The sequence below is a fragment of the Salvelinus namaycush genome, chromosome 30 (genome assembly GCF_016432855.1).
Source record: "Salvelinus namaycush isolate Seneca chromosome 30, SaNama_1.0, whole genome shotgun sequence".
Taxonomy (NCBI): Eukaryota; Metazoa; Chordata; class Actinopteri; order Salmoniformes; family Salmonidae; genus Salvelinus; species Salvelinus namaycush.
Genome location: NC_052336.1, coordinates 12,403,262 through 12,547,440, shown reverse-complemented (window position 1 = coordinate 12,547,440; position 144,179 = coordinate 12,403,262). Strand labels below are relative to the sequence as shown.

The 144,179-nt window shown below is 43.8% G+C and overlaps 3 protein-coding genes and 1 non-coding gene across 5 annotated transcripts; 1 reads left to right on the top strand and 3 right to left on the bottom strand.

The window, feature by feature from the left end:
* Positions 1–54,693: 54,693 nt before the first annotated feature.
* lgr4 (leucine-rich repeat containing G protein-coupled receptor 4) lies at positions 54,694–82,694 on the top strand. 2 transcript variants are annotated; one of them, XM_038969270.1, is made up of 19 exons: positions 54,694–55,040; positions 55,348–55,477; positions 63,341–63,412; positions 66,649–66,720; positions 70,767–70,838; positions 72,552–72,767; positions 74,383–74,454; positions 75,045–75,113; positions 76,149–76,220; positions 76,859–76,930; positions 77,588–77,656; positions 77,836–77,907; positions 78,016–78,081; positions 78,208–78,279; positions 78,488–78,559; positions 78,708–78,833; positions 79,001–79,098; positions 79,213–79,266; positions 79,364–82,694. In XM_038969270.1, exons 3-19 carry the CDS (start codon positions 63,351–63,353, stop codon positions 80,710–80,712), a joined length of 2,685 nt encoding a protein of 894 aa, XP_038825198.1. In that variant the 5' UTR covers positions 54,694–55,040; positions 55,348–55,477; positions 63,341–63,350; the 3' UTR covers positions 80,713–82,694. The 2 variants fall into 2 exon arrangements, with proteins under 2 accessions (XP_038825198.1, XP_038825197.1); XM_038969269.1 differs by having other exon boundaries at positions 54,694–55,477.
* A 2,851-nt stretch (positions 82,695–85,545) lies between these two features.
* LOC120024804 (myosin-binding protein C, cardiac-type-like) lies at positions 85,546–143,799 on the bottom strand. Its single transcript, XM_038969132.1, is given in 31 exon segments — positions 85,546–85,986; positions 86,529–86,549; positions 88,075–88,261; positions 88,538–88,674; positions 90,380–90,539; positions 91,576–91,715; positions 92,039–92,234; positions 94,514–94,602; positions 96,616–96,783; positions 97,271–97,405; positions 108,449–108,637; positions 108,961–109,065; positions 109,437–109,596; positions 111,062–111,201; positions 111,327–111,356; positions 111,450–111,556; positions 111,656–111,821; positions 119,980–120,146; positions 121,349–121,454; positions 121,685–121,809; positions 122,175–122,177; positions 122,402–122,534; positions 122,796–122,955; positions 124,528–124,591; positions 128,861–128,909; positions 130,925–131,042; positions 131,247–131,395; positions 131,552–131,629; positions 131,964–132,173; positions 134,132–134,464; positions 143,775–143,799. Coding segments are annotated over 31 exon segments (3,900 nt in total). The 3' UTR covers positions 85,546–85,936.
* Positions 92,826–92,880, bottom strand: LOC120025394. Its single transcript, XR_005472998.1, has one exon. It is a non-coding gene; the product is annotated as a U7 small nuclear RNA (small nuclear RNA).
* On the bottom strand, positions 105,412–106,874 carry LOC120025226 (skin secretory protein xP2-like). Its single transcript, XM_038969704.1, has one exon. It carries the CDS (start codon positions 106,452–106,454, stop codon positions 106,071–106,073), a length of 384 nt encoding a protein of 127 aa, XP_038825632.1. The 5' UTR covers positions 106,455–106,874; the 3' UTR covers positions 105,412–106,070.
* Positions 143,800–144,179: the final 380 nt, after the last annotated feature.

The window sequence follows — 144,179 nt, the reverse complement described above, 5'->3', positions numbered from 1 at the left end:
AGCAGCTAACCGATCGCTGCAGCTGTACATAGTCCATCTGTAAACAGCCCACCCAATTTACCTACCTCATCCCCTTACTGTTTTTATTTATTTACTTTTCTGAACTTTTGCACACCAGTATCTCTACTTGCACATGATCATCTGATGATTTATCACTCCAGTGTTAATCTGCTAAATTGTAATTATTCGCTCCTATGGCCTATTTATTGCCTACCTCCTCATGCCTTTTGCACACAATGTATATAGACTATTTTTTTCCCTACTGTGTTATTGACTTGTTTATTGTTTACTCCATGTGTAACTCTGTGTTGTTGTCTGTTCACACTGCTATGCTTTATCTTGGCCAGGTCGCAGTTGTAAATGAGAACTTGTTCTCAACTAGCCTACCTGGTTAAATAAAGGTGAAATAATTTTTTTTTAATTAAAAAAATAACCCACCCTAGTTACTGTCACGCCCCGACCAACATAGAGAATAAACAGCTCTCTATCGTCAGGGCGTGACACGGTGTTGCAATCTACTGCAGAGATAGCCTACAGAGTTATGTCTTACTATCCAGGTCTGTACTCAAACAATTCAAACTTCTACTTCTAAAAATCCATCTTTCCAAAAACAGGTCTCACACTGTTGCCGCTTGCTATAGACCACCCTCTGCCCCCAGCTGTGCCCTGGACACCATATGTGAATTGATTGCCCCCCATCTATCTTCAGAGCTCGTGCTGCTAGGTGACCTAAACTGTGACATGCTTAACTTCTTGACGCTAGGGGTCAGATTCTTTAATTTTTTTAAAATAACGTTCCAAAGGTAAACGGACTATTTCTCAGGTCCAGATCGTAGAATATGCATATAATTTACAGATTAGGATAGAAAACACTCCAAAGTTTCCAAAACTGTCAAAATATTGTCTGTGAGTATAACAAAACTGATTCTGTAGGCGAAAACCTGAGAAAATATAACCCGGAAGTGATATTTAAAAAAAAATGAAATCTGTGTTTCCTGGCCAGTCTTTCTTCCATTTAAAGGGGTATCAACCAGATTCCTTTTCCAATGGCTTCCTCGGGCTGTGACCAGGCTTTAGACATAGTTTCAGGCTTTTATTTTGAAAAATGAACGAGATTTTTCAAAAGTAGTCAGGTGTCCTCTGAATTGTTCCTGCGCGCCAGAGGGGAGCTCTCCATTTCCCTTTTCTCTCTTATTGAATAGGTTACGGTCCGGTTGAAATATTATCGATTATGTTTGTTAACCTCTTTGGGCTCAAGGGGCAGTATTGAGTAGCCAGATAAAAGGTGCCCATTTCAAAAAGGCCTCGTACTCAATTCTTGCTCGTACAATATGCATATTATTATTACTATTGGATAGAAAACACTCTCTAGTTTCTAAAACCGTTTGAATTATATCTGTGGGTGAAACAGAACTCGACTTAGAGCAATTTTCCTATGTGTATGTCAGAATGCAGAATTTTGCTGGCTGTTCTGAGACCTGTGTATTAATTTGCCTGTCCTCTATTGGTTGAGATGCACTGCATACGCCTTCCCCTGGGTGTCAGCGAATAGGGAGACTTGAAATGGAGTTTCTACGTAGTTCCCAAAGGTTATAAATTGCTTGGAACCGAAATGTCCCATCTTTCCACTCTTCGCTCTGACGCAGGGAGGGTCTTGGCATGTCACGTTAGAAGCTCTTGTTTTAGCTCCTAGTTATATCCGGCTCTGTTTTTATTCGATATAGGTGTTAAAGACATCGTAATGTTGTTATTTTAAACCGAATTATATCAGTTTATGTCAGTATATTGCGATTTTCGGGTATTTATTTTCGTGACGTTGTAGGAAGTTGGGTATCTCTGGCCCACATGGCTATTGTTTACTGCTAATTGCAACGTTGAAGACGACGTTCTCCAACCTAGCAACGATTCTTTTGGACAAAGGACACTTTTCCCAAGATTCTGATGGGAGTTCATCCAAAAGTAAGAACTATTTATGCTGATAATTCATTGTTCTGTTGGAAAAAGTAAAATGCATAAGACGCCATTACTTGCAGTGTAGCCTTGCTTTATCGCACCCTGCATTGCGCAGTAACGTTAATTTTAAAAATGTAATTCAGCGATTGCATTAAGAACTAATTTGTCTTTCAATTGCTGTCCAACCTGTATTTTTTTAGTCAAGTTTATGAATAGTTTTCGATAAGAATAGGGGCCTTTCCAAGATGGCGCCGGACAGATTGCTTGAGTATTTGGACACTATTTTCATTGTATAAGCACGATTTGTGCCGCTAAATATGCACATTTTCGAACAAACTCTATATGCATTGTGTAATATGATGTTACAGGACTGTCATCTGAAGAATTCTGAGAAGGTTAGTGAAAAAATTAATATATTTTGGTGGTTTCTACATTATCGCTATTTTTGCCTTGAATCAATGCTGTTGTTATGTTTGCTATTGTGCTAAGCTAATATAACGCTATATTGTGTTTTCGCTGTAAAACACTTGATAAATCGGAAATATTGTCTGGAATCACAAGATGCCTGTCTTTCAATTGCTGTACACTATGTATTTTTCAGAAATGTTTTATGATGAGTATTTAGTTATTTGGCGTTGGTGTCTGTAATTTTTCTGTCTGCTTTCGGTGCAATTTCTGACTGTAGCTGCAATGTAAACTATGATTTATACCTGAAATATGCACATTTTTCTAACAAAACATATGCTATACAATAAATATGTTATCAGACTGTCATCTGATGAAGTTGTTTCTTGGTTAGTGGCTATTTATATCTTTATTTGGTCGAATTTGTGATAGCTACTGATGGAGTAAAAAACTGATGGAGTAAGAAAAGTGGTGTCTTTTGCTAACGTGGTTAGCTAATAGATTTACATATTGTGTCTTCCCTGTAAAACATTTTAAAAATCGGACATGTTGGCTTGATTCACAAGATGTGTACCTTTCATATGCTGTATTGGACTTGTTAATGTGTGAAAGTTAAATATTTAAAAAAAATATATTTTGAATTTCGCGCCCTGCACTTTGAGCTGGCTGTTGTCATAAGTGTACCGACGTCGGGCTTGCACACCAAACAGGTTAAAAACAACCTGAGGATTGATTATAAAAAACATTTGACATGTTTCTACGACCATTACGGATACTTTTTGGAATTATCGTTGAACGGAACGAGGCTGTAGTTTTCTCAACATAACGCGCAACCCAAATGGCGTTTTATTGTTATAAAAGTAATATTTATCGAACAAAAAGAACATTTATTGTGTAACTGGGAGTCTCGTGAATGCAAACATCCGAAGATTATCAAAGGTAAGCGATTAGTTTAATTGCTTTTCTGACTTTCGTGACCATGCTAATTTGGGGCTAGCTGTTGTAGCATTGATTGATACACTCACAAAAGCTTGGATTTCTTTCTCTGTAAAGCATATTTTCAAAATCTGACAAGATAGGTGGATTAACAACAAGCTAGGCTGTGTTTTGGTATATTTCACTTGTGATTGCATGATTATACATATTTTTAGTAATATTTTTGAATTTGGCGCCCTGCAATTCAGCGGTTGTTTAGGGAAATGATCCCGTAATCGGGATCTGTGCGCAGAAAGGTTAAAAAAGAAAGGGTCTCAACCATCTGATGCAGATGTTTTTGGGGGGTCAAGTTTAAGGAGCTCCATTAGCACCTCAGACTCAGTGACCGCCTGCAGGGAGAAACTTTGTAGTGGGGCAGGGGAAAAAGAGGGAGGAGCATCGGGCTAGTCGCATTAGAAGGGGTGGGAGATGAGGAAATGTTGGACGGGCAAGGAGGCATGGCTGAGTCAAATAGGAATCCTGACTTAATGAAGTGGTGATTAAAGAGTTTAGCCATGTGCTTCTTGTCAGTAACAACCACATCATCAACATTAAGGGGCATGGGCAGCTGTGATGAGGAAGGTTTATTCTCCAGGTCTTTAACCATTTTCCAAAACGTCTTGGGGTTAGACCCACAGAGAGAGAACTGCTCCATAAAGTAACTAACTTTGGCCTTCTGGATAGCCTGAGTGGACTTATTTCTCATTTGCCTGAACGAGAGCCAGTCAGCCTGAGTATGCGTGTGCCGAGCCTTTCGACAAATGGAATTCTTGAGGTGGAGTAACTCTGCCAGATCACGGTCGAACCAGGGGCTTAACATGTTTTTATTATAATTTTTTTATGGGGTCGTGTTTGTTAACAATACCACTGAAAATATCAAGAGAGAAGGTCCAAGCGTCTTCAACAGAGGGGATCAAGCTGATTCTATACCATTTTACAGCGGCCAGTTCATGAAGGAAGGCTTGGTCATTAAAGTTTTTTAGTAAGCTTCTATGACAAATCAGGATAGGTCGTTTCACTGAGCAGCCATTACGAACACAGGCTGTAAAACAATGATCACTAAGGTCATTACAGAAAACACCAGACTGATACCTATCAGGATTATTTGTGAGGATAACATCGAGGAGAGTAGCCTTTTCTGGGTGTTTGGAGTCATACCTTGTGGGATTGGTAATAATCTGAGAAAGATTTAGGGAGTCCCATTGCTTTAGGACTTGGTCATGTGGTCCCAGTTTAGGTCACCTAGCAGGACAAATTCAGACTTTGTGTAAGGGGCCAGGAGAGAGCTTAGGGCAGGTGGGGGGGGGGGGGGGGGGGGTACTGTCACGCCCTGAACATAGTTTGCTTTGTATGTTTCTATGTTTTGTTTGGTCAGGGTGTGATCTGAATGGGCATTCTATGTTGTATGTCTAGTTTGTCTGTTTCTGTGTTTGGCCTGATATGGTTCTCAATCAGAGGCAGGTGTTAGTCGTTGTCTCTGATTGGGAACCATATTTAGGTAGCCTGTTTTGTCATTTTGGGTTGTGGGTGGTCTATGTGTAGTGTTTTGTGTCAGCACTATTATTCGATAGCTTCACGTTCGTTGTTTGTTATTTTTGTATAGTTCGTTCAGTGTTCTCTTTTTAAATAAATATCAAGATGAACACTTACCATGCTGCATATTGGTCATCCGATCCTTCCAACTACTCCTCCTCAGATGAGGAGGACGACGAGCGTGACAATCAGATTTGCCACCAATGCACTCTATACTCCTCTGTAAACTGGTCATCTCTGTATACCTGTCGCAAGACCCACTGGTTGATGCTTATTTATAAAACCCTCTTAGGCCTCACTCTCCCCTATCTGATATATCTACTGCAGCCCTCATCCTCCACATACAATACCCGTTCTGCCAGTCACATTCTGTTAAAGGTCCCCAAAGCACACACATCCCTGGGTCGCTCCTCTTTTCAGTTCGCTGCAGCTAGCGACTGGAACGAGCAGGCAAAAAACACTCAAACGGGACAGTTTTATCGCAATCTCTTCATTCAAAGACTCAATCATGGACACTCTTACTGACAGTTGTGGCTGCTTTGTGTGATGTGTAGTTGTCTCTACCTTCTTGCCTTTTGTGCTGTTGTCTGTGCCCAATAATGTTTGTTCGTGCTGCAACCATGTTGTGTTGCTACCATGTTGTGGTGCTACCATGTTGTTGTCATGTTGTGTTGCTACCATGCTGTGTTGTTGTCATGTGTTGCTGCCATTATATGTTGTTGTCTTAGGTCTCTCTTTAAGCAGTGTTGTGGTTTCTCTCTTGTCGTGATGTGTGTTTTGTCCGATATTTTTATTTTATTTTAAATGTTTAATTCCAGCCCCAATCCTCGCAGGAGGCCTTTTGCCTTTTGGTAGGCCATCATTGTAAATAAGAATTTGTTATTAACTGACTTGCCTAGCCAAATAAAGGTTAAATAAATAAAATAAATACTAAATATTTGTTGTTTTACGATACAACAGGGGGAGAGATTTTAGCATTACACATTCAAAATAACTTTGATCTTCTACATGAGCCCATACACATGCAGTAGCATGATGTTCTGTGGATTTCACTTGGTATTAAAGGAAGGGGGAGCATGTTGTTAGCTATTGTCATTCTTGTAGCGCTGGCAATAGCCTCCCACTCGTCGTGATCAATGTTATGGCAATTCCATCCCCCTTTCAACATAATTTTCATGATCTCCAGCACAATACCAGTGTCTACATATGTGAAAATGGCACATTTCTACGTTTTGTAGAAAAAAGGTATGAAGTTAAAAAGATCTAGCCGATGATACAGTAATTTTCAAACACTATAATATTCACAGTGACTTGGGAAACAAGATAGAAACTCGTTGCAGGTTTTGAAAATCCCATTTTTTTCAGCATTTTTTAAGGATCTTTCTTATCTTTTTCAACAGATCATAGAAACACGCCATTTTGACGTGTTGGAGATCCTGAATATGAGGTTGAAAAGTGGCGGAATTGCCATTTAAGGGCTATCATGTTTAATCTTTACAAGCTCCTTAAGGTTGATGGGGAATCATGTCGGGGAGAGAGGGTGAATGTCAAGGTTTCCCACGGACACATGTAGTTATCTTCTCAGTACAGAGACTCGTTCAGCTACAACCCCTGGTCAATTGACCCATGAGTAACAACCCCTGCTCTATTTCAGAGCTGTGTTACTCTCCTATTCCTGTGTTGGTTTAATGAATGAAAGAGGAGTGCATGGAGTGCATGGAGTGCAAAGTCACATGTTGAAACATCCAAGGCAAGTGTTAGATGAAAGTGGTAATTAAGCCAGACACATTCGTGGCGCATAATTTATCACCTTTCTAAAAATATCATAGGTTCCATCAAAAGTCTATTAAATCGCAATAAATAGCATTAGTATTTTGTTGTAAGAAGGGAGAAAAGAAACCAGACTTGTTGTCAGTCAGTTTATCCTAAAACATGGTATTTAATGACAGCACTGATCTATCTGTCCATCGCAACAGACATTAGAGAAATAGAAGGCCTCTATTCCTCTGTCTCTGATGTCTTTTCAATGTTTATTTTTTTATTTCACCTTTATTTAACCAGGTAGGCTAGTTGAGAACAAGTTCTCATTTGCAACTGCGACCTGGCCAAGATAGAGCAAAGCAGTTCGACACATAAAACAACACAGAGTTACACATGGAATAAACAAACATACAATCAATAATACAGTAGAAAAATTTATATACAGCATGTACAAATGAGGTAGGATAAGAGAGGTAAGGCAATAAATAGGCCATGGTGGCGAAGGAATTACAAAATAGCAATTAAACACTGGAATGGTAGGATGTGCAGAAGATGAATGTGCAAGTTGAGATACTGGGGTGCAAAGGAGCAAGATAAATAAATAAATACAGTATAGGGATGAGGTAGATTGGATGGGCTATTTACAGATGAGCTATGTACAGGTGCAGTGATCTGTGAGCTGCGCTGACAGCTGGTGCTTAAAGCTAGTGAGGGAGGTAAGAGTCTCCAGCTTCAGAGATTTTTGCAGTTCGTTCCAGTCACTGGCAGCAGAGAACTGGAAGGGGAGGCGGCCAAAGGAAGAATTGGCTTTGGGGGTGACCAGTGAGATATACCTGCTGGAGCGAGTGCTACGGGTGGGTGCTGCTATGGTGACCAGTGAGCTGAGATAAAGCGGGGCTTTACCTAGCAGAGACTTGTAGATGACCTGGAGCCAGTGGGTTTGGCGACGAGAATAAAGCGAGGGCCAGCCAACGAGAGCATACAGGTCGCAGTGGTGGGTAGCATATGGGGCTTTGGTGACAAAACGGATGGCACTGTGATAGACTGCATCCAATTTGTTGAGTAGAGTGTTGGAGGCTATTTTGTCGAGGATCGGTAGGATGGTCAGTTTTACGAGGGTATGTTTGGCAGCATGAGTGAAGGATGCTTTGTTACGAAATAGGAAGCCGATTCTAGATTTAATTTGGGATTGGACATGTTTAATGTGAGTCTGGAAGGAGAGTTTACAGTCTAACCAGACACCTAGGTATTTGTAGTTGTCCACATATTCTAAGTCAGAACCGTCCAGAGTAGTGATGCTGGACGGGCGGGCAGGTGCGGGCAGCGATCGGTTGAATAGCATGCATTTAGTTTTACTTGTATTTAAGAGCAGTTGGAGGCCACGGAAGGAGAGTTGTATGGCATTGAAGCTCATCTGGAGGTTAGTTAACACAGTGTCCAACGAAGGGCCAGACGTATACAGAATGGTGTCATCTGCGTAGAGGTGGATCAAAGAATCCCCAGCAGCGAGAGCGACATCATTGATGTATACAGAGAAGAGAGTCGGCCCGAGAATTGAACACTGTGGCACCCCCATAGAGACTGCCAGAGGTCCGGACAACAGGCCCTCCGATTTGACATATTGAACTCTATCAGAGAAGTAGTTGGTGAACCAAGCGAGGCAATCATTTGAGAAACCAAGGCTGTTGAGTCTGCCAATAAGAATGTTGTGATTGACAGAGTCGAAAGCCTTAGCCAGGTTGATGAATACGGCTGCACAGTAATGTCTCTTATCGATGGCAGTTATGATATCGTTTAGGACCTTGAGCGTGGCTGAGGTACACCCATGACCAGCTCTGAAACCAGATTGCATAGCGGAGAAGGTACGGTGAGATTCAAAATGGTCGGTAATTTGTTTGTTAACTTGGCTATCAAAGACCTTAGAAAGGCAGGGTAGAATAGATATAGGTCTGTAGCAGTTTGGGTCTAGAGTGGATCCCCCTTTGAAGAGGGGGATGACCGCGTTAGCTTTCCAATCTATGGGAATCTCAGACGATACGAAAGAGGTTGAACAGGCTAGTAATAGGGGTTGCAACAATTTCGGCAGATCATTTTTGAAAGAGAGGGTCCAGATTGTCTAGCCCGGCTGATTTGTAGGGGTCCAGATTTTGCAGCTCTTTCAGAACATCAGCTATCTGGATTTGGGTGAAGGAGAAGTGGGGGAGGTTTTGGGCGAGTTGCTGAGGGGAGTTGCTGAGGGGAGCGCAGGGCTGTTGACCGAGGTAGGGGTAGCCAGGTGGAAAGCATGGCCAGCCGTAGAAAAATGCTTATTGAAATTCTCAATTATTGTGGATTTATCGGTGGTAACAGTGTTTCCTAGCCTCAGTGCAGTGGGCAGCTGGGAGGATGTGCTCTTATTCTCCATGGACTTTAGTGTCCCAGAACTTTTTTGAGTTTGTGCTACAGAATGCAAATTTCTGCTTGAAATAGCTAGCCTTAGCTTTCCTAACTGCTTGTGTATATTTGTTCCTAAATTCCCTGAAAAGGTGCATATCACGGGGGCTGTTCGATGCTAATGCAGAACGCCACAGGATGTTTTTGTGCTCGTCAAGGGCAGTCAGGTCTGGAGAGAACCGAGGACTATATCTGTTCCTGGTTCAATTTTTTTTGAATGGGGCATGCTATTTAAGATGGTGAGGAAGGCACTTTTAAAGAATAACCAGGCATCCTCTACTGACAAAATGAGGTCAATATCCTTCCAAGATACCCGGGCCAGGTCGATTAGAAATGCCTGCTCGCTGAAGTGTTTTAGGGAGCGTTTGACAGTGATGAGGGGTGGTTGTTTGACCGCAGACCCATTACGGATGCAGGCAATGAGGCAGTGATCGCTGAGATCTTGATTGAAAACAGCAGAGGTGTATTTGGAGGGCAAGTTGGTTAGGATGATATATATGAGGGTGCCCATGTTTACGGATTTGGTGTTGTACCTGGTGGGTTCATTGATCATTTGTGTGAGATTGAGGGCATCAAGCTTAGATTGTAGAATGGCCGGGGTGTTAAGGTTTCTGCCCCTATCATCACCAAGCTTATCTCTGATCTTTTTAACCCGTCTCTCCTTTCTGGGGAGGTCCCATTGCTTGGAATGCAGCCACGGTTCGTTCTTTATTTAAAGGGGGAGATCAAGCTGTTATAGACCAATTTCTATTTTGCCCTGTTTATTAAAAGTGTTGGGAAAACTTCTCAATTATCTACTGACTGGCTTTCTTGATGTCTATAGTATTCTCTCTGGTATGCAATCTGGTTTCCACTCAGGTTATGGATGTGTCACTGCAACCTTGATGGTCCTCAATGATGTCACCATTGCCCTTGATTCTAAGCAAGGTTGTGCTGCTATTTTTATTGACGTGGTCAAAGCTTTTGATACGGTAGACCATTCCATTCTTGTGGGCTGGCTAAGGAGCGTTGGTGTCTCTGAGGGGTCTGTGGCCTGGTTTGCTAACTACCTCTCTCAAAGAGTGCAGTGTATAAAGTCAGAAAATCTGCTGTCTCAGCCACTGCCTGTCACCAAGTGAGTACCCCAAGGCTCGATCCTTGGTCCCACGCACTTCTCAATTTACATCAACAAAATAGCTCAGGCAGTAGGAAGCTCTCTCCTCCATTTATATGCAGATGATACAGTCTTATACTCAACTGGCCCCTCCCTGGAATTTGTGTTATACACTCTACAGCAAAGCTTTCTTAGTGTCCAACAAGATTTCTCTACCCTTAACCTTGTTCTGACCACCTCCAAAACAAAGGTTATGTGCTTTGGTAAGAAGAATGCCCCTCTCCCCACAGGTGTGATTACTACCTCTGAGGGTTTAGAGCTTGAAGTAGTCACCTCATACAAGTACTTGGGAGTATGGCTAGATGGTACACTGTCCTTCTCTCAGCACACATCGAAGCTGCAGGCTAAGGTTAAATCTACACTTGGTTTCCTCTATCGTAATCGCTCCTCTTTCACCCCAGCTGCCAAACTAACCCTGATTCAGATGACCATCCTACCCATGCTAGATTACGGAGACGTAATTTATAGATCGCCAGGTAAGGGTGCTCTTGAGCGGCTATATGTTCTTTACCATTCGGCCATCAGATTTGCCACCAATGCTGCTTATTGGACACATCACTGCACTCTATACTCCTCTGTAAACTGGTCATCTCTGTTTACCTGTCGCAAGACCCACTGGTTGATGCTTATTTATAAAACCCTCTTAGGCCTCACTCCCCCCTATCTGATATATCTACTGCAGCCCTCATCCTCCACATACAATACCTGTTCTGCCAGTCACATTCTGTTAAAGGTCCCCAAAACACACACATCCCTGGGTCGCTCCTCTTTTCAGTTCGCTGCAGCTAGCGACTGGAACGAGCAGGCAAAAAACACTCAAACGGGACAGTTTTATCGCAATCTCTTCATTCAAAGACTCAATCATGGACACACTTACTGACAGTTGTGGCTGCTTTGTGTGATGTGTAGTTGTCTCTACCTTCTTGCCTTTTGTGCTGTTGTCTGTGCCCAATAATGTTTGTAACATGTATTGTGCTGCTACCATGTTGTGTTGCTACCATGTTGTTATGTTGTGTTGCTACCATGCTGTGTTATGTGTTGCTGCCTTGCTGTGTTGTTGTCTTAGGTCTCTCTTTATGTAGTGTTGTGTTGTCTCTTGTCGTGATGTGTGTTTGTCCTATATTTATATATATATATATTTTTTTTTTAATTGTTAATCCCAGCCCCTGTCCCCGCAAGAGGCCTTTTGCCTTTTGGTAGGCCGTCATTGTAAATAAGAATTTGTTCTTAACTGACTTGCCTAGTTAAAGAAAAATAAAGAATAAAGAAAAAAATATAACAATTTGGGGCTAGCCATTGTAAGTTCAGAGTCACTCGCCCCAACAGTGTGTGTGTGCTGGAGGCGAGCGAAAGCTCGGGAGAGAGGGGGGAGTGTGGTAGGGGTACCTGTACCAGACAGGGGGAGACAGGCCAGGGCAGATGGTGAACAGATCGCCAGGTGGAATCCAAGCAGCAGTGCAGCAGGCAACGGGAGTTGGTGTCACACCCACTTGGGAGAAGCATTTTTTGGGAGGCCCAGCTAGCTAACTAACGTAACTAGCAAGTCTCTATCCACCGTTTTTTTCCACGTGGAAAAGGAGGTCGTTATCTAGTTATATCTCTTCAGTTCCGGTGAATGGTCTTTTACAACGTCCAAACAAAGTTGTCCTGTGGCTGTTGTATTTTGAAGATTGTGAGGAGGATATCTTCTGATGTGATCAAAGCAACAATATTGTTTTTTATTGAGGTAATTTACAATTGAAGTGTCCTGGCTGCATATCAGTTCAAACTAGAGATGAATCCAGGGGGTACTGTATTGTAATGACCTCTGCACAGATGGAGGGGGTTTCAAAGGCCTCTGCAATTGGGTGGGGGAGGTTGTGAAACTCTCCTGCCATTGTTGGGCTCAAGGGCTTTGACACCTCTCACTTCACACCTCAGTGCTAATTGATCTGATCTGCTGTGTCCTAGCAAGCTTGGTAGCCTTCATTTAGCATTCAGTCCTTATAAAGTAAAATATATCTTTGTAATTTATCACAACCAATATAAATCAATGAAGAGTGTGTATCGACACGTCGTTACAGTGATCACTTTGGCTCTTTGTTCTGCAGGATCGTGTCTAATGCTCAGAAGTCTCATGTTTTCATCTCAGCGAGAGACCACATAGTCTCCAGATTCCTTATTTCCATGCCTCGCTCCTGTGGATGACTCATCCCCCTACACCCCCTGTCTTATTCCAGACGTAGAGGAGGACTCTGTCTCCATTGCCGGACTACAGGATACTAATTATTTTATTGCACATGCCATATAACGAAATAGGAAAAAGAAAGAAAGAAAGAGGGGGAACAAAATCAATGACAAATTGCTTTTGAAATGCTTCAAACATAGTTATGATAATGAGTTTCAGATATGAAGAGGTGAATTAAACTCTTTATATTGCGCTACACAGAAAAACGTGTTTAGTGGGTCTCTGAGATAGGAAGGCGATGAGGTGGTTGACTCAATGTGGTATAAATTCCTCTGAAGCTACATAGAGAGAAGTTATTTTAGTGCATTTGATTTCCTCTCCAGTGGAGTGCAGTGTTCTTCATTCAAATCAAGCAGCAGAAAAAAGCAATATCAAAATCCCTAAGACTAGTAATGAGTGGCAATTAATTTCGGTATTGTCGTCCAAAAATCTGAAGAGTTGCTCTGTGGAGTCTGTTGCAGTCCTTAGGTTTTACGTACACACTAGATACAGGAGGATGTTTGAGAATATTGTATTGATGTGTGCCCCCAAGTGTCAATATGGGCCACTTGAAGCCACAAGTCATGCAGGGAGACAGACCACTGATCTGAATTAGATCAGTGAGCTGAGAGACACAGCCATCAATGCACTCCAGTATGCAGGACAAGGCATCACATGTAACAAACCAACAACCCATAAGCACACAATTATATTTCATAACCAAACATGTCTGTCATGTTTTCTGAATTGGAATACATTCAGGAGATGTAAGTGTTTCATATAAGGTGCAGTGATTCGTCAGCTACATGCAAATAACTAGCCAGTGATGAGCGTTTGCATGTGATACCTTAATATCGATGGATAGAAGATAATTCACTGTGGAAGTCATCATCTCCATGGTTACTGATACTGATGCAGGTGTTAGCTTCACAGCCTCGTTAACTCCCCCTCCAAAAGTTTCACTCCTTATGACATGGATGAAACGTCACATGACGTCTGTATTTGGAGGTGGAGAAAAGGAGGGGGGTGGCATGAGAACTAATGAAACTTAGCTTTGATGTAAGCTGTTGTACCCTAACACACTCACTGACGACCACACCAACTCCCTAGCTCCCCATGCACCAATCTACCTCTTACCTCCTAGCTTTAAATAGCCCCATCCTTGAGAAATGTGAGTGAAGCTTTAGAAATACACCTTTATGTTTTATGGCCACCTGTGTGGCCTCCAGCGGCTAATATTTGCCTCCTGTTTGTCCCAAAACGTGCAGGAGGCCAGGGGTGCTCGACAGAGCTCATTATTCTCATCCTTTACCATTTAATAAGGGAGATTTGGCAAGAGCTTAATGATGGGGCCGATGAGTCAGCCAGGCTGCGGTTGCAGGAGCTGGAGGTAGGGGTTACACTAAGATGAGGGGGAAACAGGGAGAAACCAATGGAGAGAGATGGAGAGAAAAACAAATAGACAGAGTGGGTTGGAAGTAATGCAAAGAACATAAATATCTGCATTGACTTAAGACACTTTTCTGTTGCTGGCACAACCCCAATTTGTTGGTATAAATATATGACATGGCCCCTATCTCTTGAATCCTTTCATTGACATTGTTTCCTTGCAATGTAAATGTTATCATTGGAAAGCCAACAGCCTTTGGAATGGGTGACTGTACTCATTACCGAGAACCCTAGAATGTCACTACTAAAACTACTATGAGGTAAAGCCTTATTAGGAATGTTGAAGAATAAGCCAACACTTTACGGCCATGCAACTGGGAAAAAGGTCATTCAATGAAGATCATCAACATACTGATGTTGTAGGGATTACTGTAAATTCTGATTAATGTAAACAACGTTCATTATCTGCCCATATAAGACATGCATGCATCCCATAACTCGTCCACCTGATTGATGAGGTAGTAGACTTAGGCATTCCAACTATGCCATCACAATTATAGCCTATGGCACAACTTTCCATGCCTGTGTTTGGTTAATAGCGTCAATTGTTTTCCCAAACACTAAAAGTGATGTGATTTATGTCTTTTGGGGTTTGACTTTCATCTTTCACACTAGTGGTACTACAGCAACACTGTATGCATGTTGGTTCCAAAATAAAGGCCGTGCACGGTCTGTACCTGACAAATAAATTACTCTGCATAAAAGTTTTTACCTTACCCATTTAATTACCATTTTTTGTAATCCTGAACTTGACTGGTGCGTTGTAGTGATGAACCACAGAAGGTAAGAATGTAGTGAAAGATGGATGCAGGGTGCTGCTTAATGCAGTAGCCCACTGAGCTGTTGGATTGAGCCAGGCCTCAGCAGGACAGAGAAGAGAGACACAGAGCATGAACCTCTCAGTCATGGAGGGAGGAACTGCGTTTCACTTCCGGACAATACCTTAAGCAAGGCTTGGACGAGGCAGACAATGTCAGAATGTCCTACAGTTTGACACTAGAGACAGACAGAGATGTGAGTCCTTGGTAAGACATACACCTACCAGTACAGTGTATGATTCCCTCCATATAGTGTCTAAAACCTTGATAGAGCCCATTCAATAAGACAATATAAAAACAAAATGAAGGGACGTCACATCATGTAAACAAACCTCACATTGATAAAAGAATCACACATCATAGGAGGACAGCGGAGACACAGTGTTGGAGAGTGGTAAGGTAATTATGTGCGTGGAGCAGGCTGATGTCTTCAGGACTGCAGAGGAGCACTCAAAACAAGCAGCATCTGCTAGCTGATTTTATTGTCATCTGGAAAACCTTCCTCACTCTTTTGCCTCTCCTCTCACTCTCCTCTCTCTCTGCCGGCTGTCAAATCAAAGATGCTGAGCCTTTGAAGGAATGACGTCAAAACAGTGCATCAATCATGATCCCTCAGATTTCTGAGGTATAAAAATGATGCATTGGCAGGTCTCTGGCTCCCTCTGAATGGTAACCCTCTGTGGGGATAGGGAAACAATCCTCTGAATACAGAGGAACCGAGGATAAGGTTATGAATGAAATTTAGTTTTAGTTGAAAATACAGTATATCTATTATTTGTATCTTGACGAAACTAAGTAACATTTGTATGAAAATTATAGGAGAAGCTAATGATGATTGTAGATCTCCATCTTATCTCTGTGAGGAAAAAATACATTCATAAAGCACAGGATGATTGCAATAACCAAGACCTTTCCAAAATGTAATTAAATAAACACCTCCCTGTAAACATGACCTTGTTGACATTGCAGGTAACATATGCCACTTCAGGATAGGTATCTGAGGAATCAGACTGTGACTCACTATTATGATAACCTCTACCGACCCACCCTCCCGGATCCGGGATCCTCCTCATCAGAAACACTGACTAGCATAGCCTAGCCTAGCGCCACAGGGAATATCTTATAATATAATTTCATGAAATCAAGTCCAATACAGCAAATGAAAGATAAACATCTTGTGAATCCAGCCAACATGTCCGATTTTTAAAATGTTTTACAGCGAAAACACAACATATATTTATGTTAGCTCACCACAATAGCCCAAAACACAACGCCATTTTTTCACCGCAAAGATAGCTTTCACAAAACCCACAAATAGAGATAAAAATAATCACTAACCTTTGAACAACTTCATCAGATGACAGTCTTATAACATCATGTTATACAATACATTTATGTTTTGTTCGAAAATTTGCATATTTATAGCTACAAATCCTGGTTTTACATTGTGAACATGGCGCAAAAATGCTCCAAATTGTCCGGAGAAATTTTGGAGAGTCACGTAATCTAACAGAAAAACTCATCATAAACTTTGCTGAAAAATACATGTTGGATATATAATTAAAGATACACTGATTCTTAATGCAACCGCTGTGTTAGATTTAAAAAAATAACTTAAAAAAAAAAAGCACAGCATACAATAATCTGAGACAGCGCTCAGCCATTCTCCGCCATGTTGGAGTAAACATATTCAACAAAAATACGAAATAACATCATAAATATTCTCTTACCTTTGATGAACTTTCATCAGAATGCAGTGCCAGGAGTCCTAGTTCCACAATAAATCGTTGTTTTGTTTTAGAATGTCCATTTCTTCTGTCGAATTAGCAACTTTGGCTAGCATAATGGAGCTCACGTGTCCATGAAAGTTTGGCGCATGGAACGAAAAATTCCAAAAGTCATAATAAAAGTCGAATAAACTGGTGAAACTCAGTTGAAAATCCATCTTTATGATGTTTTTCTCATATGTATCCAATAACGTCCCAGACGGAGCATTTCTTCGTGTCTACCTAACGCATTGCAGAAAATGATATGGTGCTCCCAGGTGCGCAGCAAAATACTGCCAATATGGCTGACCTGTCACTCCAAAAGCTCTCATTCGGTCCCACATCAGGCTAGACACCTCATTCAATGTTGTACTGCCTGTTGACATCTAGTGGAAGGCGTATGAAGTGCATACATATCCATAAATACAAGGCAATTGAATAGGAGCAGCCCTTCACAGAGACCCATTTCAGAATTTTCACTTCCTGTTTGGAAGTTTGCCTGCCAAATGAGTTCTGTTTTACTCACAGATATAATTCAAACAGTTTTAGAAACTTCAGAGTGTTATCTATCCAATAGTAATAATAATATGCATATCATATGATCTAGAACAGAGTACGAGGCCGTTTAATTTGGGCACTATTTTTTCCCAAAGTGGAAATGGCGCCCCCTATTAAGAAGAAGATAATCTCTCCTAGACTTCCTGGTCTGTGTTCAGTGGTTGCCATGCCATAGGCTGACACGCTCTCCTGACCTCACAGTGACCCTCTGTGAATAGGACAGTGGCACCTGTCCTATTCGCTCCACTAGTGGGATTCCTGTTTGGTGTGAGGCGTGGAACAGAGACGTTTAATTGTACCTTATTTCTATTGACAACCTGAGCCAGTGGCTTAATGAGTTTCAGGTTCAGGGGCAAAGCTATTCAATAGAGTGATTAATCATGCAACTGGAATTGATCCAAGACGTACCCCCTACCATGGCAGGGAAAGGCTGATGAAAGCCCTGGCAGAATGAATGAGGGTTCAGGCAGGCCAACTTTTAAACAAACAGAACTGGACATTTGAAAGGGAACAGAGCTGGTTAACTTCTTTGGGCTGCAAGCCCGAAGCCGGGCACAATATGACAACAGCCACTTCAAGTGCAGGGCGCGAAATTCAAAATATATTTTTTATAAATATTTAACTTTCACACATTAACAAGTCCAATACAGCATATGAAAGATAAACATATTGTGAATCCAGCCAACATGTCCGATTTTTAAAATGTTTTACAGCGAAAACACCACATATATTTATGTTAGCTCACCACCAAATACAAAAAAGGACAGACATTTTTCACAGCACAGGTAGCATGCACAAAGCCAACCTAACTAACCAAGAACCAACCAAATTAACCAAGAAACAACTTCATCAGATGACAGTCTTATAACATGTTATACAATAAATCTATGTTTTGTTCGAAAAATGTGCATATTTGAGGTATAAATCAGTTTTACATTGCAGCTACCATCACAGCTACCGTCACAAATAGGACCGAAGCAGCCAGAGTAATTACAGACACCAACGTCAAATACCTAAATACTCATCATAAAACATTTCTGAAAAATCGATGGTGTACAGCAAATTAAAGACAAACATCTTGTGAATCCAGCCAATATTTCCGATTTTTTAAGTGTTTTACAGCGAAAACACAATATAGCATTATATTAGCTTACTACAATAGCCTACCACACTACCGCATTCATTCATCAAGGCACGTTAGCGATAGCAATAGGCACGTTAGCGATAGCGAATAAACCAGCAAAAGATATATAATTTTTGACTAACCTTGATAAGCTTCATCAGATGACAGTCCTATAACATCAGGTTATACATACACTTATGTTTTGTTCGAAAATGTGCATATTTAGAGCTGAAATCAGTGGTTATACATTGTGCTAACGTAGCATCTTTTTCCCACAACGTCCGGATATTTTTCTGACACTTTTTCTGACACACATATTCTGACCAAATAACTATTCATAAACATAACTAAAAAATACATGTTGTATAGGAAATGATAGATACACTAGTTCTTAATGCAATCGCCGTGTTAGAATTCTAAAAATAACTTCATTACGATATGCAGTTTACGTTATGGCGAGAGCGTGCCCAAAACCTGGCCGCAAACTACTAGTTCACATGTACGACAGATATATGAAATAACATCATAAAATGGGTCCTACTTTTGCTGATCTTCCATCAGAATGTTGTACAAGGGGTCCTTTGTCCAGAACAATCGTTGTTTGGATTTAGAATGTCCTCTTCTCCAGTCAATTAGCACGGAAAGCTAGCAAAGTGGCGCGAAGCTCTCCTTCCTGAACATACGCAGACAAAGCAACACGCCTAACGTCCCGAAAAAATTTCAATAATCTAATAAAACTATATTGAAAAAACATACTTTACGATGATATTGTCACATGTATCAAATAAAATCAAAGCCGGAGATATTAGTCGTCTATAACGACAGCTTATCAGAAGGCAAATCCAGGTCCCTTCACGCGCTCTCCAGAAAACAGGAAACTGGTGACACGTCATGCAAAGAGCTTTTATTCGACCCCAGATCAAGTTATACACTTCATTTCTTCTCTCACTGCCTGTCGACATCTAGTGGAAGACGTATGAAGTGCATGTATACTGATATATATCAAGGACATTTATAGGCAGGCCCTAGAACAGAGCATCAATTTCAGATTTTCCACTTCCTGTCAGGAAGTTTTCTGCAAAATGAGTTCTGTTTTACTCACAGATATAATTCAAACGGTTTTAGAAACTAGAGAGTGTTTTCTATCCAATAGTAATAATAATATGCATATTGTACGAGCAAGAATTGAGTACGAGGCCGTTTGAAATGAGCACCTTTTATCCGGCTACTCAATACTGCCCCTGCAGCCCAAACAGGTTAAATGGTGTGTGAACACAAACACCACTCCTTCTAAAATGTGTGTTCAAAGTGTTTGTGACTGTAGTTGCTTCAAGCCATTAATGATATAGTGACGAAAAATGTCCTAATGAGATGATAGTGATCATTCAGCAATCCAAAGTACTGGATATTACTGGATCAATATTGGAAACTATTGTTTAGTCAAAATTCATTGATTCAGTGTCAGGTACAATTTGGCATTGTCCCTTTCTTGGATTCATGGCATGAGCTCATATTTTGCTCTGAGGTCGGCCAGTCCAGGTGGAATTCAGTTTGGTTAAATTATAAGAAGCAAATTTTGTTCAAATTCCCTCAAGTTGCTTTACTTCGTCTCACCTGGGAAAGCTCAAATAAGTTATTTGGTGAGACTTTTTTTATTGGATGTTGATTTGACTAAATGAGCTGCAGGTAGATTTTGAACAGTTTTTGCAGTGCAACAGTTGGTTCCGAATGACCAAAGGATTGCTCATTCAGAACTGGAGCTGTCAGGAGAATAGAGTGACTACTGTAGCTACATGTTCTTTACTTCCAGGTGCTGCTCCAGCAGTGAAATGTTTCTGAATATTATTATTGTTTGATTTTTTTTCTTCAGAAATGTCTTCTTGAACATGTTAACTTTCATGTGCCTTCATTACAAACTCGTATTGGATCTGTATATATTAATTAAAAGGTTTAATTATGAGCCTAGTTTAGCCAAGGAGAAAGCACTAAGCTATATAGGGAGAGACAGGATCCTTTCTGGCTAGCCATGATTGGCTAAGATAATGGAGGGGTTGGCGATGCCAAGAGATGAGTCCTGATTGGTCTGTCACGTGACAGGCTTCTGTCTATAACAGAATGGGGGCTTCAGTAATCTTTGTTACTGCAGATGTTTGGAAAGATACAGCTATCGATAACTGCAAAAGTGTTGCTACAGCTCTGAAAAAACATTGCTGCCCTGCATTTAGCTGGGGCTACAGACAAAGCTCAGTGGGAGAAAGTTTAAGTAGAGAGACTACTTTCTGGAGGACAATGCCATGCTGGTTCACATGCGTTTACATGTGAATTCTTGAAGAGATGGGTGGGGTTAAGGCTTAAGAGGGTGTGAACGATGCTGAATTGGGGGCGTAAACAAAGAAGAGCTCTCTAGCAAGTGTGAAAATCTCAGCAAGGGCATTTTCCTCTACTTGTCTCCTAGTGCAGTGGTGGAAAAAGTACTCAAATGTTATACTTGAGTAAAAGTAAAGATACCTTAATCGAAAGCGACTCAAGTAAAAGTGAAAGTCATCCAGTAAAATACTATTTGAGTAAAAAATCTAAAATTATTTGGTTTTAAATATACTTAAGTATCAAAAGTAAATGGAATATTAAAAGTATTAACAATTTCAAATTACTTATATTATGCAAACCATTGGCACACTCCAACAATCAGATATTAATTTACAAACAAAGCATTTGTGTTGTTTTAGTGAGGCCATCAGATTAGAGACAGTAGGGACGACCAGGGATGTTCTCTTGATAAGTAAGTGTATTGGACCATTTTTCTGTCAAAATGTAACGAGTACTTTTGGCTGTCAGGGAAAAATGGATGAAGTAAAAGTAAAAGTTGTCAAAAATATAAATAGTAAAGTACAGATACCCCAAAAAATGACTTAAGTAGTACTTTAAAGTATTTTTACTTAAAAGTACTTTACACCACTGCGTGGGATAATAGGTGTATCAGCAGAATAACTTTCCCATGTTTCCTCCAACTACAGTGTATATGATATATCATTTTGAAGCTCAGAGTCTATACTTTTATAAAATGCAAAAAATATATATACTGTAGATTTTTTTTTTTTTAAACAACATTTCATTTAAGCTCATATAGAGAAATCTGATTTAAACAATTCTGAACAGCCCAGTATTTACTTAAGCTCAGGATGTGAGGTGTCATCACAACATGGATTCACTGAGCCAATGAAAGCTTAAGTGAGCTGCCCTTGAGAGGAGGAGGATGACGCAGATAGTAAGTCTTGCTGAATGAGAGAAGGAGATAGGCACACAGAGAGATATGGTAAGAGGTGAGAAGAGAGATTCAAACATAAGAAAAAAAAACAGTGACAGAGAACAATAGTGAAGAGGGAGATCATCTGATGTATGGTCATTCTAAGTATCATTCTATAAATATACCTTTTACATATGATATTGGGATATTGTATAAGCTTTGAAGACACTAGGGCAAAAACGATTTGTCTGTTATTCACAACAACAAAAAAGTATTCCTGGTGTGTCATACCATGAGAAAGACACGTCTCGTTCCTTCTTGGCTCTGCACTAAATATCGCCACCTGCTAGTTTATAACCAGAGCTTGTTTTATAATAATTTGAATTTTAAAAGCCTGTTATATTAAATGAATTGCTCTTTAACATAGCACGTGGAAAATTCAATAAATCCAATTTTTAATATGAATAAAAGACTTGCTACAGGGCCAAAAATGTGCATTTTGACATGTCCCTCATGTTTCTCTGACTTCTATGAACATTTTAACCCACTTAGCCCAAATATTTCCCCAAGTTTTCACTATCATTATAAAGGCCTAGTTATTCTTTGTTGCTTTGACAAAGTCATTTCTGAAGATTATTATTTCTGTCAAGTGATTTAGTGATTCATTTACATTTATCTCTCATTTTAAGGTCAACCCTGTTACGTGAACTGTCAACCCTGTTACGTGAAACTCTCGTTTTAATATGGTGAAACTATTCCTTTTTTAATAAAATGTTTTTCAAAAGAAACATTGAACATCCAATTGTCAAATCATAGTGTAAAAGTAGGTGAGCTGGTTCTGCTCTTCTTGGCCATTTTCTGGTGTTTTGTGGCAGAAAACTGAGCGGGTTGAGCATAACACCTCAACCCATAGATAGATAGGCTAGAAATGTTTTAACAATTTCAATATTTTTGTGACGCTTGCACAAAAAAATTGCTCCTCGCTGTTGCACACAACAAGCTTCCATTTCCCCCTCACAAGGAGATTTATGACTGATGAAAACTTCAACCATGTTACGTCAACCCTGTTACCTTTATTGACACTTACTATTGTCATTTTTCTTAATTCAACCTCATATAAGGTTGAACATGTGCACTTTATGACAGAATGTGACAATTAGGTGAAATAAATCGTTTTAAAAAATCAAATTACACTACCCAAAAGGCATTCTATTGGTGGAATGACCCTCCTGCTGTCTGAGTGACATAACAAATGGCCCCATGACTCTAAATAACCCTCCTGCCATCTGAGTGACTCATAACGAATGGGCCCATGACTCAATTATGTGTGTGCGTGCATTCGAACGCGCTAAAAAGGAACGCTTGTGGGTAACGTTTGTGTGTGAAGATTTATCAGTAAGTTCAGATATCTTCTGACTTTCATCAGGTATATATTGTATGCTTATAATGGTACTGGTAAAGTGGCTCCCGAGTGGCGCAGTGGTCTAATGCACTGCATCTCAGTGCAAGAGGCCAGGCTGTATCACATCTGGCCGTGATTGGGAGTCCCATCAGGCGGCGCACAATTGGCCAAGTGTCGTCCGGGTTTGGACGAGGTAGGTCGTCATTGTAAATAAGAATTTGTTCTTAACTGACTTGCCTAGTTAAATAAAGGTTCAATTAAAAATTATATGACTGGCGAATAGACTAAAATTGGAGAGACCACAGAAGGGCAGGGGCACATGTCTTGTCTCATTGCACTACTGTTGTTTCAGTTGGCAGTCTGACGCTTTGGCTTGATATTGACTGCTAAATATTTACATTTAAGTATGATGCTAGGTAATCAATTTGTATGCTTGGTTCAAGTTAGAAAACTCTATGATACATTGAAACTTTCTGTGAGTATGTCCAACACTTGAGTTTAACACACATACATCCAGTTTACCGCAGGTTGGTGCCTACTAAATTAATCTGAATCAAAATGAAAATTCTTATGTATATTTCACTTCTACAACATCCGGCAGGATTTAAACTTACACACTTTTGAGTGATTTGTGTGTAACTAACTAACTAACTAACTAACTAACTGACAGACAGACAGACAGACAGACAGACAGACAGACAGACAGACAGACAGACAGACAGACAGACAGACACAGACAGACAGACAGACAGACAGACAGACAGACAGACAGACAGACAGACAGCGATGGTAGGCCTAAAGGGAAAATGGCAAATATTAAAATGACATGGAATAATACAGAATTTCTGCACACATTGGCACAGAGCCTCCCCAGTTCCCAGGTGAAGGTGGGTGAGGGAAAGGGATTGTGTGTTTATGTGCTTGTGTGTGCGCGTGTGTAGTGGGTGTGCGTGTAGTGTGTGTGCGTGCATGTTTGTGTGTATGAGTGATTTAGGAAGGCACAGCTCCTCAGCTGGGAGATATTCTTAATTACTACATGAGGGGGTTCTCAGCCACAGAAAGGACAGAGCAGAGAAGCTCCTCCTATGCCAACAGCTGCTGATGCTGCCTTCCTTACAACAGGGTACATTTAGTGAGTTGGGAGAGAGAAAGCTCTGTGTTTGGTAAAGATCTCTGTCTTTGTGTTTTTAAGAATATGTGTGTAAGGCCTTAAATAATATAGGTCTCCGATAGATTCAGAGCAGAGAAGCTCCTCCTATGCCAACAGCTGCTGATGCTGCCTTCCTTACAACAGGGTACATTTAGTGAGTTGGGAGAGAGAAAGCTCTGTGTTTGGTAAAGATCTCTGTCTTTGTGTTTTTAAGAATATGTGTGTAAGGCCAAAAGCCACAATGTGTTTTCTTATTGCAGATAATTTCCCAGAACAGATATATTTATCTCTATTAGTCCCTCAGAATTTCTGCGCTTCAGGGCAAACTAATAACACCAGCCATTACACCGAAACAAAAACAACAACTCCCAGAGGTCTATGGGAAAGCCTTGCTTAGCGGCATTGGCAGGGATGTGCGTAAGAGAGGTCCAGTGACGTGATCTGGCCCTCTGATGTGTTCTGGCGGAGCACATTGACTGAGAAATTATTCATTAGTTGAAGACAAGAAGGGTAGGCTGGATATATAGGCTGTGCTTGAGGCTACGATGAGCAAGGAGTTCTCCTCTTACTGACTAAACTGGCAGAGAGGGGAATATATGTTTATTACAAAACATCTGATGCTTATATGTGAATCTGTGTGTATGCCTAGCCTATGTGTGTGTACATGTGCGTGCATTCATATCTTCAATCATATTAATACAAAACAATATTAACACAAAAGAAATTGGACAAGTATGAACATATGTGAAGATGATAGGAATGTACTGGTCTGCCTGATGAACAGTCATTAAGCAGCAGTCGTCCGGTTGGTCTCACAATGGCCAGCCTTGTTGCTTACACCCAGCGGCTGATCAGGGAGGCTACTCTGTTTACGCAGAGAGCTGTAGGGCAGCCAAAGGCTTCCGCTGCCTTGGGAGAAACTTCTGCAGGTTGCAAACCATGGAAGCTAGACATAAACAAAGAATTATGGATAACACCCTGTAGCTTCAAACCAAAACTGTCAGCACTACTAAGATAAATGTTTTATTTCTTCTCTTTTCTTTGCACTGGTAATGTTCTGGTCATGATGGTGAATGTAAATGGGGGACCAAATCCGTCAGCTACCATTATATTTTCTTCTCGGCTGTCGACTTATGAGGTTAACCTATTCTCTCACACTCTTCCCCCTGAGCTGTCTGCCATTACATGAGTCACTAACATGACTGTGCTGCACACAACAACAAACGCTATGGCAGTGGGATGAAACACCCCTTTTGACAAAAGTAGCCTATGAATATAGCATTCTTTTGATTCATACCCAAAATCCCTTTCAGTGTCAAAGCAATTCAACACAATGATCTATCTTTTTCCAAAAAGTGCAGAAATTGTTGAAGAAATATGGATGAGCTGAGGTGTTGCCTATGAAAATAGGCTTCTAGGTGTGTTGAAACTCAGGGGAGAAGTCCACCCAAAACGACTCTCTAAAACAGCCAGGATGCTCTTTCACATTTTTATTTTATTTTTATTTATTTCACCTTTATTTAACCAGGTAAGCTAGCTGAGAACAAGTTCTCATTTACAACTACAAAATTTACAACTATCTTACAAAAGATAAAGCAAAGCAGTGCGACACAAACAACAACAGTCATTGGCAGCAGAGAATTGGAAGGAAAGGCAGCCAAAGGAGGTGTTGGCTTTGGGGATGACCAGTGAGATATACCTGCTGGAGTGTGTGCTACGGGTGGGTGTCTTATCGTGACCAGTGAGCTGAGATAAGGCGGAGCTTAACCTAACATAGACTTATAGATGACCTGGAGCCAGTGGGTCTGACGACGAATATGTAGTGAGGGCCAGCCGACTTGAGCATACAGGTCGCAATGGTGGGTGGTAACACATTAACATACACTATCAAGTGTACACCCTGATAATATTCTTGGTAACAACAATACAGCTTTAAAATAATTATAATACAAGTGTTCTGCAGTATGCATAGGGAGGTGTTGTGCATATTGGGATTGCAAGATAATGAGCCAGGAAATACAACAATTTCACTTGGGTGCTGTATAGTGACACATTTCGGGGAGTGTCCATGAAATAGGTGTTTCTTTTGCGTGGTGACTCACATCTTGTTGACATGGAGACCAAAATAGCAGCTGAATGGAAGAGGACATTCAGTCTACTCTTGAAACTCGGCACCATTGAGGAACAGAGAGAGGCAGAAGGAAAGAGCTGAGAAAGCTTGAAGAACCATGAGCCTTGTGTTGCATAAGGCAATGAGTCACATTCACCATTTGGATCTTGGGAACCGATAGGAAATCGTTCCGTTGTCTCTCAGTGGGGAGTGTTTATTTTATCTGAATGAAAAAGTAATACTGGTGGTGATTTGAGAGGGATGCAAGAGATGCCTTATTGGGTAAATGTGTGAGAGCGAGAGAGAGTGGGGTAGGGGTGTTGAGAGATACAAAATAAAGGTACACCATATACAGGTAGTTCTCAGGATCATACAGTACTGTAGTCTACATTTGGAGAGAGTTGGGCAAACAATGCATGAATGTTCTGTAAGCTGTCAGGAGAGCAGTGAGGGTCTAATGATGTACTTGATCCAACAGCATTCATAAGCTGTGATCATCATTAATAACAGAGGGAAAGCTTTTGAGTAGTGAGTAACTGGCACTGACAGTATGTCTCTGTATGAGTACGTAAGTGTTGGACAGCCCACTGGTTTCCATCAAACCTAGCAGTGGTAATATTCCTATAGCTAACTCAATTAGATTACAATGGTACTCTGATTCCACTCCCCACTCAAGGGTCTGGCTTCTTTTCTCTAGAGGCATTTGGTCAGGAGAAGTATTTCTATACAGCAGTCCTCAGATATATCTTTGAAATCTCACATAATATACATATGTTAGAGAGAACATGTTTGTTTGATTTTATTAGAACCACCACTTTCTCCAAATGGCATCACAATACAGTCTTATAGGCCATTGTGAGTCATTCTAAAACTCAATAGTCCCATAGAATGCTTTATGCAGCTCCAGGAGATGACGTCAATCTGCAGGCACTGTTATTTCATTTCTGCAGCGTCTGTGACCATGAAAATAACATTACAAAGCAGCTGACTCACCTGATCTGTGGCCGTAAGAAGATTCACACCTCTTAGTGATGAATTGCAGTGTGAAGATGAAACCATTTATTTTTCTTCGTTGGGCCTAAAAAAAAAGCTGCTATTCCACCTCCAAAGCTTCTCATAGAAATACACCTTTTTACCGCTGACAAAATGTACGTTTGGACATGTACGTATGACAACACAGAAAAATGGAAAAAGAATCTGTTCAAACATTTTTGTGCCAGGGATTTTCTTTTTAGGCCAAGAATTTCCCGTCTTCCATCAAGAGCGTAGGCATTTAAGTGAACTAGCATCCACTGCACTGATTCCACCCCCCTGCTCATTGCCATGTTAAAATTACACCAATGTTTCAGTTCATTGTCTACGGCCAGTGCACTTTGTGGGTACACAAAGGGGGAGCAGCATGGTTTTCTGGTGCTTCATCATTTCCAATGCTGTTTCACAATGAACCGACAGGATTAGCCAAACCTACCCATCAACATTTCTACCAGATTGAGAGGTTGGAAATTAATCTGACAGCGTGCTTTCAAAAAAGACCCTGGAGCTAAAGGACACATGGGCTTTGATATGTGTTTCTGCATCTCCTTGGTTTGCCTGTTTCAATTATTATTAAATGAGTTATGGTTCAGACTATTGGGGGTAAGTTTGAACACATGAACTCAGACACATTCTCTGTGGTTGCTGGGACTCACATTTGCATTTAGCATGAATCTGGTATGTTTTTCACACTCTTTTGCCATTTCATCTGAGTAGATCTGTGACCGATTTGTGAATCTCTTTTTTGAGCTGAAGCTGCAGTTAAACAGTAACTCACAAGTTCATGGTCAATTGCATCTCAGTTGTCAATTCAGGAAGTGGTTGTCATTTTCATTTTCATGACATAAAATGTTCATTTTTTTCAGAGGATTAATTATTTGAATTGTAGAAAGGCATGGCTGAATGGTACATGAATGGACAATTTCCACTAAGGACCAATGTTTACCAAAAAGGCTCAGACTTGCTCAGTGAACCTGCTCTGACTTGGGGCCAAGACCAGGCCACTAGCACTTTTCAGCTAACATTTACATAACAATGGCTAACTGGGAACATGGATTAACACCTTCCACGGTTAACACCTTCTCACAAAGCAACTGTCTTGATAATGCAGAAGTTGTTGATTCTGCTCTTCGCAAGTCCTCAGTGTCAGCCCTAGCTATGGAAACACATTTCCCACAGAATAACACTAGAACTAACATGAACATAATCACTGGTGACACACTGGTGCTGTATAATGGAAACCCCCTAGAATTGTGATGTAATATGAATATTTTGCTAGTATGAGTATGAGTCAGACATATTTTCATTACTGCCCTCTGCTACCACAAGCTGAAAATGTTCTCTGTCAAATAAACTTTGCTAAATCAAACAAAAATATATAGTTATCTGTTGTTCCATTGTATTGTTTACTGAACTGCCTGTTTCCCACAAAAAGGTTAGAAAAACAAAAAGGTTGGTGCAAGCCCTCTATCCAGGAGTTCACATTAATAGAGTACTGTAACTCATGCATTTATGATTTGGGCCAAATTCCTGTGTATTTTTGCAATTCCATAAATGTTTTACAAAGAATAATTCTCACAACATTATGCTATAACTGCAAACCAGTTAGTAACTCCATCACCCATTCTTATTGTGGATGACAATCTGCACCATACATCCCATTACAACACAGACAGTTGAAGAGACAGACCAGGCTTATAGCTGAGGTCATCAACTCATGTTAAACAACAGCGTTTATTGTGTTAATGGTGTAAATGTCTGATGATATAAATCACTTGAGGCGAGCAACACACCAGCCAGTCATACCCAGTCATACCAGGCTCAGAGAATGAATGACAGGACCACACTAGTTGACCATCATATGCATGTAAAATGGACCGTCAAGTCTCTTTGAACTCTATGGCGACAATGACAGATATTTGCTTTGTAAAAGTTGTGGTTTGACTACCATCGCTATCCAAACCACAAGCCCCATTCCATTTCCATCTCAGGCCAATCAAATTCATCCTCTGTTTTGTTCCCTGACAACAGGTTCTCAGTCAATACAGCTCTCTGAGGGGCCAGTGGATGATGTAATTGGTTCAGCAGACACACATCGTGATGTAATTGGTCCAGCAGACACACATCATGCAAGCAACAACGCATTGGCAACGACCATAGCCTCAATGCCTCCATTGACTGGTTACAAAAACGGACAATGCCCCAAGGTTATTTACGTAATGATGCCTGAGGCAAATATCTGTGCTTTCTGAAAGAAATTCATTTCCTCATAAGTGAATAATAGTTGTGAATTTATTAGCAAATTTGTGTCTGTTTTGTTCTCTCATCCTGTTTTTCTGTGATGTCCTTCTTATGCCAGCTGTATTCTACAGACAACCACAGCTTTATGATGGCCTGACAGTGATCATTGACCATCCACAGGCCTTTCATCAGGTGATCATCATGGACACATCTCTGAGGACAGACTGACAGCGTCATCTGGTGTTAATGCCTTCCTTTGCTCCCTGCTGCCAATATCTTAGGTCTTACACTCCATAGGCCCCTAAGGGGACTGGCTTCCTATTGAAAACTATGGCTGAAGGAAGAAAAGAGAAAATGGTTGTCGGTGACACATTTTCTGCAACACAAAGAATCCTATTGGAGTTGACTGTGAGGACTGGACGTCTGTAGAGCAGAGTGGAGATAACATGACTGGGGCACGGCTCATTAGTGTAAACTGGATCATCACAGTGAGGATAAATGAACATTTTGGCCTGTCCACCTCCAATATGGAGAGCAAGTGGAGCATTTGGAATGAGACCAATTTAACAGCTTAAGATAACCAGCATACACAGATGCAATAATCAACTACCTTCCTCAAAATAACATATTTATTTCACTCAGTTAAATTAATCATTTGACACGAAATACATTTGAGTGTTGTGCAATAACAATGTATATCTGCAGTGCAGTTATGATTCCCAGCCTGTCTTTTCTTCTCCTGTAGGCCTACATGGGAGACTAAGAAAAAATCTTAGGAGCACTTTTAAATACTCACCACTAAGTGGTACTATTTCTCTACAGAAGAGTTGAGCCCTCTGTTTCCCTCACATCGGGACAATATGTGGTGATATGAGAAAACAAGATACTAAATGTGCAAAAGATATCATGACATCTTATGTCACTGAATAGCATATATCAAGGCAGTGTCATTTTCCATATATTGGAAATAGTTATGATAGGTGTATGACATACAGTACCCATCAAAAGTTGACACACCTACTCATTCAAGGGTTTGTCTTTATTTTTATACACCATAGAATAGTTTCAAAACTATGAAATTGTTACACCCTGACCTGTTTCACCTGTCTTTGTGCTTGTCTCCACCCCCATCCAGGTGTCGCCCATCTTCCCCATTATCCCCAGTGTATTTATACCTGTGTTCTCTGTTTGTCTGTTGCCAGTTCGTTTTGTTCGTCAAGCCTACCAGCATTTTCCCCTTGCTCCTGTCTGTTTCTAGTTCCTGTTTTCTAGTTTTCCCAGTTTTGACCATTCTGCCTGCCCTGACCCTGCCTGCCGTTCTGTACCTTGTCACACCACCCTGGAGTATTGATCTCTGCCTGCCCTGACCCGAGACTGCCTGCTGTTCTGTACCTTATGGACTCTGATCTGGATTACTGACCTCTGTCGTTTTGCCTGCCCCCCTGTTCTAGTAATAGACTTTTGTTACTTCGACACTGTCTGCATCTGGGTCTTCTCCTGAAACGTGATAGCATGTGTGGTTCATACCGTGAAGCATGGTAGGCCATGCTTTGCTGGTGACACTGTCAGTGATTTATTTAGAATTCAAGGCACACTTAACCAGCTTGGCTACCACAGGATTCTGCAGTGATACGCCATCACATCTGGTTTGCGCGTAGTGGAACTATCATTTGTTTTTCAACAGGACAATGACCCAACACACCTTCAGGCTGTGTAAGGGCTATTTGACCAAGAAGGAGAGTGATGGAGTGATGCATCAGATGACCTGGTCTCCACAGTCACCCGACCTCAACCCAATTGAAATGGTTTGGGATGAGTTGGACCACAGAGTGAAAGAAAAGCAGCTAACAAGTAATCAGCATGTGGGAACTTCTTCAAGACTGTTGGAAAAGCATTCCTCATGAAGCTGGTTGAGAGAATGCCAAGAGTGTGCAAAGCTGTCATCAAGGCAAAGGGTTGAAGAATCTCAAATATAAAATATGTTTTGATTTGTTTAACACTTTTTTGGTTACTACATGATTCCATTTGTGTTATTTAATAGTCTTGATGTTTTCACTATTATTCTACAATGTAGAAAATAGTTTAAAAAATAAAGAAAAACCCTTGAATGAGTAGGTGTTTCCAAATTTTTGACTGGTACTGTATGTTGACAAAACAGTCAATGTCGCCTGCTCATTTAGGCAAAATTAGGCTACAGTAAAAAGTGTTAGGACATCTGTCAAGACTTCATAACTACGTCATAACCATGAGAAGTGTCTCTATGACAGTTTTTACAGTAAAGACATCACTTGAAGGGAGTATAATGCATTCATAACACCTTTATGAAACCAGTCATGACACCTTAATGAATGTTGTAGTATTATACATATCAACCTTCATAAATAAAACTTCTCAGTTTAACCTATAGCCTACACCAGAAGCCCAACCCTAGCTTCATGTCCAAATCCTGTTTCAACCCTAACCCTAGCGTCATGTCCAAATCCTGTTTCAACCCTACCCCTAGCGTCATGTCCAAATCCTGTTTCAACCCTAACCCTAGCGTCATGTCCAAATCCTGTTTCAACCCTAACGTCATGTCCACATCCCAGTTCAACCCTCACCCCCAACCACAACCCTATGTGTAAGATGGCTGCGTGTAACACGGTGGCGCTGGGTAGGGTGCGTGTCCTGCTATTTTTTACTATTATTACTTTGTTTGCTCAGAATGTTTGTGCAATAATTTCCTACGACCGACAAACACCCTCTGAACATTTATCAGTTATGAAGGTAAGACCCAGATGCAGACAACGTCTAATTAACAATGGTTTAATAATCCAACAGGGGCAGGCAATAGACAGGTCAAGGCAGGCAGGGGTCAGTAAACCAGACATTAGATCAGAAGCTACAAACGTACAGTATCTTTCAGAAGACAACGTGGTTAACGAAGAGGAAGGAAAGGGAGACTCCAAGCTAGACTGAAAAGACAGGCAACGCAGCCTCCTCTTCCTAGTATTGTGATGGCCAATGTCCAATCTCTGGATAATCTTTTTTTTAAACAATATATATACATTTTTAATTATTTTAAAACATGCAGTGAAGCGGCTCAACATTTACATAAATGGATTTTGTGAACTCAGAGCAAGGCTTCAATCGCAGAGGGACATCAGGGAATGCGGTCTTTGTCTTCACAGAAATATGGTTGACGAACAATACACTGAACTCTGCTATTCAACCAGACAGGTTCTTCATTTTCCGTATGGATTGAACGGTGGCTGCTGGTAAGAGTAGGGGGAGGTATATGCTTTCTCATGAACAATTCCTGGTGTACCGAAGTTGAAAACATCTCGAGCTCCTGTTCACCTGATCTGGAGTTTATGCTAAAATGCCGACCCCACTATCTGCCACAGCTGTTTACGTATTGCCACAAACCAACATCATGGCAGCACTCAGTGAACTGTACAAGACCATTAGCCAATGAGAATCCTCTCACTTGTAAGCAGTCTTTATCGTCGCAGGAGATTTTAACCAAACAAGTTTAAAACAAATTCTCCCAAAATATCACTAACGTGTCTCCTGCCCCCTGAGAGGGAATAACATGCTAGAATAATAACACCACATATGCACAAACATCGGTGACACGTACAAAGCCACCCCGTCCCCACTTCAGCCAATACGATCACATCTCTCTGTTCCACCTACAAGCAGTAACTCAAGAGGGAGCGTCCAGGACAGAGAATAGTGAGGCGCTGGACGGAGGAGGCGGACACAATGCTGCATGACTGTTTTGAGAATACTGATTGGAACATGTTCAAAGACTCATCCACAAAGAAATCTGTGCCACGATGAGCTCGTACTGCAGCATTCAATGTCAGCAAAATGAACCCTGATGACTCGGTTGCACACGATGTGTACAAGGCGAGCAGATACGAGCTCTGTAAATCCATTAGGGGTGCAAAAAGACAATACAGACTCAAACTTGAATCACTGTTTGACAACTCAGACTTGTGATGCATGTGGCAAGGACTACAGGCTATCACAGACTACAAAGGCAAATCCAGGTGTGTGGTGCCCACTGAATCCTCCCTCCAAGACGAGTTTAATACATTTCTGCTCGCTTCGAGGTAGACAACACCGAGCCATCCAGGAGGGCTGTCATGGCTCCGGGTGAGCAGGTGCTTTCGCTCTCCGAGGCTGACATGAGGTAAAACTCTCAAAAGAGTGAATACTCACAAGATGGCAGAGATCGCCACATCCTCATAGTGTGCACTGACCAGCTGCCAGAGGTCTTCTCTGACATCTGATATTCTACCTATCCCTGTCCCAGGCTGTAGTCCCAGGAGAACACCATCATCCCAGTGCCCAAGAAAACCAAGGTGACATGCCTAAATGACTAAGGTCTCGTCAGACTCACCCCCCTGTCATCATGATGTGCTCCGAGAGACTGGTCAAGGCCCACATCAATACCAGCATGCCAGACACACTGGACCCACTCCAATTTGCCTACTGCTCCAACAGATCTATCGCAATTCACATGTCCCTAACACACCTTGACAAGAAGAACACCTATGTGTATGCGAGAATGCTGTTCATTGACTACAGTTCAGCATTCAACACTATTGTTCCCTCCAAGATCGTTACCAAGCTCAGGGCCCTGGGCCTGGACACCACCCTCTGCAACTGAATCCTGGACTTCCTGACGGGCAGACCACAGGTTGTGAGAATTGGCAACAACACCTCCTCCACACTGACTCAACACAATGACCCCCAGGTATGTGTCCTCAGCCCTCTGCTGTACTCCCTGTTCACCCACGACTGTGTGGCTAACACCAACTCCATCATCAAGTTTACTAATGACACCACAGTTGTAGGCCTGATCACTAACAATGACGAGTCAACCTATAGGGAGGAGGTAAGTGAACTGGCATTGTGGTGTCAGGACAACAACCTCTCCCTCAACGTCAGCAAAACAAAGGAGTTGATTGTCGACTTCAGGAAGCAGAGGAGAGCACACGCTCTGATCCACATCGATGGGACTGCAGTGGAGAAAGTCAGCAGTTTTAAGTTCCTCGGCATCCACATCACTGATAACTTGACATGGACCAACAACACCACCACTCTTGTCAAGAGGGCGCAACAGCGCCTCTACTTCCTAAGGCATCTGAAAAACTTGGCATGCCACCCCAGGTCCTCTCCAAATAGTACCACTGCACAATTGAGTGCGTCCTGATCGGTTGCATCATGGCCTGGTAAGGGAAATGCTCCACCCATGAACGCAAGGCCCTCCAACGGGTGATGAACATCACTGAGGCCGTGCTCCCACCCATTCAGGACATCTACTCAAAACGGTGCCTACACTCTTAGAAAAAATGGTTCTTTGGGGTTCTATATAGGACCTTTTGGTTCTTTGGACAAGATTAAAGAACCCTTTACTAAAAAAGGTTCTATGTATACTGATTTTATTGAGTTATAAGGAAATCAGTCAATTTAAATAAATTCATTAGGCCCAAATCTATGGATTTCACATTACTGGGAATATAGATATGCATCTATTGGTCAAAGATACCTTACAAAAAACGTAGGGATAAGAAAACTAGTCAGTATCTGCTGTGACCACCATTTGCCACATGCAGCGTGACACATTTCCTTCGCATAGAGTTGATCAAGCTGTTGAGTGTGGCCTGTGGAATGTTGTCCCACTCCTCTTCAATGTCTGTGCGAAGTTGCTGGATATTGGCGGGAACTGGAACACGTTGTCGATCCAGAGCATCCAAAACATGCTCAATGGGTGACATGTCTTGTGAGTACGTAGGCCATGGAAGAACTGGGACATGTCAACTTCCAGGAATTGTGTACAGATCCTTGCGACATGGGGCTGTGCATTATCATGCTGAAACATGTGATGATGGCAGCGGATGAATGGCACAACAATGGGCCTCAGCATCTCATCACGGTATCGGTGTGCGTTCAAATTGCCATCAATAAAATGCAATTGTGTTTGTTGTCTGTAGCTTATGCCTGCCCATACCAAAATCCCACTGCCACCATTGGACGTACTGCTAAATACTCTAAAACGACGTTGGAGGTGGCTTATGGTAGAGAAATGAACATTAAATTCTCTGGCAACAGCTTTGTTGGACATTCCTGTGGTCAGCATGCCAATTGCACACTCCCTCAAAACATGAGACATCTGTGGCATTGTGTTGTGTGACAAAACTTCACATTTTAGAGTGGCCTTTTATTGTCCCCAGCACAAGGTGCACCTTCTTTATATGCCACACCTGTCAGGTGGATGAATTACAAATTACAAAAATTGCAAAAAATTTGTGCACACAATTGGAGAGAAATAAGCTTTTTGTGTGTTTGGAACATTTCTGGGATCTTTTATTTTAGCTCATGAAACATGGAACCAACACTTTACATGTTGCATTTATATTTTTGTTCAGTGTACAGTAGTGGCCAAAAGTTTTGAGAATGACACAAATATTACTTTTCACAAAGTCTGCTGCCTCAGTTTGTATGATGGCAATTTGCATATCCTCCAGAATGTTATGAAGAGTGATCAGATGAACTGCAATTAATTGCAAAGTCTCTATTTGCCATGCAAATGAACTGAATCCCCCAAAAACATTTCCACTGCATTTCAGCCCTGCCACAAAAGGACCAGCTGACATCATGTCAGTGATTCTCTCGTTAACACAGGTGTGAGTGTTGACGCAGACAAGGCTGGAGATCACTCTGTCATGCTGATTGAGTTCGAATAACAGACTGGAAGCTTGAAAAGGAGTGTGGTGCTTGGAATCATTGTTCTTCCTCTGTCAGCCATGGTTACCTGCAAGGAAACATGTGCCGTCATCATTGCTATGCACAAAAAGGGCTTCACAGGCAAGGATATTGCTGCCAGTAAGATTGCACCTAAATCAACCATTTATCGGATCATCAAGAAGTTCAAGGAGAGCGGTTCAATTGTTGTGAAGAAGGCTTCAGGGCGCCCAAGAAAGTCCAGCAAGCGCCAGGACGGTCTCCTAAAGTTGATTCAGCTGCGGGATCGGGGCACCACAGTACAGAGTTTGCTCAGGAATGGCAGCAGGTAGGTGTGAGTGCATCTGCACGCACAGTGAGCCAAAGACTTTTGGAGGATGGCCTGGTGTCAAGAAGGGCAGCAATGAAGTCACTTCTCTCCAGGAAAAACATCAGGACAGACTGATATTCTGCAAACGGTACAGGGATTGGACTGCTGAGGACTGGAGTAAAGTCATTTTCTCTGATGAATCCCCTTTCCAATTGTTTGGGGCATCCGGAAAAAAGCTTGTCTGGAGAAGACAAGGTGAGCGCTACCATCAGTCCTGTGTCATGCCAACAGTAAAGCATCCGGAGACCATTCATGTGTGGGGTTGCTTCTCAGCCAAGGGAGTGGGCTCACTCACAATTTTGCCTAAGAACACAGCCATGAATAAAGAATGGTACCAACACATCCTCCAAGAGCAACTTCTCCCAACCATCCAGGAACAGTTTGGTGACGAACAATGCCTTTTCCAGCATGATGGAGCACCTTGCCATAAGACAAAAGTGATAACTAAGTGGCTCGGGGAACAAAACATCGATATTTTGGGTCCATGGCCAGGAAACTCGCCAGACCTTAATCCCATTGAGAACTTGTGGCCAATCCTCAAGAGGCGGGTGGACAAACAAAACCCCACAAATTCTGACAAACTCCAAGCATTGATTATGCAAGAATGGGCTGCCATCAGTCAAGATGTGGCCCAGAAGTTAATTGACAGCATGCCAGGGCGGATTGCAGAGGTCTTGAAAAAGAAGGGTCAACACTGCAAATATTGACTCTTTGCATCAACTTCATGTAATTGTCAATAAAAGCCTTTGAAACTTATGAAATGCTTGTAATCATACTTCAGTATTCCATAGTAACATCTGACAAAAATATCTAAAGACACTGAAGCAGCACACTTTGTGAAAATTAATATTTGTGTCATTCTCAAAACTTTTGTATGTAACCAGTGAAGGCAAAGAACCTTGAGTGCTCTATCCCTACCTCAGAGTGTAATGGGGATTTTAGAAAAAAAAAACAGCTAACGAAAGCTAACCCAGTCACATCAAACTCTGAAATGACAGCTATTGTTCCCTTTTAATTTGTTTAGGCTGTTTTGCATTGATATTTATATCCACATTAACGATGCTGCTGCATGATTTCACTTGGTCAGAAAAATGGCTAGCTGATGTTCAACACATTAGCTCTCTATGGCATGAGGAAGATCTAATTAATCTTTTGCAACAAACCTCTGCTTTTGCAAACTAAATGCTAGCTAGAATCAAGAGGAAATGTGTTTAAACAAATAATACACTCTTAGCAACAGTAACCCAGAACTATCAGAGGCAGAGGATCTCTTTTGGTTGCTGCTGACAACAACTGCATGTAAGTTGTTTTTCTACATCCTAATAATTATATGTCTGCATAGCATTTTGTCTTCATTTTGGCAGATAATCATCAGAAATAAGCTTGAGTTTAACTCATGTTTTAGCAATTTTTTCTTCTTCTCTGGAACCAATCAGGAAACAACCCATACTGTACTGGCAGTAGGTACAGTGCCTTCAGAAAGTATTAATACCCCTTGACTTATTCCATATTTTGTTGTGTTTCAGTCTGACTTCAAAGTGGATGAAATGTATTTATTTTTCTCACCCATTTACAGACAATACCCCATAAGACAATGTGAAAACATGCTTTTAGAAATTTTTGCACATTTATTGAAAATGAAATACAAGAAATACAAGATCTAATTTACATAAGTATTCACACCCCTGAGTCAATACATGTTAGAATCACCTTTGGCAACGATTACAGCTGTGAGTCTTTCTGGGTAAGTCTCTAAGAGCTTTGCACACCTGGATTGTACAATATTTTCCCATTATTATTTTCAAAATTCTTCAAGCTCTGTCAAATTGGTTGTTGATCATTGCTAGACAACCATTTTCAAGTCTTGCCATAGATTTTCAAAACTCTAACTCGGGCCACATTCAATGTTGTCTTGGTAAGCTACCCCAGTGTATATTTGGCCTTGTGTTTTAGGTTATTGTCCTGTTGAAAGATGCATTTTTTTATTTTTTATTGAACCTTTATTTAACTAGGCAAGTCAGTTAAGAACACATTCTTATTTACAATGACGGCCTACCCCGGCCAAACTCTAACACAGACGACGCTGAGCCAATTGCGTGCCGCCCTATGGGACTCCCAATCACGGCCGGTTGTGATACAGCCTGGAATCGAACCAGGGTCTGTAGTGATGCCTCTAGCACTGAGATGCAGTGCCTTAGACTGCTGCACCACTCGGGAGTCTCTCAGTGTCTTGGAAGGCAGACTGAACTAGGTTTTCCTCTAGGATTTTGCCTGTGCTTAGCTTCATTTTGTTTATTTTTTATCCTGAAAAACTCCCCAGTCCTTAACGATTACAATTCATGACATGATATGATACAGCCACCACAACCTTGAAAATATGGATGGTGATACTTAGTAATGTGTTGTATTGGATTTGCCCCAAACATAAGACTTTGTATTTAGGACAAAAAGTGAATTGCTTTCACAATTTTTTGCAGTATTACTTTAGTGCTTTGTTGCAAACAGGATGCATGTTTTGGAATATATTTATTCTGTACAGGCCTCCTCCTTTTCACTCTGTCAATTAGGTTAGTATTGTGGAGTAACTACAGTGTTGTTGATTCATTCTCAGTTTTCTCCTATCACAGCCATTAAACTCGGTAAATTGTTTTAAAGTCACAATTGGCCTCATGGTGAAATCCCTGAGCGGTTTCCTTCCTCTCCGGCAACTGAGTTAGGAAGGACACCTATATCTTTGGGTGTATGTCAATAATTTAATGAATTCAACAAATTTAATGAATAACTTCACCATGATCAAAGGGATATTCCATTTCTGCTTTTTTTACCCTCTACCAATAAGTACCCTTCTTTGCAAGTCATTGGAAAACCTCCCTGGTCTTTGTGGATGAATCTGTGTTTGAAATGCACTGCTCGACTAAAGGACCTTACAGATAATTGTATGTGTGGGGTACAGAGATTATGTAGTTATTTAAAAAATCATGATAAACACTATTATTGCACACAGAGTGAGTCAATGCAACATATTATGTGACTTGTTGTTAAAATGTTTTTATACTTATTTGAATACTTATTGACTTAAGACATTTCAGATTTTCATTTTTATTTATTTGTATAAATGTCTAAAACCATAATTCCACTTTTACATTATGGGGTATTGTTTATAGGCCAGTGACACAAAACCTAAATTGAATCCATTTTAAATTCAGGCTGTAACACAACGAAATGTGGAAAAAGTTAAGGGGAATGTGAATACTTTCTGAAGGCACTGTATCTATATAAGAGCATAAGTGTGGAGGACTAAATGTTTTGAATATTAAGACACGTACAGAAACTCTAAATCCAAACTGGTTTTCCAGAAGGCTACTAAGAGAGGCACATCATATGTTTAAAATGGGGCTCTTTGCCTTTTTGCAGATTAAAACCGCACATTTTTGGTGGATTGAAAGTGTAATCCTATTTAAAGTGTCTTCATTTTTAAATAAAAGCCATACAGAGTTGGCTGCAATTTAAATGTCATCCTCCAGAAAAGGTAGATCAAATATTATAGCAAAACTTCAAGATTGCTTCGATCACGTGGATTGGGATATGTTCAGGATAGCGTCGAACAACAACATTGATGTATACGCTGATTCGGTGAGCGAGTTTATTAGCAAGTGCATCGGTGATGTTGTATCCACGGCGACAATAAAACCTTCCCCAACCAGAAACCGTGGATTGATGGCAGCATTCGTGCAAAACTAAAAGCGCAAACCACTGCTTTTAATCAGGGCAAGGTGACCGGAAACATGACCGAATACAAACAGTGTAGCTATTCCCTCCACAAGGCAATCAAACAAGCTAAGCGTCAGTATAAAGACAAAGTAGAGTCGCAATTCAACAGCTCAGACACGAGAGATGTGGCAGGGTCTACAGTCAATCACGGACTACAAAAAGAAAACCAGCCACGTCGCGGACCAGGATGTCTTGCTCCCAGACAAACTAAACAACTTCTTTGATCACTTTGAGGACAATGCAGTGCCACCAACACGGCCCGCTACCAAAACCTAAGAACCCTCCTTCACTGCAGCCAACGTGAGGAAAACATTTAAACATGTTAAACCTCGCAAGGCTACCAGCCCAGACAGCATCCCCAGCCGTGTCCTCAGAGCATGCGCAGACCAGCTGGCTGGTGTGTTTACGGACATATTCAATCAATCCCTATCCCAGTCTGCTGTTCCCACATGCTTCAAGAGCTAAATGACTATCACCCCGTAGCACTCACTTCCATCATCATGAAGTGCTTTGAGAGACTAGTCAAGGACCATATCACCTCCACCCTACCTGACACCCTAGACCCACTCCAATAGGTCCACAAACGACGCAATCGCAATCACACTGCACACTGCCCTAACCCATCTGGACAAGAGGAATACATCAACTACAGCTCAGCATTTAACACCATAGTACCCTCCAAACTCGTCATTAGACCCCGCCCTGTGCAACAGGGTCCTGGACTTTCTGACGAGCCTCCCCCAGATGGTGAGGGTAGGAAACAACATCTCCACCCCGCTGATCCTCAACACTGGGGCCCCACAAGGGTGCGTTCTCAGCCCTCTCCTGTACTCCCTGTTCACCCATGACTGCGTGGCCATGCACGCCTCCAACTCAATCATCAAGTTTGCAGACGACACTACAGTGGTAGGCTTGATTACCAACAACGACATGACGGCCTACAGGGAGGAGGTGAGGGCCCTCGGAGTGTGGTGTCAGGAAAATAACCTCACACTCAATGTCAACAAAACAAAGGAGATGATCGTGGACTTCAGGAAACTGCAGAGGGAGCACCCCCCTATCCACATCGACGGGACAGTAGTGGAGAAGGTGGAAAGTTTTAATATCCTCGGCGTACACATCACGGACAAACTGAAATGTAAGGGTTGTAACTTACCTCTGGGCAGGTGTCTAGGAGCCTTGCACTGGGCGCACACCGAGCAGGAGGAAACATAAACCCTCACGTCCTTAGCTAAAGTGGGCCACCAGTACTTCCCACTAAGACAGTGCACCGTCTGGCCAATCCCAGGATGACCAGAGGAGGGTGACGTGTGGGCCCAATAGATCAGCCGTTCGCGGACAGCAGACGGAACGTACAGATGCCCAGCTGGACACTGAGGGGGAGCGGGCTCTGCACGTGACACCCACTAAATGTCCGCGTCCAGCTCCCACACTACCGGCGCCACCAAACAAGAGGCAGGGAGTATGGGAGTGGTATCCATGGGCCGCTCCTCTGTGTCATACAGCCGGGACAATGCATCTGCCTTAACGTTCTGGGAGCCTAGTCTGTAAGAAAGGGTAAACAAAACGGGTGAAAAACTTGGCCCACCTTGCCTGGCGAGGGTTCAGTCTCCTCACCGCCCAGATGTACTCCAGATTGTGGTGGTCAGTCCAGATGAGAAAAGGGTGTCTAGCCCCCTCAAGCCAATGTCTCCACGCCTTCAGGGCCTTGACGACAGCCAACAACTCCCGGTCCCCCACGTCATAGTTTCGCTCCGCCGAGCTGAGCTTCTTCAAGAAGAAGGCACGGGGGCGGAGCTTCGGTGGTGTACCTGAGCGCTGAGAGAGCACAGCTCCTATCCCAGCCTCTCTGCCACCTCCACTATGAACGCCAAAGAGGGATCCAGATGGGCCAGCACGGGAGCTGAGGTAAACAAAGCCCTCAGATGACTGAAAGCCCTGTCCGCCTCAGCTGTCCACTGCAAGCGCACCAGGCCCCCCCTTCAGCAGTGAAGTAATGGGAGCCGCTACCTGACCAAAACCCTGGATAAACCTCCGGTAGTAGTTGGCAAACCCTAAGAATCGCTGCACCTCCTTTACCGTGGTGGGAGTTGGCCAATTACGCACGGCTGCAATGCGGTCACTCTCCATCTCCACCCCTGACTTGGAAATGCGATACCCTAGGAAGGAGATGGACTGTTGGAAGAACAGGCATTTCTCAGCCTTGACGTACAGGTCATGCTCCAACAGGCAACCAAGCACTTTGCGCACCAGGGGCACATGCTCTGTGCGTGTAGCGGAGTATATAAAAATGTCATCAATATACACCACTACACCCTGCCCGTGCAGGTCCCTGACAATCTTGTCTATAAAAGCTTGGAAGACTGATGGCGCATTCATCAACCCATACGGCATGACGAGGTACTCATGGTGCCCAGAGGTGGTACTGAAAGCAGTCTTTCACTCGTCTCCCTCTCGGATACGCACCAGATTGTAAGCGCTCCTGAGATCTAGTTTGGTGACGAAGCGCGCCCCGTGCATTGACTCTATCGCTGTGGCTATGAGCAGTAGCGGGTAACTATACCTCACTGTGATCTGATTTAGACCCCGGTAGTCAATACACGGACGCAGACCTCCCTCCTTCACAAAAAAGAAACTCGAGGAGACGGGTGAAGTGGAGGACCGAATGTACCCCTGACACAGGGATTCGGAGACATATGTTTCCATAGCCTCCGTCTCCGCCTGTGAGAGGGGATACACGTGACTCCTGGGAAGTGCAGTATCTACCAGGATCTATCTATCGCACAATCGCTCCGTCGATGAGGTGGTAATTGAGTCGCCTTCTTCTTAGAGAAGGCGAGAGCCAAATAGGCATATTCAGGGGGAATGTGCACGGTGGAGACCTGGTCTGGACTCTCCACCGTAGTAGCACCAACGGGAACTCCTAAACACCTACCTGAGCACTCTCGCGACCACCCCGTGAGAGTCCTCTGTGGCCAAGACACAGTGGGGTTATGACAAGCTAACCAGGGTAGGCCCAGCACCACGGGTAACACAGGAGAGTCAATAAGGAATAGACTAATTTTCTCCGTGTGACCCCCCTGCGTCACCATGCCCAAAGGAGCGGTGACCTCCCTAATTAACCCTGACCCTAATGGTTGACTATCTAAGGCGTGAACGGGCACATCCACGGGAACAATGGGGGTCCCTAAACTATAAGCTAACGCTCTATCAATGAAATTCCCAGCCGCGCCTGAATCTACGAGCGCCTTATGCTGGGAATGCGGGGAAAACTCAGGAAAAGTGACAAACACAAACATATGTGCAACAGAGGACTCTGGGTGAGAATGGTGCCAGCTCACCTGGGGTGATGCCAGAGCGCCCTGCCTGCTGCCTCGATTCCCAGAGGAACCAACCCGGCACTGACCAGCTGTGTGACCTCTGCGGCCACAGATGGTGCACGAGCAGAAACCACCTCCGGTCTCCCTGTGCACCGCCTCTCCCAGCTCCATGGGTATTGGAGAGGGGGTGTGGGATGATGGAACTACCAGACCCCGATCTGGACGTCCGCGAGTAGCCAGCAGTTTGTCCAGCCGGATGGACAGGTCCACCAGCTGGTCGAAAGTGAGGGTGGTGTCTCTGCAGGCCAGCTCCTGACGGACGTCCTGTCACGCCCTGGCCTTAGTATTCTTTGTTTTCTTAATTATTTTAGTTAGGTCAGGGTGTGACATGGGGAATGTATGTGTTTTTTGTAGTGTCTAGGGTGGTTGTAAGGTTTAGGGGGTTTATTAGAGTAGTTGGGTTTATGTTTAGTATAGAAGTCTAGCTGTGTCTATGTTGAGTGTAGGTATCTAGGAAAGTCTATGGTTGCCTGAATTGGGTCTCAATTAGAGACAGCTGGTTATTGTTGTCTCTGATTGGGAGCCATATTTAAGGCAACCATAGGCTTTAGTTGTTTGTAGGGAATTGTCTATGTCGAAGTGTTTTGTGTCAGCACTTATGTTTTATAGCTTCACGGTCGTCTGTTTTGTTTGTTGTTTTGGTTTTTCCTTCTTGAAATAAAAAGAAGATGTACTTTCCACGCGCTGCGCCTTGGTCCTCTATCAGTCCTTTTGAGGATCGTGACAGAATTCCCCACCAATGCGGGATCAAGCAGCGTGAAAAGCGGCAACAGGAGCAGCGCAAGGAGGAATGGAAATGGGAGCATAATATGGACTACACTACGTGGGAGGAGATCGACAGGTGGGCGATCGACCCAGGGCGAGTGCCGGAGCCAGCCTGGGATTCTCTGGCGCAGTGTGAGGAGGGATACCGGCGAATGGAGGCAGCACGACGACGTGGTAGGAAGCCTGTGAGTCAGCCCAAAAAATTTCTTGGGGGGGGGGCTTAGAGGTAGTGGGCCGAGGGCAGGTAGGAGACCTGCGCCCACTTCCCAGGCTAACCGTGGAGAGCGGGAGTACGGGCGAACACCGTGTTACGCAGTAGAGCGCACGGTGTCTCCTGTACGTGTTCATAGCCCGGTGCGGGTTATTCCACCTCCCCGCACTGGTAGGGCTAGATTGGGCATTGAGCCAGGTGCCATGATGCCGGCTCAACGCGTCTGGTCTCCAGTGCGTCTCCTCGGGCTGGCATACATGGCACCAGCCTTACGCATGGTGTCCCCGGTTCGCCTACATAGCCCGGTGCGGGTTATTCCACCTCCCCGCACTGGTCGGGCGACGGGGAGTATTCAACCAGGTAAGGTTGGGCAGGCTCGGTGTTCAAGGGAACCAGTACGCCTGCACGGTCCGGTATTTCCGGCACCACCTCCCCGCCCCAGTCCAGTTCCACCAGTGCCTACACCACGTAACAGGCTTCCAGTGTGTCTCCAGAGCCCTGTTCCTTCTCCACGCACTCGTCCTATGGTGCGTGTCTCCAGCCCGGTACCACCAATTCCGGCACCACGCACTAAGCCTCCTGTGCGTCTCCAGAGTCCTGTGCATCCTGTTGCTGCTCCCCGCACTAGCCCTGAGATGCGTGTCCCCAGCCCGGTACCACCAGTTCCGGCACCACGCACTAGGCCTAATGTGCGTCCCCAGGGTCCAGTATGCCCTGTTCCTTCTCCCCGCACTAGCCTGAAGGTGCGTGTCCTTAGCCCGGTGCCTCCAGTTCCGGCACCACGCACCAGGCCTACAGTGCGCCTATTCCGGCCAGAGCCATCCGTCTGCCCAGTGCCATCTGAGCCATCCATCTGCCCAGTGCCATCTGAGCCATCCGTCTGCCCAGCGCCATCTGAGCCATCCGTCTCCCCAGCGCCATCTGAGCCATCCGTCTCCCCAGCGCCATCTGAGCCATCCGTCTCCCCAGCGCCATCTGAGCCATCCGTCTGCCCAGTGCCGTCTGAGCCATCCGTCTGTCCCGAGCCATTAGAGCCGCCCGTCTGTCCCGAGCCGTCAGAGCCGTTAGTCAGTCAGGAGCCGCTAGAGCCATTCGTCAGTCAGGATCTGCCAGAGCCGCCAACCAGACAGGATCTGCCAGAGCCGCCAACCAGACAGGATCTGCCAGAGCCGCCAACCAGACAGGATCTGCCAGAGCCGCCAACCAGACAGGATCTGCCAGAGCCGCCAACCAGACAGGATCTGCCAGAGCCGCCAACCAGACAGGATCTGCCAGAGCCGCCAACCAGACAGGATCTGCCAGAGCCGCCAACCAGACAGGATCTGCCAGAGTCGTCAGCCAGCCATGAGCGTCCAGAGTCGTCAGCCAGCCATGAGCAGCCAGAGTCGTCAGCCAGCCATGAGCAGCCAGATCCGTCAGCCAGCCATGAGCAGCCAGATCCGTCAGCCAGCCATGAGCAGCCAGATCCGTCAGCCAGCCATGAGCAGCCAGATCCGTCAGCCAGCCATGAGCAGCCAGATCCGTCAGCCAGCCATGAGCAGCCAGATCCGTCAGCCAGCCATGAGCAGCCAGATCCGTCAGCCAGCCATGAGCCGTCCAGCCAGGATCCGCCAGAGCCGTCCAGCCAAGATCCGCCAGAGCAGTCATCCAGCCAGGATCCGTCCCTCAGTCCGGAGCTGCCGTCCCTCAGTCCGGAGCTGCCCCTTATCCTGGTGCTGCCCCTTATCCTGGTGCTGTCCCTTAGTCCGGTGCTGCCCCTTAGTCCGGTGCTGCCCCTTAGTCCGGTGCTGCCCCTTAGTCCGGTGCTGCCCCTTAGTCCGGTGCTGCCCCTTAGTCCGGTGCTGCCCCTTAGTCCGGTGCTGCCCCTTAATCCAGTGGGGTTAATGTGGAATGTGGCCATTTGGAGGAGGCTACGTAAGCGGGTAGTGACTATGGTGGGGTGGGGACCACGACCAGTGCCGGAGCCGCCGCCGTGGACGGACGCCCACCCAGACCCTCCCCTAGACTATGTGCTGGTGCGCCCGGAGTTCGCACCTTAAGGGGGGGGTTATGTCACGCCCTGGCCTTAGTATTCTTTGTTTTCTTAATTATTTTAGTTAGGTCAGGGTGTGACATGGGGAATGTATGTGTTTTTTGTAGTGTCTAGGGTGGTTGTAAGGTTTAGGGGGTTTATTAGAGTAGTTAGGTTTATGTTTAGTATAGAAGTCTAGCTGTGTCTATGTTGAGTGTAGGTATCTAGGAAAGTCTATGGTTGCCTGAATTGGGTCTCAATTAGAGACAGCTGGTTATTGTTGTCTCTGATTGGGAGCCATATTTAAGGCAACCATAGGCTTTAGTTGTTTGTGGGGAATTGTCTATGTCGAAGTGTTTTGTGTCAGCACTTATGTTTTATAGCTTCACGGTCGTCTGTTTTGTTTGTTGTTTTGGTTTTTCCTTCTTGAAATAAAAAGAAGATGTACTTTCCACGCGCTGCGCCTTGGTCCTCTATCAGTCCTTTTGAGGATCGTGACAGAATTCCCCACCAATGCGGGATCAAGCAGCGTGAAAAGCGGCAACAGGAGCAGCGCAAGGAGGAATGGAAATGGGAGCATAATATGGACTACACTACGTGGGAGGAGATCGACAGGTGGGCGATCGACCCAGGGCGAGTGCCGGAGCCAGCCTGGGATTCTCTGGCGCAGTGTGAGGAGGGATACCGGCGAATGGAGGCAGCACGACGACGTGGTAGGAAGCCTGTGAGTCAGCCCAAAAAATTTCTTGGGGGGGGGGCTTAGAGGTAGTGGGCCGAGGGCAGGTAGGAGACCTGCGCCCACTTCCCAGGCTAACCGTGGAGAGCGGGAGTACGGGCGAACACCGTGTTACGCAGTAGAGCGCACGGTGTCTCCTGTACGTGTTCATAGCCCGGTGCGGGTTATTCCACCTCCCCGCACTGGTAGGGCTAGATTGGGCATTGAGCCAGGTGCCATGATGCCGGCTCAACGCGTCTGGTCTCCAGTGCGTCTCCTCGGGCTGGCATACATGGCACCAGCCTTACGCATGGTGTCCCCGGTTCGCCTACATAGCCCGGTGCGGGTTATTCCACCTCCCCGCACTGGTCGGGCGACGGGGAGTATTCAACCAGGTAAGGTTGGGCAGGCTCGGTGTTCAAGGGAACCAGTACGCCTGCACGGTCCGGTATTTCCGGCACCACCTCCCCGCCCCAGTCCAGTTCCACCAGTGCCTACACCACGTAACAGGCTTCCAGTGTGTCTCCAGAGCCCTGTTCCTTCTCCACGCACTCGTCCTATGGTGCGTGTCTCCAGCCCGGTACCACCAATTCCGGCACCACGCACTAAGCCTCCTGTGCGTCTCCAGAGTCCTGTGCATCCTGTTGCTGCTCCCCGCACTAGCCCTGAGATGCGTGTCCCCAGCCCGGTACCACCAGTTCCGGCACCACGCACTAGGCCTAATGTGCGTCCCCAGGGTCCAGTATGCCCTGTTCCTTCTCCCCGCACTAGCCTGAAGGTGCGTGTCCTTAGCCCGGTGCCTCCAGTTCTGGCACCACGCACCAGGCCTACAGTGCGCCTATTCCGGCCAGAGCCATCCGTCTGCCCAGTGCCATCTGAGCCATCCATCTGCCCAGTGCCATCTGAGCCATCCGTCTGCCCAGCGCCATCTGAGCCATCCGTCTCCCCAGCGCCATCTGAGCCATCCGTCTCCCCAGCGCCATCTGAGCCATCCGTCTCCCCAGCGCCATCTGAGCCATCCGTCTGCCCAGTGCCGTCTGAGCCATCCGTCTGTCCCGAGCCATTAGAGCCGCCCGTCTGTCCCGAGCCGTCAGAGCCGTTAGTCAGTCAGGAGCCGCTAGAGCCATTCGTCAGTCAGGATCTGCCAGAGCCGCCAACCAGACAGGATCTGCCAGAGCCGCCAACCAGACAGGATCTGCCAGAGCCGCCAACCAGACAGGATCTGCCAGAGCCGCCAACCAGACAGGATCTGCCAGAGCCGCCAACCAGACAGGATCTGCCAGAGCCGCCAACCAGACAGGATCTGCCAGAGCCGCCAACCAGACAGGATCTGCCAGAGTCGTCAGCCAGCCATGAGCGTCCAGAGTCGTCAGCCAGCCATGAGCAGCCAGAGTCGTCAGCCAGCCATGAGCAGCCAGATCCGTCAGCCAGCCATGAGCAGCCAGATCCGTCAGCCAGCCATGAGCAGCCAGATCCGTCAGCCAGCCATGAGCAGCCAGATCCGTCAGCCAGCCATGAGCAGCCAGATCCGTCAGCCAGCCATGAGCAGCCAGATCCGTCAGCCAGCCATGAGCAGCCAGATCCGTCAGCCAGCCATGAGCAGCCAGATCCGTCAGCCAGCCATGAGCCGTCCAGCCAGGATCCGCCAGAGCCGTCCAGCCAAGATCCGCCAGAGCAGTCATCCAGCCAGGATCCGTCCCTCAGTCCGGAGCTGCCGTCCCTCAGTCCGGAGCTGCCCCTTATCCTGGTGCTGCCCCTTATCCTGGTGCTGTCCCTTAGTCCGGTGCTGCCCCTTAGTCCGGTGCTGCCCCTTAGTCCGGTGCTGCCCCTTAGTCCGGTGCTGCCCCTTAGTCCGGTGCTGCCCCTTAGTCCGGTGCTGCCCCTTAGTCCGGTGCTGCCCCTTAATCCAGTGGGGTTAATGTGGAATGTGGCCATTTGGAGGAGGCTACGTAAGCGGGTAGTGACTATGGTGGGGTGGGGACCACGACCAGTGCCGGAGCCGCCGCCGTGGACGGACGCCCACCCAGACCCTCCCCTAGACTATGTGCTGGTGCGCCCGGAGTTCGCACCTTAAGGGGGGGGTTATGTCACGCCCTGGCCTTAGTATTCTTTGTTTTCTTAATTATTTTAGTTAGGTCAGGGTGTGACATGGGGAATGTATGTGTTTTTTGTAGTGTCTAGGGTGGTTGTAAGGTTTAGGGGGTTTATTAGAGTAGTTAGGTTTATGTTTAGTATAGAAGTCTAGCTGTGTCTATGTTGAGTGTAGGTATCTAGGAAAGTCTATGGTTGCCTGAATTGGGTCTCAATTAGAGACAGCTGGTTATTGTTGTCTCTGATTGGGAGCCATATTTAAGGCAACCATAGGCTTTAGTTGTTTGTGGGGAATTGTCTATGTCGAAGTGTTTTGTGTCAGCACTTATGTTTTATAGCTTCACGGTCGTCTGTTTTGTTTGTTGTTTTGGTTTTTCCTTCTTGAAATAAAAAGATGTACTTTCCACGCGCTGCGCCTTGGTCCTCTATCAGTCCTTTTGATGATCGTGACACGTCCTCGCGCAGACTGCAGCGGTAGTGGTCGATCAGGGCCCTGTTGTTCCATCCCGCGCCGGCAGCCAGGGTTCTAAACTCCAGGGCAAACTCCTGGGCGCTCCTCGTCTCCTGCCTCAGATGGTAGAGGCGCTCACCCGCCGCTCTGCCCTCGGGCGGGTGGTCGGGTGAACTCCTCAAAATGGTCCAACGCCGCATCTCCGTCTCTCCACACGGCGTTGGCCCACTCCAGGGCTTTCCCGGTGAGGCACGAGACAAGGGCGGACACCCTCTCATGGTCCGATGGAGCTGGGTGGACCGTGGCCAGATAGAGGTTAAGTTGAAGGAGGAACCCCTGGCAGTTGGCAGCACTCCCGTCGTACTCCTGTGGCAAGGAGAGACGGATCCCACTGGGCTCAGGCGGGAAAGGGTCGCTCAGGAGAACAACCCCGGTTGTTCTGGTGGAGGCGCTGGAAAAACTCTGTCTCTCCCAGCGGTCCATTGTCTGGACAACACGATCCATTGCGGCGCCCAGATGGTGAAGCATAACCGCATGCTCCTGGACGCGCTCCTCCACCTCCATGGCCGGGGTACCTTCTCCTGCTGACTCCATAGGTGGTCGGAGATTCTGTAAAGGGTGCGTGTTGATGGCAGGGAAGTCAGGCGCAGGAGTACGAACTTGGTAAAAACGGAGTTGTTTAATAAATGCTGATAAAACTCCAAAATCCAAAATGTACAAAATAACAAAAGTGGGTACAAAACCCGTCGCACACCAACATAATACATGCACATCACATACAATCAAACAATCTCCGACAAGGACATGAGGGGAAACAGAGGGTTAAATACACAACATGTAATTGATGGGATTGGAACCAGGTGTGAAGGAAGACAAGACAAAACCAATGGAAAATGAAAAATGGATAAGTGATGGCTAGAAGGCCGGTGACGTCGACTGCCGAACACCGCCCGAACAAGGAGAGTTTAGTTTAGTTTATTCATTCAACCATTTAAAAAAACAAGCACACATAAAACTTAAAAGCCATACATGCACATGAATAAAATCATTGAGGATAACAGACAATAAAGTCTGGGACTTATTTCCATTGTGGTCCTCTTGAGACAAGATGGCTAGACAAGGGACCGACTTCGGCGGAAGTCGTGACACCCAGAGGGTAGTGAGGTCTGCACAACGCATCCCCGGGGGCAAACTACCTGCCCTCCAGGACACCTACACCACCCGATGTCACAGGAAGGCCAAAAAGATCATCAAGGACAACAACCACCTGAGCCACTGCCTGTTCACCCCGTTATCATCCAGAAGACAAGGTCAGTACAGGTGCATCAAAGCTGGGGCCGAGAGACTGAAAAACAGCTTCTATCTCAAGGCCATCAGACTGTTAAACAGCCATCACTAACATTGAGTGGCTGCTGCCAACATACTGACTCACATCTCTAGCCACTTTAATAATTAAAAATTGGATGTAATACATGTATCACTAGTCACTTTAAACAATGCCACTTTATATATTGTTTACATAATCTACATTACTCATCTCATATGTATATACTGTACTCTATACCATCTACTGCATCTTGACTATGCTGTTCGGCCATCACTCATCCATATATTTATATGTACATATTCTTATTCATTCCTTTACACTTGTGCGTATAAGGTAGTTGTTGTGAAATTGTTAGATTACTTGTTAGATGTTACTGCATGGTCGGAACTAGAAGAACAAGCATTTCGCTACACTCGCATTAACATCTGCTAACCATGTGTATGTGACCAATACAATTTGATTTGATTTGTAATTTTGAAAAAAATTGTAAAATTGTCACACAAGTAACTAACAACAGAGTATGAAGGTGTATGCTCAATACAAAATGATAACCAACTCTGCGGCTCTGCCACAAAATTGGAAGAGGCAATTACTTAAGGAAGAAATGTAAGAATTAGTCTGTCTGCCACTCATTAAAAACCATAAATGGCTTAAAATGATTAGTATAAATAAAAATTCTGTTTCACTTAAAGTCAAAAGGTTTGACAGCTATGTCGCATATAATTCCAGTCAGTTGGGAACAGATCTTTGATGTCCTAATAACTTGGCATTGGGTCTATGAACTAAAATATAAAACAACAATTGACACATCAATCTGTTCATTTCAATTTAAGTTATTATATAAAACACTTGCTACAAAAAGAATGTTCAATATATAGGGCGTTGAACAGTCAGCCCTGTGCAGACTGCCACAAGCAAACAGAATCAATAGAATATATTTTCTGGTACTGTCCATCTGTGGCTCACGTTTGGAGTCAGGTCCAGGAATGGTTGTTATGTCATAATATCAGAGTTCAGATGGATCTGCAAACTGTATTGTTCGGGGATCTGAAAAAACACAATCAATCAGTGGGAAATATCATTATACTTTTGGGTAAAATATTTATCTTTAGGGCAATATCGGTAGAAATGTTACAAATAGGGAGGTTCAAGACCCCCGTAAAATACTACAGTAAAACGGAGGGATGTATTGCAAAAGAAAATAGCAAAATGGTATTATACTGGGAAAGATGGGTTAATCTGTGTACATCGGAGGGTTGGAATTAAGATAAGAATGGATGGTGGATTGTCCACTATGGGTGGAAATCCAGCACTTGCAGAAAGAGGAAATTAGGAATATATGCATAATTAGTTAACTACATGTACTGTATACAGTATATGAGTGAAAATCACTGTACGTAGCAGTAGAGGATGTATTGTTAGCTTACTCCAATCAAGGGAGGGGTGGTAGTGATGGGGGGGAATAAACAAATAAGGGGTATTACAAATGATGCAAACAATTCACTTGATAAAACCCTAAATATATCTGGAATATTAAAGCTGACCCCCCCCCCCCCCCCTAATCTTCAAACTTATGTCAAACTCTATAAAGGTTGTATAAAAGGTGACATAACAGGACCATATGTAGGGTGCATTGGTAAATGTGACATAATCTAATATTGTATTACATACTACATTTAACATCAAGGGATCCAAAACTTGTAAAATGTGTCACTTAAAAACACATTTGTAACCTCTGCCCATTATGTACGTCCACCAATGCTTTGATAAACCTGCTATGTTACATAGATATTTGCTTTGTTAATGTGCTTCTGCTTGGACAATTTCCTTCTCAAACAATCTATCATAACATGTGCCTTTGCACCTTTCACTTGCAAAATTATGCAAATGTATTTACATGAAAACTGACAACCTTGCAGGATCTTCCTCTCCATCCGAACTAACTTGGCTGCTGTTGCGTTCACACACAGTGGGGGAATGTATGTTGTATGTTATAAGTATGTCACCATCATGTGCACTACTAACAGTTAGAACTTATTGGATGACATTGTTGTGACTGTCATTTTGGTGCTTGAAAAATGTATGGCTTTTTGAAGCACTACATTAACCGACTCCACAATGACATGACTCTTTGATGTAAGAGAAATTTCAATTGAAAAGACAGAGTTCTTAATATTTTGTTGAGCAACATATTGATCAAACAGGTATTCTAAAAATGTCTCTGTTGTATTTAAAGAGCACTGATTATCATATGGGTATGACAAAAACTGTGTTATGAGTAATGTACAAGAAAAGATGAATACTCTCTGTTCAAAGTTCTTGACAACGAATGCTCTGAGCTCTGTGATGTTATTCATGTTGATGTGACTGTGGACCCAAACAACAAGCGTCATGAGCGGATCATTATTTCTCTCAGGTATGAAACAGAACACTGCCCTGATTCAATGATGCTCAGAGCGTGATGTGTACCCCTGTGTCTCTTTCAAAGCTGGTATTGCCGATGGTGGCATCCTTAAGAAGTTTCCTTCTTCGCTGGCTGCTTAGTTCGGAGAGATGGCTGGTTCTACAACGTTTATCAATGATATCATACACTATTCACTTCAATATCATACACTATCCATATATTTGTATGTTGAACAGGCTGAATGGCGCCTTGGACAGCACATTCTGTAGGTCTGCATGCCTCTGGGGAGCTCGCACTGGTCACCTCTGTGGCAGAGGCTTTGACACAAGTTACAGAGGATTGCCTGCCCAACCACAGAGAAGAGCAACACTTGGAGGAGGGAGCAGTGGACAAGTAACAAAGTACCTTGCCCGCCACCCTTTTGGTGAAAATAGAGTCCTATTTAGCACAGCGACTCTTAAACCATTGAGAGAGAAGTGTTTACTCTACTGGCTGTATTGTTGTCACACTTTCACATTCCCCCTTGTTGGAGGCAGGAGTCAAGCAGAAATCCTGAGTGGTGCAGCAGTCTAAGGCACTGCATCGCAGTGCTAGAGGCGTCACTACAGACCCGGGTTTGATCCCGGGCTGTATCACAACCAGACGTGATCGGGAGTCCCATAGGGCGGCGCACAGTTGGCCCAGCGTCGTCCGGGTTAGAGGAGGGTTTGGCCGGGGTAGGCCGTCATTGTAAATAAGAATTTGCTCTTAGACAAACAGTTTGTTTGTTACACTTTATTTTAGGCCTACAGTATTATTGGTAGAAATCATATGGTAAAATGATAATAACCTGACAATTAGGTCTATCTAATAATAACAACTACATTTCAGTCAGTTGGAATACATTAAAATAAGAATGGTAAGCCTACCATTATATCAGATATTGACCAATTACTACCAAAGGACTAACCTGAGATGGTAACACACTCAACGAAAGGACTGAGGTGGAAATTAATTGATCATTTAAATTAATTGTTACACAATTACAAACTTATCAATTGCAGTATGTTGCTTACTAAATCAAAACTGTGAAGTTGTGAAATCATTAATATGTAGGTCAGTATTAACATACTGTATTCAGCAGATCGTGTGGCAGGTTGTCCGGCAGGGCGCTTACCGAGTGAGCAAGAAAAAGCGGGCTGCTGGTGGCAGGGAGCAAAGGAAGGAAACGTGAGGAATGGCTGAAAGCTGACTGTGTTTTTCTACAGGAAACAAATCAGGAGGGAAACGATAGCTAAAATAACGCACCAAGTGTTTCCCATTTCGGTTGGAGAATTGTATTGAGGCTTCTTATTTTGTCCACGTACGGATCCGTCTGGTTTGCTGATTTAATGGGACAACGAAAACGGAAAAAAAGCAAAAGGTGTCGATTTTGTCGTCTGTGTGGACGGGTGATACTTATTTTTATGGGGCCGACACTCCACACGGGATGAATATGAGGACACTTAGTGCAAGGTAAACCGCATTGTTTGAGTAAAGAACATGTCCCAGACTTGACAGGGGTAGTTTAAGGATATATGTTTGGTGGGACTGATGCATTAACATTTTATAACCTTGAAGTGGTCGACTACCTATCAATAATAATACGTGTTCAAGCTTCTTGGACAAGCCATCACAACAGAGCAGTCACACGAAAAGTAGCCTACATGTCCTTATAAGAGAAACACGTAAAGCCATTTTGCTCAGTCTGAACAGAAGAAAAACATGCGCGTGTTTGTCATCTGGATATTTTTGCGGTTGTTTTCACTACGGGATGGTGCAGCTGGTCAAGTACAATCCACTCCGGCTATTTGTTCGTCCTCATGCAGCTGCGACGAGGACGGAGGCGCCGATTGCTCTGGGAAAGGTCTGACCACTGTCCCGACTGGTCTAAGCGCCTTCACCTACTATCTGTAAGTATCAACACATTTTGAAACTGTGTAATAAAACACGATTAAACCTATAATTAATATCTCTCCCTAGTTAGGACGTGTTTGTAACGGTAAGGTCGGCCACTACTTACTCGTCAGTACTGGAGAAAACTTTTGCACAATGGCTGTCAATGAAGCAAAATAATCGAGTGCGTTTTTACAACTTTGGGCTGTGGATCAGTTATTCAACTGATAACAAACACATTATTGTGGTTGGTATGAGAGAGCAAACACAAAGAATGAAGAACAGCCAGAGGAAAAGTAGGCCTTAAAATTGAAGGTTGGTACAGTATATACAGTATAGGCTAGGCATTTTTTTGAATGCAATGGGTGCCAAATGGTTCATGCTGGTCCAAACTCATTCACTTGCTGACCTTTCCTTGATATGGCCCCTCTTATACCCTAGTATTTTACTCTACTGAAAAGCATACAAGCTATAGCATATTCCTTGGCCTGGGACCTGGACTGTCACTTTCTTAGACTACAGCCATGATCTTTTACACTTATATTCAGGGACATGTGGAATAGTAGCCCATCATCCATGTAAAGCAAGAAGGTCTTAATTTGCTGATTCTTCGGCCTGTCTTGGCTCTGTAGTCTGGTCTGACTCCTTGTTGAGATGTGCAGGAATAGAACTATGAAGACATTTTGTGCCTACTGCTGTGAGAAGGCTGAGGTTTGATCCAGCACAGGCATTGACAGAGGGAACCTCATGATGCGTTGGTGTAATCCTTTTAATTTGGTCTTTATAAAATTGGAGATCAGACATTAACAGATCACAGAAATACCTGCCTGAGACTGTTTATGCTGCTCCACTCACCAACTCACATCATGGCAGAGAAAGTCCCAGGTCACTTTAGGTGTATGCCTATCCCTAAAAGACAACACTTTGGACACACTTACCCATCTCAGAGAAAGTTGTTGTGGTTGGTTTTCTGATATTTACATTGCATATCCTTTTACAAAGTGATGCAGGAAAACCTTTCAAATTCATCTTACAGGGATACCCAGAATTCACCCCAGAATTTGTCAGTTCGGTAACACTTTACTGTAATAATAAAGTCTTATTTACTTTCCTTTCCAAGTTTCCTAAATTGCAATATTGTGGCTCAAGCAACTTATCAACATGGGGAAAATGTGCTATGTAAAATTATTTGTAGACTATATTTTTAACAAAATAAAATGTTCTGAATCTTGGTCAGGAACCGCCGAAAGGAAAAAGCTGTTGTGATCAACACAAAATAACAACTAAACCAAAAGCCCTATGACATGGGTATTTTAGTTAGCCTATAGTTGATTTTAAGGAATGGTCATTGTTTCTTTTCTGTATTCCCTGTGATTCCGCCATCATATCTGTCTTTGTCTCTGTACCAAGAAAAGCTAGAGAGAAAGAGGAAGAGCATGACTGAGGAGAGACTGGGACTGCATAGTTAATACATTTCTGGTTAACTAGCCTTAAAGGTTTCACAATGTCTTAGTTAATGATTAACAGAGCAGCCGCCCAAGAGCGTCAAAGGGTCTATGTGTTATTTATTGAAGGTGGACCAAGGAAATATGCTTCCTAATGTGGAAAAGAAGGAAGGATCTGACCTTGAGAAGACTACCCTCTGGGCACACACTGGTTGATTCAAAGTTATTTCCATGTCGTTTTAATGAAATTACGTTGAACCAACGTGAAATAGATGTTGGATTGACGTCTGGGACCGGTGGGTATTGATACAGAACAGTTTCATATCCAAGACTGAATGAGACATTTAAATATATACAATATCACCATCACCTTTATTTACATAACATAAAAGCTGAGGGGTTGGTTTTTACCTTTGTTTCCACCTAGGTACCTGAACATTACACCACATGGACTGTAAGTACATTTTATTGACTTCTTGAGTTCATTAATATCCAGCAGAATTGTAGAAATACACACGCTCTAGAGTTGACCCAATAAACTGCCAGTGTTGTTTTGTGTCAGGTAAAATGAAGAGAAACAGTGGTATTTACCAATGTGTCAACTAAGACACAGTGTAGTGTATGCTGTTATCAAACATCATGATCTTTTCAGACTTGCATGTAAGTTACCAACATATCCCCAAATATTGTATTACAATTGTGATGTCTACTTATTACAATTGGAAGTGTAGGCTTGAAGGCTTCTTGTGCACCTACACTGAGCAAGGGTTAACCAAATGCTTTGTGACAGCTTTTTAGCTCATAACTACGTGATATATTCAGTTCAAGCCCTCAGAGTATTTGACGGGTTGCCTTAGAGCAATTCCATGCTAACAGAGTCATTTTTCACTTTAAAATGTATGTCAAACAAAAACCAATTATTGCAAACAAATGATACAACTCTATGCACAGGGACTACTTTCCTCTGACAATTCTTCAAGTAAATGTGTTTTTGTAAAATGTTCAGTGGAAATTGTTAAAAGTGGTCAATCATTGATTTTTGTTTGAAATACATTTTAAAGTAAAAATATTTGTCTGTTACTGTTGAATTGACCCTTAGTGCAGCTGTCTCTTTCTGTTTCTCTCTCTTTGTATTTCTCTCTCTCCCTCTCTCCATTCAATGTCTCTTCTCGGTCTCTTAAACTCCCCTTCTTTCCATTCCTTCTGTGTTTTGGTGAGTAGAGAGGTCAGGGGTCATGATGGATTAGTGCGACACATCACAGCTGTAGAAAAACTTTTTTGTCAGTGTTAATTCACAGGGATGCTGTGCTGAGCTGGTAATGCTCCTTACCGGAAGTGAGCTAATGTTTGTTTAAAGAACTAAACAAAATATTCACCTCCATTATGTTAATTTAATCACATTTAGCGCTCATCAAAAGTGGAATTACATCCTTAGTACTCTTCTAGAAATATATTTTGGTAACACTTCACATTAAGTTGCTTGTTTGCTGGCACACTGATCTATTAATTGGGGTACACATTATCTGCTGTGACGTTTAGTGGAAATTATAAGCTTTTTTGCTCAAACAGCAGAAACACGGGGATCAGCAAGACAGGCAAATAGTGAAGAGCTTGATAAATTGAGTAATGGAAAATTACTGAAGGGAGAGATTAATGAACAGAAAGAGACAGTGAAATTGACACACGCACACACACACACACACACACACACACACACACACACACACACACACACACACACACAAAGAGATAACGACAGAAGCAGACAGGTCCAGCAGTCTTACAAGAGACACATTGCAGGCCCTGCTGTCCCCAGAGGTGGGAGAATGGTTTCCCAGAAGGTTGGCTTTTTTTGTGATTTTCCTCCTGCTGTGATTCCATCCAGTACAATCTGCCACCCCATGAATGTACTGAAACTGTTGGACATAGAAGCTGAGAGGAGAATGGAGGGCAGCAGTTCTGTTATGAAGAGAACCTAACAGAAATAGGAGCACAAACATTAACTTCATCTTTTGAAAGTCAGGTCTTGGAATTCTGGAATGTCCTCTTAAATTGGAATAGTTTCAGACAGAGGTATGACTAGACCTGCTCTTGTCCTGCATTTGTAGTTATTTAGAGAGCGATACTTCAAGTTTTTATTTCATGTGTGGTCATTCTTCAAAATTAGTAACCCATATACTTAGTCACAAAATAATATACAGTACTGTACATTGCCACTTTCATTGGCAATATCCTATAATACTTTAACATTTATGCATCTGTTGATTTACATAATCTTACGGAATTCGACACAGATGGGAATTGGCCTGTGCCCTTTGTTTTATCAGTCCATAAATCAGAGTGTTGGGTTGTCACCAGCCAGCAGCCCAGGGGAAGGTTAGAGAGTTGGGCTGGGGGGGTGGAGCTGCCTGCAGCATGTTGGTGTGTACATTGTTTTTTTATTGGCAGCTGAAAATGAGACTCTCCTGCCTGAGGATAACAGGTGGGGAGAAAGAGAAATAAGATCTTGAACCCCCCTCACCCTGTACACCAATTTCCCCTCTGACAGTGCATGCCTGCTGCATCTCTGCTAGATACGAGTGACAAAATAACATCTCAGTCTCTTGAGGGCTTGGTGACTGTGTGTGCACTCTTGCTCTCATGTGTGCGTGCGGGGGGCATGAGGGTTTGGGATAGGAGGGGGTCACTTCTCACATCTCATCTCAATTGAAGTCCTTTCATAGTGTGAACAAGCACAAGTTTAGGGGAGGGAGGGGATAGGGGGACTAATGCCCTCTCACTCACTGGTCCAGCTAGCTCACTCGCCATTGGTGCCCTCTATCCATCTTAAGCTGAATGATACTTTTGTTCATGGTCAGCAGAGGTGAAAGGAGCCAGTCACTGGTTCCCGCTCCCAAACAGGATGACTGCAAGATGGTCGAATGTTTACCTCTCTCCCTTCCCCCCCCCTTTTGCTCTGTCTCTTTCTCTCTCTCCCTTATATACAACTCTCACTCCTTTTTTTACTTCTAATCACTTACTCATCTTCACAATTTTTATCCTCTTTTTCCATAGTCCTCTCCGACTCTCTCATCATCACATTCTCTGTCAATCTCTCTCGGTTCAATTCAATGTTGTAAATTGGCATAAAAAGCATACATTTGAATAGCAAAATAACTAAGTTTAATCAAAGCCAACGACAACAACTCCCATACCCATATCAATCACTTCTCTCCCTCTGTCTCTCAACGTTTTAGGACTGACATGTTTGCCTTGCAGGCTGGTTGTTTGCACTCTAGCTACAGCGAATCAGTCTCCCCTTGTACCCATTTGGTAAATGCTTGACCTTCTCTGCACTCCCATGGTGGAACACTCTGCCCGTCTGTGTATACAAAGTGCCCTTGTTCCCTTCCAGCATGGCAGCCAGGGAACCTCAGCCATCTTCCTCAATTCTCACCACCTTCACCTCTTTAATCAATAAGAAACAGCCGGCTGAGAAAATAGTTACCCATTACCTGCCTTTTTCCCCACAACTCTGCTGTCAAGGGACCAGGGGGCTAAAAAGCCAAACCATTACTGAGTTTGCTTTACTTCTGAGGTAGTCAATGGTAGCAGCAAGCAGGTGGTTGGGTTGGTGCCCGGTTTGGCTTCTCTACCTCAACGTACCGGCAGGATATCGATTTTCATTCAGATGACATTAGCCGGCTAAATAAACACTGCCAAAAGGTATTGAAGAAGTGAAGTTGTCCTCCTTTTGAAGATCACCTTGGGATTCATGGTACATCTGAACTAAGGCTATGCCTCCTTGAAGCAAGGCACTTGCAGAGACTACATCAAATAGTTTTTACACTTGCTACCTTCAATGCCCTCCAACTCATCACCCAGAGATCTTCAAAGGACAGACATAGTAACCTTTTTCCCCAAATCTCTATCTTAGTTATCTGCCGTTGTCCTGTCTGTCAATCCTTGCTGTTCTTGGCACGGTAGCTTCCCCTCCCTCTCATGGCTCCATGCCAGCCAGTGTCTGATCCGCCCACACACATACCACATATACACGCCTTGGTTTTGGAGTCGCTTTAAGTTGAATCTCTTTTTGGTCTTCCTTTGCCAAGCAGTGCAATCTTTCCATGTATAGTTCTCTATCTGTAATGTGGAGCTCTGTGGTTGTTGTGTGGCTTTGGTGAGGTCCTTGTCTGGTCTGTGGACAAACACCAGTGGCCTGTGTAATTGTGAGGGGGAAGCTAACGCTGAGCTCAGGTTAAAATCATTCTGACCAAGATCCGTTTCGGATCGAAACGTTGTCAATAAATCAGTGAATTGGGAGCATAAACAGTGTGCAGGCCTTCTTTATTAGCCCAGCACCAAAGTCTTTTAAGGATGTGCTTTTCTAAAACCATGCTCCAACCATCAGAGACCGCACAATAGGCAACTAAATAACAAGTATAATTTCTCACTTGCCAGAGACTTGAACAGGGTTGACCTCTTTTTGACCCTCTTACCATGGAAAGATTGTGGATGGCTTTGAGATAATGCTGAGATAATATATTTATTCTCATCTTGCATCATAGCAGAGATGAGGAATTATTGCTTATTTTTTTATTGTTTCAAAGGTATAGATTTTGTCTTTGACATTGACCCCAAAAGTGAGTTTGGAAAGGTATCGTGTCTTTTAGCACACATTTTTTTTCTGAGTAAAGATGATCTATTTACTTGGATTGGCAGTGAATTCCCAGGGAGTTTTAAAGGTGCTCTGTTGAGACTTGACAATAGCCTCTGCTGCCTGCTCCCCATACTTTCCTCTGTTGGATGTCTTTGTCGCTGATCTCCTTTTTTTCTGTAGGGAAATCTCGCTTGAGAAGTGAAACTTTTGACAACTCTTGCTAGAAATGTGATTCTTTCTGTTTCCCACCAAGGCTGATATGAGCCCAAAGTGACACCTTTGCATTATTTGATGTCATGTTGACATTTCATACCCTCAAAACAGTGGGCATGTAACTGTTTTGCTTCAGAAAGAGTGCTGTTTTTTCTATATGTATCACAGCTGTATTTCTATGTAGGATAGGAAGGTCATAGGCAGGTCCCCTGATGACTAAAGCAGCTGGAAGGGAGGGTGACAGCATTCACAGACCACCCTTTCATCCTGTCCCTGTGGCTGCCTGCACTCTTGACCATGGCAGCCAACAGCCTGTGAAAGATGGTTACAGGGTGCAGGTGTAGGGGTGCTGTCAGCAAGACAGAATTCATCCAAAGGAGGGACCACCGGGAAAGCCTTCCAAATAGTGGCCACACAACGCCCCAAGGAGTGTCCGTAGGGGGGGATAAAGAGGGGGGTGGATCAAGGTGGAAGCTCCATTGTACAGCACCTAGAAGGCAATTGGATAAGCTAGGTAACCTGGAGATGGGAAAGATAGATGGCAGGGACGATGAGGGCTTCTGTTGGGGGCCTTTGTAGTTAGAAACATGGGGGGTGGGAGTGTGGCGGGCGATATTATCTTTTAAGGATCCAAAGTCCCACATGCACACACATGCAAGACGTTGGGGAGGCCTCGTAGTGAAATTCAAGATGGACCCTTTTTGGGTGGGTTCGCTTCATTATCAAAAGCAGGATGTTTTTTCAGTCCTGTTGTGCTTCAACTCTAACGTCTGGTGTCTATGGGCTCCTCTTTGAAACCAATGAATGGATTCCTAATCAAGATGAGTGGCCCAAAGTTAAAAGCTACTCTCTGTTGTGGAACACAAGGGAATTGTTATGGTGTCATACCATTTTTGCAGTCTTTTTATACTATAGCCCGTGTAATTTTTATTGGAAGTTGGATGTACACTAATCTGTAGGCTGCTTTAGGATCTAAAATCAGTTTACAATCTTTACTAAACCTGCCTATATAACAATCTCTCATCAATTCCTAGAACCTTAGTTGGATTCGATGACAATTTTTGCCTAAGGTTACTCTCTATGTATTACATATGTAAGTCACATACTGAATTAGTCAGGTGGGGAAGAAACGTGAGTGCTGTCTGCATAGCTGTCGTGCTGCTACACGCCTGTCTTTCTCTGCAGTGAGTTGGAAACGTGAACGTCCCCTGGGCAATATCAGGAGGGTTTCTTCAAGAGTTTAAAGTATTGCTGGGGACCTGTTTTGGCCCAAATGAATCATTATACTCCTGGGGAAGATGACAGTACTTTCCCTCTACCAATCTACAGGAAAACCAATGTAACAGTGTTGAAAGCATGCTTCGGAGCAGTTACTTACTAGTTATGCCTCCAAAAAGATTCATTTGTTACAGACTACCATGGCATCAAACATTATATACTATTTCTGCAATTCTCTGTTGCATCTTTAGGAGTATAAATCCACCTTGATTGTTTGAGATTTGAATTGGAATCAGGGCAGTGTTCTGTTTCTAACCTGAGAGAAATACTGATCCACTCATGACACTTGTTGTTTGGTTCCACAGTGACATCAGCATGAATAACATCACAGAGCTCCCGGCATTTGTCTTCAAGAACTTCCCCTATCTAGAAGAACTGTGAGTATTCATCTTTTCTAGTACATTACCCACTACAGTTTTTGTCACATGCATATGATAATCAGTGGTTTTCAACCACAACAGACCAGTTGTATTATGTTTGATCAACAAGTTGCTCAACGAGATATGAAGAACCTTGTAGTTTCACTTACACCAAAGAGTCATGCCATTGTAGAGTCGCCTTGTGTTTTCAGAAAGGGCAAGTTATACCATGATGGCTATCAAAAAAGTACCATGACTATAGGCTACGTATGATTCCAGAGAACATGTATGTGAGATGCATCACATTCTTTCTTTCATTGTATTTTCTTTGAGAATTTACAGGGTGGCAACCGCATATCTCAGTTCTGGGACCCATTCAATGAGCATATCTAATCTTAGAGTGTGTTTGTCTTTCTTTTACTCTTGAAATACCCCTCTGTCTGGTTCAGAGCTGGAAGTAAAGATAAGATCTGTCTACCTGATATCAGGTAACATGCAACCCTGAGAATGCAAAATGACCAGCTAACATTATTCTGCTTCCAGGCCTGCTACTGTGCCCATGTTATTTTAGCCTGTCTGTGTCTATCATCTCGAACAAGTCTTTGCTCCCTTCTTTTCTGAACACTAGGTCTACTTCATCTGCTTTGTCAAAGGGCAATTTACTTCTCATCGCATTGTAAGTGGAGGAATGCAAGGCAGGAAGGAAGAAGGCAAAACAATGGTTTCCATGACAATCTGGCTGAAAACGCACTCTCGCTGCACTCCACCACTCAACATTACCTTTCAGGCAGGGGCATGGGTCTCTGCCCAGTGTCATATATACTTAGTGAAACCTGTTCTCTGGGTTCCATCCTGCTCTGGAGCTGAGCAGTAGGCTTGGGAGATACCGTATATGAGGGTATTTTTCAAAATACTGACAGTATCATTTTCAATACTGTTTAAAAAAATGGGGTGCGTGCTACGCCACTGCTTTTAACTATAAGAAATCCTAAGATGTGTCAAAATCAATTATATCCGGCGGAGGGCTCCAGCTACACATTTGGTTTGCTAACTTGCAAGCTGAGTAGCTAGATTTCAAGGTCAAGCTTCTTGGTTACAGCAGAGACATTCAATCCCCTCCTGGATCAGGATCCCTGTTGCCTAAATTGTTCTGTGCCCCCAAAAAACTAAACAAAAAACTAGTTTTGTTTTGTTTTGTTTGAATTAGCTCCCCTTGTGTGAACTGCCAATAATACCGTATACCCCGGTATGGTACAGAAACGGTATCTCGGTATGAAAATCAGGATACCGCCCAACCCTACTCAGCAGCACTGTAGGGCCTAGCAGTTATATTCATGCTTCGGAATGCTGTTTTGTTGACAGCTGTCTAGAGCTTTTAATTTGTGTTTGTTTAGCCTTATCCTTGAAACAAATCATAAGGTTTCATTGAGTGAACTGAGCGGATGGCGTGGTGGTGTTGTGTCACTGAACCACAGCTCCAGCCCTGAGGGCTTAATGAGAGAGAGGGGGACATGCCCAGAGAGGAACATTCCCTCTCTGATAGTCACGTAACCCTCCTTCATACACACCTCCCATCCTAAACAAAGCACAGCACAGCCTAGCTACCATGCTGACGATAAAGAGATGTAGGGGAGTCATCCCCCTCAATTTGTGTTTCTGTGTCTCTGCACACATTTGTCTCCATGAGCGTGTGTTCCTATTCTCTTTACCTTCTGATGTTGAAGTGTATGTTGTCTACCAGTGAATTTCTTAGTGAAATATAATGGTTGTGGGAGTGGTGCTACAGAAGGGAAGGATTTAGTCTTTCCTCAACAAGGCTTAGCACATTCTTCTGCCTTCATCAAAGCCTAGGGGGACGTGTTCTGAATTTGTTGACAGAAAGGGAATGGGTGGGGAGGTTCTTCACCCTGAAACATGAAGGATGTCCTAGCAATTTGTTAGCAGGCCTGCGTGTGGTGGCTGGGCCGTAGACATGTGGGCGTTGACCAGCTCCAAGGCTGTGGACGTAAAGTTTACAGTACCATATAAATCTGGCAGACACACTAACCACATACAATTTGCACATGAATCCTACTCTGCTTTCAAACCTGAAGCTGTGTTACTTGAGTCCTAGATTAATAATAAACATTTGTCAGTAGTTGGGTTTGCAGTTGCAGCAAACTTAGTGCAAGAGAGTCAAGGAGTAGGCTTAACGTATGTGCATGAAACTGGCCCCTTTGACTACAAGTACTTCAACAGTTCATTTACTGCTGGGAAACAATGAAAATGCTGTCAAAAGGAAACAATTCAGTCAATGAATAGTTGATAAAGACACATGAGAAGCCAAATTGATTGGGTGTTTGATGCTGAAGCGTGTCCTGTGGAATCCACTGGGAGGCAATCATTTGGTTTGAGCCAGAGCCAAGTCAAGTTGAAGAGCATGTACCATTATATAACCTTCCAAATCCAGCCATGTTTGTCAACCACAACAAATATGTTATTTTAAACATGTTCTGCCATTGGATCACAGTGGAAGTCTGCCACTAGCGTTTGTGTATTTAGACTAGAGACCCTGTCATATGATGCTGTCTGGTTGTTATATGATGGACCAAAAGTGTTCGACATCCCTGGAAGTGTGTCCCCGAGTAGGCCCCAGTAAGGGGGTGCGTTGTTGGGGTGTATTAGGGCATGGTGGGAGTTGTTACTCAGATTCCCCATGCTCTCAGGCTCACACCCAGCAGCTATTGGCTGCAGGGGAATCTAACGCCACCCAGCTCAAATTGCAAAGGGTGATAAATCTGGTGCTAATCTCCCAGGCCAGATTTGGTGGAACTATGAGTCCCTGACAACCCGCCCCCACATGATTATTCACACTGCCAGTTCTTCCTGATACCCTGGCTGGAAGGGAAGGGGAGGTAGTCCAGACCCAGGAGGGGAAACCCAGGCCCAGTCCTAATGTGTCCACTCTCTCCCCAGTGTCTGGTGAAGTGACAACATGCCGTCGCACTGACGTCTCTCTGGCACCCCAGGCGTTATGTTATGTTATGTTATGCCTGATAACACTAACTGGAGCCTGTGAGGTGTTTTCATTCGTTTTTTGGTCGATGACTTTCAATCTTGTATGTATTAACATTTCAAAGTGAAGCTGTTCAATTGAGAGCTTTGAAAGTTGTACCAACAACATATAGATTACTATATGAATTATTGTTTAGCTTTCGATGCAATCATGAATTGATCACCATCTTTTTCTCTCTCTTCCTCTCTCTCTACCTCAGTCGACTGGCAGGAAATGACCTCTCATTCATCCACCCTGACGCTCTGTCTGGACTGCATCAGCTCAAAGTCCTGTAAGTGTGCCGCTCATTGGTCCTACACACACACTTACAACACGCACACACAGACAAACACTCATATAATACCTGTATGTTCTGTGACTGTACATTGAGCCAAGGGTTCAAAGACCAGTACTGGTGAGTGCTCGGGCAAAACCCACACAAAATCAAACACACAGACACACCTGTAAATAAAACTGGTGAATGAAATTCAGGTGAATTAAATAAAACAGAGGTGTTCACTTCCTTCCCAACGAGCAGTGGCCGTGTGACGTGTGTGAAGAGGCAGGAAACCAGAGGGCCTGTTCCCCTGGGCCCTAGCCTGCTTTGACGACAGAGACTACTGATAGTAGAGAGGAAGGGAGATAGTCACCATAACCACATCTGTGTCCAGAAGATACTAGGATCCACAGACAGATACTAACGCTCATCACTACATGGTCAAGTACTCACATCCCACATAAAAATTACTACAGTTTACTGTAGAATACTACAGTACTTACTATAGTATTCTGTAGTATACTGTAGAATACTATACTACACACTGTAGTATCTTTTGATCATGTGTAGTACTAGTAGTATATGTTGTAGTATACTGTTGAATACTATAGTGTATATACTACAGAATTATCCACAAAAAACACTAGTAAATACTGCCGAAATGTCAGTCCGCCAAAACTTTTTTTCCTATATTAAATATTACAGTATTTAATTTGCATATACCCTGCCCATTCCACTCCCCATATCCCAATTTGTGCCACCTGTAAGTGAGAAAAATACATGCCAAGGATAGACCATATACACTGATTTGACAAAACATTTCTGTGACATAGACTGACCAGGTAAATCCAGGTAAAAGCTATGGCCCCTTATAGATGTCACTTGTTAAATCCACTTCAATCAGTGTAGATGAAGTGGAGAGTAGACAGGTTAAAGATTTTTAAGCCTCGAGACATGGATTGTGTATGTGTGCTAATCAGAGGGTGAATGGCGAAGACAAAATATGTAAGTGAATTTTGAACTAGTTATGGTAGTAGGTGCCAGGAGCACCGGCTTGGGTGTGTCAAGAACTGCAATGTTGCTGGGTTTTTCACGGTCAACAGTTTTTCCAGTGTATATCAAGAATGGTCCACCACTCACTCGAAGGACATCCAGCCAACTTGACACAACTGTGAGACGCATTGGAGTCAGCATCCCTGTGGAACACTTTTGACACCTTGTAGAGTCCATGCCTCGAGTCTGTTCTGAGGGCAAAAGGGGGTGCAACTCAATATTAAGAAGGTGTTCGTAATGCTTTGTGTATTATGTTCCCTATGGTTATAGAAAAGAGCAGAAGCTCTGAACATTCCGCTCAGACCCCAGTCCTACCTACCTACAGGTTATGGCAAATTTGCTCTTTTAGTATTTGTCCAGTATGTTTTGTCAAAGAGAGAGTAAATACTACAGTAATGACCGCAAAAACACTACAGCAATTTTATAGTATAAACTACTGTTTTTTACTACAGTATTTATACTACAGTAAACCGTAAATACTACAGTATTCAATGTAGTGTTTTTGCAGACTTCAGACTAGAGGTCGACCGATTATGATTTTTCAACTCCGATACCGATTATTGGAGGACAAAAAAAAGCCGATACCGATTAATCGGCCGATTTTATATAAAAATATATATATATATTTCATACACACACACACATTTTTGTAATAATGACAATTGCAACAATACTGAATGAACAATGAACACTTTTATTTTAACTTAATATAATACATAAATACACACACACACACACACACACACACACACACACACACAGCTCTGAAGTGACAATGATACTGAAGAGTCTGCTTAGGAGACAAATACTCTCAACTGTTTGAATAAAAATAGAGTTTAAGTTACCTGTGATGAATGTTGAAAACAAAAACTGTAATTTCTATATGCAGGAAATCCTATTTTAATAATGGGCATGGTAAGAATTGACGACCAAAGTGCGAGTCATAATTCCCATGACACCTTCTAGCAAAATCTGAAAAGCGGTTCCTTCATTTATTCCGTAGGATATTTTTAGATTCACTTAAAATAAGGTCTGTGTTTCGTGTAGGCTTACACCACCGTGCCAATTTTATAACTGTGTAGATATCCATAGGACAAGGTAACTCTGATCAATATTGGCTAAATATAAGCGAAGATCATTTTTTTTGTAGAGTGGATTTATGAAAATATGTTGACAAACGTTACCTTATCCTAGTGAGATTTACATGGGTATCAAAACGTCGAGGCGGTTTAAGCCTGCACGAAACACAGACCTTATTTGAAGTAGATCAAGACATTCTCTATGGAAGACATGAACGGTAAAATAACGAAGGAACCCCTTTCAAGTTCAGCCGCAAGTTATTACAGGAATTATAACGCGTCGACTATTTCTCTCTAAACCATATACCTTTGACTAATCCGAAAACTATCACCTCGAAAACAAAATGTTTATTCCGTTCCGTATTTTATCTAACGGGTGGCATCCATGAGTCTAAATATTCCTGTTACATTGCACAACCTTCAATGTTATGTATAATTACGTAAAATTCTGGCAAATTAGTTCGCAAAGAGCCAGGCGGCCCAAACTGTTGCATATACCCGGACTCTGCGTGCAATGAACGCAAGAGAAATGACACAATTTCACCTGGTTAATATTGCCTGCTAACCTGGATTTATTTGAGCTAAATATACAGGTTTAAAAATATATACTTGTGTATTGATTTTAAGAAAGGCATTGATGTTTATGGTTAAGTACACATTGGAGCAATGACAGTCATTGATTGATTGTTTTTTATAAGATAAGTTTAATGCTAGCTAGCAATTTACCTTAGCTTATTGCAGGCTCCTCGTGGAGTGCAATGTAATCAGTGTTAGAGCATTGGACTAGTTAACTGTAAGGTTGCAAGATTGGATCCCCCGAGCTGACAATGTTAAAAATCTGTCGTTCAGCCTCGTTCCTAGGCCGTCATTGAAAATAAGAATGTGGTCTTAACTGACTTGCCTAGTTAAATAAAGGTGTAAAAAAAAAAAAAACGGCGCCCAAAAATACCGATTTCCGATTGTTATGAAAACTTGAAATCGGCCCCGATTAATCGGTCGACCTCTACTTCAGACTGCAAAAACAATACAGTGGGTAAGTCTGCAAAAACACTACAGTGAGTGAATACTATACTATTCCTACCATAGTATACACTAGTATTTTTTCATATGGGATATGCATGCAGACACAAACGTGTGTGCTCAGACACACACATCCTCCCCACAGTGAAGTATACTGTAATGCATTCTGTACACTCTACTTCACCCCGAACCCATACACAAGCGTATGAAACAAAGCCTGAGGTGCTAGTTAGAGTCAATGATTTTGACCCTTTGTAGACATAAGAGGTTGAGAGGCTGTAACACTTTGTAATCCTTTTGTGTTCATTTTACATTACATTTTAGTCAATTAGCAGAAGCTCTTATCTAGAGCGACTTACAGTAGTGAGTGCATACATTTTCATACTGTGTTCACACTTTAACTCAATACAGAGCTGATATTCTCATTCTCATACGCACCACGTGACTGCTGGTTGCATCACTAGCCAGCTACCACCTGGTTACTCAACCCTGCCCGTTAAACGCTGCTGCCCTATATAAATAGACATTGAATCACTGGTCACTTTAATAATTGAACACTAGTCACTTTAATAATGTTTACATACTGCTTTACTCATTTCATATGTATATACTGTATTCTATTCTACTGTATTTTAGTCAATGCCACTCTGACATTGCTCGTCCTAATGTTAATATATTTCTTAAATCCATTCTTTTACTTTTAGATTTGTGTGTTGTTGTGAATTGTTAGATATTACTGCACTGTTGGAGCTAGGAACACAAGCATTTCGCTACACCCGCAATAACATCTGCTAAATATATGTATGTGACCAATGAAATTTGATTTGATTTGGTTGTGCAGAAATTGTAATGAGGAGGCATGTTGGTGCGACCACAGTTCAGGTTATAAAACTGTGTTCTCTCCCTCAGGATGTTGCAGAATAACCAGCTGAAGACTGTTCCAAGTACAGCTATAAAGAACCTCTACTCTCTACAGTCTCTGTGAGTCCCCCTATCTCTTCATCCATCTGGAATTACATGACTGTACACACACACACACACACACACACACACACACACACACACACCTTTTAGAGACTTGAAATGGCAAAACTCATGGACATCGCAAGCATAATCATGACATTTACAATGGGAAGCATTCACTCTACAATCCAATTGACCTATTAGCTTCCTCTAGACTGGCCTGCATCATTGCACTAACCTTTACACAGCTCACACATAACCATCTGGTTACCATGCTGTCTTTACCCCCCCACCACGTTACATTTACCAACAGTGAGACATCATCTATTTATTTATGTGGTTGCTTTTTGCCTGTATGGGTTTGAAAGGGATGTGTGTGGGTTGTTATGTTTCCTAGACACTGCAGGGCTCTACAGTGCAGCACTTTTAATTATTGCTGTGTGACCTGGAATTTTCATTCAGGTATCCGTATGCCTAGAAAAATTAAGGATTCTAGCTTTAATACCTCATATTTTTCATTGTGCTCCTAAATGTCTTTTGTGTCCGCCTACATTTTTCAACTTAGGCGCACACATGTGCTCCTTGTAAAAATAGTCCGCGTAGAGCCCTGCACTGGTTTCCAAATCCCCAGCGTCTCTTTCCTTTGACTTTAACTTAGTGACTCTCTGTGACTACTGCATGTCACTCTCTGAGGGACTGTGACTGAGCATTACTCCATCTTTGTTTCCCTGTGCCTCTTTTGACTCTGACTGTGAATAGTGTAGGATGAGATCCAGCTGGAAGCCTGGTCCGGGACGTGCTGAAAATCCAGCTTTCTGCCATTTATCACCTCTCCAGATCCTTTCCCTCAGTCCCATGTTTTCCCTCTCTTTTTTCCTTCTCTTTTTTTTGCACAAGTCTTTTCTCTCTTAGGGGTTAAGGTCTGTAGCTGAAGTAATATGTTTTGGCAGAGCCTAGCTGGGTTTGTATAATGCCTTTGAGAGTTAGATGTCAATCATCGTGCCTTTCTGCTTCCAACACAGACTCGTAGGGAATTTAGAGGGAGAGAGAGATATGGAGTCATGGAGGTGGAAAGAGAGCTAGGGAAGAGGAGAGTGGAACTTAGAGGGAGTCTGTGAAGGGAAGAGCGGAATTACAAAGGGATAGAGCTTTTGTTGCGAGGGAGAGAGTGAACGTTGTGATACCACATTAAGGAGCACGTTTCATGAATGAGGAACAGAATGTGCAGCACCAGCCAATTACAAAACTAGTAGAAACCTTGATTGTAGAACAAAGCTATTTAAAACCTTTTGTTTGTAGTCCTCACCGGAGCAGTCTAAATAGTTAGAAATAAATGCAGAATATTTATAAGAGTAATGAAATTCCAATTTGTATAGTAACATCATACTTACTATACATACGTTATAATGTAGTAGGTTATCCAATGGCTCATTAAAATATTTGCAGTTGATAAGATTAAGGGCAATGGAAAGCTGTTAAAAATGGAAGACCGTAGTGTTAATGTTTTTCTACTGAGGCAATAGAAATACCTCATAAATACCATTCCTTACATGGCCCTTGATTCTCTCTCTCTCTCTCTCTCTCTCTCTCTGTTATGTGCTGTATCAATATGAAATGTCCTCAACGTGAGAATGTTAATGGTGGTGAATGTATGACAGGATTCACACATTGGTGTGACATAACTAGTAAGATAAAGGTTTCTAAAATCTCTTTCCCCCCCTCCCTCTGCAGACGTCTGGATGCCAACCACATCACGACGGTGCCTGAGGATAGCTTTGAGGGCCTGCAGCAGCTCCGCCACCTCTGGCTGGATGACAACAGCCTGACTGAGGTCCCAGTGGGCCCCATGAGACACCAGGCTAACCTGCAGGCTCTCACCCTGGCACTCAACCGCATCACCCACATCCCCAACAATGCCTTTGCCAACCTCTCCAGTCTGGTGGTGCTGTGAGTGCTGCAGATCTATTTATTCCAGACCTGGGTTCAAATACTATTTGAAATCTTTCAAATACATTTAGCGTTTGCTCTAGTCTCTCTGGAGTGCAAGAGGGGCAGGGTTTGGACTCCTTGTGATTATTCTATTGGTTCCATTGTGCCAGGCAAGCTCAGTAAACTCAAGATAGTATTTAAACCCATGTCTGATCTTGGTGCTGTTCTGGATCTGTTCTGTGCTCCTTCCCATAGGGGAGAGTTTGGGGGGTTCAACTCATTGGTAGTATACTGTAGATTCAGATGTAGCACAGACATTGGAGATTTACATCTGTTGGAAGAAGAAGAAAATGTAGGAATCATGGGTAATAGAACAATCTCCACTTTTATAATGAAAGACAGTTACATGTAAGATTATTTAAATATTTTTAAACAAAGTGTCAAAGGAACAAACCCTCAGATTACACTTCTCTACCATTCAAACATTGCAGATGTTCAAATCCATTCCACTCCAAGTCAAATAAAATTCTCAGTTAAATACATCAGCATACTGTATGAAGCCATCACTTACTGTGGAATGCCCCTACAAACACACGCATGCACACGCGCACACATACACGCGCGCGCACAAGAAAAATGCTATTGCTGCAGGTCCCAGTTGGAGGGAAAAAGGACAGAGCTGTGTCCCTAGTGGCTGGCAAGAATAAACAGGCAGAAAATACCTTGAATCCATCAGGCTTCGACACACCAGCACTCACAATGATACCTGACTTACCAATCACTGTGGTCTCTGGTGATAGCTGCAGAGGACATTTACCTTATGAATAGATTGAATTGGGTCTTACTATCAGGCAGGGACTGTGGGAGATGTGAAAAGTGCTGCGTTGTTCATCCACAAAGGATGGGATGCCATGTGGCAGATTGAGCATTTTTGTTTTATGTGTGTTGTATGTCAATAAGAATTGCTATATTATATCCTGCTTAAAAATCCAGACGGGTGACCTCTCGAGTGGAGCAGTAGTCTAAGACAGTGCATCGCAGTGTTAGCTGTGCCACTAGAGATTCTGGGTTCGAGTCCAGGCTCTGTCGCAGCCGGCCGCGACCGGGAGACCCGTGTACAATTGGCCCAGCGTCGCCCGGGTTAGGGGAGGGTTTGGCCGGCAGGGATGTCCTTGTCCTATCGCGCACTAGCGATTCCTGTGGCGGGCCGGCTGCAGTGCACGCTGACACGGTCGCCAGGTGTACGGTGTTTCCTCCGAGACCTTGGTGCGGCTGGCTTCCAGGTTAAGTGGGCATTGTGTCAAGAAGTAGTGCGACTTGGTTGGATCGTGTTTTGGAGGACGCACGGCTCTCGACCTTCACCTCTTCCGAGTCCGTACGGGAGTTGCAGCGATGAGACAAGACTAACTACCAATTGGATACCACGAAATTGGGGAGAAAAAGGGGTAAAATATATATATATAATAAATAACCCAGACGGACTCCTATTAAGACCTCCCTGCATATTCAATCACACATACTAGATATCCAATACATGTTCCTTCTGTTGTTCAATGTCCCTTTTGGCTCGTCTGCAACAGTAAAGTCTAATTTGAGCCGGGAATGGAATATAAATATATCCTTTATCTTCCAGGCATCTGCATAATAACAGAATTAAGGAGATTGGGGAGAGCTGCTTCACGGGGCTAGAGAACCTAGAGACGCTGTAAGTACATTTGAATACAAACTCATTAACAGTGTGTATGAGCCACTCATCCCCCCACACACCCACACACACTCAGAGCAGCCGGGACGTCAGTGTGTCCACTTCCTCCTGTAATTGCTCCAGGATAAATGGAGCGGAGTCCATGATGGCTATCTGCACTACCCTCCCATTGTTCGCTTCCTCCTGCGTCGCCAGCCTGAACAGTGACACAACATCTTTAGTCCGGAGAGGACAGAGACATTCTGACCTATGGTTTAACAGCAGCCATATTAGACGTACCATGGCTGTTACAATTATTTTTGCGGTGTCACACTCACTCACAACGTTGACACTGATAAAGCATAAAGATAATTGTCTTACTTACTATAGGAGCCTACCTTATATGTGAGCACTCCAGTCTGTCATAGGAACTATAGTACGCTTGGCTATTTTATAGTGTATTGCCTGAAACTGGAAGATCAATATTTTACTATCGTTAAGGTGACCGTATGTTTGCACAGCACTGCTAGTGGATGGTTACAGTATGATTGAGTGTGCTGTGGTGTGTGGTGTAATGATTATGAAACTCCCTGCTCCTTTTGGCCCCTCAGGGATCTTAACTTCAACAACCTGATGACCTTCCCAGAAGCAATCCAGGCACTGCCCAAACTGAAGGAGCTGTGAGTACTGTCCCATGACAAACACATGCACACACACACATAGTCACAAATGGAAGCACACACATGCCAACACCGACACACAGGGATGCACATGCGTACACAGATTCCCCTTTTGAGATTTTTTAAATCTGAGATGTCAACTTTGAGTGATTAGGTTGTTTAGTCAGTAAGTGACATGTGGCCTAGAGGTGATATCATTTTCTGCAAAAAGAGGAGACCCCTTGTATTTTCTCCAGTGTAACTGTGGTTGCGTGCAGGCTGCAGTGTTTTTGTAGAAATGTGAGCTGTTGATGTGGAACTGTGAACCTTGGCAGGGGGAGCTGAGAGATTAATGATGGGGTCTGAATAGTGCCCCCAAGAATACACTCCTCTATCTGTATTCCTTACCTTTGTTGCTCTCCTCTCCTGTCTGTCAGAGCTGTAGTAGAGAGAGAGGCTGTCTTAATGTTCCTGTACAATGGTTTCTTGATCCCTTGAACTTGTGATGGATATAAGAGACATGTCTACTAGATAAAAGACGCAGGCACCTTAGGTACATTACCTGGCCTTTGTTTTTACAGTGTCACTGGGACATCTTGAACAATAGATCATGACTTCACAGCGTTTCATGTGGACAGTCACAACTGTTCTCTAGATGGTGTCCTTTCATATTTCTGATGGAAAAACAATATTGAACAGATATGGAATTTACCATGTTTTATGACAGCAGTATAGATTAATTAGCAATAAAACCTTCAGGCAAATAATTGACACACATTAGATTGAAAGATGCCATCTAATGGTGAAAACTGGAATTAGCCACATTAAGTGCAGAAATCAGGAAGCTGTAGCACACATGCGTACAGAATTAGTGGTCATTTACATATTGGCAACTATAACAGTTTACTTAATTTGGACCTCTCACTTTTCCTAATCACAATTTGTATCTTGTTCAGCTGTTGCAACTGTATCGTTGCATATTTAATATTCCACCTTCATCCCAAAGAGTGTGGTTAGAATAATTGTTTCACTGTATATATTTTCATTTTCCTCCAGTGGATTTCACAGCAACGACATAGCAGCCATACCTGAGGGAGCCTTCCACAAGAACCCTTTGCTCCGCACCATGTAAGACCATACTTCAAAGGCAGTCCTACTGTCAACAAATACTATAGAATAGAACATTAAGCCTTCACACATTCATGTACTAGCACAGTGTTCCCCAACTCCAGTCCTCCAGTACCTCCAACTGCACACATTTTGGTTGTAGCTCCAGACAAACTCACCTGATTCAACTCATTGAGTGCTTGATGATTAGTTGACCAGTTGAATCAGGTCTGCTTGTCCGGGGCTACAAAATATGTGTACTGTTGGGGGTAGTCCAAGACTGGAGTTGGGAAACACTCTACTAGTATGTACAGTTTATCATATTTACACACATAACTGTCTCAGTGACTGACTGACAGCACCAAGCTTGTCATATAGTGACTGACTGACTGACTGACTGACAGCACCAAGCTGGTAATATAGTGACTGACTGACAGCACCAAGCTGGTAATATAGTGACTGACTGACAGCACCAAGCTGGTAATATAGTGACTGACTGAAAGCAGCAAGCTGGTAATATAGTGACTGACTGATGGCACCAAGCAGGTAATATAGTGACTGACCATGGGCCCTAGAAGATACTTGTCCAGAAGATGGTGCCATTCTCGCATAGTAAATGAGTTTACTGTCAGTGTGTCCTCTTCTCTTATCCTCCCCAGCCACCTGTATGACAACCCCCTGTCCTTTGTGGGAACTTCAGCCTTCCAGAACCTGTCTGACCTGCACTCTCTGTAAGTCTCTGTCCATATCTGTTAGAAAACCAAGTCTGGTACTCTGAACATTGTATTCATAGTGTGGTAAGGATCTCTGAAATTGTTTTATTTTTTATTTATCTGTTATTTTACCAGGTAAGTTGACTGAGAACACGTTCTCATTTACAGCAACGACCTGGGGAATAGTTACAGGGGAGAGGAGGGGGATGAATGAGCCAATTGTAAACTGGGGATTATTAGGTGACCGTGATGGTTTGAGGGCCCGATTGGGAATTTAGCCAGGACACCGGGGTTAACACCCCTACTCTTACGACAAGTGCCATGGGATCTTTAATGACCTCAGAGAGTCAGGGCACCCGTTTAACGTCCCATCCGAAAGACGGCACTCTACACAGGGCAGTGTCCCCAATCACTGCCCTGGGGCATTGGGATATTTTTTAGACCAGAGGAAAGAGTGCCTCCTACTGGCCCTCCAACACCACTTCCAGCAGCAACTGCTTTACAATAACAGTGTATGAAATCACCATGTGATACAATACACTGGATATCGCTGGTGCTCAGGTGCTTATTTCATACCATGATCTAATGTTACGAGTGGACAGTTATTCCGACTAAAGTTAGTCTCTGGTCTGTCATACCTGTTTGTGTTCTAACCCTGTGAGGTATGTGTTTCAGGATGCTACATGGAGCCAGTATGATGCAGGATTTTCCCTGTCTCACTGGGACTAACAACCTGGAGAGTCTGTGAGTACACAATACAGCAGACGCTTTACATCAACATACACAACTGACACTGACCAACAATGTTAGAATGAATGTGTTCGTGTTAGTCAGATTGTTAGTGATTAGATTTTTTTTCTGCCTTGTTTGAGGTTAAGTTAGACCGTTTGTCAGTGGTAATTAAATCAGTGTTTCTTTCTCAGTACTTTGACAGGCACAAAGATTGCCGCCATACCGGTTGAGCTCTGTGAGGATCTCAAGGTGCTGCGGACTCTGTAAGCATCCCCAACCTCACCTTTCACCCTTATCCTACTTTATTAATCTATTTCACATAAATGCTGGTGACATTCCAGATTACATTATTTCATCCTTTTGCCCATCAGAGACCTGTCCTACAATGAGATTGAGGAGCTGCCTTCCTTCCAGGGCTGTCTAAAGCTGCAGGAAATGTGAGTAAGGTATATTGTTGGGAATGTGAGCAAGAGCACAAACACATTTTTAAACATTACATTCAAGATGACCCCCATCTTCTATCTTTTTCTGAGTGTATATTCTGTGTTCTGTCCTAATTATAGAAGCCTGCAGCACAACCACATCCAGCAAATCGACAGGGACACATTCCAGGGTCTGTCTGCCCTGCGCTTGCTGTGAGTACACACATACACACGCGCGTACATACACACACTTGCAGCCTATAGTACCTTGAGGCTTAAAGGTGAAGGGCCTAAGTAGATCTCATTGGAAAGTAACTTAGTTCTGCTTTCACTAGCTCATGCCAGAGGCTAATTTAAAAAAGCATGCTTAATTTGCTGCCCTGATTCTGAACACATCATTAAGTCATTTTCTTTCCTGCAGGGACCTGAGTAGAAATGAAATGAAAACCATCCACAGAGATGCTTTCCTCTATTTGACGGCGCTAACAAACCTGTGAGTAGGACACTGTACTGTGGTAAAAACTAAATCCGTTCTCATACAAGTCATGATAACAAATACTTTACTGTTTAAACATATGTGTACATATGCTAGTAGTGTGTTTCAGGAATGTATGTATGCTAATATGTCCTGTTTGTTTCAGAGACCTGAGTTTAAACTCGCTGACCAGCATTCCAACAACTGGACTGAGTTCCTTGAACCAACTGAAACTCACAGGAAACCTGCAGATGAAAAATGTATTTACTGCAAAGAGCCTCCCCAAACTCAGGTCAGAATCCTAGTAATTCATCCAAATGACCTCACATTGTCCTGAACTAGATGTGAACTCACTGTAGTGCCAAACCCAATTCACTTACAGTAACTAAACTTAAGTCCAACTGTGAGGTTGAGGTCATGCAACACTTTGAATGATAATGGTCCTATTGTGGTCTACAGGTCAGTATCAGTTCCCTATGCTTACCAGTGCTGTGCATTTGTGGGATGTGATTCTTCAACAACTTCCACTGATGAGGAGGACATCAAGAAGGTTACAGGTAAAATATGTCGGTCATGATTGGTCATTAGACCACTCTTGACATAAAAAAAAGTATTATTCAGAGGGGTAAAAAGTATATTGAAATTGATTAGCTAATTAATCTTTGTTCTAGGTGGAGAAGATGTAGAGAGGATATCGATGGTAATGCACTGCTCTCCCTCTCCAGGTAAACCACAGTCACTTTATTGTCATCTACAGCATTGAATTGTGTACATCATCACATCTCTTACTAACTGAAGGCTGACTCTGTCTCTCTCCTCCAGGAGCCTTCAAGCCCTGTGAGCACCTCCTGGGCAGCTGGATGATCCGTCTGACTGTGTGGTTCATCTGCCTGGTGGCCTTGATCTTCAACACTCTGGTGCTGGCAGCCACCTTCTCCCGCCGGGCCTTGGCCCTCTCCCCTGCCCGGCTGCTGGTTGGCCTCCTGGCCCTCACCAACCTGCTCACTGGGGTCTATGTGGGGGTGCTCACTGTCCTGGATGCTGCCACCTGGGGCTCCTTCGCTGAGTTTGGGGTCTGGTGGGAGACGGGGGTGGGCTGCCGGGCAACAGGGGCCCTGGCGGTGTTCTCCTCAGAGTGGGCGGTGCTGCTGTTGCCCCTGGCGGCTGTGGAGCGCAGCGTGGCGGTGAGAGGGCTCCTGGGGAAGGCCATCTCACCCAGGAGGAGCAGCGACAGGGGGTTCGGGGACAGATGCTTCGCCCTGGCGGCTGCTCTACTGGGACTCCTGGCGGCAGCAGCAGCCTGCCTGCCCCTCTTCAGTACCAACGACCCTTCAGCCTCCCCTCTCTGTTTACCCTTCTCTGGCGGTGAGGGCCCTGCACTGGGGGTCACTGTGGCCCTGGTGCTGCTCAACGCTCTGGCCTACCTGTTCACAGCAGCAGTGTACACCCAGCTGTACTGTGGCTTGGGCAGGGTGGAGCTGGCAGACCAGGAGCAGGCAGGGGCCGTACGCCACGTGGCATGGCTCATATTCACCAACTGCATCTTCTTCTGCCCTGTTGCAGCCTTCTCCTTCGCCCCTCTACTGGCCAGGTCTGGCACCGCAGGGGGCCCTGAGATCGCCAAGTCCATCACGCTCATCTTCTTCCCCCTACCGGCATGCCTTAACCCCGTGCTCTATGTTTTCTTCAGCCCCGCCTTCCGGGAGGACTGGCTGCGGCTGCGGGGCCATGGAGCTGTGGCCCGGGGGGTGAAGGCTGGGCAGTGTGCAGGGGGCTCTGGGGTTGTGGATGGGGACGGGGACTCCTCCACACGGCTGGGCTATGACTGTGGGGTGTACTCCCAGCTCTGTGGGGAAACAGGCATGTGTGAGCGCTGCGAGGCGGCTCTACACGCCAGGACCTCTTCCTCCTCATCATCAGTCTGCAGACACTTGGTGAAGTCCCACAGCTGCCCTACCCTCTCGGCTGGTGCGGCAGCGGGCCAGCGTACGGAGGGCTACTGGGCAGACAGCGGCACCCTCCCTGCCCAGTCAGAGTACGCTGACGAGGGGGACTCGTTTGTGTCCGACAGTTCCGACCAGGTGCAGGCCTGTGGACGAGCCTGCTTCTGCCAGAGCCGAGGGCTCCCTCTGGTCCACTACGCATACAACATACCTCGCATCAAAGACTGAGAAACTCTTCAGCTGTGTGTGTGTGTGTGTGTGTGTGTGTGTGTGTGTGCATCTGTGTTTGTTTGTGTGTGTGTGTTGGACACTATAACAAAAAGAAAGGTTTGTGATACACAACAAAACATGTGCAGGGTCCCTGCACACAAATCATTCAGGAAGCACTTCTTTAATCACTGTGTGAACCAGACTCAACCGCCACAAAAAGGGAATCTGGCATTAAATGAGACTTCTTTGAGACCTGAGACTTTTGGTCAACTCTTGTTTTGCCCTTCAGGATTTACAACTGATTCCTGTGTGTGATAACACCAAACTGGCTGTCAAATATGTAACAAAAGAGGAAACCTTTCCACCAGTGCCTGCTTCTTGGTTTAAAGCGAACTCATTATCAAGATGTTACAAGCCTGAATTCATCTGTCACGTCTCTTGCTAAGGCAAGGATTTATGTGCCATCCTTTTGTAGTTTTCTTTGTGTTATATGTATATTGTGTTTATATCTTGTCATTCCCTGGTCTGTCGATTTTAATGCCTTGCCATAATCGCTATTCATTTGTATAGTTAGCAAATGTAATCATAATCCTCATTCTAGGGTTGGTTTTCATATGAGAATGTAAAGTAACTGAAAGGAGAATTGTATGGCAGCGGCTTTAAATGAAGGGGTACTGACAATGTGTTAAATATAATCTGAAAGCTGCATTTTCAGCCCTCCCAATGTGAGCCAACTGAATCTCCAGTCTGAATCTGTTCATGTAACTTCACATGCCCTGTATTCATTCCTCACGAGTACAAGACAATGACTTAAATGTTTATTATCTTTGACAATAAGTGTCAACAATTCTTCCTCACTATGAGTGATAACATCTTGGATGTCACGTGGGAATGGAAGAGAGCACTGTTTTAACAACAGTCTTCCCAGGTTGTTGAGGAGAGTTTTATGACTTTGTTTTGTCTCTTGGACTGAAAATCATTTCGTTGAACTGTGCTTTACCCCCAGGATCGTTCTAATTTATTGCTTAAAGAGGAGCAGAATGTCTGGGCCAAGGACAAGGTTATTTCAGGTGTCAGGAGGTTGGCTTTGAAAGGTGAATGCAGCATGTACCAAGTGCAAGCTAAGCCTCTGGCGCTGAATGCTGATGCCACACAAAGGCCTTCATTTCTGGATTGTTCTCTGAGACAGATCGCATTATAGTAAAATATATATATATATTTTCTTCTCTTAAAATGGATATAATTGGTGCTCACAACCCATTAATTATGATCAAGATGCACACAATCCCACAGCTCAGCAGTGTAGCCAGTGTAATGGATATCATGGTGTATATTATGATATAATAACAACATATAATGTTCACTATGAAACATTTTATTGGATCAGGTTTGACTGTAGGGGAATATCTGTTTGATGTGCACGAGCATGACTTTGCGTATGGGGCCTGCACCACACCACACCCTAGGAGCCTGTATCTACATGTGTAATTCATGCGAGCGCTCAGGAAATTAGGCAATGTAGGGAAGCCTAGACTCCCTCAACATTTTGTTAATGTGTCCATATTATGAAGCTCATTGGCTTTTGAAATTATATCACAAATTTTCTTATTTTTGTATGGATTTGTCAATGTTTTGACCCCAACCAACTGTCCAGATTGTATTGGAGATGTTTGAAGCCCGTACATGCAAATTCCAAATCGGTGTGTATTGCTGTCTGTTTATCCATATTTCAATTATTTTTGATAGAAAAACCAATAATCAAGAATGGGATGGATTGACTAACCACGGAAGCTACCTCTTCAACTTTAGTGGCTACCAGCAGTGCTTTGTACGGTGTGTGTTCTTATGCTATTGATATTTTGGTTTGAACTATAGGCTTTGTTTGTAAATACATCGTTGTACAGCGTCACTGAATTTAATTCATGCTTTTAGTGGGAGGAATGTACAGTATGTACTGTATACTGTGATTTTTGTAAACCAAATTATATAAAACCATGCTTTATGTACAATGCTTTATGTACAAGATTTCTGACACACAAACTCTCACTCATTCTTATAATTTATTTGCCCCACAGTGACACACAGTTGAGTTGGTCTGATTTCGACCTTGTCAGGAATGTCAGTGTTTTTCTTTGCCTACAGTGTTAGGTTCTGTCTGACTGACTGACCATAGTGCCACTCAAGGGTGCTGTTGAAATTGTCAAGGCTATAAATGTCCCACAGGGCACCAGGGCACTGGCACCTCTCCCAATTGGCTCCTCTGGCTGAGTTTCAAATCAAATTTTATTTGTCACATACACATGGTTAGCAGATGTTAATGCGAGTGTAGCGAAATGCTTGTGCTTCTTGTTCCGACCATGCAGTCATATCTAACAAGTAATCTAACCTAACAATTTCGCAACAACTAACTTATACACACAAGTGTAAAGGAATTAATAAGAATATGTACATGAAAATATATGAATGAGTGATGGCCGAACGGCATAGTTTGTTCATAGCATTGTTTAAAGTGGCTAGTGATACATTTATTACATACATTTTTCCATTATTAAAGTGGCTAGAGTTGAGTCAGTATGTTGGCAGCAGCCACTCAATGTTAGTGATGGCTGTTTAACAGTCTGATGGCCTTGAGATAGAAGCTGTTTTTCAGTCTCTCGGTCCCCGCTTTGATGCACCTGTACTGACCTCGCCTTCTGGATGATAGCGGGGTGAACAGGCATTGGCTCGGGTGGATGTTGTCCTTGATGATCTTTTTGGCCTTCCTGTGACATCGGGTGGTGTAGGTGTCCTGGAGGGCAGGTTGCCCCCGGTGATGCGTTGTGCAGACCTCACTACCCTCTGGAGAGCCTTATGGTTGTGGGCGGAGCAGTTGCTGTACCAGGCAGTGATACAGCCCGACAGGATGCTCTCGATTGTGCATCTGTAAAAGTTTGTTTTTGGTGACAAGCCGAATTTCTTCAGCCTCCTGAGGTTGAAGAGGCGCTGCTGCTCCTTCTTCACCACGCTGTCTGTGTGGGTGGACCATTTCAGTTTGTCCGTGATGTTTACGCCGAGGAACTTAACTTTCCACCCTCTCCACTACTGTCCCGTCAATGTGGATAGGGGGCTGCTCCCTCTGCTGTTTCCTGAAGTCCACGATCATCTCCTTTGTTTTGTTGTCATTGAGTGTGAGGTTATTTTCCTGACACAACACTCCGAGGGCCCTCACCTCCTCTCTGCAGGCCGTCTCGTCGTTGTTGGTAATCAAGCCTACCACTGTAGTGTCGTCTGCAAACTTGATGATTGAGTTGGAGGCGTGCATGGCCACGCAGTCATGGGTGAACAGGGAGTACAGGAGAGGGCTGAGAATGCACCCTTGTGGGGCCCCAGTGTTGAGGATCATCGGGGTGGAGATGTTGTTACCTACCCACACCACCTGGGGGTGGCTCGTCAGGAAGTCCAGGACCCAGTTGCACAGGGCGGGGTTGAGACCCAGGGTCTCGAGCTTAATGACGAGTTTGGAGGGTACTATGGTGTTAAATGCTGAGCTGTAGTTGATGAACAGCATTCTTACATAGGTATTCCTCTTGTCCAGATGGGTTAGGGCAGGGTGCAGTGTGATTGCGTCGTCTGTGGACCTATTGGGGCGGTGAGCAAATTGGAGTGGGTCTAGGGTGTCAGGTAGGGTGGAGGTGATATGGTCCTTGACTTGTCTCTCAAAGCACTTCATGATGACGGAAGTGAGTGCTACAGGGCGGTAGTCATTTAGCTCAGTTACCTTAGCTTTCTTGGGAACAGGAACAATAGTGGCCCTCTTGAAGCATGTGGGAACAGCAGACTGGGATAAGGATTGATTGAATATGTCCGTAAACACACCAGCCAGCTGGTCTGCGCATGCTCTGAGGACGCGGCTGGGGATGCCGTCTGGGCCTGCAGCCTTGCGAGGGTTAACACGTTTAAATATTTTACTCACGTTGGCTGCATTGAAGGAGAGCCCGCAGGTTTTGGTAGCAGGCCGTGTCAGTGGCACTGTATTGTCCTCAAAGCGAGCATTATGGGTAAAAAATAACCCTGTTGATGGTGTCCATGTCACCTGATTCACACTGGGTGCCCTTGTTCCTTTAACACATCCAAACCTCACGGGGTGTGTAACAACATCATGATGGGGGCTTACTGGAAGTGGATAAGTGCACATGAGCTATGGTCTTGAATGTGACCTGTCAAATTACACCAAGTTTGACAATAAGAATGTGTTTATGTTTAGAAAATGTGTTGTGTGAATGTATGCTAGTGGATGAAGGTAGGTGGTTGGCAGTGGACCTCAGAAACCAACAGGAGCAGCCTTATTACTCACACCCTGTTTGGAAATGGACTTGGCTTGACCAAACATTTCACCTCCCAGCGATGCACCCACAGGGGGAATGGGACATTCCAGCTGTTCCAACCCTCCCCACACCTCATCGCTGGGCCAAACACATTAAACGTCTTTTGGCCTTAGTTAGACTTTGTTACGTTAATACCCAGCAGCTTTTGTTCATTCCCACTGGCATTCAAGCGCCAGAGCGTCAACTGTTTGTTGACCTCATAGTGATCATGTTCTGTGTGTAGGGCAGAATGAGGCACACGAGTGCTGCTCCATCTGTGTATTCATCTCAGTGTTAACCCCTGTCCACTGTCTGTTTCCCATGTTAAACAATGGTGGGGTTTTATCAGGCCTCACTAGCGAACAGGCCACACCAGGGATAGTGGTTTACTTAACTTGCATTATAACCAGTTTACAGCTGGGAATATGAGTATGATTGGGCACCCTAGAAACCTGGGATGGACTTGCATTTGAATAAGTGAGAATAAAAGGGGTGCCCACTGCCCGTTGACAAAGCTTTGCATTTATTTTTCATACATAAAACAAATACTCTTTGCCACTGATATTCAATAACCCTTTTCTACAAAGAATGCCTGAGTGAATCAAACAATGCAGTCCTTTGCTACTCCTCAAATTATTCCATGAAATAAATAAAGGTACAATAACCCAATGTGGATGAATGTAATGTCTTGGATGACCTATGTAAGATGATTTCACAACAGGGAACAGGGTAGATTGACATGTGCACATAACAGGGTGGTAGTGGGACACAGGGAAATGAAAGCTAATGGATTATCTCTGGTCTCTTCACATTGAGCTGTAGTCTGGCCAGGGTCCCAGTGGAGGTCCGTGTAGGATGAGACGGGACATCCACCCTATCTTCAACCGGCTTCTTTACATCTAATCAGCCTTGTTCATCTGCTTATCCTTCTCCTCTTTGGTGATTTGAGCTGCAAGGCAATTAGTCTAAGTCGTGATTCATATTTCCAATTCAAAAATCAAACATACTAGAACATTTTGTTGGTGATTAATGTAGGACTGATAATACTTCACTATTTTAGACTTTATTCAATTTTATTTCTAGACTATATCAATTGATAATATCCATGCCATTTGATAAATACTTACCACTGAGGAAATTATTCAATAACATTGGGATTAGAATATCATCTCCAGTTCAATTTGTTAATATCAAGATAGATTTTTCGAAAAATCTATAGTGTACAGATGAGGTAAAACGTGTCTTATCCTTTCACATTATCCAATATTTTGAAATATATTTTACCTTCTCGTACCCTTAAATTTAGTGAGATGGACCATGCACATTGTTACATACAGTAATGTATAGCAGACGCTCTTATCCAGAGCGATTTACAGAAACAATTAGGATTAACTATTTTGGCACACCTTTTATTATTTTCTAATGAATACAAATGAAACAATTCTATAATAATGGGATTGACCTCAGTTATTACTGAGTGTGGGGGCTTACCTTGGGGGAAAGTGCCAGGTGCTGGGAATTAAAAACGGTAGAAGCATGACAGGACACAGCATGGTGGGGTTACAGACAGAAGGAGAGACACACGTCAGAGGAGATGGATCATGTAATGGTGGCAGGATCCATTTAGAACCTTTACATGTATTCCAGTGTACATTCCAAAGGTCCATCAGCGAGTTAATATACCCTTATGAAGACATAATGATATGTCTATATGTTAACATGAAATCTCAAATAGGAAGAATAGATTTACTGTATTTGCCCTCTAGAACATACTATGATTACCATGATACATGTTCTAGATTTGAACATGCCATTTAACACATACAAGTATAATTCTTCCATCTCAGATTTGATGTCCAAATGTATTATTTCATAAGGAAACCCCAAAACATGTTTCAAATATGAGTTGGGGAGCATTCATATATTATGACATTTTCAGACATTTATATATGACTTCATATTTGATGGACACATATGTACTAAGGGTACCTGTTCCAGACAGGAAACAGAGTGAAGTACACAGGAAGTTGGAAACCTTGACAATTACATCCCTATTTACGGTGGTCATAACTGTAACAATCACCATGTACACTCAGTGGCCAGTTTATTAGGTACACCCATCTAGTACCGGGTCGGACCCCACTTTGCCTGAATTCTTCGTGATATGGAAACATTGCTGAATTGGTTTCAAGGGCCCTAACGTGTGCCAGGAAAACATTCTCCACACTATTATACCACTGCCACCAGCCTGTACTGTTGACACCAGATAGGATGGGGCCATGGACTCATGCTGCCTATGCCAAATCCTGACTCTGCCATCAGCATGACGCAACAGGAGCCGGGATTCTTCGGACCAGGCAATGTTTTTCCACGCCTCAATTGTCCAGTGTTGGTGATCGCGTGCCCACTGGAGCCACTTCTTGTGTTTAGCTGATAGGAGTGGAACCCGGTCATCTGCTGCAATAGCCCATCCGTGACAAGGACCAACGAGTTGTTCATTCCGAGATGCCGTTCTGCACACCACTGCGCCGTTATTTGCCTGTTTGTGACCAGCCTGTTAGGTTGCACCATTCTTGCCATTCTCCTTTGACCTCTTATTAATGAGCTGTTTTCACCCACAGGACTGCCGCTGACTGGATGTTTTTTGTTTGTTGCACTATTCTTGGTAACCCCTAGACACTGTCGTGTGTGAAAAGTACAGAATGCCGGCCGTTTCTGAGATACTGGAACCGGCGCACCTGTCACCGACGATCATATCTCGCTCAAAGTCACTTCGGTCACTTGTTTTCCCATTCTAACATTCAATCGACCAGTAACTGGAAACCTTTATGCCTGTCTGCCTGATTCATATAGCAAGCCATGGCCACATGATTCATTGTCTGTAGGAGCGAACCATTTTCGTGAACAGGGTGGTGTACCTAAAAAACTGGTCACTGAGCATACAAGAATGACAATGGATTTGGCAGTTGGTTGGCAGGCCAGGTGTGTTAAGGAGCTCACCAGCAGAGAAAAGGTGAGTAGTGTTAGGGATACTTACGGCGAATCGCCAGCTTGCACTCCACTACATCTTCTCCACTGGCGTTGACTGCTTTGCACATGTACACTCCCCCGTCAAATGAGCAGGGCTTGCGGATCTCCAGGGTGAGTACGCCCTGCTTACTGAACATACGGTACTTGGCCTCGTTGGAGATGTCCATCTTGTTTTTGTACCATGTCACTTTGGGCTGAGAGAGAGAGGTTACAATGTGAACTAGATTTGCCTAGAGTAATGCATATTGCAAAACAATTAAATAATGTCTATTTGCTATAACTAAGGCTCATCGTTTTTACTGGTCAGGACATGCTTGTCATCCCCCTACAGTACTAGTAGCAGACATGATGATAATGTAATTGTAGTGCTGATTTGATGGTGATTTTGATGGTGATAAATCACTATATCATTCATGGTTAGCAGCATAGCCTTTGTCTCTGTCATTCTTGCTTGTATAGGGACACCTCACCTTGGGGATGCCTCTGACAGAGCAGCTGAGGGTGGCGTTGTAGCCTGCTATGACTGAACGGCTCACTAGAGGGTGTGTGAACTTAGGCGCCTCAGAAAAGTCATGCTCCTTGTAAGTTGGAGGCTTGTACTCGAAACCTGATGAACAGATGAACAGGTGCAGTGCTCAACTTATGTTCAGAAAGTTTTTGGGTTTTACACAGGTGGCAGCAGGGGATGTTTTTTTTAATGAATTTCATGCGAATGCTGCTCCTACATAAACTCAGCAAAAAAAGAAACGACCTCTCACTGTCAACTGCGTTTATTTTCAGCATACTTAACATGGGTAAATATTTGTATGATCATAACAAGAGACATAAACTGAACAAGTTCCACAGACACGTGACTAGCAGAAATGGAATAATGTGTCCCTGAACAAAGGGGGGGGGGGGGGGGGGTCCAAATCAAAAGTAACAGTCAGTGTCTGGTGTGGCCACCAGCTGCATTAAGTACTGCAGTACATCTCCTCCTCATGGACTGCACCAGATTTGCCGGTTCTTACTGTGAGATGTTACTTACCCCACTCTTCCACCAAGGCACCTGCAAGTTCCCGGACATTTCTGGGGGGAATGACCCTAGCCCTCACCCTCCGATCCAACAAGTCCCAGACGTGCTCAATGGGATTGAGATCAGGGCTCTTCGCTGGCCATGGCAGAACACTGACATTTCTGTCTTGCAGGAAATCACGCACAGAACGAGCAGTATGGCTGATGGCATTGTCATGCTGGAGGGTCATGTCAGGATGAGCCTGCAGGAGGGGTACCACATGAGGGAGGAGGATGTCTTCCCTGTAACGCACAGCGTTGAGATTGCCTGCAATGACAACAAGTTCAGTCCGATGATGCTGTGACACACTTCCCCAGACCATGACGGAGCCTCCACCTCCAAATCGATCCAGCTCCAGAGTACAGGCCTCGGTGTAACGCTCATTCCTTCAAAGATAAATGCGAATCCGACCATCACCCCTGGTGAGACAAAACCGCGACTCGTCAGTGAAGATCACTTTTTGCCAGTCCTGTCTGGTTCAGCAACGGTGGGTTTGTGCCCATAGACGACGTTGTTGCCGGTGATGTCTGGTGAGGACCTGCCTTACAACAGGCCTATAAGCCCTCAGTCCAGCCTCTCCTAGCCTATTGCGGACAGTCTGAGCACTGATGGAGGGATTGTGCATTCCTGGTGTAACTCGGGCAGTTGTTGTTGCCATCCTGTACTTGTCCCACAGGTATGATGTTCGTATGTACCAATCCTGTTGCGGTGTTGTTACACGTGATCTGCCACTGCGAGGACATTCAGCTGTACGTCCTGTCTCCCTGTAGCGCTGTCTCACAGTACGGACATTGCAATTTATTGCCCTGGTCACATCTGCAGTCCTCATGCCTCCTTGCAGCATGCCTAAGGCACGTTCACGTAGATGTGCAGGGACCCTGGGCATCTTTCTTTTGGTGTTTTTCAGAGTCAGTAGAAAGGCCTCTTTAGTGTCCTACGTTTTCATAACTGTGACCTTAATTGCCTACCGTCTGTAAGCTGTTAGTGTCTTCCACAGGTCCATGTTCATTAATTGTTTATGGTTCATTGAACAAGCATGGGAAACAGTGTTTAAACCCTTTACAACGAAGATCTGTGAAGTTATTTGGATTTTTACGAATTATCTTGGAAAGACAGGGTCCTGAAAAAGGGACGTTTCTTGTTTTGCTGAGTTTACATACACCATGACCATGTTAAATGTATAACTATTGTTTGTTTATAGTTATGATGTCAGGGTGGTATTGCTGTCATGAACGGTGCGCCAGGTATGGGAGCCCACCTGTTTTCTGGATGTAGGCACTGTCTGCTGAGAAGCAGGGCTCTAGGCTGAGGCCTACCATGTTCACAGCGTAGATACGGAAGATGTATTCATTCCTCATGATGAGATCAGCCACCACACAGTTAGTTCGCCTATATAGCTCATAGACAGTGTACCATTCCTGAAAACCAACCACATTTTAGTCAAACTCTTCATTTTTAATTGAGACCACATTTTAGGGCTACCAAAATACTACAGAACAACTAAACAACAATGTCAGTGTAACGTGTCTTGAGAGAATGGGAATGCATGCCAACTCCTATGAGTGTTTGCCAAACAAAGGGGCCCAACTGTGTTATATTTAGCAATGGGACATCTCTGATATCCAATTGAGATATTGTTCTTTGTAACATGATAATCTCATATCTCACAGCCTGCCATTGTGAGATGGAGGAAATTAATTGGGTCTAATAATGACTTGTGTGAAACCTGAACAGGGAGCTTTTTATTTAGCCACTAACCTTGCAGCTCAGAAGTACAATGGGTTTCCATCACTACACAGACAAGCCATGTCCAGTATGAGGCCAAGGCTGGGGGCTAAAAACAGGGCGTGCTTGGCTTGCTGTGCTCTGGGTGGCTGCCTGGGGTGGTGGAAGGTGGCAGTTGGAGCTCAAACAAACAGGCCCAGAATGCAGTTATCCTTGCCCACAAAGGCTCTCTGCCTAGCTGTGGCTGACTGTGTGTCACAAGGGAGGGTAAAATACCCCTCGGTGACCATGTAGCATTCTTCCCGTCACATAGTGTACATACATGAGTCAATTATGGCCAGAGAGAGAGCTTAGCTACCTTGCCTTGGCAATGGCATGGTTATTAAACCCAACGTTCTAACACTCAGAGCTTGGCATAGTTCACTCTGAGCCCAGCCAGAGAACTAACAGATAATTATCAGGCAGCTCGCCCTCTCTCACACACACACTGGGATGACCTCTGTGTGTCAGTTAGAAAATAAATATTAGCCTAATCATCATTAAGAATATAGATCATGCTTTCCTGAACCTGCCATGTGTGGGGCAGTGTATGATCTTCGTATAACCTTACTCATTTAATATTGTCTGACCAATATTAATTGCTAGTTTTCTGTCGTATATGAACCTCTTTCACAAATTAATGAGGAGAACATTTTCATGTTAGACACTGCCTAGCAGATTGACTCTCACCATGGTCTTCTTGTCAGCCTTCTGAACCATGTAGCCGGTTATTTCACAATTTCCATTGTCCTTGGGTGGCTTCCACTCCAAAGCCACGTTAAAGCCCCAAACATCCATGATCTTCAGTTTCTCTGGAGACCCAGGCAAATCTAAAGATAAGAAATAATATTTATCGAGTCAACATACTGTACCATAACTTTACCTTAAACTCCAATTCAATCAATCACAGAGAAAGGTAAACCACACGGTGGGTACACGTAGAATATTGTTTACGCTGTATTTTAGGGGCAGGTGTGGTTTTGTTTCAATATCCAATGATAATGTTGGCAAAGGGACCAGCTTGCGGGATGTGTCGGTTTCATAGTTAATAACTCAGATACAGCATAAACCCATTATGAGTGAACTGATAGTGCAACTGATCAATCATAAAACATTTCTATTCCAAACCATTAGAGTTGTGAGGAGTCCTCACCGACTATCTGAATTGAGATGCTGGCTGTGTCCTCAACATTCTCAATCTGCAGCTTGACTTCATACTTCCCAGAGTCCTTCCTCTCTGACTTGCGGATAAATAGGATTGTATCGGTGTCGCTGTTCCGGACGCTGACCTGCTTCGGGTTCAGATGCTCCCCGTCTTTACTCCAGGTGATCACAGGCCTAGGCTTGCCCTAAAATAAAAAATTATTGAGATTGGAAATTAAACATTCTAATATTTTTAAGAAAGACTTAACAAGATTCTGGAGGACTGCAGTACAAGTAAGTTAATATGTGTGAAATATTGGTTTTCCTCAGTAACCTACGTTTACTAAATGATCATTACAGTTCCAGGGGTGATGATGATTTCAGTACATCTCCAGACCAAGACATTTGAAATATGATATTGTTCATATTTATGGCAGATTTGAACCTAGATAAGTATGCCTAATAGATACAGTAGATGGTGGTACATTTGGCGGTGGCCCAGACTCCTTGGCTTGTGGTTTTCAGCAGTTACTCACTATGAGCTGCTTAAGAGAATCATGTCTGTATCAGTTATCAGTATGTCAATTGAATGTGTTACTAGGATACAGTTTCAAAACTGAAGCTGTATGTATTTATAGTCTTGAGGGAAAAGCAGAAACAAATAAAGAGACATAGCGTGATTTATTGTAGTATTTTTGCGGACTGTAGTATCCTGTAGTATTTACTGTAGTGTTTTTGCAGTCATTACTGTAGTATTTACTATAGTGTTTTTGTTCAATTATCTTTGACATACAAATGGGGGCTTTCTCCTTGAGGAAACCTACTGGACAAATACTAAAAGAGCAAATTTTCCAAAACCTGTAGATAGGTAGGACTGGGGAGCCTCTGCTCTTTTCTATAACCTGTAATGAACACAGTATGGTCTATACTTGGCATGTAGGTTTCTCACTTATGGGTGGCACAAATTGGGTTATGGGGGAGGGGAATATGAACATGAAATACTGTTATTGCGGACTGTAGTGTTTTGCAGACATTACTGTAGAATTTACTACAGTATTTTTTGGGTGCGGATAAAACTGTAGTATTTACTATAGTATTCTACAGTATACTACAAAATGCTATAGCAAATACAGATGTAGGATCTTATTTGGGCCTGTTTGCTACAGCAGGAAAATAATCATGCAGTATCAGGACATGTGAATTATTATGTGGATTTAAATTCATGGGCATTTTTGTTGAAAAATTAAGCCTTTTTAAACCTCAAATACACTACAAGTGTTCAATTTCCTGCATTGCAGAAAAGTTATCCTGCAACAGGGTGGTCAAATTAAGATCTGTACTACACATGACCGAGGGATACTACAGTGTGTTTAATTCTATAGTAAGTAGGCCTACTGTAGTATTCTACAGTAAACTGTAGCACCATAAACTGTAGCACCATTCCATAACTCAATGTGCACCAAATAAAAAGGAAATAGCAATTTCTAGCTCCTAAGTCATTCAACATATTTCTCTTATGGGCAAGTGTAACAGTTTAACTTTAGTCCGTTCCCTCGCCCCGACCCGGGCGCGAGCCAGGGACCCTCTGCACACATCAACAACAGTCACCCGCGAAGCATCGTTACCCATCGCTCCACAAAAGCCACGGCCCTTGCAGAGCAAGGGGAACCACTACTTCAAGGTTTCAAAGCGAGTGATGTCACCGATTGAAACGCTATTAGCGCGCACCACTGCTAACTAGCTAGCCATTTCACATCGGTTACACTCACCCCCCTTTCGACCTCCTCTTTTTCCGCAGCAACCAGTGATCCGGGTCAACAGCATCAATGTAACAGTTTAACTTTAGTCCGTCCCCTCGCTCCAACCCGGGCACGAACCAGGGACCCTCTGCACACATCAACAACAGTCACCCACGAAGCATCGTTACCCATACCCTAGTTAGCGGTGGTGCGCACTAATAGCGTTTCAATCGGTGACGTCACTCGCTTTGAGACCTTGAAGTAGTGGTTCCCCTTGCTCTGCAAGGGCCGCGGCTTTTGTGGAGCGATGGGTAACGATGCTTCGTGGGTGACTGTTGTTGATGTGTGCAGAGGGTCCCTGGTTCACGCCCGGGGCGAGGGGACGGACTAAACTTATACTGTTACATTGATGCTGTTGATCCGGGTCAGGCACCAATGTAACAGTTTAACTTTAGTCCGTTCCCTCGCCCCGACCCGGGCGCGAACCAGGGACGCTCTGCACACATCAACCAACAACAGTCACCCACGAAGCATCGTTACCCATCGCTCCACAAAAGCCACTGCCCTTGCAGAGCAAGGGGAACCACTACTTTAAGGTCTCAAAGCAAGTGACGTCATCGATTGAAACGCTATTAGCGCGCACCACCGCTAACTAGCTAGCCATTTCACATCGGTTACACAAGGGCACCAGCATATATACAGTACATTCATCCTATAGAGTGTGAAGGATGTACTCTAGCCCATACCTGAAAAGGGATCACAAGGTTGATTGTCTCCTCCACTTTCTTGATGAGGGTCTGGCGGAGATGTCTAGGAATCCAGATTTTGGGTTTCTCTGTGAACAAAAATATCATAAGATGTCAATGAATAAAAGTGTTTGGGTACAATTTTGTGGTGTGCGTGTATGGGGAAAGTGGTAGGCCTGGGCGGTATACCGCATTCTCAATACTGTCAATCAGGGTTGTCAATTTGGGCTGGCTTTGGGACCATGCAGACACCTCGGAGTGGGCGTGAAGGCTGTTTGCCTGGCTGCAGTGAACAGCCCGACTTTTCTCTCAAAACAGTGCAGAGGTGGAAGATGGCTGTAATTGACTAGTTAACTGCTGTTTGACTTGAAACTAAACTCGAGTTTTGAATCCCGGTGCTGAGCTAGTGCGTAGCAGCTAATTGCTGTAAGACATGTTGCTGAAGAATGTTATTTATGTCCCTTATCAACTGACGTGAATGAAGCTACAGCAGCCAAGGTGATAATGGCTGGAGTCAATTGTTGTCAATTGCTTGTTTTTGCTGTTCTCTGAATAGCATTAGGATCTTATTTGGAATGTAGGAATGCAGTAAATAGAATAAATAAAGTTACTTTGCTATAGCCTACCCTCGGTTTACCTGAAATTATGCCAATGCCATCAGTACCCTAAAGCTCTGGGCCTACCCGCCTCACGGGGGTGTGTGCTACGCCACTGCTTATAACTATACTTTTTCAGTATGTAAGATGTGCCAAATAAATGATCTCCAGTTCAGGACTCCAGCTATACATTTGGTTTGCTAGCTAAGTGGCTAGCTAAGTGGCTAGCTGGTTACAGCAGAAATAATCAAATTCCCTCCAGGATAAAAATCCTGGCTGCCAAACATTTCTTTGTGCCGCAGCAAACTGATTAGCCTTTTGAGATACTGTAGTTATAGAACTTTATGAGCTGGGTTGTCTGTCCTTCCAATTAGTTTATGTTCGCTTGCGCTTGTTAGCATTTAGCTAGCGTCCGCTATGGGAGTTTTTTGGGGGGGGGAAATACTGGCCATTGTGTGCACTGCCAGTAATACCGTATACCCCGCTACGGTACAGGAACGGTATGAAAATCTGCATACCGCCCAACCCTAGAAGGTGGTTCATGGCTAAGACTTTTCCCACAATACCTTTCAACTATCACTTTTAGCTTGATGGCACCGTTACTGGTCTAATGAGTTACTGTTCATGTACATTGACCAACTGCCTGTGAGGTAATAGTAAGTGTGAGTTGACAATATCAAGTGCTTGTCAGTGCAATTCCATGGTAACAGTGGCACAGACTTTCACTTTAAAATGTTTGTCAAACAAAAACCAATAATTGGAGAGTTAAACAAACCATACAAATCTATGCACAAGGACTACTTTTAACAATTTCCACAGAAAATGTTGCAAAAACACATTTACTTGAGGAACAGTGCAGATGCAGAGTTTAGTAACAGAATTACTTATCAAGTTATCAAACTTTGCATCTGCACTGTTCTACAAGTAAATGTGTTTTTGTTTAACTTTGCAATCATTGATTTTTGTTTGACATACATTTTAAGGTGAAAAATCTGAGTCTCAGTGTCACTCTGTTATCGTGGAATTGCCTTACTGCTAATCAGCACTTAGTGATAGTATCATCCTGTCAGCAAGCGGAAAGGCCGGGGGCTTCAGTGTGCATCTGAGACCTCAAAATACACCTCACAACTAATCTGTTAGGTGCTGAGAGCGAAATAGCTGATGACCTTGGCAATGTATGTATGTTCCCAAACATGATCTGTGAGCCCTGAGATCCATGTAGAGTAGTGGAGGCTAACTTCAAGCCTCATCAGCTAAATATATCAAACTGTAGAGAAATAGGAGAGAGGAGACAACAGCTGGACACCTCACTTACTTTCCATTTCAACCTTTGGGTTTGAAAGAACTCATGATGTCTCACTCTTACAGTGCAAGTGTTTTAGGAACTTCCCTGGTAAAAAATATATTTATGTTTTGTACATGTTTGGACTTTACGCTCATTGTATGGGAGGGAGGGTAAAATGGAAAAATTGGCATTAGTTTTAGTCAATCATGGGGAATGCTTACGCATGATCTCGCGGATAGTGACAGCCTGTGCTAGGGATGTAGGTGCACTGGGCCCTGCTGTGTTGTAGGCTCTGACACGGAACTGCATCTTCTCCCCGGTTGGCAGGTCCCGGATGATTACAGATGTCCTCTCTGTCAGACCCTCGAAAGCTGGCACCCATTCATCAGCTGTGGGCAAGAGATGGCCAGACAGACTTGTCAAAACGCAACATCCGAAGAAATCTCAGTGCCCCATCCCTATATGTCATCATAGCTAGGGCTGCCTTCATGGATTGAGTTAGAACATTGATGTGCAGCTGGCCAGCATAGCCAGCCCTGAAGGGATTGCTTTAATTACATAAGCATTGTGCTAATGGTCCCTGGCTCAAACCACTCTTGACAACTTAGGTGTGTGATACAGCTAGCAAGGTAGAGGATGTAATTTTATGTAAGAAGGTCAAATGTTGGACATTTTGCTGCATTTGTATTTGTTTGGATTTATTTGACAGTTTTTCTTTATTGTTAGGTTGGTTTTTAAATAATGTTTTCCTAACTGAAATACTCTCTTCAACAGCTTTCATGCCATCCTCCTCCTTATCTACCCAGATTTTGTGTGTGTGTGTGTGTCAGTGATCAAAATATTGAATGCCAGACCCTCCTGGACCCCAGTACTCACAGCCCTCCTTGCAGTACTCGACCCCATAGCCATCCAGCTCAGACGAGCCCAGATGCTCCGGGGTTCTCCACTTCAGTGAGACGGTAGTGTCACTGATGTCATCCACGCACAGGCCGACGGGCTCACTGGTTGGGGCTTAGAGAGAGAGAGAGGGACACAAGAAAGGAAGAGAGATGGAGATCAGCAACATTATTCTAGTCTAAATAAGAAATCAATGACAAGAAAAAAGACATCAATAGTTCCATATGTTATGTCACAGTATGTGACTGTAAAGAAGACATGTTGCAAAACAGAAGGAAACATTTCAGTGTCAGCAGGTATCAAGGCAGGATATTTTTTACTGTGGATTTACTGCTACCTGTCACTTATGGCTCAGCATCAAGGCAGCTTAATTTAGCTGCAGATAAAGTGTAGTGTTGCTACAGGTAACAGCCATGTAAACTGGGGTCCTCCAATAAAAGCATGAGTCACTTCCTGAAATACAGTATCTCCAACCTAACCGCAACCCATGTGTTAAGCTCCCCTGCAGGCTAGCTGACATGGAGCTAGCACATTGGAGATTTAGTATGGACCTTGCAGGCTCCCAAATGGCTCCCGAGTGGCGCAGCGGTCTAAGGCACTGCATCTCAGTGCTTGGGGTGTCACTACAGACACCCTGGTTTGAATCCAGGCAGTATCACAACCGGCTGTGATTGGGAGTCCCATAGGGCAGTACACAGTTGGCACAGCGTCGTCCGGGTTTGGCTGGTGTAGGCCGTCATTGTAAATAAAAATGTTCTTAACTGACTTGCCTAGTTAAATCATGGTTAAATAAAAAAAATAAAAAAATGCAGGACAGGGCTTTCAACCTGGTCTTAGAGCATTTTGTATTATTCTGTACGCAAATCCAAGCCACTCCATTTAGGATGGTATGTATTCATTTGTGGATGTCCATTACCTATTTCATATGACATGTTTACTAATTACAATTCGTATTACATGTTACGAATTTCTAAAACGAACAATGTGTTACGAATTTGCGACACGTACAATATATTACGAATTTGCAAAACGTATGATATGTTAGAAATTTTAGCTAGGTGGCTGGGGTGTTAACGTTAGCTAGCTGGCTAACTTTAGCTAGGCTAGGGATTATGGTTTGCGGTTAGGGTTAAGGTTAAATTTATGAGTTAGGTTAAAGCAGTGCTTCTCAATTATTTTCTGTTACGCCCCCCCTAGGAAGAAGTAAACATTTCGCGCCCCCCAACTCTCCTCCGCGACTGTAAATAGTATAATTTGTCTATAAAATTGTTATAAGTACACCTCTGCATAACATTGTATCCTTATTAACATTAAAGAAAACTAAAAAACTAAAAAGAAAGAAATATAGATCAACTTACAAAGAATAACTTTATTAACATTGTTTTTTAGTCTGTAACAGAGAAGACTTAAAAGTGCATCGATTTGTCTGAAATTTATTTAAACTGTAAACATTTTTTTACCATTTGATACTGAAAAATTTAATTAAATATAATCAATAAATAATAATAAATTCAAATTGATCAGCAACAATAACTCAGGAGCACAATATATGAAACACTTTAACCTATAAAACAAAAATGAATAAAACAATTTGTGCTGATTTTTTTTAATCAAAATGAGGAAGTCATAGTTTTTATTTTTGCAGCACTTGCGTCATCCAGCATGACAGAGACCATGTCTAATGCTGCAGGTAGTATCAGCTCCTCTGCTATGGAGTGAGGTTTTTTGCACTGAGCAATTTGGTACGCCACCTGATATGATGCTAACAGTGCTCGCTGGTTTACTGAAGTAGCATTCACAAAGCGGGACGATTGTTGGCAATATTCGGCACGTTTTCGCTGAAAAAACTCAAGCGGCTTATCAGCGTGATTGGGGTGTAATGTCTTTAAGTGACGCCTTAATTTATTTGGCTTCATGCTGTCCGCTGCCAACATTTTTAGACACAGTAAACATACCGGTCTTTCCTCGTCTCCCACCGTAGTCACAGTGAAGCCAAGCGCTACATACGCGTCGTCATATTTCCTCGTCTTAGCTTTCGGGAGACTTACGTTTGTCTCATTATCTCCGTCTCTCTCCGCCTATCTTTTCATCCCTGTTAAATATTTTTCCATGGTGTATCTTAAGGGTTTGTTATCTGCACTTCATATCTCCTGCTCTGTGCTGTGTGCTCTTGTTCGGTGCAAAAAAAACCTACTCCCTGCAGCAAAAAAAAGCATGTTCCCCGGGGTCACACACGCCCCCCCTGGCATCGCTCCGAGCCCCCCCAGGGGGGCGCGCCCCACTATTTGAGAAGGACTGGGTTAAAGGGTCAGATCAGGGTTAACTTCTTTCGGATCAGTGGGCTAGCGTCCCACCTCGACAACATCCGGTGAAATTGCAGAGCGCCAAATTCAAATTAAATTACTATAAATATTTAACTTGTGATGCAATACATCAAAATTAAGCTTAACTTGTTGTAAATCAAGCCACCGTGTCAGATTTCAAAAAGGCTTTACGGCGAAAGCAAACTATGTGATTATCTGAGGACAGCGCCCCGCCTACAAACACATGAAAAACATATTTCAACCAGGCAGGTGCGACACAAAAATCAGAAATAACTATATAATTCAATGTGAGATTCAATTCAGATCCAATGTGGCATGGATCTGCTTTTTTTCGAAAGTATTTCTATTTACTTCGGATCTGGAATCCCTCAACTGAAGATAGCCAACTAACTACCTACCAGCTATCAGTTAGCAAACCATTGCTAGCGGTCATCAGCTAACCTTTAGCTCGGAAAGCTCTCACCAGTTCGAACAACGTGACTCAAACCAGAGCATAACGGACCTATTTCTCGCCATATCCCCGGATTCCTACCACAAACTCTGAACATTTTCATCTGTATCTTCGCAACTAGCTAACCGCAATCCCGGGTGACCACTCCTGGCTAGCTTTTCCATCCCGGAGCAAGCACCAATTAGCATGAAGCTAGCCCGGCCAGGGCTCCTGTGCTACCACCGAAGCCCACTCCTGGGCTACAATATCCGGACCCCTTCTACTGCCGGTATGGGGCACGGAACCCCGCCGATCCTCTACGACTGGAATACCGACATAATCTGCCCGAGGACTCCAACAGGCCCCTCAGGCTTGACGCCCGCTGAAGGCCCATCTGCTAACCTGCTAGGCCTGCTAGCTACCTAGAGCTACCCAGAACCCTACTAATTCCACGACTGGTCTATTGACGTCACCGCACGAAGAGGCAAAAACACTTACCCCCATCGCGACGTCCCCCAAAGGCTAACTTGCTAGCCCCGGTCTGCTAACTGCTAGCTTGCCGGCCCCGGTCTGCTAACTGCTAGCAGGCCTGCCCCGGTTTGCTAACTGCTAGCTTGCCTTCCCCGGTCTGCTAACTGCTAGCCCCTGCTAACTGCTTGCTTGCTAACCTGGTCTGCTAACTGCTAGCTTGCCAGCCCCGGTCTGCTAACTGCTAGCTTGTTTAGCCCCAGCCTACTAACTGTTAGCTTGTTAGCATTGGCCTGCTAACTGTCTGAATCGCCGTGTCCCCAGTCAGCCCAACCACTCACTGGACCCATATGTTCACTTAGCTACGCATGCCTCTCTCTAATATCAATATGCCTCGTCCATTACTGTCCTGGTTAGTGATTACTGTCTTATTTCACTGTAGAACCTCTAGCCCTGCTCAATATGCCTTAACCAACCATGTTGTTCCACCTCCTACATATGCGATGACCTCACCTGACTATATCTCTCTCATCATTACTCAATGCCTAGGTTTACCTCCAATGTACTCACATCCTACCTTACCTTTGTCTATACACTATGCCTTGAATCTATGCTATCGAGCCCAGAAACCTGCTCCTTTTACTCTCTGTTCCAAACGTGCTAGACGGCCAGTTCGTATAGCATTTAGCCGTACCCTTATCCTACTTCTCCTCTGTTCCTCTGGTGATGTAGAGGTTAATCCAGGTCCTGCAGTGCCTAGCCCCACTCCCACTCCCCAGGCGCTCTCATTTGTTGACTTCTAAAACCGTAAAAGCCTTGGTTTCATGCATGTTAACATTAGAAGCCTTCTCCCTAAGTTTGTTTTACTCACTGCTTTAGCACACTCTGCCAACCTGGATGTCTTAGCCGTGTCTGAATCCTGGCATAGGAAAACCACCAAAAACCCTGAAATCTCCATCGCAAACTATAACATTTTCCGCCAAGATAGAACTGCCAAAGGGGGTGTGTTGCAATCTACTGCAAAGATAGCCTGCAGAGTTCTGTATTACTATCCAAGTCTGTACCCAAACAATTCGAGCTTCTACTTCTAAAAATTCACCTTTCCAGAAACAAGTCTCTCACTGTTGCCGCTTGCTATAGACCACCCTCTGCCCCCAGCTGTGCCCTCGATACCATATGTGAATTGATTGCCCCCCATCTATCTTCTGAGCTCGTGCTACTAGGTGACCTAAACTGGGACATGCTTAGCACCCCGGCCATCCTACAATCTAAACTTGATGACCTCAATCTCATACAAATTATCAATGAACCTACCAGGTACAACTCCAAATCCGTAAACACAGGCACCCTCAGATGTCATCCTAACTAACTCGCCCTCCAAATACACCTCTGCTGTTTTCAATCAAGATCTCAGTGATCACTGCCTCATTGCCTGCATCCGTAATGAGTCTGCGACCAAACAACCACCCCTCATCACTGTCAAACGCTCCCTAAAACACTTCTGTGAGCAGGCCTTTCTAATTGACCTGGCCGGGGTATCCTGGAATGACATTGACCTCATCCCGTCAGTAGATGATGCCTGGCTATTCTTTAAAAGTGCCTTCCTCACCATCTTAAATAAGCATGCCCCATTCAAAAAAAATTGAACTAGGAATAGATATAGTCCTTGGTTCACTCCAGACCTGTCTGCCCTTGACCAGCACAAAAACATCCTGTGGTGTTCTGCATTAGCATCGAGTAGCCCCCGTGATATGCAACTTTTCAGGGAAGTTAGGAACAAATATACACAGGCAGTTAGGAAAGCTAAGGCTAGCTTTTTCAAACAGTAATTTGCATCCTGTAGTACTAACTCAAAAAAGGTCTGGGACACTATAAAGTCCATGGAGAATAAGAGCACCTCCTCCCAGCTGCCCACTGCTCTGAGGCTAGGAAACACTGTCACCACCGATAAAACCACTATACTTGAGAATTTCAATAAGCATTTCTCTACGGCTAGCCATGCTTTCCACGTGGCTACCCCTACCCCGGTAAACTGCCTGGCACCCTTCACAGCAACCCACCAAAGCCCCCACCATTTCTCCTTCACCCAAATCCAGATAGCTGATGTTCTGAAAGAGCTGCAAAATCTGGACCCCTACAAATCAGCCGGGCGAGACAATCTGGACCCTCTCTTTCTAAAATGATCTGCTGAAATTGTTGCAACCCCTATTACTAGCCTGTTCAACCTCTCTTTCGTATCGTCTGAGATTCCCAAAGATTGGAAAGCTGCAGCGTTCATCCCCCTCTTCAAAGGGGGTGACACTCTAGACCCAAACTGCTACAGACCTATATCTATCCTACCCTGTCTTTCTAAGGTCTTCGAAAGCCAAGTTAACAAACAGATTAGCGACCATTTCGAATCCCACCGTACCTTCTCCGCTATGCAATCTGGTTTCAGAGCTGGTCATGGGTGCACCTCAGCCACGCTCAAGGTCCTAAACGACATCATAACCGCCATCGATAAGAGACATTACTGCGCAGCCGTATTCATCGACCTGGCCAAGGCTTTCGACTCTGTCAATCACCACATTCTTATTGGCAGACTCGACAGCCTTGGTTTCTCAAATGATTGCCTCGCCTGGTTTACCAACTACTTCTCTGATAGAGCTCAGTGTGTCAAATCGGAGAGCCTGTTGTCCGGACCTCTGGCGGTCTCTATAGGGGTGCCACAGGGTTCAATCCTCGGGCCGACTCTCTTCTCTGTATACATCAATGATGTTGCTCTTGCTGCTGGTGATTCTCTGATCCACCTCTACGCAGACGACACCATTCTGTATACTTCTGGCCCCTCTTTGGACACTGTGTTAACTATCCTCCAGACGAGCTTCATTGCCATACAACTCTCCTTCCGTGGCCTCCAACTGCTCTTAAACGCAAGTAAAACTAAATGCATGCTATTCAACCGATCACTGCCTGCACCTGCTCGCCCGTCCAGCATCACTACTCTGGACGGCTCTGACTTAGAATATGTGGACAACTACAAATACCTAGGTGTCTGGTTAGACTGTAAACTCTCCTTCCAGACTCACATTAAGCATCTCCAATCCAAAATTAAATCTAGAATCGGCTTCCTATATCGCAACAAAGCATCCTTCACTCATGCTGCCAAACATACCCTCGTAAAACTGACCATCCTACAGATCCTCGACTTCGGAGATGTCATCTATAAAATAGCCTCCAACACTCTACTCAACAAATTGGATGCAGTCTACCACAGTGCCATTCGTTTTGTCACCAAAGCCCCATACACTACCCACCATTGCGACCTGTACGCTTTCGTTGGTTGGCCCTCGCTTCATACTCGTCGCCAAACCCACTGGCTACAAGTTATCTACAAGTCTCTGCTAGGTAAAGCCCCGCCTTATCTCAGCTCACTGGTCACCATAGCAGCACCCTCTCGTAGCACGCGCTCCAGCAGGTATATCTCACTGGTCACCCCCAAAGCCAATTCCTCCTTTGGTCGTCTTTCCTTCCAGTTCTCTGCTGCCAATGACTGGAACGAACTGCAAAAATCTCTGAAGCTGGAAACACTTATCTCCCTCACTAGCTTTAAACACCAGCTGTCAGAGCAGCTCACAGATTACTGCACCTGTACATAGCCTATCTATAATTTAGCCCCAAAAACGATCACTTCCCCTACTGTATTTGTTTCGTTTTTTTGCTCCTTTGCACCCCATTATTTCTATTTCTACTTAGCACATTCTTCCACTGCAAATCTACCATTCCAGTGTTTTACTTGCTCTATTGTATTTACCTCGCCACCATGTCTTTTTTTTGCCTTTACCTCCCTTATCTCACCTCATTTGCTCACATTCTATATAGACTTATTTTTCTACTGTATTATTGACTGTATGTTTTGTTTATTCCATGTGTAACTCTGTGTTGTTGTATGTGTCGAATTGCTATGCTTTATCTTGGCCAGGTCGCAGTTGCAAATGAGAACTTGTTCTCAACTAGCCTACCTGGTTAAATAAAGGTGAAATAAAATAAAAATTTAATAAATTTCTCAAAAGAAAAACATCAACCAATTTGTAAAGACTGTTGACATCTAGTGGAAGCCATAGGAACTGCAACCAGGTTCCTCATGATTATAGTTTCCCATAGAAAACCAATTGACCTCAAACATTTTTTTTCCTGGATGGTTTTGTCCTCGGGGTTTTGCCTGCCAAATAAGCTCTGATATACTCACAGACATAATTTTAACAGTTTTAGAAACTTTAGAGTGTTTTCTATCTAAATCTACCAATTATATGCATATCCTAGCTTCTGGGCCTGAGAAACAGGCCGTTTACTTTGGGCACACTTTTCATCCGGACGTGAAAATACTGCGTCCTATCCCAATGAAGTTAAGTAACCATCTGTCTTATGTAACCATCAGTGGAGGCTGCTGAGGGGAGGCCGGCTCATAATAATGGCCAGAACAGAGTAAAAGAAATGGCATCAAACACATGGAAACCACGTGTTTGATGTATTTGATACCATTCCAATTATTCCGCTCCAGCCATTACCATGAGCCCGTCCTCCCCAATTAAGGTGCCAACAACCTCCTGTGGTAACCATACCAAACATGACATATCATACTAATATCAGTGTTCTGGATTTACCTTTACTATATTACGTCTAGTCTATGAGACAAGGCTGCAATACTGGACTAGCTGCATCACTGCTACTATGGAAACCATTCAGTCCCTATAAATCTTGTCATGTTCAAGTCACAATTTTTCTTAGAAAATGGGTAAATAACAATGGAGAAACAAATAGAGAGTATCTCACACATTTTTTGTTTACATCCAAGAGTCTAAAGATTTATTTCATGAATAATCCTCTAAATATCAAGAGAGAGAACTGAGGTCATTTGTAATTTGTCTTGTCATAGCTGATTTGTACCACATAAACAGTTTGTATGTAACAACACATTAGCACATAGAGACATCCTGCAAAAGCAGCCTAAAATAAGCTCAAGCTGACAGCCATCAGAGGTTGAGTTACAGAGTTGCCTTGCCCCCGGGCCCCGAGCCCATGGTCCCATGCCACAGGTTAACCAGAAAGGGGGCCATGTAGGCAGGTACTAGAGGTCAGAGGTCAGTCTGTGTTTAAAGGGTCAGACTGAATGGGAAAGACCAACCGGCGGCTATCGGCAGTACAGGAACACAGCAAACATAATACTTTGATAAACATCCTTTTCATCTTTTTAGCCAATACACAAACAAAAACACAGGAAAGTCTGTTAGTAGAAAACTTTTCTTCTCTTTTGCGCCTGTGAGTTTTAATACAGAGAGACAAAATATACATTAAACAACAAACATCTCTGATTTACCAATGAAGGTGGCACTGTCCATTCCTACTTATATTGCCCTTTACAATAACAGTAAAAAGGAGAACAGAACCACAGAAACCACAGCCAGGGTTTACCTTCTATCTTATTATCATCATTATCATCATCATTAAAGAAAACCCAGTATTTATTACAGCACAAACCATGCCTCTAATAGTTGACCCTAGCTTAGAGGAAAATAAATCAATGCCTACTCCTTGGAGGTTCCGACTCTGGTACGGGCTCTGGTGCCGGGGCAGGCTCTGGTGCCGGGGCAGGCTCTGCTGTGGCACCCTCTGCAGGGGGAGCTCTATCGGCTGGTGGGTCTCCTTCTGCCGGAGAGGCCCCATCCTCAGCTGGGGGTGCCGGAGCTGGGGCTCCTTCTGCTGGGACTGGCTCTGCTGCGGGTGCTGCTGGCTCAACAGGGGCCTCTGGTGCTGGATCTGGGGCTGGTTCCTCTGGAGGAGGTGCTGCTGCTGCCTCTGGCTTGGCCTCCCCCTCTGTCGGTGCCTTTGCTGCACCATCCACTGGAACCTCCTCTGTCGCCGGCTTCTTCTCGGCCGTCTTTGGCAGCATTGGCTTGGTCATCCTTGAAAAAGGTTAAGATAGTGCTGTTCGAAGTGAGCTTGTCGTACTCCTCCTGTTCCTTGTCTCCCACACGCCTCAATCTACTCTGCTGCTGCTCCTCTCTCTCTCTCTCGCTCTGTTCTATCTCAGTGATAGCACTCGACAGCAGCAGTTCAGCTGGGTCAATGTCCTCCCAGAGCAGCCTCAACAGTAGCAGCTAGCCCCTGTGTTCTAAGCAGCTGGTCCCAGCCCCGCCGTGCGCTTACATGCCATTATTTATAGAGGGGGATGCCACGGATAGTTTCCTAATCAGCTGTCTTACGAGAGATGGGTCCGTCCGGATACCTCGATGTTCACACTCACATCCCGGAGAAGGAGGAGAAGGTAGAAGGGGACCCAAGGTAAAAGAATAAGAGACACAGCAAAAGAGAGCCCCTTAATTCCACCAGACTCTGATTTCTGTCCTGAAAACACCTCAAGTCTTATTTTAGACAGTGTCTACCCAAACATGTTTTCCCCACGAGCACAAGTCTGCATGCCATGGGAACCAAATGTCAAGATGACCATGTGTTGTTGTTGAGTGGTTACAGGTGCCCATTGTGATTGCATAGCAGACCTGACATGGCTTAGGGGATATGTAAACTTAACTCTCAGTAGCCAAACCCCCAAGACAATTCACTGTAGTGATAGACCGCACTGATGTCAATAGTTCAAGATGAATTAAAATCATGTAAAAAATACATACAATTTGATACATCAAATTGGGAATTTTGTGACGTATTAGCGCAACTGTATTATTAAGGAAGTAATATCAACATTATATTCAGAGAATACAGGTATGTAGCTGCAGTCAGAACAATGGAGTTGTTTCTTCTGTTTTTATGCTCTGTTTATGTTCCGTGGTCAGCTCACAGCAGGTCAGTGTGAGTGTAAATCAGACATCAGTCATCTCTGCCAGGACAAAAGTTGTGTTTATGTGACAGTGTGACAATACATGCACACAATAATATGATTATTGTGAATAGTCAGATGAATATAATAGTTTCATTAAAACGTTTACATGCTATGCAAGAAGAACGATTTTCCTAATAATCCTGTTTACATGAACACATCTGAAATCAGGCTACCTGAAGGGACTTTAATAAATGCACAAAATCACCAATCAAAATAAACATTCTACCACAGTGACCATGTTATTTTTGGGAGGCCTATTTGTTTCTGAGTCCGGACATATACAGTTTGTATGTGAAAACTATTTCTAAGATGCATACTTTCAGTTTGCACACACAGGTCATCACTTCTCTGCATTATTCATCTACATGGGCTAGCTCAGACTGTGTTTGGTTACAGTATGTGAGGTGTTAGGTTTCAGTATGTGAGGTGAATTGTTTCTCATAAGTAATGGTTTAATTTAATTGATTTGGCATAATACATGATTGCGTTGTAAAGATACATACTTTCAGACCACTGTGCCCTCCTGTGGTAACTTCCCTCGCGGGGAGGTTTACGCTGCTGGTGCTGGCACAAGCGCAGATCAAATGCACTGCTGGAACTCCGATTAAGCCGTTTACACATGTCCTAATAATTCAAAAGATTGCTTAGAAAACCCGGTGTTTTAATTGGCGTATGTTTACTTAGATTTTGACCTTAAGCCAATTAAGAGTAAGGTGTTTACCTGACTATTACCATACTGGTACTACTGCCATAATCAATTTAATATTGAATTATTAGTGTGCATGTAAACGTAATCATATGACTGGCGAGTGACTGATACCTTTAGCTGACCTGGCCCCACCAGAGCACGCGCCTATACGATGACCATCCCATGAATCATTCTCCACCGCTCAAAGTTTACACCAACAAGTTTTGAAAGCTGACACCTATCTGTTTGCATTTTGAATGACCTGATTGTACGAGGCGCTACATGGAACAAAATGTATTTCCCCATCCCTCAAACAGGCAAGTTCAATTTCATAGATGTACATAAAAGAAAATCAGATAGGAGGGGAACTCACCCACTGGGATGAAGGGTTGTGAGGCAGCGCTGTGACATGACATGCCAATGGCGTTCACTGCATAGACACGCATCTCATATTCCACACCCTCTATCATCCTCTTGGCCTCATAGGTAGTATCAGTGTAGGGGTCAAAGTTCAGCCTCATCTACCTGTAGCTCTTCTTCTTCTTCCTCTCCATCACATAGCCTGGGAAGAAAAAGTCAAACATTGTTACTATAGACATCACAGGAGGTTGGTGGCACCTTAATGGCTGCAGCGGAATTAGTGGAATGGTGTCAAATACATCAAACACATGGTTTCCATGTGTCTGATGCCATTCCATTCGTTAAGTTCCGTTCCAGCCATTATTATGAGCCGTCGTCCCAGCAGCCTCCACTGATAGACATGTGACTGTACCTATCAATATACTATAATCAAACTACTCATTTTTTTCTCTGTACATGTTTGCTGTAAACAAGTGAGCATTGTGTATCTGGTAAGACATTATGCACGCTACTGTATATCCTCACCAATGATCGGGTTGCCACCATCTGACTTAGGGGGGTCCCACTGGACAACGCAGGAGTCCTCTCCAACACTGAGGATCCTTGGGGCCGAGGGAGGGTCTGGCACATCTGAAGATGACTTGCGACTATAAGGTTCTATCTGCAAAAAGATGATTCTGAGATAGTTGGCTTTAAAGTTTCAAACCCTCATTGGTTTGAATGGTGTCCGCAATTTTTATCTAGTATTCTTTTGAACTTAACAAAATGCATTGGGGTATTTAGAGTACATATAGGTAGAGAACATTGAACAGTACAAGGCTATGACAATAACTACATTTGGACAAAAATGCAGATAGAACTTTTGTCCCAAGCTCTCGAAGTGTAAAATACAGGATAAGCAAGGTACAACCTGATTCAACTAATGTCTCCCATCTCCTTGACTAATGACAGAAAGAAAAATGTATCAACAAAAATCCTTGTGGACAGTGGTTGTATCTTACCAACAACTTTGACGTTAATGTCAGCTTTGTCCTCCCCAGCAGGGTTCCGCACAATCACAGAGTAGAGGCCCTCGTCCTGTTTATCCGCTCCCTCAATAGTGAAGATACAGTGTCCCTTGGTGCTCTCCACGTGGAGCCTTCCATCTCCCTCTGTCATCACCTGACTCATCAGGACAGCAGTTCATTAGTGGAGTCATTCTCATTCAGCTGAACTTAAGGGATCAATTCCAATTCGTAATGCAACCGTTTATATCATCTGATCTGGGGTGTATTCATTAGCGCACACCGTTGCAAACAAGAGTTTCTTAAAGGACAAATTTAGGTAGGTCCCTCCTTGCTTCGGCTTTCTTGCTGTCGATCTGTTGTAGTGAACATACCCTTGATGATACTGTTTATTGTCAAAGCCAAAAAAGGATGAAATACACTTTCCAAGACACAATGGCTGGAAAGGATTTACCTGGTCATGCTTTTTGGCATGAAAACCAACCACACTAGGAGGTTTACTCATAGACTCAGCTGAAATGTTCATGCACAAGCAGCTATAATACTTACAGTTCTGCCATGGTGTCACCCCTTCGATGTCTTTCATTTCAGCAAAAGATTTCGAACATGCTCTTACCTGATCGTCATGAAAGTATGAAACTGCATGCATTGTTTAATTAGTATTGAATGCTGTGTTAAGTTATCAGGCAACATGTTGCCACCCAGGCCTCTATTGGCACAGACAAAATAAAATCCTTGACAGTGTGTGAGAGCATGAGGAATAAAATTAACAGGGATGTCAGAAGAGAAAGAAGGACAGCATGAGACTGACAAAAATGCACAAAACGAAATATACATCGGAAAGAGATGCATTTTTTGGAACCCAGGTGTTATGGAGAGAAGTAGTAACACAGAGATTGAAAGGAGACATGCACAGGCCTCAGCGTTGGTGTTTAGGGCCACACTCACATCCCCATCCTTGATGCTCCATGTTTCTGCCGCCACCTCAGAGCCAGCCTACATGAGCAGAGTCAAGCAGTAAGGGTGCTGAAGAGGAGGCCAGAGGGTATTCCCCTCTTGTCTTCCCCTTCTCCCCAACTAACCTCCCGTTCCCAGCAATCAACCAGTCACCTGCGGGCATTTAGGTCATGTGATCACCTGCAGACCTCCTACCTGTTGGGATGGGTGAGGAAGGGACCCTCTCACCATGAAAGTGAAACAATTAGTCAAGACATAAATGAAAAAGGTTGACAATGGAGAACATGGGAAACCACAGAGTTGAAAGTGGAAAACAAGGTCAATCCCATAGCTGATAGTGAAAAAACATGGAAAGAAACATTAATATTTAAGCTAGTCAACAGTACGTGGCCACTGGTAGTGGAAGAGTTAATTGTATGAGCGAACATACAAAGTATCAGACAGCTTATGACGTACTAATGGGGCAGACAAAACAACATGGTTCAGTCTTCTCACAGCAAGCCTTACCTGATCATCTGTACAGTCATTGGAACTGAGGTAGTCTCTCCTAAACATCCATTGGCCAGAGGACAGCGTTCACACAAGATTTGGTTCTGGGCTGCCAAGATTGGAATAGAGGCTATGTGCTAGCCTGTGTGGCTAATGAGGAAAACCAGCAACTTTACCTTTTCTCCCTTTGTCCAGACCACAGTAGGCGCTGGGTCTCCAGTGATGGGCACGTCCAGTCGCAGCTTGTTCCCAGCCACCACCACTATGGTGGAGTCGGCCGTGTGACCCATGCAGTCCAGGTGGATCTTTGGAGGATCTTCAGTAATAAAGAATGATGGACATGCAACATATGCAAATGTATTCTTAATCCGGCAATCCAAGATATAAAATCTTTGCAATTAAATAAGAGGCTGCGAGGATGAAGAATAAACTATGGCATACCTTGGCGAGGCACATAATCAATCTTGACCTCTGAAAAGCAGACAAACACGCAATTAATTTATTAGATGAAAAGGATCATTATGAAATGCAGGGGCACATGACATGGTGTAATTGTAAAAGTACCCAGGAAGTTGAGTTTGGCTGAGAGGTTGAATGCGTATCCCTCTGGAACAAAGGTGTAGTCACCCTGGTCCTCGGATTTGACGTCATCGATAGTGAGTTTGTGGATCCTTCAGTGAGGGAACATAATTTTCACTAGTACTTGTCCAACTACTTATTAACAAACCTTCTGATCCTACCCAGTACAACAGTATGGATACCATTCTCACCTGCCAATGTGTGTAATATGGGTCCTGGCATCGGCCTTCACTTCCACTCCGTTCTTGTACCAGATACCCTTCACAGTCTCATCTGAGACCTCACACTTAAACACAGCCTCGTCCTTTGCCTTCACCGTGAGGTCAGCAATGTTCTGGTACACCTCCAGTTCCTTATCTAAAGAGTCAGAAGTCAGAGGTCAGAGATGATTCACAATGTATGTAGTATATGAAGTAGTTCAGAGTATGGGGTGTGTTCATTATGATCCTAGTTTTTTCTGGGGGACTTTTACTAGGGAGTCCTAGGTGACATGGATATATTGTATAACTTATACAGTATATAACAACACCAGATGCATAGAGGATATGGCATCTGATCCACACAGGAAACAAATACTTTTAGACATCAATGGAGGCTGCAAGCTCAAAGTCTATCAACATAAGAGAGAGTACGAGACAGTTAAGGGTAGTGGACAGGTAGTGTTCGCAATGATCAATGTAAACTACTCCACTCCTAGTGAAGGTTACAGCAGAATGAAGTTAGCTGACAGGAGCAATGAGAAGCTGCTACCGAGAGCATAATGGGATTGACAGCTGGTAATTCTTGGCAATGGCTAAATTTGAATAGAGGCCCAGATAAACTATTGTTTGCGAGGCGGGCCAGACACCAGACATCATCTTTAAATTCAACTACACGCAACAACCCCTGAGCGACACACGACAAAATAATACACACAAGATACTTCTGTATTCAGAGGTTCGTGCTTATTCCCCTCCTGCTGCCCTCCCTGTTCACCTATGACTGCGTGGCCACGCATGACTCCAACACCATCATTAAGTTTGCCGACGACACAACAGTTGGCTGTTCACCAACAACAAAAGAGACTACAGAGAGGATGTCAGAGACCTGGCAACCTCTTCCTCAACGTGAGCAAGACAAAGGAACTGTTTGTGAACTACAGGAAAATAAGGGCCAAGCACTCCCCCATTCACATCGACGGGGCTGTAGTGGAGCGGGTCGAGAGCTTCAAGTTCCTTCGTATCCACATCACTAAGAAACTATCATGGTCCAGACACACCAAGACAGTTGTGAAGAGGGCACGATAACTCATAATTCCCCTCAGGAGACTGAAAAGATTTGCATGGGTCCTCAGACCTTCAAAGAATTATACAGCAGCACCATCAAGAGCATCCTGACTGGTTGCATCACCGTTTGGTATGGCAACTGCTCGGCATCCAACCGTAAGGCGCTACAGAGGGTCGTGCGTACGGCCCAGTACATCACTGGTGCCGAGCTTCCTGCCATCCAGGACCTCTATACCAGGCGGTGTCAGAGAAAGGCCCTAAAAATTGTCAAAGACTCCAGCCACCCTAGTCATAGACTGTTCTCTCTGCTACCACACGGCAAGCGGTACCGGAGCACCAAGCCTAGGACCAAAAGGCTCCTTAACAGCTTCTACCTCCAAGCCATAAGACTGCTCAAAAGTTAATCAAATGGCCACCTGGACTATTTACATTGACCCCCTTATTTTATTCAAAAAAACATTTTTGCACTGACTCTCTTGCACAGGTTCAATCTACACTTACTGGACTCTAACCACACACCCGCACATACTACACTGACACTGCAACACACACATGGACACACACAAAACACACACGCACACATGCATATTGACGCCACACACAGACATACATTCACATTCCATCACACTCCTCACATACGCTGCTGCTACTCTCTGTTTATTATCGATGCGTAGTCACTCTATCCCTACCTACATGTACTGTACATATTACCTCAATTACGCGACTAACCCGTACTCCTGCACATTTACTCAGTACCGGTACCCCTTGTATATAGCCTCATTATACACTGCTCAAAAAAATAAAGGGAACACTTAAACAACACAATGTAACTCCAAGTCAATCACACTTCTGTGAAATCAAACTGTCCACTTAGGAAGCAACACTGATTGACAATAAATTTCACATGCTGTTGTGCAAATGGAAAAGACAAAAGGTGGAAATTATAGGCAATTAGCAAGACACCCCCAATAAAGGAGTGGTTCTGCAGGTGGTGACCACAGACCACTTCTCAGTTCCTATGCTTCCTGGCTGATGTTTTGGTCACTTTTGAATGCTGGCGGTGCTTTCACTCTAGTGGTAGCATGAGACAGAGTCTACAACCCACACAAGTGGCTCAGGTAGTGCAGCTCATCCAGGATGGCACATCAATGCGAGCTGTGGCAAGAAGGTTTGCTGTGTCTGTCAGCGTAGTGTCCAGAGCATGGAGGCGCTACCAGGAGACAGGCCAGTACATCAGGAGACGTGGAGGAGGCCATAGGAGGGCAACAACCCAGCAGCAGGACCGCTACCTCCGCCTTTGTGCAAGGAGGAGCACTGCCAGAGCCCTGCAAAATGACCTCCAGCAGGCCACAAATGTGCATATGTCAGCATATGTGTCACGCCCTGGCCTTAGTTATCTTTGTTTTCTTTATTATTTTAGTTAGGTCAGGGTGTGACATGGGGGATGTATGTGTTTTGTATTGTCTAGGGTTTTTTGTATGTTTATAGGGCAATGTTTAGTCTAGGTGTATGTATGTCTATGGTTGCCTAGATTGGTTCTCAATTAGAGACAGCTGTCTATCGTTGTCTCTGATTGGGAGCCATATTTAGGCAACCATAGTCATTAGGTAGTTTGTGCGTGATTGTCTATGTCTATGTTGCATGTTAGCACTTAGTTTGTATAGCTTCACGTTCGTCGGTTTATTGTTTTGATTTTGTTTGTATAGTGTTCTTCGTTTTTTCGTCTTTATTAAAGTAAAGATGTATTGCTATCACGCAGCGCCTTGGTCCTCCTCTCTTTCACGTAACGACGATCGTGACAAAATCACCCACCAAACCAGGACCAAGCAGCGTGAAAGGAGGGAACAGCGCTTTGTGGAGGAATGGACCCGGGAAAAGGATGAGTGGAGAACAACCTGGGAAGAGATAGACAGGTGGGCGATCGATCCAGAGAAAGTGCCGGAGCCCGCCTGGGATTCGCTGGAGCAGTGCGAGGAGGGTTACAGGATAATGGAGTTGGAGAAAGGAGCACGACGGCGCGGTAGGAAGCCCTCGAGGAAACGCCAAAAGTTTCTTGGGGAGGGGCACATGGGGAGTGTGGCGAGTTCAGATAGGAGACCTGCGTCAACTTCCCGTGTTTACCGTGAGGAGCCGAAGAAGGAACCAGAGCCAGTCGGGCTGATATTGGAGGTGAGCAATGGGAATGATACAGAGACTGTAAAGGATTTAATGGGGAGTTTGGAGGAGAGTGAAATGAGGGAGCTGCTGTGTTGGTGCTTGAGGCACAACATCCACCCGACAGAGCGTGTGCGGGATGTGATGTTACCTGAGTCAGCTCTCCATACTCGTCCTGAGGTGCGTGCTAACCATCTGGGAATCACAGTGCCAGTCCCACGAACCAGGCTTCCTGTGCGCCTCCCTAGTCCTGCACCTCCTGTAGCAGCCCCACGTACTAGCTCTCCTGTGGCAGCCCCTCGTACCAGTCCTCCAGTTCCGGCACCACACACCAAGCTTCCTGTGCGTCTCCAGAGTCCAGTACGCCCTGTTCCTGCTCCCCGCACTAGCCTTGAGGTGCGTGTCCCCAGCCCGGTACCACCAGTTCCGGCACCACGCACCAAGCCTCCTGTGCGTCTCCAGAGCCCTGTGCGCCCTGTTCCTGCTCCCCGCACAAGCCTTGAGGTGCGTGTCCCCAGCCCGGTACCACCAGTTCCGGCACCACGTACCAGGCCTATAGTGCGCCTCGGCAGTCCAGTACGCCCTGTTCCGCCTCCCCGCACTAGCCCTAAGATGCGTGTCCCCAGCCCGGTACCACCAGTTCCGGCACCACGCACCAGGCCTACTGTGCGCCTCAGCCGGCCAGAGTCTGCCGTCTGCCCAGCGCCGTCTGCGCTGTCCGCCTGCCCAGCGCCGTCTGAGCTACCTGTCTGCCCAGCGCCGCCTGCGCTGCCCGCCTGCCCAGCGCCGTCTGAGCTACCCGTCTGCCCAGCGCCGCCTGCGCTGCCCGTCTGCCAAGCGCCATCTGAGCTGCCCGTCTGCCCAGCGCCGTCTGAGCCGCCCGTCTGTCGGGAGCCGTCAAAGCCGCCCGTCTGTCCTGAGCCACTAGAGCCGTACGTCAGTCAGGAGCCGCTAGAGCCGTCCGTTAGTCAGGAGCCACCAGAGCCGCCCGCCAGTCAGGAGCCGCCAGTGCCGCCCGCCAGTCAGGACCTGCCAGAGCCGCCAGTCAGCCAGGAGCTGCCAGAGCCGCCAGTCAGCCAGGAGCTGCCCGAGCCGCCAGTCAGCCAGGAGCTGCCCGAGCCGCCAGTCAGCCAGGAGCTGCCAGAGCCGCCATCCAGTCAGGAGCTGCCAGAGCCGCCCGCCAGTCATGAGCCGCCCGCCAGTCATAAGCCGCCCGCCAGTCATGAGCTGCCTTCCAGTCATGAGCTGCCCTCCAGTCATGAGCTGCCCTCCAGTCATGAGCTGCCCTCCAGTCATGAGCTGCCCTCCAGTCCGGAGCTGCCATTCAGTCCGGAGCTGCCCCTCAGTCCCCTCAGTCCCCTCAGTCCGGAGCTGCCCCTCAGTCCGGAGCTGCCCTTCAGTCCGGAGCTGCCCCTCAGTCCGGAGCTGCCCCTCAGTCCGGAGCTGCCCCTCAGTCCGGAGCTACCCCTCAGTCCGGAGCTGCCCCTCAGTCCGGAGCTGCCCCTCAGTCCGGAGCTGCCCCTCCGTCCGGAGCTGCCCCTCAGTCCGGAGCTGCCCCTCCGTCCGGAGCTGCCCCTCCGTCCAGTGGCGCCACCAAAGCGGGTATTGACTATGGTGGAGTGGGGGCCACGTCCCGCACCCGAGCCGCCGCCGTAAGAAGGCCCACCCGGACCCTCCCCTTCTATGTCAGGTTTTGTGGCCGGAGTCCGCACCTTTGGGGGGGGGGGGGGGGTACTGTCACGCCCTGGCCTTAGTTATCTTTGTTTTCTTTATTATTTTAGTTAGGTCAGGGTGTGACATGGGCGATGTATGTGTTTTGTATTGATTAGGGTTTTTTGTATGTTTATGGGGCAATGTTTAGTCTAGGTTTATGTATGTCTTTGGTTGCCTAGATTGGTTCTCAATTAGAGACAGCTGTCTATCGTTGTCTTTGATTGGGAGCCATATTTAGGCAACCATAGTCATTAGGTAGTTTGTGGGTGATTGTCTATGTCTATGTTGCATGTTAGCACTTAGTTTGTATAGATTCACGTTCGTCGGTTTATTGTTTTGATTTTGTTTGTATAGTGTTCTTCGTTTTTTCGTCTTTATTAAAGTAAAGATGTATTGCTATCACGCTGCGCCTTGCTCCTCCTCTCTTTCACGTAACGACGATCGTGACAATATGGTCTCACAAGGGGTCTGAGGATCTCATCTCGGTACCTAATGGCAGTCAGGCTACCTCTGGCGAGCACATGGAGGGCTGTGCGGCCCCACAAAGAAATGCCACCCCACACCATGACTGACCCACCGCCAAACCGGTCATGCTGGAGGATGTTGCAGGCAGCAGAACGTTCTCCACGGCGTCTCCAGACTCTGTCACGTCTGTCACATGTGCTCATGTGCTCAGTGTGAACCTGCTTTCATCTGTGAAGAGCACAGGGCGCCAGTGGCGAATTTGCCAATCTTGGTGTTCTCTGGCAAATGCCAAACGTCCTGCACGGTGTTGGGCTGTAAGCACAACCCCCACCTGTGCACATCGGGCCCTCATACCACCATCATGGAGTCTGTTTCTAACCGTTTGAGCAGACACATGCACATTTGTGGCCTGCTGGAGGTCATTTTGCAGGGCTCTGGCAGTGCTCCTCCTTGCACAAAGGCAGAGGTAGCGGTCCTGCTGCTGGGTTGTTGCCCTCCTACGGCCTCCTCCACGTCTCCTGATGTACTGGCCTGTCTCCTGGTAGCGCCTCCATGCTCTGGACACTACGCTGACAGACACAGCAAACCTTCTTGCCACAGCTCGCATTGATGTGCCATCCTGGATGAGCTGCACTACCTGAGCCACTTGTGTGGGTTGTAGACTCTGTCTCATGCTACCACTAGAGTGAAAGCACCGCCAGCATTCAAAAGTGACCAAAACATCAGCCAGGAAGCATAGGAACTGAGAAGTGGTCTGTGGTCACCACCTGCAGAACCACTCCTTTATTGGGGGTGTCTTGCTAATTGCCTATAATTTCCACCTTTTGTCTATTCCATTTGCACAACAGCATGTGAAATTTATTGTCAATCAGTGTTGCTTCCTAAGTGGACAGTTTGATTTCACAGAAGTGTGATTGACTTGGAGTTACATTGTGTTGTTTAAGTGTTCCCTTTATTTTTTTGAGCAGTGTAGTTATTTTATTGTGTTATTATTTTTCCTTTTGTCCATGTAGCAGAAAATTCTTACTTCATTTTTTAAAAACCCTGCATTGTTGTTAAAGGGCTCCTCAGTAAGCATTTTATGATAAGGTTGTATTTGTACTTGGCCCATGTGAAAAACAAAATGTGATTTGAATTTGATTTGGTTTGATAAAAGTATACATACAAACATACATGTATGTTTATATACAGTACCAGTCAAAGGTTTGGACACAACTACACACTCAAGGGTTTTTCTTTATTTTTACTATTTTCTACATTGTAGAATAATAGTGAAGACATCAAAACTATGAAATAACACATTTTGGAATTATGTAGTAACCAAAAAAGGCTATTTCATCAAGAAGGAGAGTGATGGAGGGCTGCATCAGATGACCTGGCCTCCACAATCACCTGACCTCAACCCAATTGAGATGGTTTGGGATGAGTTGGACCGCAGAGTGAAGGAAAAGCAGCCAACAAGTGCTCAGCATATGTGGGAACTCTTCAAGACTGTTGGAAAAGCATTCCAGGTGAAGCTGGTTGAGAGAATGCCAAGAGCGTGTAAAGTTATCATCAAGGTAAAGGGTGGCTACTTTGAAGAATCTCAAATATAAAATATATTTGGATTTGTTTAACACTTTTTTGGTTACTACATGATTCCATATGTGTTATTTCATAGTTTTGATGTCTTCACTATTATTCTAAAATTGTAAAAATAGAGAAAAACCCATGAATGTGTCCAAACTTTTGACTGGTACTGTACATCTACATCCAAAATGTTCCAAAAAAATTGCAGGTCTAACTTTAGAACAGCAAAACCAATGTCTGCACTCTGCAGCTCTTGACATCAATGACAGAGCATTTATGGCCATGTTAGGATTGTAAAACGGTCATAAACTGATGTTTAGTTAAGAGATGGTGGAGAATGGGTGTTTTTAGATGTCATAATGACATGGCTAAGGTTCTGTCACAGTTGAAAATGCTGAAGTGACGTTGTTAATTGATGGTTGTTGTTCAATCACGTAATGGTTTAAATTAATGTTGTTATTTCATTTTTGTCCTATGTTCGTTTAGATTTTCTCCTACGTTCGTTTTCATTGAATGGTCATCATCCAACGTCTCTACCACGTCTCCTGTGGGTTGATTCTCTATGCTCGCTGGAATAGGACACCATTTTTAGTTTGCTGTATTCTCTATCTTTTTGGAATATCCCTATAAATATACACCTATTGGCACGAATTAGATATACAGAAGAAATTAAACATGCAGTACAACAGGATAGAATAGAGAGAGAGAGAGACAGAGAGAGAGAGAGAGAGAAAGAGAGAGAGAGAGCGAGAGAGCGAGAGAGCGAGAGAGCGAGAGAGCGAGAGAGAGAGAGAGAGAGAGAGAGAGAGAGAGAGAACACAGAGAGAACAGAGAGAGAACAGAGAGAGACAGAACCCATACAGAGAGAGACAGAGAGAGTGCGAGAGAGAGAGAGAGAGATAGACAGAGACAGAGACAGACAAAGACACATATAGACAATTGAGGGTCACCTGCGCCAGCCTGTACCCTTCAGATAAAATATATGGGCCATGTCTTCTAACTTTAGCCGGTATTTGGACAGACTTGTGTTTGCGCTGTAACCTCGACATAGTGACATGGTTGATGGCGTGGGCAGCCATGTTTCAAGGTTAGGCAGAACAGGGGCTTGCTTGGAGTGACAGGAACATAAGAGTAGGCAGGGTCTCGGTGAAGGGTGAGGAAGAAGATTCACATTGTTTTTTTTAATCTTCAGCCCAGTACTCTAGTTCAAAGATTGCTTTGTCTGTCTTTAAACTGGACATGCTTTATGGACTGCAGGTGGTTGGACCCCCGGATACTAGCTATCATGTTCAACATTGTTGAGCAGAGATGTATTTCAATCTGTTGTGTTGTCTGACGTAAGCACTTACCCGACACCATGAGTTCAGCCATAGATTCACCACCATTGGTTTTAACTGTGTAGTGGCCACAGTCCTCCTTAGTTGCCTCATTAATGATGAGGACGTGCTTGCGGCCATCTTTCTTGAAGCGGTACTTGAAGGACTCATCCCTTGTCAGCTCCACACCATCTTTCTCCCTGCAGAGACAGAGCACCACATGAGCACTAGCAGTCTCAAATTCTCCATTATTGTCCGATTAATTGAATCTACATTTCTACATCAACATTTCCATATATATATATATATATATTAAGCAACACTATATAAAGACTTTATAAACAGTCAGAGGTGTCACTATAACAGCTTTGATTTGAGGTTATGTTAGACAGTATCTAGTGAATGTGTTACAGAGTTGCCGATGTAACACTGTCAGCCATTTTGCATTACAAATCGGCACTGACAAATGTTCTCAATATGTCACTTTTCTGAATGGTCATCACTTTACCACAACTATTTAATTTTCACCAATGAAGGCACAGTTGCACAGGTATTAACAGTTGTATCATTGCAATCTGATACTGTATGTTTGCCCAAAGAAACAAATTGGCGAATAGATATTTATTTATGTGCCCATGGTTAGGCCCAATTCCAGGAACATCACAATGCTGTATTTTGGATGGGTGACCATAATTCACGATTACTTTCCCGCTAAAGGACAGGGGACGTGCTAACAGCCCTGTGTGACCTTTCATGTGGCTGATAATTTACTGCATGTTGTGATATCCAGCCTAGCCCTGTGGCAGATATACTGTGGCAGAGACCCTGTGACAGAGACATTGTGGCAGAGACAATGTGGCAGAGACACTGTAATATATAGCCCAGCCCTGTGGCAGAGACACTGTACCTGAAACACTGACAGGAAGGTCAGCATCTGCCTGTCAATCAGGGAAGTCACAGCCTGGGGGTGACTAACACGTTAAAGCCATGAGCGACACAAATGCCATCTACCGGACATGTGAGGAATGTGCAGCGTAGAGTCAAAAACTACATCTGTTTCAATCCTTACAACCAGTGTAATGTATCCTCAAACCAAGATCTGACATGTGGATTAATTCTAACAAGGGAAACACAAAATACAGCAATTTCCTATATGAAACCTAATGTACCACAATGTCACCATATTAGTTATTACAGCCATCTGTTGTGTCTTTCCGAGTTGTTGTGAAATGACGTAATGTGAACAGTATGCCAGACCATGCTATTGATGTCCTCGGTCAGAGACTTGGCACTTTGTAAATCTTAAAATACTGTCTGGTATGGCACCCATTGTTGACCTCCTCACACCTTCTATGGTATGGAAGTGTTTGAGTTTGATTTGTGGGTTGAGGGAACGTCTTACCATTTGACAGTAGCCCCTTCTTCTGACACCTCACACTCTAACTCCACCCGCTCACCCTTCATGACCATCTGGTCCTCCAGATTACTTGTAATAGTGACAGGAGGCTCTGCAGACACACAGAGAAAGAAACAATAACAACCACCATTATACCACCAGGCACCTTAGCAAATAATCATATTTCCCTTGTTGTGAGTTTCCCTTGTTATGTCATGATGCTATCTTAAACATCACACAGGCACAAATATAATGTCAGTGTGAAATGCATTCAAACTGGTGTACAAATGAAACATTGATGTTGGACCGTTGATTGTCCACTTTCAGTTGTCTCACATGCACCTTTGACAAAGAGCTCTGTGGTGCACTTCTCATCTCCGACCACACAAGTGTATGTGGCATCGTCTGACAGTGAGCAGTGGTTGATGGTGAGGTATCGCTTGTTGCCAACACTCTCAAAGATGTACCTGGTAGATGGACAAGAACTTTCATTATCCACTCAATTATTCACCAACACCTTTCATAATAAAATAAATGTTCCTTATTGACAGACATAGACAACATTCAAACCACAATAGCCTTCTGTGTAACACTGTCATCCTGTTGATGATACATTGTATAGATAGTTGGTAAATTGGTTGATAGCATAACAGTTTTACATCAGTCATCATCATGTTTTCAGAGTAGACAGCAGTGTGGAGACCCCAAAAAGCTTCCATATTTACAATGGTTGACAGTCGTATTCCTGTCTAGCTTATTTCAGCCCTTTGCTACTGTTGGTACCTAGCAAAACAATCTCAGATGTGCTGCTTGAAATGATGAAAGTACTTACTTGCTGTTCATGAAAGGTCAGCAAGATCAGCACAGTCCATCCATGTGTTGTGTCGGGGGAGAGAAGAGAAACGTTAGCATGGCATATACAGCAATCTGAGAGATAGATAATTGTATTGTTGAGTTGCTGAATAAGCATGTGTTGTACACACATTTGTAAGAGATGGTACATCAGTAATTCATTCAATTTGAATGCAAGCTCAGAAAACCCTTTCCGCTGATGTCTACCTTCCAGTTGATTAAATCTCTTGCCCATTCTTCAGCCATTTTACATCTACGTCTTCATTGGCCACCTCAATGCATAGTTTCATTTTATGCCCTTTTTCTACCTGGTAGGCAGGGTCCAGCTTCTTTAGGAAAGCTGGGGTTTGGAGACACAGACACGTGGAGAGCAATTACTTTTCCTATAGTTAACAATACTGATCTGCAGAGGTAACATTTAGCTGTAAATACAGATATAGTAGCTAGCTTCTACAATGGAGGCTTCCATGGAGGGATGACTGAAGGGATGAGTACCTAAATGGGTATTTGCGGTGTCCATTTTAGGACGGGTTCAATCTCAGGATGCATAATGTATGAGCTGAAGGATAAGTGTTGGTTTCACAAAGATAGAGATACCAACCTTCACTCTTCTTTTCCTCCTTCTTCATCTTCTTCAGCCTCTTCAACATCCCACGCAGGTCTGTGATGCCATACTGGAAGGCAATCTTCTCATACTCACTGGCTGGAGCCTTCTGGAGGATTTCCCATACATCCTCATCAGGCTCACTTTTGACCTGGGACTTAGAGGCACTGGCACAGAAAGAGGACACAAGGGGACAAGGTAAGCCAATGTCTGAAGCCATCACTTAGCATTATCATTAGGCTACATTACTGACCATGCACAGTAACAGTTAGGTCTATCCATGCTCAATAGGCCTACTTATACATTTTCTTCATTACTTGCAATTTTCCATTACAATTTTCTAAGTCACATTTGCATTCAGGTTTCACTCAAACTCATTGCAGTCTTCACATAACAGTCAGATAACATATTATTACATCGACAACAATTGTTTCTTACCGATGACCTGGTGAACCTTTAAAACAACTGCTGCACTCATTCCGAAGCAGAACCCAAGCGACAAACCAAACAGATTAATACATACATCAAATATACATTGCAGTACCCAAAATCGAATTATAGCACCCTAGAACCCACCCATGAAGACCGCAAATAAGCACAACAACTACAACACATATATTTTCTGCTGCAATAGTCTGCAGACATACAGAAAAGTGCCATAGCTATTGTAAAATATTGAAAATGAATTCCGATTAATCAGAATTATATAGAACATCAAATCAGAATAATTTATACTGTATTATGAATTTTGAAAAAAACATTCACATTTTCAACAAACAATAGACCCTAAAACAATGTGTTTGCCAGTATAGGTCAATGCATGACATCAAGGTAAATGCCAGGGCATGAAATCCACTAGACTAGGAGATGGGTTTGACATTAAGGGATTGAGTGAGATGGAACAATGTTTGTGTGTGATGGGGCGGAAATAAACCATTGCTTTGAAAAGTTGTGACTGGATATCGAAGGAAGGTCTGGAGAGTCAGTAATGACTCATTGTGATGATGCAGTGACACTCATAGGGAAGAAAGAGATGCAGACCACAAAGTGTTGTGAAAGCTTCTATTGCATTCAGATGTGTGCTAAATCTCCTGCACTCTTAGAATAAAATGTGCTATCTACAACCTAAAAGGGTCCTTTTGCTGTCCCCGTAAGATAACCCTTTGAAGAACCCTATTTGATTCCAGGGAGAACCCTTTTGGGTTCCATATATAACACTTTCCACAGAGGCTTCTACATGGAATCCAAAAGGGTTTTACCTGGATCCAAAAAGGGTTCTACCTGGACCCAAAAAGGGTTCTCCTATGGGGACAGCCGAAGAACTGTTTTGGAACCTTTTTATCTAATAGTGTAATGTGTTCTAGCTTGTGTGGTAGAAGTGACAGAGTCTTCTACAGGGCATGAGGTGTGTGAGGGTGCTAGGCAGAAGTAGTCTGGGACCAGTGTGAGATTAGCAGGAGGACTCAAGATACATTGTGAGTAGGCAGCAAGACTGACCTGAATTCAGGTTAGTGAAAAAGTAACTGGGAAAACATGTCCATTAATCCAATCTGTTGGGTAAACTAGTAGTAGTCACTTACTCTCTGTATAGGGGGGGGGGGGGGGGGGGGGGTGACAAAGAGAGATGGACACAGTGAGATAACATGCCCAAGAGAAACAAGCTTACTGATTTGGAAAATAATTATGTTACTCAACTTTTTGTTCTGAAATAATCAGAGATAATTCACACTCACCTTTTCTTCAACAAGGCACTGAAGTCCAACTCTCCTGCTTCCTCACTTCCATCCACACTGCTGTAGAAATACCAGTGCCAATAACACAATGTCAGTACCCTATCAAAGCAATGTATTCTGACAGTTTGGTTATCATCATCACCATAAGAGATGAGCAGCACCCTTGAAAACAACAGCAAACATGTTGTCCCCTACGAATGATGCCCCTTGGGCCAATTTTCAGTTCATTACTATAGCTCCTGCCTTGGACAAATCAGTGTAATTTTGTAAATGCCGGATCTCTGTGGCAAGATGTATCATTCACCCACGTTTTTTCAAAATCAGGCCAGTGCTATCTGAGATATCTCGTGTGACTAACGTACGAAGGAACGGACAGAGATAAATCCACAGTCCCCTCCCCGATTTCATAATGGGGGACAATTATAGACAGTGCAGAAAGGGTCTTGACATTTTTTCAAGGTGGAACGCAGGGAGCTGATATATATTTGAAGGGGTAAGAAACAAAGAGAGCTTTGGGATGCACTGGAAATATAGTATAATATAGACGGATAGAGACAGACAGGCTGTCTTTTCTGGCAGAAAGAAAGATGATGATCAATGGATGGATGGATAGATGAGGGGTGGATGGATGAGGGGTGGTTGCATGAATGAAAAGACAGAAGAATAAAAGACAGGATGGATGGACAGATGTTTGGCTGGAGAGATAGATGCTTACCCTGTACTAGCGTAACCATGAGAAGCAACAATCTTCCAAACAAAAAACAAGGCACTCAAGGTGAATGCCAGCACCTGGTCAAAATCCCCATGGAATCTGTATTCCACACCGATCAATGTGATGAGGGATCTCAGGGAGAGGACAGCAGTTTTATATGCGGCTGGAAGTGTTTATCTTTTTCCTCTGATCTCTGAAGCGATCAGGATTTAAACGAGGGCCTGGTGGTTTATGTGGTAGAATTACAACACACGGCGGTGACTTCCTCCAGTGATATCTGTCATCCGACAGCCCTGGAGAACCAGTGCCACAGAAAAGCCTGTGTGTCTTAACACATCCTGGCACTTTCAATACCATCAAACCAGGGGCAAGACCAAAAACTCACTCCTTCGGCTCAATGTTTGTGCAGCTGGCTCCGATGTTTTGATAAAGACCCAGAGGTAGATCAGAGAGAGAGTTTGAGTGACATATAAAGTTGGTGTGCTGTTAAGCTGCTTGTTAACCCAGCCTATTGTACTCTCTCACCTCCAAACCAGAAGCTGGTTCTGTCAAAGTTGACACAATGACAGTGTTCAAGCTGTCAAGCTAAAGGATGACCCAGTGGATTTAACATCTAAGGTGGTCTCTTTAAAAGATGAGTTAGGTCAAACCCTGTCTCTTTCACACCATGGCAGTCTTCTCAAAATTCAGCGAGGAAGTTACATATCTCCAGAAATTGGCTCTGTTTGACCCAAAAGGAAAGCAGTGAAAAAGAGGGACTGAAAAGCTTTCCCTGAAGTCTTTTTGGTAATCAGAGGCTCCATTGTTTGGATATGAACCCCCAATGTTGCAGAAAACACCCCTCCCGCCACTACCTTCTTGTAACGTCCTGACCAGAGTTCTTATGTGTTTTGCTTGTTTAGTGTTGGTCAGGACGTGAGCTGGGTGGGAATTCTATGTTGTGTGTCTAGTTCGTCTGTTTCTGTGTTCAGCCTAATATGGTTCTCAATCAGAGACAGCTGTCAATCGTTGTCCCTGATTGAGAATCATATATAGGTGGCTTGTTTTGTGTTGGGGATTGTGGGTGGTTGTTTCCTGTCTCTGTGTTTGTGTTCTGCACCAGATAGGACTGTCTCGGCTTTCACGTTTGTTATTTTGTTATGGGTTAATGTTCACCGTTTATTTGCTGATTAAAACCTGTTTGGGCTGCAGGGGCAGTATTGAGTAGCCAGATAAAAGGTGCCCATTTCAAACGGCCTCGTACTCAATTCTTGCTCGTACAATATGCATATTATTATTACTATTGGATAGAAAACACTCTCTAGTTTCTAAAACCGTTTGAATTATATCTGTGAGTCAAACAGAACTCATTTGGCACAAACTTCCTGACCAGGAAGTGGAAAGTCTGAAATCGAGGCTCTGTTCTACTTCCTGCCTATAAATGGGCATGATACGTATTAGTATACATGCACTTCATAGACCTTCCCCTGGATGTCACGAGGCGGTGAGAGAAGAAATTGAGTGTTTATCTTGGTCTGAAGTGGAATACAAGCTCTTTGTATGACGTGTCCCCCATTTCCTGTTTTCTGGAGAGCGCGAGGAGGTACCTGGATTTGCCTTCTGTTTAGCTGCCGTTATAGGCGACTACTATCTCCGGCTTTGATTTTATTTGATACATGTGACCATATCATCGTAAAGTATGTTTTTTCAATATAGTTTAATCAGATTATTGAAATTTTTTCGGGAGTTTTGCCGTGTTCCGTTCTCTGACTTTGTTGACGATGGAGAGATTCGCGCCACTTGGCTAGTGTGCTTGCTAATTCAAGAGGGAAAGTGGCCATTCTAAATCCAAACAACGATTGTTCCCGACAAAGGACCCCTTGTCCAACATTCTGATGAAAGATCAGCAAAAGTAAGAAACATTTTATGATGCTATTTCATATATCTGTCGTACATGTGAACTAGTCGTCGGCGCCCAACTTTTGGGTACTCTAGCTATACCGAAGCTGGATGTCGTAATGAAGTTATTTTTTAGAATTCTAACACTGCGATTTCATTAAGAACTAATGGATCTATCATTTCCTATACAACATGTATTTTTTAGTTATGTTTATGAATAGCTATTTGGTCAGAATATGTGTGTCAGAAAAAGTGTCAGAAAAATATCCGGACGTTGTGGAAAAAGTAGCTACGATAGCACAATGTATAACCACTGATTTCAGCTCTAAATATGCACATTTTTGAACAAAACATAAGTGTATGTATAACCTGATGTTATAGGACTGTCATCTGATGAAGAATATCAAGGTTAGTCAAAAATTATATATCTTTTACTGGTTTGTTACGATCGCTAACTTTTACTGCTGGGAAATGGCTTGTGTTTCTGGCTATGGTAAGCTAATATAACGCTATATTGTGTTTTCGCTGTAAAACACTTAATAAATCGGAAATATTGGCTGGAATCACAAGATGCCTGTCTTTCATTTGCTGTACACTTATGTATTTTTCAGAAATGTTTTATGATGAGTAATTAGGTATTTGACGTTGGTGTCTGTAATTATTATGGCTGCTTTCGGTGCAATTTCTGATTGTAGCTGGAATGTAAACTATGATTTATACCTGAAATATGCACATTTTTCGAACAAAACATAGATTTATTGTATAACATGTTATAAGACTGTCATCTGATGAAGTTGTTTCTTGGTTAGTTTGGTTGGTTCTTGGTTAGTTAGGTTGGCTTTGTGCATGCTACCTGTGCTGTGAAAAATGTCTGTCCTTCTTTGTATTTGGTGGTGAGCTAACATAAATATACGTGCTGTTTTCGCTGTAAAACATTTTAAAAAATCGGACATGTTGGCTGGATTCACAAGATGTGTACCTTTCATTTGCTGTATTGGACTTGTTAATGTGTGAAAGTTAAATATTTAAAAAAAATATCTTTTGAATTTCGCGCCCTGCACTTGAGCTGGCTGTTGTCATATTGTGGGCGGCCTCGGGCTGCAGCCATAAGAAGTTAAACATGTTGAACACTAACTGCGCTGCATTTTGGTCCTCTCATTCATCCCAGGAAGAAAGCCGTTACACTTCTTGATGGTCCACTTCTCTTCTTAGCAGCTCCACTCCTGACAAGTTGGCATTGCCAGATAGTTATTTCTCTCACATATCCAAAGGACTGTAAAGATACTATTACACCCCATTTACTTATTGTGTATTGGCACATACTGTATACAAAAAAAGAGAAGCATTTAAATAACCATCCAACAATATGCACAGACTGCTAGTTTGAGGCTGTCGAAAAATGCTTTAATTAATACCATTGTACAAAGTTGATTTGTATTGTTTTGTTGATACAGCTTGCTAAATAACAACTTGATATACTTTCCTTCAATCCTTCTCACTTTCGCACACGCACACACACAAACACACACACACGAGTAGAGGCTGCTGAGGGGAGGATGGCTCACAATAATGGCTGGAACGGAGAGAATGGAATGGCATTAAACCATGTGTTTGATGTATTTGATACCATTCCATTTATTCAGCTCCATCCATTACCTTGAGCCCGTTCTCCCCAATTAAGGTGCCACCAACCTCCTGTGACACACACACACACACACACACATTCTTTTTGAGCTTACGTGCGCCTGAAAGCTGCCCTGATGTCAAACCCCTCCACAGCCCGGGCCTCTGAAACATGATAGAATAATCACTTATCTCTTCTCTATCATTGATTTTTATACCACAGGTACTATAAAAAAAATAACTGATATTTACTGTATGCTTTAGCAAGGAAAGGCACTAAGGAGAAAATAAGAACAATTGTAGTTTCTGAACTTCTTGTCAATATGGGGGCGCTGTTTTCACTTTGTAAAAATTCGTTCCCAAATTAAACTGCCTCGTACTCAATTCCTGCTCATACAATATGCATATTATTATTACTATTGGATAGAAAACACTCTCTAGTTTCTAAAACCGTTTGAATTATATCTGTGAGTAAAACAGAACTCAAGTTGCAGCTAACTTCCTGTCAGGAAGTGAGAAATCTGAAATCGGGCACTCTGTTCCAGGGTCAGTTTATTAATTTGCATGTAATCTATGAGTCGACATGCACTGCATACGATTTCCCCTAGATGTCAGTAAGCAGTGAGAATTGGAATGGTGTTGCTAGGCAGATCTGAGGCCATATAAAGGGTCTTGGAACGTGGGGTGCACTCTTTTCAACGTTCGTCATGGCGCAAGACAGACCTCAGGATGGCATTCTGAAAAGCTCTCGTTATAGGCCTTAGATATATCCGGCTCTGATTTTATTCGATATAGGTGTTAAAGACATCATAATGTAGTTATTTTAAACCGAGTTATATCAGTTTATATCAGTATATTGCGATTTTCGGATATTTCTTTCTGCTGCGTTATGAAGAGTTGGGCACGTCTGGGCCACATCGCTAATGTTTGCTGCTAATTCCTAAGTTGAAGACGTCAATCTACAACCGAGCAACGATGATTCTGGACAAAGGACCACTTGCACAAGATTCTGATGGAAGCTCATCAAAAAGTAAGAACTATTTATGATGTTAATTCGTTGTTCTGTTGAAAAATGTAAAACTACTATTCCGCCATTAATTTCGGTGCGGTCTCGCTTTAACGCACGTTGTATGTCGTAGTAACGTTAATTTTAAAAATCTAACACAGCGGTTGCATTAAGAACTAATGTATCTTTCATTTGCTGTCCAACCTGTATTTTTTAGTCAAGTTTATGATTAGTTATTGATTAGATTAGGTGCCTCTCCCAAGATTTCTCCCGACATTTTGTTGGCAGCTTGGCTACTATTCTCATTGTATAACCACGATTTGTGCCGCTAAATATGCACATTTTCGAACAAACAATATATGTATTGTGTAATATGATGTTATAGGACTGTCATCTGATGAAGTTTTGAGAAGGTTAGTGAAAAATTTAATATATTTTGCTGGTTTATTCGCTATCGCTAACGTGCATGAATCAATGCTGCTGTGTGGTTGGCTATTGTAGTAAGCTAATATAATGCTAAATTGTGTTTTCGCTGTAAAACACTTAAAGAATCTGAAATATTGGCTGGATTCACAAGATCTTTGTCTTTCATTTGCTGTACGCTGTGTATTTTTCATAAATGTTTTATGATGAGTATTTAGGTAATTCACGTTGCTCTCTGTAGTTATTCTAGTTGCTTTGGTGAGAGTTGTGATGGTGGCTGCAATGTAAAACTATGATTTATACCTGAAATATGCACATTTTTCGAACAAAACATATGCTATACAATAAATATGTTATCAGACTGTCATCTGATGAAGTTGTTTCTTGGTTAGTGACTATTTATATCTTTATTTGGTCGAATTTGTGATAGCTACCTATGCAGGAAAAAAATGGTGGAAAAAAAAAAGTTGTGTCTTTTGCTATGGTGGTTAGCTAATAGAAATACATATTGTGTCTTCCCTGTAAAACATTTTAAAAATCAGAAATGATGGCTGGATTCACAAGATGTGTATCTTTCATTTGGTGTCTTGGACTTGTGATTTCATGAACATCTTATTATATGATATCCCTGTGGCTTTAGGCTAGGCTATGCTAGTCAGCTTTTTTGATGGGGGGGATCCCGGATCCGGGTTTGTGACTCGTTAGAGGTTTTAAGCTGCCCCTAGTGATTGTACTGTGTGAGGGCACCCACCATGCACAGTTAGGTCAAAGTTGCAGCTGTCGAACTTGTCCCGGGATGACACCTCACACCTGTAAGCTCCAGCGAAACTGGGCTTGGCTGCAATGATCTGCATCTCAAAGGTGTAGACCTGAAAACAAAGTTCAAAAATTCCTGGTAATAATAATGTCAGCCAAAACCATAAAACCTCTGAAGTCTTTTGCAAGGTGATCTCTAGGACTTTCCTGAACAACTTTTAACAGCTCATTGCAGTGTCCAACCTATCATGATGTTCAGAACTGTACATTGGTGACAACAGTATGTAGCATGCTCATGTATGGGACAAAAGTCTAACCTTAGAGTTACGATCATAAAGCTCCTTGAGCTGCAGGTTCTTTCCAGACTTGCTAGCCAGGTCCATCCACTTCCCCTTAAACCACTTGATGGTGGGCTTCTTCAGCAGTGAAGCAGCATTCACTTTAGCCACAAAATGTATGTTCTCACCTGGACACAACAGTAGGGAAACATGCCTTGACATGCCCATAACATCTTTATGAATGGCTTGCATGAATGGCTATGATCTCTGGGGTGCTGTTCCTCACTAAGTTGCTCTGGATGAGAGAGTCTGCTAAATGACTAAAATGTAATGGTGTCACTCACCCACAGCGACCTCCCCACTCTGGGGTTTCTCTGTAAACAGGCCAGTGAGGTCTGTCTTTGTGTCAGGGGCTTGACTTTCTGAGAAGGGAACAGGAAAATGTTAAACAGGACAGAGCTAGGGAGAAGCCGGGAGCAAGTAAACTACCAAGGATAGTTATACCATCTGTTTTTTGTTATTGTTTTTTTTCTTCACAGAAGCTCTGAAGGCTGATACAAAGCTAAATTGTGATACTGGCAAGTGCAGTGCACAAGTTTCAGTGAAGTATATTACAATGTCTCCATTGTCATGCATTGTGACCTTACAACATCACCACAAGCGTGTATCCAGTAGCTCAAAGGATCGGTGGAAACAATCTGTAAACATTGGTCTAACCATCAAATCCTGTAGTGTCATGGTCCTGTATATTGGCACCTGGCTGAGGTGCTACTGGTGTAGTGTCCGCTGCTGCACGGGTCTCTGCTGGGGTTGGGGCCTCTGCTGGTGCTTCAGTGTCTGTAGCAGCTGGATCTGAAGCTGCTGGGTCCCCTGCTCCACCCTGGGCTTCCTCTGGTAACAAATAGTTAACAATGAGAGACTCATAGAACTGAATGTTTCTCGGACTGTAGGCCATATACACTGAGTCTACAAAACATTAGGAACACCTTCCAGATACTGAGTTGCATACCCCCCCCCACAGACCCATGTTGACTCCAATGCTTCCCACAGTTGTGACAAGTTAGCTGGATGTTCTTTGGTGGTGGACCCCTGAAAAACTCAGGTAATACTTTAATTGACTCACATTTTAATTGCATAGACCATCCTGTGAAATCCACAATATCAAAAGTGTCACAAGCAGGAAGATGGCATGCTTGAGGGGGGCATCATGCAGGAACCAATGAGATGATCGAGGGGGGGCATCATGCAGGAACCAATGGGATGCTCGAGGGGGGGCATCATGCAGGAACCAATGGGATGCTCGAGGGGGGGCATCATGCAGGAACCAATGGGATGCTCGAGGGGTTACATTTTGTGGCGAAGCTTAGCCTATGCGCATGTTCTCTTAACTCATAAAATGTCTTAACATTTGAGAGCGCTTTGTTTCCGTAGGCACATGTTTGATGTTGTTTTCCCAAATCTATAAACATATTTGTTAAATCTATGTTACATATAAACGTACAGTAATCACTAGCGTTACAAAATGTCATTCCCTTACCGTTTTTTGCAACATTGCACACATTTTGATTCATGTTTGCTAGGCCTACGATATGTTGTTGCATTTCATTGACTATTTCCTCACCTCTGAGTGGGCACAATGTTTATTATGCAACTCAGTATCCGGAAGGTGTTCCTAATGTTTTGTAGCGTCAGTTTATATGGCCTACGACTTTTGCAAGACTCACAAGGCAAGAGATAATTTTATTTCCATAAAAAGTGTTTGTTTGCTGTTTGTCCATGGCGCTCCCCATCTGTTTCAAATGTGCAGTAGTCAATGAGAGAGTGTTGAATTTGGTCAACAAAAAATGGAATTGCTCATTTGCTACGTGAGTTTTATTTGATTGAATAGAAGTTCCGTAATGATTAGGTTGTTACGAATGCACTGATATAAGTGAATGCACGTGGCATTTCGTCAACTTTGAAAAAAACGACTTTATATCAGAGTTGTGCCTGTTGTCATAGAGATAGATAGAGGACTCATCATGGATATAACCCGTTTTAACATGGACATTGCCATTGAGGGTTCCACCATTTTAAATTAGTCAACTGGGTCGGGATTCCTAAGAGTTGGGAGCAATCAGCCAATGAAGAAGATGAAAATTGTTTACTTTAAAATGGAGACAGCCTCAATGGCGCTGCCCAGCTGGTCACAGACGCTATAATGGCACAGATATACAGTATATCTCTATGGCCTGTTGTTCATACAAGTATCTACCCTCTCATTGGCTAGAATGGTTCCACCTGATCTCACCTCTTCCTGCCTGCCTGCCTTCTATCTTTAAAGGACATGTATTTCCATTGTTGGAGTGGTCAATCGACTATCTTGTCAATATAATAGACAATCTTTTGGTAGATGGCTCTGAGTGGGCCTATCTGTAATGTATTTGTGTGCGGGTGTCAGATGCCTCTTGTGACTATCTATCCTGAGCACTGCTGTGGTTACTCATGAGGAAACCATCTGTTTGTGTCAGGCCAGGGTGAAGGTCATCAGGGAGGGTTTGATGTGAATCACAGCAGCCCTGGACAGGCTGGAGCTGCTCCAAGTCTGAGCTCTCCACAGCCACTCTCTCTCTCTGACCCCAGGCATTTTATCAAACCACACACAGTTCCTACTGCCAGGCTGAAAGGGTTGCTGTGTGGTCAACTATGTAGGTAATGTTACAGTACACACTGTGCTCTGTGCTTGATGAAATGAAACATACTAAGTAATTGTCTAAAACAGACTGTGATTGAAGGCGATAACAACCAGCAGTGCAGTAAACAGTGCTCAGTGTTCAAAAAACATGTTTATGGTGTTTGGTGGCCTCTGTGCTCGGTGCTCCTCACACTGTGCTCATACGTGAGTATGGCTCTGGAAAAAGGTCTACAACCTAATAGACTCCCACATTCCTTCTCCTTCACTTCCTTCTTCACTTCCTCCTTCACTTCCAATTTGACTTCCTCCATGACTTTTTTCTCCTTCACCTTAAGGTCAAACTTGACTTTTGACCCTCCGGCAATCACTGCATAGGCAGTGCCGTCCTCATTGGTGACTGCTTGGACGGTAAGTGAGTGCTTGTTTCCATCTGCCTTGATCACATACTTGTCGCCAGAGGCAAGGTCCTTTGTGTTGCTCTGCCATCTCACCTTCGCATCAGGCTTCTCTGTCTCGGTCTCAAAAACCACTGTTGCCCCTTCCTCTGCCTCCTGAGTCTTTGGTTTCTTGGCAAATGCTGAGACTGGAGAGGCAGGGATGGGTCAGAATGAAAGAATTCCGTTTAACCTTTCTGAACCACCCATCCCGGATCCGGGATAATTGTCATCAGCAACGCTGAATAGCATAGCGTAGCATAGCGCCACAGGTAAATAATATTACTAGAAAATATTCATATTCATGAAATCACAAGTGCAATATTGCAAAACACAGCTTAGCCTTTTGTTAATCCACCTGTCGTCTCAGATTTTGAAATTATGCTTTACAGCGAAAGCAATACAAGCGTTTGTGTAAGTTTATCGATCGCTCGACAAAACAATAAGTACACTTAGCATCAGGTAACTTGGTCACGAAAATCAGAAAAGCAATCAAATTAATCGTTTACCTTTGATGATCTTCGGATGTTTTCACTCACGAGACTCCCAGTTAGACAACAAATGTTCCTTTTGTTCCATAAAGATATTTTTTATATCCAAATACCTCCGTTAGTTTGGTGCGTTATGCCCAGGAATCCACCGGAAAGAGCGGTCACAACAACGCAGACAAAAATTCCAAATTATATCCATAATGTCCACAGAAACATGTCAAACGTTTTTTATAATCCATCCTCAGGGTGTTTTTCAAATATCTATTCGATAATATATTAACCGGGACAGTTGGCTTTTCACTAGGACCGGGAGTAACAATGGCTGCCTTTCTCTTTTGCGCACAACTCACTCTGAGAGCCCCCACATATCCACTTACGCAATGTGGTCGTTCACGCTCATTCTTCAAAATAAAAGCCTGAAACTATGTCTAAAGGCTGTTGACACCTTAGGGAAGCCATAGAAAAAGGAGTCTGGCTGATATCCCTTTAAATGGGCAATAGGGATGCATAGGAACAGAGAGGTTTCAAAAACAGGGGCACTTCCTGATTGGATTTTCCTCAGGTTTTAGCCTGCAATATCAGTTCTGTTTAACTCACAGACAAAATTTTGACAGTTTTGGAAACTTCAGAGTGTTTTCTATCCTAATCCGACAATTATATGCATATTCTAGTTTCGGGGGCTGAGAAATAGGCAGTTTCAAATGGGTACGTTTTTTAGCCAAAAACGAAAATACTGCCCCCTAGCCTTAGTTTTAAGATGCCCAGTGGTGGATTGGATGGATTTTTGCAGTAAATTGTGATGTAAAACCTTTGAAGTGCACTACGATGATACACCATAGTAGTTCCATTATCAAATGGAAGCTCTTCAGGCAAATTACAAATAAGGTAATACAGTGCATTCAGAAAGTATTGTGACCACTTTCCTTTTTCCACATTTTGTTACATTACAGCCTTATTCTAAAATGTTTTCAATAATTTTTTCCCCTCATCAATCTACACACAATACCCCATAATGACAAAGCGGAAACAGGTTTTTAGAAATGTTTGCAAATGTATAAAAAAAATTGTAACATAAGGATTCAGACCCTTGGCTATGAGACTCGAAATTGATCATCCTTGAGATGTTTCTAAAACTTGATTGGAGTCCACCTGTGGCAAATTCAATTGATTGGACATGAATTGGAAAGACACACACCTGTCTATATAAGGTCCCACAGTTGACCGTGTATGTCAGAGCAAAAATCAAGCCATGAGGTCGAAGGAATTGTCCGTAGAGCTCCGAGACAGGATTGTGCCGAGGCACAGATCTGGGGAAGGGTACCAAAACATTTCAGCAGCATTGAAGGTCCCCAAGAACACAGTGGCCTCCATCAATCTTAAATGGAAGAAGTTTGGAACCCCCAAAACTCTTCCTAGAGCTGGCTGCCCATCTAAACTGAGCAATTGGGGGAGAAGGTCCTTGGTCAGGGAGGTGACTAAGAACCCGATGGTCACTCTGACAAACCTTCCAGAAGGACAACCATCTCTGCAGCAATCCACCGATCAGGCCTTTTATGGTAGAGTAGCCAGACGGAAGCCACTCCTCAGTAAAAGGCACATGACAGCCCCCTTGGACTTTTCCAAAAGGCACCTAAAGGACTCTAAGACCATGAGAAACAAGATTCTCTGGTCTGATGGAACCAAGATTGAACTCTTTGGCCTGAATTCCAATTATCACGTCTGGCGGAAACCTGGTGCCATCCCAACGGTGAAGCATGGTGGTGGAAGTATCATGCTGTGGGGATGTTTTTCAGTGGCAGAGACTGGGAGACTAATCAGGATCGAGGGAAAGATGAACGGAGCAAAGTACAGAGAGATCCTTGATGAAAACCTGCTCCAGTGCGCTCACGACCTCTGACTGGGGCGAAGGTTAACCTTCTAACAGGAAAACAGCCCTAAGCACACAGCCAAGAAAAGCCAAGAGTGGCTTCAGGACAAGTCTCTGAATGTCCTTGAGTGGCCCAGTCAGAGCCCGGATTTGAACCCAATCAAACATCTCTGGAGCGACCTCAAAATAGCTGTGAAGTGACACTCCCCATCCAACCTGACAGAGCTTGAGAGGATCTGCAGAGAAGAATGGGAGAAACTCCCCAATACAGGTGTGCCAAGCTTGTAGCGTCATACCCAAGAAGACTCTGTAATCACTGTAATCACTGCCAAAGATGCTTCAACAAAGTACTGAGTAATGGATCTGAATACTTATGTAAATGTGATATTCCCATTGGTTTTTAAAATACATTTGCAAAAAAAAAATATATATATATATTTTTGCTTTGTCATTATGGGATATTGTGTGTAGATTGATGAGGGGGGGAAATGAAATAAATGTTAGAATAAGGCTGTAAAGTATCAAAATGTGGAAAAAGTCAAGGGGTCTGAGTACTTTCCGAATGCACTGAATAGAGCCTTAAATTGTACCACAGTCTTGAATTCAGTCGAATGAATCAATTGAAATTGATAAATGCTGAAAATGCTGATTTTATCATTGCAATCATCTCTGCGTTGCAGTGGGTTAATATCAGAGCTCTCCAATGTGTTGTTAATGAGAGGTTTTTATTGTCTAATACATTTCTCCTCTCTGTGAGTCGTATCAGGTGTTTTATTACCCTCTAACCAGGGAATGGTTTCCAATCAGCTCATTACATCACAAATGAAATGACCTCCACATAGAGCAAGATGACCCTATGGGTTTAAATATAGAATGCATATGTGCCCCACTAATAAATGCACTCCGCAGGCAACCCCAGTGACAGGGGCACAGGTAGCACAGTAGAGGGATTAGTGAGACTATTTTAGTTGCGCAGCAAGCATAGAAAGAATGTTACGTCTTTGCTGGGCTTCCAAGTGTACTTCTTCTTTCAGGCTAGTGATGACTGGTATCTCCTCCTTAACCTCAACGGTGTATTTATTGGGCCTATTTATATTACATTTCACTCCAATTCCTCCATATAAAGTAAAGTAAATGAGAAAAAAATATAATATGAGGGTTGAAACATAATTTCAACTAACAACAGTTATTGTAAAAAGAAAAGGAAAAATAGCAAGCAAGCAAAGCAGTTAGCTAGCATTAGGACCAGTAAGTGTTTACCCAATGAACTTATATAGTTCACCTGTATCTTCTAGTTCTTGTTTTATTTCAGTCCAAATAGTTCACCACAAACTATTTCTTCATCAGTTGGGGAATTCAAAACCACTTTGCAGTGCAAAGCATCTATGTATCAGTAGAGAGACTCATTTTACATTTAAAAGACACTTCAATAAAAATCTGATTTACAGAATAATTATCTGTTGATAGCAGGGTCTTGATGTTAATACTAAATTACTTTGGGAGATCTGGAACGCTAGATGTCTTAGCGGACATACTGTATCTGAGTAACTGATACTGGGAGGAGGCTGCATTGTCATCTGATCTGTTGAGTTGCTCTTTCCACAGTGAATGGCAATGCTTTCCATGTGACCCAAAAAAGTGGAAAGTCATTTGTCGGGTTGGTATCCTGTGAGGCATTTCTGGATCATCGGCACATGATGAGTGATGTTTAAACATGAACTCAGTGGTGCATGAAATGATGCACTCGGAATTTTGAACTTACACTTACATACACTCCCCTATGTATTTATTTGGACAGTGAAGCTAAAACTTTGAGATAAAATGTTTTATATGAGGTGACAGTACAGAATGTCACCTTTTATTTTGGGGTATTTTCATACATACATGTTTTACCGTTTAGAAATCAACTCACTTTATGTATCTAGTCCGCCCATTTGAAGGTGTCATAAGAATTTGTACAAAATCACTTGCAGTGTATAACATTTTGTCAAAAGTTTAGTATTTGCTCCCATATTCGTAGCACGCAATGACTACATCAAGCTTGTGACTGTACAAACTTATTGGATGCATTTGCAGTTTGCTTTCGTTGTGTTTCAAATTATGTTGTGCCCAATAGCAATGTATGGTAAATAATTAATTGTTACATTTTGGAGTCACTTTTATTGTAAATTAGAATCAAATATGTTTCTGACCACTTCTACATTAATGTGGATGCTACCATGATTATGGATAATCATGAATGAATCGTAAATAATGATGAGTGAGAAAGTTACAGATGCACAAAGATCATGCCCCCAAAACATGCTAAACTCTCACATTTTTTGGGGGGGTATGATATTTATGCCTCTAACTTTCTCACTCATCATTATTCATAATTCAGCAATTATTATTTGTAATCAAGTGAATCATACAGTATGAAAATAAAAATCAAATCAAATGTTATTAGGCACATGCGCCGAATACAACAGGTGTAGACCTTACAGTGAAATGCTTATTTACGAGCCCCTAACCAACAATGCAGTTAAAAAATAAATACGGATAAGAATAAGAAATAAAAGTAACAAGTAATTAAAGAGCATCAGTAAAATAACAATAGTGAGACTATATACAGGGGGGTACAGGTACAGAGTCAATGTGCGGGGGCACCGGTTAGTTGAATATGTACATATGGGTAGAGTTATTAAAGTGACTATGCATAGATGATAACAACAGAGAGTAGCAGCGGTGTAAAGAGTCAGGGGGCAATGCAAATAGTCCAGGTAGCCATTTGATTAGCTGTTCAGGAGTCTTATGGCTTAGGGGTAGAAGCTGTTTAGAAGCCTCTTGGACCTAGACTTTGCGCTCTGGTACCGCTTGCCGTGCGGTAGCAGAGAGAACAGTCTATGACTAGGGTGGCTGGAGTCGATGACAATTTTTAGGGCCTTCCTCTGACACCGCCTGGTATAGAGGTCCTGGATGGCAGGAATCTTGGCCCCAGTGATGTACTGGGCCGTTCGCACTACCCTCTGTTGTGCCTTGCGGTCTGAGGCCGAGCAGTTGCCATACCAGGCAGTGATGCAACCAGTCAGGATGCTCTTGATGGTGCAGCTGTAGAACTTTTTGAGGATTTGAGGACCCATGCCAAATCTTTTCAGTCTCCTGAGGGGAATAGGTTTTGTCGTGCCCTCTTCACGACTGTCTTGGTGTGCTTGGACCATGTTAGTTTGTTGGTGATGTGGACACCTAGGAACTTGAAGCTCTTAACCTGCTTCACTGCAACCCCGTCGATGAGAATGGGCATAACAGGATTTCTTATAAGCTTCCGGGTTAGAGTCTCGCTCCTTGAAAGCGGCAGCTCTAGCCTTTAGCTCAGTGCGGATGTTGCCTGTAATCCATGGCTTCTGTTTGGGGTATGTACGTACGGTCACTGTGGGGACGATGTCATTGATGCTCTTATTGATGAAGCCAATGACTGATGTGGTGTATTCCTCAATGCCATCGGAGGAATCCCGGAACATATTCCAGTCTGTACTAGAAAAACAGTCCTGTAGCTTAGCATCTGCTTCATCTGACCACTTTTTTATTGATCTAGTCACTGTTGCGTCCTGCTTAAATTTTTGCTTGTAAGCAGGAATTAGGAGGATAGAATTATGGTCGGATTTGCCAAATGGAGAGTGAGGGAGAGCTTTGTATGCGTCTCTGTGTGTGGAGTAAAGGTGGAGTTTTTTTTCCTCTGGTTGCACATTTAACATGCTGATAGAAATTTGGTAAAACAGATTTAAGTTTCCCTGCATTAAAGTCCCCGGCTACTAGGAGCACCGCCTCTGGGTGAGAGTTTTCTTGTTTGCTTATGGCGAAATACAGCTCATTCAATTTTGGTCTTAGTGCCAGCCTCCGTCTGTGGTGGTATGTAAACAGCTACGAAAAATACAGAGGAACTCTCCAGGTAGATAGTGTGGTCTACAGCTTATCATGAGATACTCTACCACAGGCGAGCAATAGCTCGAGACTTCCTTAGATATTGTGCACCAGCTGTTATTTACAAAAATAAACTCAGCAAAACTGTCTTTCAAAGATAATTCGTAAAAATCCAAATAACTTCACAGATCTTCGTTGTAAAGGGTTTAAACACTGTTTCCCATACTTGTTCAATGAACCATAAACAATTAATGAACATGCACATGTGGAACGGTCGTTAAGAGATTTACAGCTTACAGACAGTAGGCAATTAAGGTCATAGTTATGAAAACCTAGGACACTAAAGAGGCCTTTCTACTGACTCTGGAAAAACACCAAAAGAAAGATGTGCAGGGTCCCTGCTCATCTGCGTGAATGTGCCTTAGGCATGCTGCAAGGAGGCATGAACTTGCCTACCTGGTTACATAAAGGTGAAATGAGGACTGCAGATGTGGTCAGGGCAATAAATTGCAATGTCCGTACTGTGAGATGCCTAAGACAGTGCTACAGGGAGACAGGACAGACAGCTGATCGTCCTCGCAGTGGCAGGCCACGTGTAACAACACCTGCACAAGATCGGTACATCTGAACATCACACCTGCGGGACAAGTACAGGATGGCAACAACAACTGCCCGAGTTACACCAGGAAAGCACAATCCCTCCATCAGTGCTCAGACTGTCTGCAATAGGCTGAGAGAGGCTGGACTGAGGGCTTGTAGGCCTGTTGTAAGGCAGGTCCTCACCAGACATCACAGCAACAACGTTGCCTATGGGCACAAACCCACCGTTGCTGGACCAGACAGGACTGGCAAAAAGTGATCTTTACTGACGAGTCGCGGTTTTGTCTCACAATGAGTGATGGTCAGATTCGCGTTTATCGTCGAAGGAATGAGCGTTACACCGAGGCCTGTAGTCTGGAGCAGGATCGATTTGGAGGTGGAGGGTTCGTCATGGTCTGGGGCGATGTGTCACAGCATCATCGGACTGAGCTTGTTGTCATTGCAGGCAATCTCAATGCTGTGCATTACAGGGAAGACATCATCCTCCCTCATGTGGTACCCTTCCTGCAGGCTCATCCTGACATGACCCTCCAGCATGACAATGCCACCAGCCATACCGCTCTTTCTGTGCGTGATTTCCTGCAAGACAGGAATGTCAGTGTTCTGCCATGGCCAGCGAAGAGCCCGGATCTCAATCCCATTGAGCATGTCTGGGACCTGTTCGATTGGAGGGTGAGGGCTAGGGCTATTCCCCCCAGGAATGTCCGGGAACTTGCAGGTTCCTTGGTGGAAGAGTGGGGTAACATCTCACAGCAAGAACTGGCAAATCTGGTGCTGTCCATGAGGAGGAGATGCACGGCAGTACTTAATGCAGCTGGTGGCCACACCAGATACTGACTGTTACTTTTGATTTGGACCCCCCCTCCCCTTTGTTCAGGGACATATTTTTACATTTCTGTTAGTGACATGTCTGTGGAACTTGTTCTGCTTTGTAACCAAAACGGGGTTGGCCTCTACTGTATGTGTTTTAAAACATTGAAATACATGCATTGCTTAGCACATAGACCCTTTTCCCAAGGACTGGGGGATGGAGGAGGGTGTGGTCAAAGAAACACAGTATGGAGACAGCGTTACTTTTCTCACACAGGAGGAAGAGGGGGTGTTACTTCTCCATTTTTAAAAAGGCTTGGAAGTAACCACCAGTACATTGCATTCAGAAAGTATGCAGACCCCTTCCATTTTTCCACATTGTTTTACGTAACAGCCTTATTCTAAAATTGATTAAATTAATAAAAAACAGAAATGCCTTATTTACATAAGTATTAATACCCTTTGCCAAGAGACTCGAAATTGGGCTCGGGTGCATCCTGTTTCCATTGATCATCCTTGAGATGTTTCTAAAAACTTGATTAGAGTCCACCTGTGGTAAATTAAATTGATTGGACATGATTTGGAAAGGCACATACCTTGTCCGTAGAGCTCCAAGACAGGATTGTGTCGAGGCACAGATCTGGGGAAGGGTACCAAACCATTTCTGCAACATTTAAGGTCCCCAAGAAAAGAGTAGCCTCCGTACTTTTTAAATGGAAGAAATTTGGAACCACCAAGATTCTTCCTAGAGCTGGCCGCCCGGCCAAACTGAGCAATCAGTGGAGAAGGGCCTTGGTCAGGGAGGTGACCAAGAACCCGATGGTCACTCTGACAGAGCTCCAGAGTTCCTCTGTGGAGCTGGGAGAACCTTCCAGAAGGACAACCATCTCTGTAGCACTCCACCAATCAGGCCTTTATGGTAGAGTAGCCAGACAGAAGCCACTCCTCAGTAAAAGGCATATGACAGCCCGCTTGAAGTTTGCCAAAAGGCACCTAAGGACTCTAAGACCATGAGATGGAACCTGTTCTGATGGAACCAAGATTGAACTCTTTCGCCTGAATACCAAGCATCACGTCTGGAGGAAACCTGTCACCACCCCTACGGTGAAGCATGGTGGTGGCAGCATCATGCTGTGGGGATGTTTTTCAGTGGCAGGGACTGGAAGACTAATCAGGATCGAGGGAAAGATGAACGGAGCAAAGTACAGAGAGATGCTTCAAATGTGCTTCAACAAAGTACTGAGTAAAGGGTTTGAATACTTATGTAAATGTATTATTTAAAAAAAAAAATTATACATTTGAAAATCCTTCTAAAAATCTGTTTTTACTTTGTAATTATGTGGTATTGTGTGAAGATTGATGAGGTGGAAAAAACTATTTAATCAATTTTAGAATAAGTCTGTAACATAACAAAATGTGGAAATAGTCAAGGGGTCTGAATACTTTCGAATGCACTGTACACTCCCTTTACAGTTTCAATGGATCAAATAGAGAGAAAAACTGCACAGAAGACATACATAGCTAATATGAAGCTGAAGAGGCAGGCATTGGTAAAGTTTACCCTTGTAACAGCAACAACTTTCAAATGTAACCTCTCTGAAATGCAACTGTGAAGACAAGACCCTATGACATGAGATGATCAGTGATCAAAAGTCCCACCAGTCCCACAGGTTGGGAGGGATTTGTTATTACAGAGGGAAAAGGGAGAGGAGGTAAAACAATTCAGTGACGTCTTTAGATAGCAGCTGGAGATGCTGCAGTAAAACAAGATGGAATCTGATCAAGCACACTTACCTGTTTTTTTGACCGGCTCTGGCATCCTGATTGAACGTTTCTTCCAGAAAGTAACCAACAATAACTTACACACTCCTTCCTAGCTCACCCCTTGCGTTTAATAGTGGGGTTCCTGAGCAACCCCTCTTCACAACAGTACCAACCCACCCTCTTTTGTCACGATGTCTAGACCCAATCCCCTTTCTGTCCGGCAATGAGATAATAGACGTGCACCTCATCCCTCCCTATCCCAGACCCCTCTGACCTCCTGCAGACCATATTTCAACCATCCCTTCTCCCGACACCGCAGATGCATGACAGGCGAAGCGAGGGAGGGAGGGAGGGAATGGGAGGTGGGGGGTTAAATTTAGAACCTGAGTCCAGCAACGTCTCCTGCTCTTTCTAGATTTGTGCCGCTGCCTGGTC

Coding starts and splice junctions, on each gene's coding strand:
- LOC120025226 (XM_038969704.1), bottom strand. CDS start 106,454: ATGACCAAGCCAATGCTGCCAAAGACGGCCGAGAAGAAGCCGGCGACA.
- lgr4 (XM_038969269.1), top strand. CDS start 55,290: ATGCGCGTGTTTGTCATCTGGATATTTTTGCGGTTGTTTTCACTACGG. Junction 63,413..66,648: donor TTCCCCTATCTAGAAGAACT/GTGAGTATTCAT, acceptor TCTCTACCTCAG/TCGACTGGCAGGAAATGACC. Junction 70,839..72,551: donor CTCTACTCTCTACAGTCTCT/GTGAGTCCCCCT, acceptor CTCCCTCTGCAG/ACGTCTGGATGCCAACCACA.